The sequence below is a fragment of the Falco rusticolus genome, chromosome 2 (genome assembly GCF_015220075.1).
Source record: "Falco rusticolus isolate bFalRus1 chromosome 2, bFalRus1.pri, whole genome shotgun sequence".
Taxonomy (NCBI): domain Eukaryota; kingdom Metazoa; phylum Chordata; class Aves; order Falconiformes; family Falconidae; genus Falco; species Falco rusticolus.
The window spans coordinates 49,557,915-49,702,093 of record NC_051188.1 but is presented as its reverse complement, the minus strand read 5'-3'; positions in this window follow the sequence as shown (position 1 = coordinate 49,702,093).

Below are 144,179 nucleotides of genomic sequence, written 5' to 3'. Positions count from 1 at the left end.
TTACTTGTCTTATATGGAAAGTCCAAGTTTGTTTCATTAGTTACCTATACAACCATCTCCTCAGTGACCATAAGTTTTAAATGACTCTTTCCCTCTTAGCATAAAATTATACAACCAGAGTTGGTTAGCAATCTCTCCATAGTGATTACACTGAAACAAACAATATAGCTGCAAAGCTAAAACAGGCTATAAAAGAAATAAAGTTACAAAGCTAAACCAGACTATATAAGAAATATAGTTGCAAAGCTAAAATAGACTATATTATGTGGCAACAACAAGGCTCAGGAAGGATCCCCTTGCTTTCTATACTTCTCAGAGAGGAGTCTAGGTGCAGCTAGATCCAATCCTAGTCTCAGACTTGGTCAATGGTTTAGGTCTAAAGTATACAGGCACTGATCAAAGTCAACTTTTGCCTGTCAGATCCCCCTCAAGGACTTTCATTGAAAGAGTTTTGCAAAGTTGAAAAAAACCCAGATGATTTATTAAGGCAACAGATATAAGAAATTTGGAATTGCAGTTGATAAATGCACTTATTACAAAAATCAAGCTTGGGTTGAGTTCAGTGATTTTGTTCACAATACTTTCCCAGGTAACATCCAGAGTAGTCAGAGGCACAATTCTTATTAAAGGTGTGTCCCTGCTTGGGGAAGAAAGAAGTCCAGACCCGTTAACCTGTCCAGTAGTTGGAGTTCTCATCCTCAAAACAGAAGATTGTAAATGTCAGATTTATACTCATGGTGAGGTGGGGCTAAGTCAATTACTGTACGCTGATTGGCATTTAAGAAGGATTGTCAGTTTGTGGTGGTGTGCCTCTCCCCCCTCCCTGACCTTTGTTTTGGAACAAATGCTCAAGTGATAATCAGAAACTAACTTCTGTAGTTGGTGTGCAAATATGACCACAAGTCAATTATCTTACTCCATCAATAGTGGACAGTCCCAGAGCCCATTGAGCTCTCCTGCACAGCAGCAGGCTGCATGCCAGGACCTCCCCTTGAGTAGGGACACCTCTCAAGGTTACTCCACGAGGCTGAGAAATTCCTTGCCACAGCAGATTCTCAGTGAGTCATTAACAATATACTAAACTTTGAAATCTTAGCTAAGTGGTATAAAGGATTGATTTCCTGTATGTAATCTTTTAGATATAAACCACTGACCAAGTCTGAGACGCTGCACCTAGACTCCCTTCTGAGGAGTTTAGAAGACAAGGGGCTCCTCTCTGAACCTCATGACTCAACAGGAGGGTCTCCCTGACAGTTTTGTCTAACCCTGTCCTCTATGCAGTAAACCATCAAGTGTACTTTGCCGTCAAATCTTGTTAAACCACTGTTGCATTTACTATCAAACTTTGTTAAATCTCTGTTTTATACCAATAAACATATTGCTGCCTCTGTCTTATGAGTGGTGTGTCACTTGATCCACAACACAGTTCTGGAAGGCCAGAGGGGCCAGGTGGTTCAGCACAGGGCAGGGGAAGCCATACAGTTTTAGAGGGGTTTTTTTCTGGCAATTACTGAAGCAGCACCAAGCTGTGAGGCCCACCTCACCCCAGGTGTCACTCAGTTAGGTTGATTGTCAGACCTCATTCGTTATCTGTTTTGTGAGGTAAGCATGTTGTTCCAGTCAAACCCCCAAAGCCACTTTGAGTTGAATACAGCTATCACACCCAGGTGCATTCATTATCACCACCATTGCTGGTTCAGAGTTATGGAAATACAGGTCAGATTGGGAGATGGGGGGGAAGCATGTCACCACACCATCACAGAAGTTTGTCAGACTGGTAAGGCATGATTTGCCCTTGGTGAATTCATGTTGACTACTCCTGATAACCTAACCTAAGAAAGTTAGTACAAAACCAAAATGCTAGTTCCCAGACAGGTTTTTCAACTTTCTTACTGTAATGGCTAATTGTTACTTTCTCTTCACTGTCAAAGGTCAAGCATCTACTTTAACAATGGGATATTTATATCTATGTATTTGCCAAAGAGTAATTATGTTAGTGTTCAATACTAAACCTGGTAAATAAATAATCACAAGGAAGAAAAATAATTACATGTAAGAGTATTTTTCAACAGCTATCAGCATTAATTCAGTCAAAAGTCCCTACTACTGAAATTATTTGAATAACTAAAATATAATTATTTTATACCACAAAAAATATTTTCTGTTTTATTTTTTCCCTAACATTTTTTAAAGCACATTTTACCCCATTTTCTAATTCAAATGAAAAGCGAGGACTTGTTAGGGTGGGATATTTTGTGGTTCATCAGATAATTGATTTGAATAAAGAGTAAACATTGCAGGTTTGTAAAATATTTTAAAATAGCAATATTTTATCGCATAGTTTTGAATTTTTCAGCTGTACTACATTTATATTTTCTCACACCTTTTTATTCATGTACTGATGCTTCAGTTCAATTTTCATACACTCAATTATAGCTGTATCAGTGTGCCTTGATACAGCTATGTGCCAAGAAATGGCAGGTAAAGGTATCTAGCAATAAAACTGTGCCTATATCTTGCTTTTTCTAAATAACACTGTCCCTTAACAAACCATTTGAACTTTGATCATTAGAATGGATGGTTGACCGTCCAACATGCTGTCTGGCATTCAGAAACTCTGTTTTGGAGGTCGATGTGTGTGAAAAGCATTGATATTAATTTCTTCCAGGATATATAGCCTCAGTGTCCTTGAAGTTTCTCAAGCAAGATAGATGTATAGAATGAAGCTCCTCTGAGACAATACGAAAATAGATTTTATTCCTTTTGAGAAGTTCTGTTGTTTCAATTCTCATTTCTGTGAAATTAGTTTCTACCCAGAAAGCAAGGTAAAGAATCTCCATGTTGGGCTGAAATAAACCCTCAAAAAAGAAAACAACTAAAACTGAACATCAGCATCTGAAAAGAGTAAATTAAAATTCTATTTTATTTAGTGTAACACTCTACTAAAAATAATGAAATCTTAAGAAGACTGTCTGCTGTCAGTCTCTATGGAAAAGCAGAGTGGCTCATTCATAAAGGAGAAAGTTTTGATTAAGATGACGTAAATTAGTATAGGCTTTGTAAAAACCCCTGGGGAGGGGGATGGAGAAGTTGCACTTCCAATAGATGATTACAGCACTCAGAACATACAAAAATATAATACGTTTAACAAACAGCCCAGCAATCACTGGTGAAGTGATTAATTCTTTCATCTTTACCTATTGACTTCACTAAAATACTAAAAAAGACAAATTCTATGCTCATGTGTGTTGGTATATCTTTAAAGCAAGGCAGACAAATCAGTAATTTTCATGAAAAGTTATGTCCAAACCTTCCTGTCAGTTCTGGCATAACTGTAATGCCATGACTAATTTACATTGAGATCCATGTTACGTTAATAACTGAATCCAGATTCTACTCTGTCTGAAGCTACTCAAAGTTGAGTCTATTTATAGTAAACCATAATCTAGTTGATTCTTATATTTTTGCAATATTAATTACTGTTAATATTACTATGTTTTATAAAGAAATTTACCCGATGAAAGAATATTTATGCATGTATATGAAAATTCAGTAAAGATAAAACATGTTGCTGTATGGATCCATACAAAGTGAAGAAAACTGTCATGCAGACTTACACTAAAAGAATTTCCATAATTCCTGGTTACATAACTTGCTGGAAGAAAACTCATTGCTTTTAAAAACTGTTGCATACATATGGAATCCAAACTAAAGAACTTATTGTTTAACTTATTTTCAGGATGGTCTTTCAGTTCTTATCTGTTTTGAAGTCAAATAATGTTAGTGCAGAAGAAACAGAACAAGAAATGCTTGTGGATTCAATGAGTTTTTCAAATAGTTGTTTTCCATAATCTGTGTACTGCATTAGAGTTACATTTTGGGGGGAAAAGTGGAAAACTGACGACTGAAGGAAAATCAAGTTTGTCATCCCCAATCCCCACATTTTAATCTAATCAACATTCATATGAAGCAAGCTTTCTATATTAAAGTTGTAACATAAAAACTTTTCATCCTGAGCCATATGACAGTAAACAGGTAATTTCATGGGTTTGGTCCACTGAAGTGGAAATTACAGTCAGCATTAGTGTTTAATTAAAAAGTTATTGTGACAGTTCAAAAGTCATGTTTAACTGAACTCTTCCTGAATTACCATGATGAACCAGCTGCTTAACCTATCTTAGGAGTCTTTTTCTACCTATGAACACAGATACAGTAAGATATGTACTTTAAGCTAATGTTTTTGGGTTGTGCTTCAATCTATAATCTGTTTTAATGGTGATATATTTTAATCCTTGAAGAATCAATGCTGCCATTGTAAACCATTTCATCAAAACCTACATTTTCTCTTCCTGTGGCTCAAGACTACCTGTGTTGAATGGTGACCAGCTATCTCAGATGGGTGCTCTGAAACTGGATTTCGTCTTCCTGTAACAAAGACAGTATAGTAATGGTTATTAGTAATTTGAAGTCCAGGATAATTGTAACTCGAATTTGCTTTTGACTTTTCTCCTTGTGTTTCTTCACATCTAAAAATATTGGGGGTTTTTTCAGGAAACTCATTTGGAGCACAAGTTCACATAGCATAGCTGGAAGACCTGACCTGCTCATTAGTGCTTGGTATCACTTTGTTAACAGGCTTGAGTTAGATGACAGAACCCCAGCTCCTCCTTCCTGTGCCAGGAAAGACTTTATTATAATCAGCTTGTCTGATTTAGGATCTTCCACAAGTTCCAGAGGGCATAATTTCCAATATACCACGTAAAGGGTAACAGGTTTATTGTTAAGTAATTGAAGTTCAAAGTAGAATGAAACAGAGGTAATACCAAAAGATAAAAACTATGTATTACCATTTCCTGTTATCAGGGTCTAAAATAGATACTTTTAATCTCCTGAGACAGTGGTACATAGAGCAAGAATTAGAAAGCTGACAAGCTCATGTTTTAAAACCCTTCATTGACACTTGACTCTTGTCGTAACGTCCCTTCATACAGAATTAGAATAAGACAATGTGTAGTGGTATAATGAAAATAAGCTATTGCATCAAGAACTTAAATAAACCATGGACAAATGTATAAAAATTTTCACTGTCTTTCAACATAGACTATAAAAAAACAAAACCAAACAAAAAAAAACCCCTGGCCATTGTAGCTATACCCAGGATAAAGACATTCATAAATAAGATTAACATTTTGTCACTAATATTTTTTGCCCATTGTGCTGCTTTAGTGAATAAATAGGTATAATTTTCTCAGTCAAACCAATGTAGTATCTTATTCTTGTGAGTATATTAATTTTTTATTCCAATTGACAATATGACAGACACTGTTTTCTTTCATAAAATAGTTAACAGCAAGCAATTTCATTTTTATTAAAAACAATAAACCTCAGTATGAGTAGAATTCTGAAAGATTTTCTCAACATTACCCACACCCATTACCTAGACCATAGTATCACCTGTAGTTTCATATTTATTTAATTTCATAATTTGGTTTGATATTTATTTCCTAACAGAATTGCCTATTTTTTCCAGAATTTAATTTTATTTAATCCCTTTGAAGACTCAGAAGACATTGTAAATTGTCTTCTGTTGCTTTCAGATTGCAACAACGACTGGAGTATCTACAGAACTAGGCATTCCCAAATCCTTATTCAGCATTATATGTGGACATTTTTGGTGGAAATGCAAGTTTTATACTAAAGATAGAAGGAGGAATAGCAAATTATTTCCTTTCTGCATGGTGATTTACAGAAGAGGAAACATGATGAGAAATCCTTTACTGAAGCAAGAAAAGATAAGGGAAAACAAGCTGATGATAACTTATGATGATGTTAAAGCTTATGATGATCTTAAAGTACCTTGCATAAGTGATCTGTCAAGGCTGAAGCAAAGGAATAATGGAAGAGACCACAGAAAACAACTTCAGGGAGATATGGTTAAAATAAGCAAATAATCAGGACATTTTTGCACTGTGGGCTTGACCTGAAAACCTGCCGTTCAAAGATCAGTCTAAATAGTTCTACTATGATCTAAATGTCACCATAGCACTAAATATGTGGTATGACCATTTTAAGATTATAGGTTGGAGACCTATATGGACTGAGATGAAAAGCACTTCTTTACTCATTTTGAAGAACAGTAAATACCTTGCAAAGGATTATGGGGGCAGTGTTTTGTTGTGGTTTTTTTTGGTTGGTGTGTTTTATTGAAAAGGAAAACTTCTTTTCTTTTCAGAAATTTGAAATACCAAATATTGAGAATGTATTATGTTTATTCAAAAATCTTAAGGGGAATAGTACAAAGCAGATGGGAGTTATGACTACCTTGAACTGCAGAACAATGATAAAGGATTCTACATCCATTATAGAAAGACGGTATCAGGGAAATGATGGAAATTCTTATTACAGGTATAAGAAAACATTAACATACATAGTATTACTAATATTTTTTAGAGAATATTGACTCGGACAATCTTGTGAGAAAGGACATTACATGACTCAGAATATTTAGATTCTGTTAGGCTGTAACTTCACCAGTCAGTCATGTTCCCTACATAAACCACCTAAAATGTATAACTATGGATGGCTTATACTGTATTGCTAGACTGGGGCTTAGTTTCTTATATTCTCTGTGCACTTATTATCAAAACATAGGAATACTTTCACCAAACAAAAATTTGAGCAGTTCAAATATTGTATAATGGTAAAAGTGTAGGTGTAATACCTTGACAGATGTAATGGAATATATGAATGATACACCAGGGACCGATACACAATCTAGTTACTGAGACTGTAGCTACAGCAGAGGTCCCTCACATACATAAGAATAGAAACCCATTTAGCATACTTTGATTAAGCTTGTTTTGATCCCAGAAATAAGCATGGCAATATAGTAGAAATGGAGAAGCATTTTTTTAATTTGGTGGCCCCATAGAAAACAGGATTGTCATTGGTAAATGAAGGAGCACACAGGCCTTCTACTGACTGTGCCTCAGGCTGATTGTGCAAGGCCCCAGACCTGGCCAGCTGTTACCAATTTATTATGGGAACCGGCTGTATGAGGTTGGGACCGCATGTCTTTTGCTATAATGTGCAATTTAGTAGTCAGATAATGGCAAAGACTTTGAAATTATGACACAGGTCAAAAGCGGAGGCTCCAGAACCATGAACAGCTCAGTGACAGTCAAATGACTGGTCACTGAAGGAGCTTAACGTAAAGAGATGGGAAAAGATACCTTTGCATTAAGGAAAGGAGCAGCAGCTAAGCAAAGAATAAAAAAAAAAAAAAAATTAAAAAAAAAAAAAAAGGAAAAATCTAACCCAGCTCAAAAAAGAGCCAACCAGACAAACAAAGAAACAGCCCAGGAAAGGATAAGACCTGCTGGGTTTGGAAAAATAACCCCTACCTTGCCCTCCAAGCTTCATGCAGCATGTAGCCCAGGGGCAGAGGAGGAGAGCAATAGTGCTTTCTGGAAACTTGTTGAAGGACAAAATTCCAAACTGGGGATACGGAAAAAAGAAATAAACCACTTCTCTTTTGGGTTCCCCCCTTGAAGGGCTCTTGAGGCTGACCACTTTGATGTCAGTGGCTGAAACCGTTAAAAACTATACCAATCAAGAATAACAATGCAACATCAAGTTTTTGGTACAGCAGGCTCACAGCTAATGTAGGCTATGATTATTAAACAGTGATTGCTTTGAATATGAGGTGATAATGGTTGATAATATATGATAATGATGGAATTATCCATTAGTATTAGGTGTTATTGAATGTCAGTCTAACAAAGTTCTTTTTTGAATTTTAAGGCTTGTCCTATTTATCAGTCTTTTAAACACATCCATTACAGTGGTGTCTAGATTCCTAATTATATATACACATTCCTGATACTGGAAATCTGGATAGCATAAAACAATTTATAAACAGTTGTTTTTTGGTTTTTTTTGTTTATTTCTGACTTATTTTCAAAACAGCAGTTCTTAAATTCAGGTTGAGAATTGGAAAAAAATTGTGTTTCTCTGAAATGAAATTGGAAGCTTTGAATTCTGAAAAGGCTGCTTACAAGCAACACATGTTTTTTGAGATATGTAGTCAACAGTGCCAGTCTGTAAGAGCCAAAGAGTCTTACTTTATCATATAACACAAGAATCCACAATTTATAAATGATGGACCCTAGCCTCCTATCTTGCTGCTTACACATGTCGCTCAGTGTGGAACCTGTAGGAAGGAACACATTCATCACAATCCCTCCTATGGCAAAGTCAAAGATGAAAGAGACTGAGAAAAAGAGAAAGGTCTAGTGGAATGCAAGTGTGCAAGTCAATATAAATTCGTACAGGACAGCATTTACAGGTAAATGAACTTGCTTCTTTTAAGTGTCTTCACAAGTGTATGCTAACAGTGGATAACTCAGAACAGCCACAATGCTATCACATGTCTTCTGAAGGATCTCAGATCATCATACAAACAATATTTGCATCACTGCCCACTGTGTCTTCTCTGGACATCCACTGAGAATATAGATCAATCATAAATATGTTACACAACCAGTATCAAGAAATACAGTGTTGTTGTGGACTGGGTTCATCATCTAGTGTGTTGATGTTTTGTATCTGATGTTCCTGGTGCTGGGCAAGAATGTTTATGGTTATTTAATCTGTCTTACTCTCTGCTGCCAATGTTTTGACTAGATCATACTAAGGTACATTTTAGATCTGGGGTCTGTCACTGATTCTCTCTCAATTTGATGAAAGTCATTCTGCCACCTCTACACTCTGTCACTCCTAGATCTCAATGAATCACTTTCAGGATTCACAGTGTATCATTTATGGACTATACCCCACAGGATTAAATTTCAATAGCACAATGTCTACAGTGGAAGAGTGCAAAAGCAGTTCAAGATTCTGTATGGGTATATTTGTGATGGACTTTTGTTCCATATGATGATATTTTGGATTGTTGGTTTTCTTTTTAAGCTGATTTAGCCTCCTACATAGTAACACATTCCTCCATTTCAGGATCAGTTTCATAAACTTTTGATATTTTAGTGCTTAGCATCTGTAATTCATTTTCCATTTACCCAGTTTACCAGTTTGGAAAATGTTATTTTCAAAAGAGTAGTAAGTTATAGTGATCTTTTTGTATCTTGTTTTCATATTTACCTTTGAAATAGACTCCTCTCCGAAGTGACTTTTGCCTTCTGTAACAGCTTTCTAAAACTCAGTTTTTCTGTTATAGGAATTTTCAAGTAAAAGTCAACCCCTCACCAAACCCTGATAAGGCTTAGAAAATTTCTTCCTAAAACCTTCTTTCGATCTCTGTGACTCTGGAACATAATGTTATGCATAATTTTTTAAATGATTGTGACACAACGCCTACGTCTCATTGCAGTTTGCTTTCAGCTCATGTTAAGATCACTAATGCTGTCAGCAGCACTGGCCTCAAGAAGTCAGTGTAAGAATCATAGCATGGCCCCTCACTTTGAACTTTTGGATTAACTCAAGTTTACTATAATTTAGCCCAAACTGTTTATAGTTTCAGCAATATGCTTGTGGAAACTTCAGTTGTGTCTGCCTTGTTTGTTTGTTTTAATGGTAATAAAGTGCAGTAACTGTATGAAACTAAACTAGAAGATATATTTCATCCTAGGCACTAATTGGCATTTAGTCTAGGGGAGCAGATTACTAATATTTTCAAGGAGAATCCCTGGAATAAGTAGGGCAGGCATCATATCATCACAGATGTTTTGTTTTTCAGATATGGTCCTGTTAGTTTGATATTAATTTAGATATAGCCCTTGGTTGCCTGTATCACATTTACATGATTTCACAGTACCCATTTTCCTCAAATTTTATCATTTCTCAGTGACAAATGTGAGAGTCTCTTTTATGGGGGATTCTGAAGAATATTGACACGTGTGAGCATTCTTGTACATTTGTATAAATATATGCATGAATATTCACATATACAGTTCTGGATTTAAACAAACCAACTTGTTTGTTTGTTTGTTTGTTTTAAATGGGACCAGGTTAAGCAGGATTTCCTAAATTTTCTTTGGAGAAAAGAACTGACATTTCAGAGCTTTCCAAAATGATCTACTTCTCTCTCCTTTCACCTCAAAAAGTTCAGACTCTGAGGCTAGAACAACTAGATGTACTGTTATTAAACCAGGAGACAGACTAGGTCACATCTGGAGTAATCTACAAGGTCCTACTAGGCCACTATCTGAGCATTTTGGGAAGGGAGCTTTAGAAACCTTCCAGCCCTTTGGTACCTGTTAGACAATCAGATAGCAAAATACATCAAATTGCTATTTCCTAATGGAAAACCATTTTATGCTATTTCCTAATGGAAAACGGCAAATTCTGGTCAGTTGTGTTCTCCGTGCTCAGTTTCTGTTTAAGCCCAGTATATTTGTGAAAGTCATCTCCTGTGTATATATTGGTATGACAGGGCATCAGGGCTCCAATGAAGCAGTAACAGAGTAATTTGACAGAACAAGGACTCCCCAAAGACTCTGTAATAAAGAATGTTCCACTCACTTTTCTCTCACATACACATACTCATATTAGCATGTTCAAAGTTTCTATGCAGTCTCTGTTAGTACTGTAATGATGTTATTGAAATGCAGTTTATTCTGTGTAGATTTCAAGCTGTTGTTATAATAAAATCGAAATTTATCTGGATCAGGCATAATTTCGGACAAAAATGTACATTAGAGAGTAAAACACTTGTGTTGATGAACATATCAAGTTGTGTATACATATAATAAATTGTTTAATTTATGTCAATGAAAACATCCATCTTTAGAATTAAAGCTCTAACATTGAGCTAAGCTGTGCCCTTGTTTCTCAGCCAGCAAACACTTCATTAGGGATTGCTATCAAAGGCTATCACTTCAGGGATTTGCACATTATCAAAGGCAGGATTTATCCTTCTGTTCATAACTCTGATGTACCTAGTGCTGCATAAAGCATTCAACAGTGTGTGATGTTAAACTGACAGAGTCCCTGTGGGTGCAAGAGCATGCATTTCTGAGCAGTCATACAGCACATGCAATATGATAAGACACAGCCAATGCCATAACTTCCTGTGGTCTTGTCCACCCTACAAGGCAATTCCAGAAATAACAGCTTTCCATCCTTTATAGGTTTGTGTTCCTCACGGTTACCGACTTGTAAGTTCCATCTCATAGAACTCAAGCCTTGTGATAAGAATGTTAGCTGAAGTTCATTAGAAGCTTTATATATCACAGATTTTAAGGCAATCATAGCCTCACAGTATTTAATATTAACTGAAGTGAGTATCTGCTTCCTCGCTCTTAATATATGTAAAGGAATGGCTCTTGGCTTCCAGACTTTCTAACACTTCCATGAACTTACTTTTTCATTAAAAATATGAATATTCTCTTAAACTTTTTAAAGACTGTGAAAGACGCAAGTTCAAAAATGTGACTATAATGGTCTTACCCTAAAATATGTAGGAATATATTATAAGAATACAGTAAGACATTATTAAATGAATTTTATATGGTATTATTACTGAATTAGTATGTTTTAAATATACCTTTAAAGATACAAAAATAGTCTGTGAAACCAGCATTTAGCATACATGTTAATTGAGCTGCGAATAGAAAAAAATGTTTCATAAAACTACTGAGTTCTCATAATATTCTTTGGGTTTGGAGTGTTTTGTTTTTTTCTTTGATGAGCTCAATTTAAGTAGGGACATTATGACTGAATAGAAATTGAAGAAAAGGAAAGCTTTTGGAGATGTCTGTGGGAGTTAATAAACTGATATAAGGATGTTTGGAAATTAAAATTTTACACTTGTTTTGGTGTCTGAATGAATTTGTATATTATTAGTCTTTCTTATAAAGTGACATGTGACACTGAAATCAACATGTGACATTAATTTTCAGTGCTACATATAAGTTCCGTCAACAATCTAAAACTTTTATTTAAATAATTATTTGCATACAGCATATTATTCCATCATATAAAAAATATTCTTAGATTTTTCCTGCCTTCAAGTCATATACCTATGCCCACTGCTGTTTATTTTTCTGGTCTGCATTAGCTCTGAGAATTTTAACTATGGAGCAGAGTTATTTCCTTTTAGCTTTCTTATTCAGTTACGAGCAGTAACTGCAGTATACTTGTAAGTTTTCTTCCCTGTTTATATTTATATACCTTATTCTTAATTGTTTCTCTTCCCATGTGAAAAAATCCAGTCCCTCCCCCAAAAAATGATAGAATCCATCTGCTTCTGTCTTGCATACTGTTAGCATGAGTGACCCCTAATTTTTGTATTGCTGGAACAGAAGACAGATGTTGGTGCTTTATGAAGTGAAGATGTGGCATATCACCTTGTTATTAGGACTGTACTTAATCTCTATGAACTCTAAGGGATGATGTTCTGCTCATCCTGATTGAGATGTCTACTCTAAGTAGCTAAATGTAAACCAAATATCTAAGTCTCCAAATGCTGCATAACTCTCATGCAGCATGTTTCAAAGAAAAGCGGGCATTAACCAGGAATTCAGAGAAGTATTCAGCTCACTGTAACCAGACATCTACATTTTGCCAGGTGAATACCTCTCTCTACAATGGAAGTATACCTTTCACCCCTGTAGACACCTATATTACAGATATCTGAAATGACGTAGGATAATCTCATTTCAATGGCTTGATTCAGCCTACACATAGGTGTTTAGTGTCACTTGAGTCACTTGACACACTGTATGATAGCTAAAATACCCTTGAAGGGTAGGCAAGAAATAAAAAAAAAGGACATACATGAGACTTTCAGCCATTTGGAGTTTCATACATTGGTGTCTAGGTAGTTGGGACCTTGTCCCATTGTTGACATCCAGACCTCAATTCAGTTGCATACACATACATGTCATTTGGCATCCCTTAGGGTAACTCTTTTGGCTTCCAGCTACTACTCCAAAATGACACATGCCAACCACAAACACTGCATTATACCTACCAGCTGTAAGGATATGGTAGGATATGGTAGATCACTTCTGATGGCAAAAGGGAACTGTATGTGGACAACAGAATCCCAGTTTCTGAACTAGTAAAATAGGCTCCTTTTATAGAAATTAAAGAACAATATTCACATACAGTTATGATTAATCTCATTAGAAAGCAGAGAACTAAAATGTTACAGATTGAATATATGGAATATCTCTGTACACATGTACAAAAGTATCTCTGTTGCCTACAAAACCCTCCAATGAATGTAAAGGCAACATGAGGTTAGTGGGTACACTAGTCATTACCTGTGTGAAAGGGGTCTCCGTAGTTGAAAAAAATTGTTAAAAGTCATTTTTGCATATTTAATAATACCATGATCATACTGGACAACTCAATCAGAATAGTTTCGTACATGAGATGCATGCATAATCCCATTGGGCCTGATGATATGCATCCCAGAGTCCTGAGGGAATTGCCTAATATAGTTGCCAAGCTACTCTCCATCATATTTCAAAAGTAATGGTGGTCCAGCAAAGTCCCCAGAGGCTGAAGAAAAGGGAAACTTCACATCCACTTTTAAATAGGATGAAAAGGAGGACCCTGGCAACTTCTGACAAGTCAGCCTCCTGGAAAATGTCAAAGCATATGGAAGACAGGGAGGTGATTAGAGAAGGCCAATATGGCTTCACCAAGGGCAAATCATGCCTGACTAACCTGGTGGCCTTCTGAAATGGGCTGCAGGTGGTTATCTGCTCTACTGCTAACCTCCATGGGCTGCAGGGCACAGCCTGCCTGACATGGTCTTCACCACAGGCTGCAGGGGAATCTCTGCTCTGGCACATGGACCACCTCCTCTGCCTGCTTATTCACTAACATTGGTGTTCACAGGGTTGTTTTACACATTTTCTCACTCCTGTCTCACTGCTGCTGCGCAGTGGTTTTTACTCTTTTTCTCTGATACTTGACTTTTCAATGAGCAGCATTCCTGACTCTATCAGTGTCTTGTTATTGTTTCTGTCCACACCCATGGTATCTCTTTCACAGAACTTCCAATATTTTTCCTGTAAATTATATTGTGTTTAATATGTAAACCTGACACAGAACTGAAAATATTTTAGTGGACTGTCCTTGACAGCTCACCAGAGCCCTGCCCTGAGTGTGAAAAGGCAGCAATGACCTGAACTGAGCAGGTTCTGTGTTTGCCTCTCTCTGCCTGATCTGCTCTTGCTCTGGCAGGAGAACCCACCAGAAAAATGCTGGCTTCTCTTTTTTGAAAAGCTTTCTAACTGATACTTTTTTCATAGGGGTGATGTTGTTAGCGCCTAGTGTGACACCTACACCATCATACAGGGGTGATGTTGTTAGTGCCTAGTGTGACACCTACACCATCATACAGGGGTGATGTTGTTAGTGCCTAGTGTGACACCTACACCATCATACAAAACAAGGGTATGAAGCAGCCTTTAACACTGTCCATGTCACTTGCTGGTTAGCTCATTCCCCAACACAAATTTCATTTCTCTGTAGTACACACAATGTAAAATTTGTAAGCAAAACATTTATTCTGGGCTCATTTATCTTCAGGATTTTCTTTGCAAATTTAATATTTACTCCATTTTCCTCCTTAGAAAAAGAAACAATTCTGAGATGGTTTCAGATTGTCCCCCGATCTATCTACATGTGCTTTGTATTGTCTCCCTGAGTCTCCTTTCTCCTGCATACATAGTATGTTCCTGATAATTTCTGACATTGTACAATTAATCTACAATGTCAAGGAGACTAAGCAATTTTGGAGTGAGGAGATTTAATGTGAAAGCTTCTTGGAAAGGTGACTACAGGCATCTAAGGCCAGAATGATGGATGCGAAGAGGTATTAGATTGTCTAATATTTTTTAATGTGTGATATGCTGTTAGTAAGGACTTGGCATACTAACAGCAAGCAGAGTTAAAGTGACTTGAAGAGCCCTTAGATTTGGATCTTCTTCCACTAAAAGAATTTCATCAGAACAGATTATACCCACTGAACTAGTTTATGGAATTACTAAGTCTTTCTGCATATGGAATGAACATGTCTTGTCAGAAAATATTTCTGTATTGGGTTTACATGGCAAGGTTTCGGTAGCAGGGAGGCTACAGGGGTGGCTTCTGTGCCAAAATACCAGAAGCTTCCCCTGTGTCTGATAGACCCAATGCCAGCTGGCTCCAAGATGGACCAGCCACTGGCCAAGGCCCAGACCATCAGTGCGACAGTGGTAACTCCTCTGGAGTGACATATTTAAGAAGGGGCAGCTGAGGGAACCTGTACAACAGCAACTGCAGCGGAAGAGAGGAGTGACAATATGTGAGAGGCACAGCCCTATAGACACAAATGTTAGTGAATAAGCAGGCAGAGGAGGTGCTCCAGGCACCAGAGCAGAGATTCACCTGCAGCCTGTGGTGAAGACCATGTCAGGCAGGCTGTGCCCTGCAGCCCATGGAAGTTAGCAGTAGAGCAGATAACCACCTGCAGCCCATGGAGGGTAATGGTGGAGCAGATATCTATCTGCAGCTTATAGAAGACTCCAATGCAGAGCAAGTGGGTGGCTTGAAGGAGATTGTGACCCCATGGGAAGCTGATACTGGAGCAGGCTCCTGGCAGGACCTGTGGCTCTGTAGAGAGAGGAGCCTACACTGGAGCAGGTTTGTTGGCAGGACTTGTGACCCCATGGGGGACCCACTCTGGAGTAGTCTGTTCTTGAAGGGTTGTGCTCCATGGAAAGGACCTATGCTGGAACAATTTGTGAAGAACTGCAGCGTGTGGGAAGGATTTCTGTTGAACAGGTATAGGGAGAACTGTGCCTCATGGGAGGGACCCCAATCTGGAGCAGGGGAAGAGTGTGAGGAGTCCTCCCTCCGAGGAGGAGGAAGGAGCAGCAGAGACAACGTGTGATGAACTGACTGCAGCACCCATTCCCCATCCCCCTGTGCCACTGCCTGGGCAGAAGGTAGAGAATTCAGAAGCAAAGTTAAACCCAGGAAGATGGAAGGTGTTGGGGGATAGTGTTTTAAGATTTGGGTTTATTTCTTATTATCCCACTCTGATTTGATTGGTAATAAATTAAATTAACTTCCTCAAGTCAAATCTGTTTTGCCCATGATGGTAACTGGTGAATGCTCTTTCCCTGTTCTTATCTCAAGCCATGAGCCTTTCATTGTATTTTCACTGCCTTGTGCAGCTGAGGAGGGGAGTGATAGAGTGGCTTTGGTGGGCACCTTGCATCTAGCCAGGGCCAGCTCACCAATTTCTTTTGGACTCATATAAGGTATGTCTTCCTACAGGTGAGAGTGAATAGTTTTCACCTTTGTGTGATTGTTACTCTGTACATTATAAAATTGTTTGACATTCTCATTGATTTGTTGTTCATATTAATACAATGTAAAATTAGTAGTGAGATCAACTGTCGACAGTTGCTACTCAAAATATTTACTTCTGTATTTTTATGTAAACAAAATTTAGAAATAGATTTTATCATGTTTTCAAGTTGGCTTTGGCACAGTAAAAACCTTCAGTAAGGCAGAGTGGATTCCTGATTACAACAGTAGATTCAAAGTTAAAGTTGCTAAAGATAAAAGATTCTTATTGCTTTAAAATATTAAAATGGAGAAAATGTAAATGTGTCTCATCAATATCTGAGGAAATTTTGTATCAGTGGTAACAACTTTTTAGGTTATTAAAGAATCTAATGTTAGTTTTTCGATTATGCAGGTAGGAAAAAGGAAGCATAAAAAGAGCATTGATCCAGTACACCAACTGTGAAACTAATTCCATTATCTCTTGTGTTGTAGTGTGGCATTTACTTCATAAATCTATTAAAAAAAACCAAAAACAAAAACAAAAACCTTATGACAGACTAACAGAGTCAATGATGGTTTCCACAAACTTGAGATTGACTGAGATTATACTACTTATACTTTTCAATATTACCTCTGCCTTTTTTTCTTCAACTCTTAAAACATGTAAAAGCAAGAATCTATGTGTCTTTAAAAGATATAAAAGGAAAGACTATATATTCTGAGCTATGTTGTTAAGAGGTGCTCCACTGTGATCCTTGAGCTATGCTACTTTGAATTAATTGTTTGTTTGTTTGGTTTTTTTTTTTTTACATTTTTTAATAAAACTTTCTATGTTTTATTAAAAATTAACTGCAATTAATTAATTAAATTAAAATGCAGCTTAAAAACTTTCTTTAGAATTAGAGATGCATTTTTCTTAGGAAGTAAATATGAACAATACAGCATATTATCTATAAAGGGATATTTATTTTCCCAGGAGGTTCTTACAAAAACTTGAATAGAAGCCTGGCTGTTGATGTTCATATAACTTCCTACTTTCACTCTTTATTTCTTTAATTATACTAATGATACATGGAAACACTGCACTTCTCAACTTCAGAAACTATCCTTTATTAAAGAACAGAATCTTAATAGAATCCAGTATTTCCAGTTATTGTTAGTCACTGCTGTTTGAGTGCTTCATGGGAAATAACAGTAATTTTTTTAACAATGGGTCAAATATGAACTGATGAAGACCAGTCTTAATATATGTTTCTCCATATATTTAGAAGTATACACATATATATTAATCTAAGGAAAGTAAGGTAAATTATTTTAATAAAAAACACAAAGAAAATCACAATCTATGAGTGTATATACTCCAGTAAATACCAGCAACATACAAAATTTTTCCAAACATATTTCAAATTAAGTAACTAAGTTACCTGATTTTGATGTTTGGTTTTGGTATACTTGTTAAAGATAAGTTTTTTTCCTCAGGCCAGTTGAGAAATAAACAAAGATTTGGAATTAGGTAACATTTTTGATACTATACCTCACAAAATCAGACTTATGAAATTATTTTTTTCTTGAGTTATCAACATATGTATTGAAATTGTCAGAAATGTACAAAGGATACATTTTACTGTGTAAAATAGGTATGAAAGTGTGTCCACTGAGGTTCTGTAATGCCACCGTTATTAGATTTATTTTTTGTTAACTTGTTAATCAGACAGAAATGGAGCTAAAATCTCACAGTGTTAAATTTGTTGATTCTTCAAGCTCATTGAGAAAAATCTAAAGGGGTTTAGAGAGATTACAAATATGAGTAGACCCAGCAAAATCATATTAAACCTTGAGGAAGATAGGATAATACCTCCAGAGGAAAAAATAATAAGAAAGACATGATTCTGGTGAGGGTGTATCTGGACCTGGGGCTGCTGGTTGACAGCCAGCTGAACATGAGCCAGCAGTGTCCCCCAGGTTACCAAGAAGGCCAACAGCATCCTGGCTTGTATCAGAAATACTGTGGCCAGCAGGACAAGAGAAGTGATTGTCCCCCTATACTCAGCACTGGTGAGGCTGCCCCTCAAATACTGCATTCAGTTTTGGACTCCTCACTACAAGAAAGAAATTGTGGTGCTGGATTGAGTCCAAAGAAGGGCAACAAAGCTGGTGAAGGATCTAGAGCACAAGTCTTATGAGGAGCAGCTGAGGAAACTTGGGTTGTTTAGTCTGCAGTGGAGGAGGCTGAAAGGAGACCTTATCGCTCTCTACAGCTACCTGAAAGGAGGTTGTAGGAAGGTGGGTGTTGGTCTCTTCTCCCAAGTAACAAGTGCTAGGACAAGAGGAAACAACCTCAAGTTGTGCCAAGGGAGGTTTAGATTGGATATTAGGAAAAACTTCTTCACTGAATGGGTTGTTGAGCATTGTAACAGGCTGCCCAGGGAGGTGGTTGTGTCACCATCACCAAGTATTTAAAAGATGTGTAGATGTGGGACTTAGAGATGTGGTTTAGTGGTGGACTTGGCAGTGTTAGGTTTAAGGTTGGACTTGATGATCTTAATGGTCTTTTGCAACCTAAACTATTCTATGATTCTATAACTCTATGAATATTGCATTTATTTCTGGGTATCTCACTCCTTCGAATGTTCATAAAAATTGAATAAAATTTATTAAGGGGCTAAAGAAACTAACTTATTACAAGATTATAAGAATTAACGATGTGCATTTCCAGCCAAGCCTGAAGATCAGCCCTTAATCTTTCTATCTACATTTCTTGTGTTATATTTATTCATGTACTTGATTTGCCGGAAGTGAAAAGTGAAGGACAAGTCCTGATTACGATTAAGTTCTCATTGTGCAATATACGTTTAGTGATCTATAAAAAGGTACATAGCCTGGACTAGCGGCATTAACTGAATGATGTTTAATGGTTAAATAATGACAACAGAATATTATTATAATCTAATAATTTTATTATATAGATAAATTATAGTTAAGATGGTTGCTTATCACATGACCTAGGGGATCACATCTAGTATCAACATTACCTCTTTAACAGTGAGATAATGCTCAAAGTTGTAATTAGGCATGTGATTTTCATTCAGTTTCTTTATGCAAATACTTTCGGAAAAAATCTCTAGTTGTTTTCCTCTTGTAACAATAACAGACTTTCAAACATATAATCTAATGGATTAGGCGGGGGTTTTGAGAAAGAATTATATCTAGGGGTATGTTAGAGACCCAAATTCCAGTCCAGGCCTTGGGTCCACACACCATCCACTTCTCATCTATATATGTGACTCAGAAAAACCTGAACTCACCTATAACCTATAACTCTTTGTTTCTATGGAAAGAAATCTGGACATGGTTCACAAAGTAGAATTGTCTTCAAGAGGCGCCCATTAAGGATAATGAGGCTCCAGTGTTCCTGCACACACTTTGTGTACCTGAGCAGATAAATATAAACGTAGCCTCAAAGTACTGGTCAATGAAAAGTTACAAAGTGTGTGGGAGAAAGTCAAGAGGTTTAAAATGTACTCTTCTGAGCTAGTTCCAGCTGGGGAAACAATGCTAGGCAATGCTTGAAGATATTTTATAGTTTATTTTTGCCCCCTTTTTTATGTTTTTCAGACAGTCTGAAGCAGCAGGTAAAACAGTGCATTATACAGAAGAAGTTATTGAACAATACATTTAAGAGCTTGCCAAACACAGCTGTTAGGTCTATTCTCAATGATGCATTCAGACTGTAGGCAGGCAACGTATCAGTGGCTAGTTTTTTATATTCTTTCTTGCACATGAACTTTTCCGATTCCTGCAAGGGCTGCTAGAAAATGGGTTAGGGTTTAACTATGGCCTTTAATTTCAAGGAAGGCATTTTTAACAAGCAGAGAAATGAAATAAAGCATTATACTACATCTTTTCTAGAAAAAGCCACCTCAGAGGGGAACAAATGCAGCTGTTACCATTGGTGTGGATCCTGATCTCAGATGTACAAATGGGCAGAGGTATGCTGGTCTCAGAGAGGGCCTCTGGTTGACAGTGTCTGATTTGTTTGCTTCCCCCACCACCACTTTATGGTGGCATTGACAAAGCCAGAATGACTACTGTTCCAGAGCCTGCAGTGAGAAGCTGAATGAAGGAGAGGAACAAGAGTTAAAGCAAGGAACTGAAGCTTGCAGATCACATGGTGACAGAAAAAACTACTGTGAGAAACAGTGAACAGATCGGTCAAACCTCAGAGATTATGGAAAGAGCCTTCCTATGAAGAAAGGAAGACAGTGCCTGCTGTGACCCAGAAAAGTAATGTCTTGGCTGAAACTGAGCCAAGAACTAGGAAGCACCTGCAAGGATGCAGTCAACAGGGGCAGATTGCTTAAAATGGTTTTTATAGTCTTACATAGTCACTTCAATGTTTCTTTATTGAAAAAAATAAAGCAGTCTACTGCTGAAGATTTAGCGTTGTAACCTAAAGAATAGTCAGGGCTTACAGTGAGTTGTCAAGGTTACTGAATTTGTTGCTAGGAGGAGTTTGATGTTAGAGCTGGGTTTTCCATGCTTTTAAGTCCTGAGGCTATTTGTATATTTCTCCTGCCGGTTGCCTTCATGGCAGCCCCCAGGCCCATGAAACACAGAGCTATTTTTCTGTCCGGCAGGGAGGTCTTTGGTCTCTCAGGCTGTTGCCATAGGCAGCATAGAGCTGCAGCTATAAAGGGACAGCCAGTACTTGCTTGACCATGAGATAATTATCACAGATTGTGGTCTCGTAATAACAAAAATTGTGTCTGCTAGGCTACACTTTAGAGGAAGAATTATTTTAAATTACTCTTAATTGGGAGCACAATCACCTGAGGGAAGCCTGCCTGATCATCTGATAGAGGTTGAACATTTTTTTCATAGATCAAAATTTATCAGGGAAAAAGCCCCAAGAAATCAAAACTTGAGGAAACAATTCATCTTTGTAATCTACTTTAAGCAATTCAAGTGGACTGGTAAATGTTTGCACTAGGATAAAAATGTGGCAAATGGGAATTCTGCTTTTATGAATTCTAATGCATTCCCAGAGACTCTAAATTATACTCCTGTCACTAGAGCTTAGCTCTTGGAAATTTTTTTTAGGGAAATTTCCCTTTTAATTTTCTTTTTTTTTTTTTCTTTCTCCTCCACTCCTCACCCCCTACCCCCTACCCCAAAGTCCTCTTTGAGCTTTAACATAAATAAAATAATATTGAGTTAAGATACTCAGTGCAAAGCCTTGCTTGCATCTATTTGCAGCTGTTACAACCTATTAAAAGTTTAAAGTGAAAAGTTCAAATCTCTGGTGAAAATCTGGGAAAGAACATCTTACAGTTACAGGTTACATCAAGATCCAGCAGTCCTTGGTTCATCAATATGTGTTACTTAAGATCTGATCTCTGGTATTCACAAGGCCTTCACTACACACACATTTTGGATAATTAGTCAAGTCAACTGGTGTTCACACAAACTCCTCAAAGTTTGTTGGCACAATTGAAAGTATGTGTATGTTTAGCTGTTGCATTCTACCTCCCCTACCATCACCAGCAAAATCTGTCACGTTGCAATTCACTTATTTTATTAACACAGATACTCTACACTCCTCATGTCAGGAAATCAGGTAAAATTAATGGGAACATCTCTTAACCCCTTGTGATAACTAGCCACACTGCCTACCTGCTGCAGTTCTGAATGATGAGGTCTTTTGCCTATGACCAACAGGGCCCCTCAATTACTGTCTAACAGCTCCCATGGTGCAGAATGTGCTTCTGGCTGTTTGAAGACTTTTAATGTCAAATTTGAGCCTGATCTCATTTCTTTTTCTGCTGCATCATATACTTAACTGTAAGAGTAGAGGGGAATCAACTATGAAGCACAAATGTGACTACTCATTAATGAGAACAAGAAGGGCCTAATCCTAATGAATGCTCTGAACAACTGTTTTAGACAAAATTTTCTATTATCTTCAAGCAGTAATGTGGAACTATGCTTATATCATATGCAAGCAATAATTAATTCTGCATCTCTCTCCAGCCAGTGCTGGTTTCCCCTGTTAACTTCTCTAAATCTATGGAATTCCCTTATGTTTCTGAAAACTCAATTTGTAGCCCAATCTCTACCAGACAAGGCAACACAAACCTGTGTTTCTACCAAGTAGGCCCTAGTTGCACAGATTTTGATTGTTCCTGTCTTGAGAACTTAAAGAATGATGACTTCATCTTTTATCCTGGAAAAATGAAAAGCACAAAGTTTTACTACAAAGTGTATCCTGAAAACAAAACAATGAAGAACACACCCCACACCCCCCATTTCAAGTTTTGTGAAACTTTGAAAAGGAGGCTAACTGGTCATGTTGGTTATTTACCTGTAAGAACCTTCTACCTGGGTTAATTTCTACTAGGTGTGCTGTTCTGTCTGTACAGAGCCACTCACAAGCTGCCATTGCATTACTGGTTGTTATCCATAAGCTGCAAGATGTGAAGATGGGTTGCAGAGGACAAGCATTTCAAGGGAATCAAGGAATTATGAACATACCAGAGGTACTGAGGGAATGACAAATTTGAAGTTTACTTACTTTCATAAGAGCGCCTTTTCTACTTGCAGGTATATATGTCTGGCATATGAAGCATATGATGCTTCACTTCTTAGGACAGAAGCAGCAAACTAAGTACATTGGAAGGGATATTTGGAGGTGTCTAAATCCTCAGGGCCAACTGTGAAGTTAGTTCTAGCTTCAGAATTCTATCAAGTTGCTCGCTGTGCTGTCCACTTGAGTTTTGAATGGATGCAAATTGAGGGTGGAGATTCCACAACCTCTTTGTGCGCTTTTTCCAGTATTTGGCTACTTATACTCATTAAAAAAAATAATAATAAAAAAAAACATTAAAAAAATCTTAATATCTGACTGCAGTTTTCCTTGCTGGAACTTGTGTCTGTTGGCTTTTGGTTTTTTTTGCTGTATACTTCCCATTAGGCATTTGCAGACAGCATTAAGATCCCCCTGTAACATACTCCTCTAAAGACTAAATAAACCCATTTGTCTCAACTTCTTGTTGCAGATGCTGAGCTGCAGATCCCTGATGTTCTCAGATACTTTCTATTGTGGTTGCTCCTGTTTGCTGATATCTTCTTTCTACAGCCTAGCCCTAAAATGGACACAGTACTCCAGATGTAGCCTCGCAAGTGCTACATAGAAGAGAATAACTACTTCCCTCAATCTGCTGTGTATGTCCTTGCTAATACAACCCAGTATGCAATTGGCCTTTGCTGTATGGGCACATCCATACTTCTGTTCAACTGCCTGCCCAACAGGACCCTGTTGCGGTGTAACCCCAGCCAACAGCTAAGAATCACTTAAGCCCTCATTCACCCCCCATGGTGGGAAAAGAATCTGAAGGGTAAAAGTGAGAAAACTCAGCTGAGATAAAGACAGTTTGGTAAGTAAATGAAAAGCCATGCATGAAGCAAAGTGAAACAAGAAATTCATTCACTACTTCCCATCAGCAAGCAGGTGTTCAGCAATCTCCAGGAAAGCAGAGCTTCATCATGCTTAATGGTTACTTGGGAAGACAAACACCATTAGTCTGAACATTCCCCCCTTCATTCTTCTTCCCCCAGGTTTGTACGCTGAGCATGACATCACATGGTATGGAATATCCCTTTTGGTCAGCTGGGGTCAGCTGTCCCAGCTGTGTCTCCTCCCAGGTTCTAGTGTGCCTCCGCCTACTTGTTGGTGGGGTGGCATCGGAAGCAGAAACGACCTTGATGCTGTGCAAGCACTGCTCAGCAGTAACTAAAGCAATCCTGAATTATCAACACTGTTTCCAGCACAAATCCAAACCATAGCCCCATACCGCTGCTACAAAGAAAATTAACTCTACCCTACCCAAAACCAGCACAAACGCCAATGTTGTTTTTTGCAGAATGGCTTCCTTTGCAGCTGGCTGTAATATAGCATAAGTTTATTCCATTAACCTTGTGATCACTGCAAGTGACTGACCAACAGCTACACTTCAAACCATGACCGCTACCTTTGAGCCCAAGCACTCCAGTGAGATTTCCACCTGGTTTACAGTTTTTCACTGGACTTTACAGTCCACTCATGCTGTTGCTAGCTGACAATCCATGGTTGCTAAGGAATGTTCTCTTCTCTGTGGGAAAGCACATAATCACTTTGCTTTATGCTCTTTTATTACAGCAGCCTATTTGTTCATGCAATTTTTCTCTTGACATGCTCTGAGCTGTATTTGTCCTTGGCTGCCTAATTTTGACTACAGGAGCTGAGACTTTTTTTTAAAAAAAGAAAAAAAAAAAAAGAATGTCATTATTTTCCTCTCATCTTTTGTTATTATAGTTAAATAGCCTTTTTTTTTTTTCTTTGTAAAACTTGAAGATCCCAATCTCTAGTTCTTCTTCAGCGTGTTGGATGATGTTGATGATCAGAGGTTTTATTGCATACTGAGTTGAGTGATATAGATTCTTAAGTAAAGAAAAGAAACAGGGATATGGGTCAGACCTACTGCCCTAGGCAGAGGCAGTGGCAGTCAGTTGTGGCTGAAGATTTTTTTCAATTCAGTGACAAAATGTTGTTTCTGATTGTGGCTACATTTATGCAGTCCTGTAGCTCCAACTTTGGGCAGAAAGAGGTGGATCAAAGAAAATCAGTGATACTTTTGACTCATTGCAAGCAGCCTTACTATTGGATGACAATATACTTGTCAGTGTCACTCCAAATCAGTTAAATAATCTATTCATTTAAATCCAGAAGGTACCAATGAATCTGTCTTGATACTTAAAGTACTTAAGGAGTAATTGAATTTTTAGAAGAAAAAACAACTTTTGCAGAGTCATCTCCCGGTCTGCCTGGAATGCTAATCAGCTATTTTGAGTACATGTTTAATTTAGCTGAAATTCACCAAATGCATTTTTGATTCTCATTCAAGAATTTGTTACAGGTTCATGTCTGTTTGTAGTTTCTGTGGGGGGTTTTTTTGTGTTTCTGGAGAGATATCAAATGAGAATCTGCATGTAGTTAAATTATCCAAAGTCCCTATGATAAGCTATTTCAGAAGGAAGTATTCCTAAACTCAGAAAGACTTGTGCAAGGTATGGGATTCAGCCATGGCCTCAGAGTGGGGATATTGGGATGAACTGTATTCTTGACTCCTGACAAAATCCAAGTAGGGTGTATAATACAGCCCAGAAATGATCCCAGGTTAGAAGGGTTCACTAACAGGTGGATTGCTTGGGTGCAGTGTATCCAAAGCCATTATATCAGACTTCCTGGTATAGGCCTAAAAGAGGCTTACATCCAGACAGATGATATCTGTCAGGACAGGGGGATGATATAACTATCATGTTCTGTGTTACATGGACACATTTTCAAAGTGTAGGATCTAGCTACATTCTCAGAGAAAGAGAGAAAATGCACAAGACAGCAATGGGGTCTCAAAACAGCTTCCTTGTTCGTTTATGGCACACTATTTACTCCACTCATCTTTGGATTCTTTCAAAGTGGGTAGCTAGAAAAGGTTCCACTTTCCTTTTCTCACAAGAATCTAGCCATTGTTCCTGAAGTCCCTGTCATGGAGAAGGTGAATTTGCATTTTACAAATCTGAAAGTCTCATCTCTTTTGCCATGGAAACCCTGTAGAATCCTGGAACTATATCCATGATAGATTAAAGAACTGTTAAACTTCCTTGCTGCATGGACAGGATGTCCTTCTGGCTCTAGCTTTTGTCAGAATCATGATAACTTGCAGGTCCCTTTGTTGCCCGTGCTGAAACATACTTTCAGAGATACTGTGGTAGTTTGTAACAACAATATGTGTAGCCCACAAGGAACAGTGACTTTCCCTAATAAGGCAGTTTCATTTATATTGTTCCAGTTGGATTCATAAGAGGCATCTCCATAAATCTGACTCAGGATGGCATAGACCTACAGCAGGTCTGGATCTGGTTCAGGACTAGAGTCCAGACAGCACTAACTCATGTGTTTTCATTCTAGGTACTAGCTGCTGAGTCAATGCTTAAAGGTCCAATACCATAATTTGTTGCAAGAAAACACTGTGTCCCAAATCTGCATCTAAAGAAGTTATCAATCACCCCCAGAAACATTCCACAGCAGTGAATTTGAAGAATGAGTAGTGTGAGTAGGAAGCATGTGTGAAAAAGACTAGCTCTGAGGAGGCCAGTAAACTTTTAGCATAGCCACAAAAAGTGAAACCAATATAAAAATGCCAATATAAACTCATAATAACTCTATTTTCTTAAAAGGACGATGAAGGTGTTTTTTGCAGGCAATTTAACTTAAAAATCTGGAGGCATTCTTGAATTTGAGGTCATGTTTTTTAAGGTCATTATGGTAATATGACTTTGCATAGTGTAGTGTAGAAGTGTAGAAGCTCTCCCATTCCTAAAGGAGAAGTGCAGTGTAGAAGCTCTCCCATTCCTAAAGGAGAAGAAATACTCCAAAGCAGCCTGCGATTGAATGACACAGAGTAATTGATTAATACCATATCTTCTTACAAAACTGTGTGGTATATTGTGGCTCAGAGAATTCCATTGTGATTTTGGTAATTTCATGACTCTTCTTTAATTGTACTAATAATTATAAAATGGCAGTAGGTTTGGAGGTGAGACATCCAACTATTAAAAGACATAAGGAGAAGTTATAGTATAAATTTTATATTCATGGTGGTACTGTATGCAAAAAGAAAAAATCTAATAATGGTGAAGATGAGAAGAAATGTAACGAGATGGGGACTTAAGTGTGAAGATAGAAACAGTCAAACCAGGAGATTCCATCTGCTAAAGATTCAGAAACCATTCAGTGGACCAAAAAACACGCTCCTATAGGAGACAAAAGAAAAATCTGGTCTGAATGTAATGGTGGCCATATTTTAAGTAGGAGCGTGGACTAGATGGTACTTTCTAATCTGAACAAGTCTGCAATTCTATCACTCTAAGTTGTGGAATTTGTACATATTCAAACAAGAGATGAAGACCATTTACATGGGAAATCATTAAACTGAAAGATCAAGAAATACTATAAGCAGAAAATATTCCAGAGAAGAAGGCAAGTGACAGTAGAGCTGAATAGGAATGGTGTGTTTTCATAGTTTTTGTCTTCGGGAGAGAGCTTTTCTTTACCAACATCTACCTTCTGGCTTCACCAAAAAGCTCATTGTATTTCAGCAGTATGTGACTAGATTATGTAACTATCATGACTATCTGCTTAGTCAAATGGGTAATGCAGTTGAAATATCAAATTATGTTGTTGAAGAAGGAGGCATAAAATCCACCATAATAAAACTTTAGAAAATAAATTAAAAAAATACACATTACAGTAATGTTGGCAGTGTCAACAGATGATCTAAAATTGCAACTGTATGTGTTCTTGATACATAAAACAATGCCAAAGGAACAGCTGCCTACTGGAATAGTTTTCAAGTGTCACAGCCAGGATGAACTTCTACAAATTTAGTGCAAGATTGTCTGAATGTCATTTGGCGTTGGAGTTGTATGCTGCTAAGAAAAAGAAGAAAGCATTCAAAGAATATGTGTCATCAGCAATGAAGAATACTATTAGAGAAGGTAATACTAACTTTGTCATATTAGAAGGAAAGATGCTACAACTTCATGTCCTCTGTACAGTACACCATTCAGTCTTTATAATGAAAATGGATGCTGGCATAGGATCCTGCTTTAACCCCTGCAAGGAAAATGAAGGAGCCTTGTGCCACATGGTTTTGTCATTAGATTAAAAAGGAAGAGATTAGACAAGGCCTGAAGTTGTAGCAAAGGAGTATAAGAAATGCTATTTTTCAATACCCACAGGTGGAACTGATGATCATTTGCATGTATTAGAAGAAGAAATTCAGAATGATGAAGGCATCAGAAGTGGTGAAAAAGTTGAAGATTGTAAAGATAATGACAGCATGGGAAATAATGAAGAGATCTGATATGTAATAACTGAAAGGCAATAGTAATAAAGTATGAGAGAATAAAACAGACTGACTTCATGGCCAGTCATTAATGAAAAGTTGCTTTATAGTAGTTAAAAGTAACAGATAGGTAATAAAAACTTTCTGTATATAACTGCTTTTTTCAGGAGTTGTGCTGCGATGGAGAGACGGGATGCAGCTTGATGCAAGCAAATGTCGATTTATTGTATAGAAACACGGGTATATATACTTTCAGAAATTGCGCGTTTTAAACAGATTGGTTCTTTTTGAGCTAAGCATTGCATACTAGGCAATCCCCGATTGGTGGTTAACTACCATCAACCAACAGCAAGGTGTTCTCTTTCCTTGGTGCCATCCTTGGCGCCATCCGTCCCCCACTCCCCTATGCTCTGTCAACATGACTCATCATGTTAATTATTGTCTAGACAAGCTCGAGCACATTCCCCTCAGCTAACTGATAGCCACGCATGGTCCTAGTTTCCAGCCTGCTCCTGCAGAGTTGAATGTAGTGCTACACCTTATAAGTGTTTTGTTCCATTAAACTGCAATGTGACAAGTTCACTACTAGCATTTCTAAAGCCAGATTTATCATCTCATGAGATGAGGGCTCCATTTCACAAAAGGTGCATACCCTCCAACATATATCCTTTGATTTTTGTGAATGTCTCTTAGGAAACATATACATAAGCTTATATAGTAAGATTTTTTTTCTTCAAAACTCCATGTTGTTTAACCTTTGGCAGATAATTCTATTTCTTTATAAACTAATGTACAGGCTAAGCCAATAGAATCCTGATTAAAGACTAGGACTCTGCAATGCTAACATAAAACATATAAGCATACTGTATAGCCCAAACCATGTGACACTGTAGAAATGATCTACAAATACCATTATTTTCTTCCATATTCTCTCATACTCTTATTTTAAAAGCTGACTCCAATACCATCTAGCAGTGACACTTCAAGGCCTCTTAAGTCTGAAAAAAAATATAATTTTTTTCAATTACTGTAATTATGACCTAATTGCATGACACCCTAGATTTATCTGTTAATTTTTTGCAGGATTTTGGGGTTTGTATTATTTGTTCTATAAATGGGTTTCTCAAGTCTCTTTCATGTGAATTTTCCCGGTGCTAGCTTTGAGACTCTGGATACACTTCTGTCACCTAAACTGAGTGTTTATTTGAGGCACTTCATTTAATGTTTTGATTTTCTCCTTCTTTTCAGTTGTTTCAGTTAAAAAATTAATCATGCAGTCCTAGCTAGGATGTCTTCTTTGGCAGCACTGCTCTCATTTGTGCTCGAGTGCAGTGATGTAGGGTAGATTAATTTAAAATGAAAAAAGACAAACAAGCAAATTGCAGTTTTCCAATCCACAACAGAACCATGGTGTAATAGATGGGTGAAACACAGAAAGAATGCTTAGGAGATATCTTAAGCTGTAACCATTCTGGTTTATAGAAAATTTTGCTCTGTCAAGGCAGAGAATAACATTCACTGGAATGAGAAAACCTTTTTTTCAATATAAGTGATGTAAGTATTTAATCTTCAGTTGTTATGAAAATAATAATATATATTTACCAAAAAAGGAGAGAGAAGAGTTTTCTCAGATTAATTAATTAATGTGGTATGGGGTTTTTTTTGTTGTTGTTTTTTTGTTGTTTGTTTTTGTTTTTGTTTTTCCCTGCTGCATTTAAAACTAAGGGAGAAGATGAATTGGATTAATTTGTCAGCTGTCATAATTTTCCTCTGTTTGTCTCCCCTTGTTTTAACAGCCAATCTTCCTTACCTGATTAAAGCCAGTATCCCTCCAGCTATATTTTCATTTTGTTTTGTATCCTTCCCTGTGTTTGTGCAGAACAGCTTTTGTTTTACTTTTTTTAAATAAGGACCTGATTGTGTTCTGAGAGATGTGTGATCATGTTTTTCTATATTGATTGACCTGTCTGTAGGACAAGAACATAGTAATACTATCAGACATACTATCACTCCTTTAATTCAGATGGAGAAGTACATATTAAAACTACTACCTCATACGCTCAGAGGCATTCATGAAAAGTGTGGCCAGCATTTACAGGAGCTCAGTTCCATTTATATTGTGTTATATTTCACAGACTCAAGTCAGGCATGGCGTTTGGTGATGGCTGGTATTTGGTTGAGTACAGACTAGATATTTGGACAGGGACTTTGCCTCTGTAGATGGCAAATGTTCTTCAAGTAGTGAAATAGTTGGATTAATTTTGGGATTCTGAATTTTGCCTTTATTCATAATTTAAAATTATTGCAGTGATTTTGTCTTAACTGCCGTAAAGCCACTGCAAACATTGGCAGGTTGACTTAAATATTGTCCTCTAGAGCTGTGCTGGTTCTGTACATGGTTGGAATGTCAGGATGTCCAGTCTGTTCCATCTGGGTTTTCCCTCACTAATTCTAGCATTCCAAGTCCCCCCGACTGAACGAAAAAGTAAGACATACACATAGCTTGACCAACAACAGATTTAATGTTCTGCCCCAAATAGCAGTGATCATGTGCAAGATTGCTTGAGAAGGGCCCTAAGCAGCCCTGATCATATGATTTGCCTGACTTTGTATTGTATTTTCCTTCATTTTTAACCCCACAGTTCTTTCATCTTAATAACTTCATGCCTCTTCCCAAAAGAATAATATGCCCCTGTTTGTCCCTTCCCTATTAGCCCTTCTTCAGTTGACTTTATATCCTTATTTGCTATTTGAAGTATTATTGTTCTGATCATTTCTTGCTCAGTCATTGGTTAACCAGTTACTAGCAACTGTTAATTAGAAAGCCCCTGATGTTTTCTGTGGTGTTGTGCTCTTTTCATGTTGCTGTCTTGGTAGTGGTGTCACAGTCAGTGTGTTTGTAGAATCTTGAATTTGCCACCTTGTCGATGGCACCACAGGTCAGGATAAGCCACCTGTATGGATACAGAAACTATTACACAGAGAGAGTAATGCATCATTCCTGGTTTTCCCGTTCCCATGTTTTGATTCTGAAAAACTTTTTAACTGAAGAAATATCATTTTTTAAAAAAAATCTTTTTTATCAGCTCATTATCAGATCAAATTTAAAAATTTATACACATTCTGAAACTGCACTGACATAAAACAGATTAATTAACTGTCATAGAAATTATTACTCAACTTTATTTAGCTGTCATTGAAGAAAATTTATGAAATGTTGTCTGGAGCTACTTAATGATCATCATTTCTTATGTGCATGAAGACTAATTTCTCCTGGAGTGCTACTTAAAAAAGCATATAAATGTCTTTGTCCTTTTTCCCTTAGCCCAAGAACAACACATATTTAAACTGCTTGGTCTGAAGTGTTTTTACACTGCTTTTCTTAAAGTTCAACAGACAGTAATTTCCCTTGGATAAGAAAACTTTAATTTACTGTCATCTAATAAGGGAGCAGATATTGATTCAAACATCAGTACATAAGTGTTTGTCCATACCCTGCCTCGGTTCGCTCGGAATACTAGAGGATCCCTATATCACAGGATGGATCCAATTTGGGGATTGTGAGTTAAGCAGCAACAACTTCATAAAGGATCAACTATACCTTCTAAACCACTAATATTCCTTATTCTGGAAGGAGTATTCTGGGTATTACTGTAATACAAGTCTCAGTGTTCAGGAATATTCAAAGCCAGTTAGTTGTTGAAACAATACGTAATTTTATTTAAAATTCAGTTTATTTTCTTGAGGATTGACCATCTAAGCCTGCTATGAATACTGGTGTGGGAAAATTACTTTGGGCATCAATTAGAGAAAACTGAGACCTAATAGAAGTGTAGTATTGTAGAAAGCTTTTTAGGGTAAAATACATCTCTCACTTTCAGGATGGTCGGCATGCAGGGAATCTACTTTACCACGGCTCCCTAAGCAGCACACCCTGCCAGCTCAGTACATGCTGAAAGGAGTAACGGAGGGTGGAGCGGAGTGGAGACACCTCAGCCAGGCTCTGTTGTGCTCCCTGCAGAGATGGGAACTTGATGGTACCACACAGCTGATAAGCTGCATAGCGGTTGTCACATGAAGAATATATAAGATGTCCACTTCTGAGCAAGCCATTGCAACAAAATTGCTATCCTCAGATGAAACAATCTCACTGTAACACTAACACACACCTCTATCCCACAGTTACTCACCTCCAAGGTACTACTACGCCTCACTAGGCACATGATACCAATCAGTAACAGACATATGTATGACTAGAGTCACTCAAGCTCCACCTAAATGTAAAGAAAATGAACTGGTCCTGGACTGAAATAAGTCCAGAGGAGGGGGGAATAGTTGTCTAAATTCCTGAATTACCACATGTTAAACACATCTCTGCACAAAGTTAGGTCAAGCTGACTCACTCTCTATGAATGGAGGGACTTCTAATCAAGGGAGTCAACCTTGGGAAGGATGAGCGACAAAGAACAGATGGTGAAAAGCACACCGTTACCTAAGAAAGGAGCATTCAAATGAGGAAGTTCTAGCCACAAGAGAAGACAAGCTGCACGGGTGTTGCAACCCCCATACATTAACAAAAAATTAGTCAAAAGTAGGACAAAGGTAATTGTGGCAGTGGGAGATCGCAACCTCCAACTCAAATAGACCCCCTGAAAGAGGGCAAACCCCCTCTTCGGGAGCGGGCCTAGTAGGTAAAAAACTTCAGTAGTGCTATCTGCAGATGTACACTAACCTGCATTAGAAATGAGAAACTTGTAACGGGTCCTGTGTGTAATAAATGAATATGAAGTGTACTATGAAGTAGAAAAAGTGGACTAATGAGGGGAGAAGTTAGGCAAGACTCCATCGTAACTTCTAGGATCAGTTGACGGGCTGAACCTGCCTTCTCCCACATAGGGACGCCTGTTGGGTAAGAACTTTATCCTATGACTAACTCATGGTAGCCATTATTGTATTGTTTTAAGCTTGATTTGCTGTCAGAGTATTATCACTGGCAATCTTTGAACCTTACTCTGTCACGAACTTGTATTTTTTATAATAAAAATCTTCAGCTGAAGTTCATTTTTATAAGTCTCCGGAGATTTGAATAGTTGTTGTAAGGGATCTGACCCAGTGGTGTTGCCAGCGGGGGTCCCTGAACAGGTCAGTGGAATCACCCTCAATACAGTGGGCTGTCAAAACACAGGTAGCAGACAGACTGGTCAGGCACAAGGGTCTCGTCTTTCTTGGGAAACTGACAGGCTGATCAAATGTAAAGTGTTTGAGGAACCCCACCTTCTTAATGTGACAACTGGCCATACTATAGTGAGGAAACTGAAACTATTGTTCTGCCAATATTTTGTCTGAAATTTTCTAAAATGTGTCACCTGAATGGTGCTCCAAATGGTGGACTGTATTCTTGCTCTTTTTGTATAGTCTTAAAATTTTCAGCTGCTTAAAATTAAAAAGGACAAATCTTTTAATGCAATTTTCTGAATGCACTTTAACCTGACATTCTTTCTGTTATTTATAACATGATTTATTAGGTATTTGTATTATCACCTTCAAATAGCATCTTTGACCCTGTTACATGGCTCCACATTGATCATGTCAGCAGAACTGCAGATGTATGCATTACTGTGTTTTTTTCATTATTACTGAAATATACTCTTGTTCATAGTTTACTACTAAAAAAAAGAGTAGTAAATTAAAACATATTGTCATATATGCTGTTTTTAATTTCAACAGACAAGATGCTAATCTCTAGATTGGGGCATTGAAGGTAGTAAGTCATCCTAAAGTTCTACTTCTTGCTGGTTGGTTTATGATCATTCACAGATCATCGATAATGCTTTAAATATAGAATAAATGAACTTCTGTATAATTTCTGATTGTATGAAGTGATGTTGGTTCAAACCTTTACTGTAAGGATTCATACAAAATACAGTATTTGGATAAGTCTAGTGTATGTTTTTATACAAATGTGTCAAGTGCATGTGTTACTATTTTTATGGACAAGAAACAGGATAAAAAGGGTATGCTAGGATTTTGAAATTACCATATTGCTACTGCTAAACTTGAAGGTTTTTTTTCTTCAGTAGGTAAGATGTGATGAAGAAGTTTTTAAAGCTAAGATAATATTTTACATTTTAAAACAATTTAATTATCAGACTCTTTATCATTCTCTTACATATCAGGCCTGTGCATACTTACCATGTATAACTAGTGCTCCATCCTTCAGATAAATAGCTCAATAGCTATATTTTCCCAGTCAGCCATACATAAGACAACTCTTTTTTCCAATTTGTGTTTTATTTTAGCAAAATTATCTGAAAATTCAGGTAAGTTCATACTACTTTCTACATATTTAAAAGATTTAATTCTGTTCCATGAATCTGTAGAAAAAAGAACAGAAGAAAGTTCTTCATACTTTATCTTCAGAAGAAATATTCACTGGTCATTTAGATTTGCAGCAGAAATGATCTAGAGTGTATTCAACCAACTTTACCAACCTTTTGTCACACATTCCTTATGTTGTGGTAAACCTGCTAATGCAGGATAGCTTTTAGAACATTTCTGAAATACACCATAGCTCATACCATTTAATATTTCACTGTTTTCTGCAGTTTCAATAGCAGAAAGCTCCAAATCCTCAAGTGAAAAAAGTTTTATTTTGAAAGCATTTCTTCCATGTTTCTGTAAATTTTATTGTTCTGGGTATGTACTCCATATAATATGGCACAGGTTCAAAACCTCCAGGACACAACAAAATGCTAAATTACCAGTACTTTTAATAGGATAAAATAAATGAGAGACAAAAATTTACATAAAATTTAGAAAGCTGTCAATGCTTTTCTATAAAGAATTGAATAAAGATTGTATCTTTCATAAGACAAAGACATGCATGAATTGATACTTCATGAGGAAAAGTGTAGGAAATATTATTTGTAGATGTCAGCTGTAAACAAATGAAGGTAAATAAATGTGTAAATCACCATAATATTTCATAAATCTATCTATAACAAAAACTGGGAAATATGAAATATTTGTGTCTAAATACCAATTAAAATTTTCCATGTCAGTCAATTTCTCTTGCATTACACACTTACTATCCTACCAACATTTTACAATGAACTTTGAATGTAATAATTCTTTTTTAATAATACAGCTTGACTTAAAGTCTTAACAAATTTTTGAAGAAACTGCTATTTTTGAAAGATTTTAGAAAATTTTCAGATTCAAATGCATTTAACTACTAAAACCCAATGAATTAAGAGGAAACTGTAATGTGCTTATTTTATTTCACTTGAGAGGAAAGAAGACGGGTTTGAAAAAACTTCAATTATATTAACTATATCAAATACAGTAAGTTTTCAAAAAAATATGTTTTGTAGAAATTATTTTCCATCTATAAGAACATATAACCCTGCCCACCTCTTAATTATTATTTTATGTTTTGTAATCAGATGATTTACATTCCATACATCATTGCTGTGTCAGATAGTATTACAGGAGACCAAAGTATACTCTTCCTCTGTCACAAGGTGAGATTAAATGTTTTGATTTCCCTAATTACATATAAACACAACTTTTCATTACAATTATCATGATGATAGCATAACATACACTGAAAGGTAACATAGATAGAATTTTCATCATAGGTATGATTAAATGGATAAAATATTAAACATATCTATCTAGTCTAAACGTGTTTATGGAGTAAGTTACATGAAGGTGCCTTATGTTTTGTACACTAAGTGTATGAGTATTATAGATGCTGAAGCTCAGCCAATGTGCAGGAACACTTACTGTGTCAGACATTTTAGGGTTTAGCATTAGGACTGGTTTTCCTATTCAAATTTACTTATGTTATTGCCCCCAATAAAAATAATGCTAGTTGTAACATGAGATAACAAAATCTTGTTCTCAATGGAGTTTTCTATGTTAAATCATCTCCACTTCAGTCACCTTCTTTCTTCATCATTCTCATAATTTCCTCTCTCTTACAGTACTGCATTCCTCCCCACAGCCTTTCTCCACCTATCACCACACACACAGTCTACCGATGGCTGGACAAAAGGTCAAAAATAGTAAGGCTGGATCCATGTGTACTGAATGGCCAAGAGAAAAACTGCTGATTTCAAACCAAAGCTTTGCCTCAGTGGGACTGTTGACTTGAATCTCTTACATCCGCCTAGCTGCCAGTTTCAAGGAACTTGCGTAAACTTAGTAATTTTTTTTGTATATCTACTTGTTGTTAAACTTGACTGAATGTGGAGAGCTTGTGAAAATTTCTGATGTAGAAACTTAAAGGAAAAGCCTCTTTTCCATGGAGAAACAGGTTACCTGTTACAATGGAATTTATCTGAAAATAATGAATTCTTTGACATAGAATCAGTTTGAATATGATTTAGATTTTCTTCTGTCAAGGAAAAAGAAAGTCAAAAGATAGAAAACAGTTTTATTGTTTAAGCTACATATATTGATAAATACTACTTTAGAAGGACTTTTAAAAGATACTGTCAAAAAGGCAATCTGAAGGGGCACAAAGGAACATTTGTTTTTCTTGTGATATCCATTGATGACTACAAGACTCCCAGTATAAGAATAGCCTAATCTTAGAGCAGGTTTTGAATGGAGTCCAAATAACTTGTCCTTTTACATAGTGAGACACACACACACACACTGGCTCTGGAATTCATAAAATTGTTTTTACATGCTTTATGGGAGGTCTTTACATAGGCAGTTACCCACAGTAAATGAGTTGAGAGAGCTGATGAAAGGTTCCACAGATTTAGCACCTGGATATAATTCATCTCTGGGGATTTAGGACTTCCAGTTCATATTGCTAAATAAAAGACTTCCATATTTAATATGAAGAATTCACTTTTGGAATAGATAAAAAATATATATTTGCAACCAGGCCTGAAGAATTTGCATAAATATAAATTATAAGAAGACAAAGCATTCCTTCCTTCAGAAGCTTTTCTACATAATTTGCACAGTGGACACACATCAATGAATTTAGTTGAGTATCAGGGAGTCACTAATTTCTGCAGTAAATGCTGGTATCTGAACTTGTTTATTTATTTTGCCAGATAGTAGCCCATAAATAATGTCCAGTTTTGTTGACCTGACATTTTCTTACAAAAATACTTTACAGAAAAGAAGCAAATTAATAATAATAATAATAATAATAATAATAATAATAATAATAATAATAATAATAATAATAATAATAAACACTTTTCTTGGTGTAACTGTTTTCTTTGCAAACAACAGAGTAACTTCACCTGTCCTAAATGTATGCACATGTTTAAGATATACATGTTGGGATCTTTTTTTTATTTTTCCCTTGAAGTAGAAGATTTGGGTTTTGCTGTTACTAAGAGTGGTTGTCTCACCCAACTACAGCTGTATATTCTCTTTCACACTGTTTTTGCAGCCACAAACTCAGGTTTTCTTTCCTGCCTATTTGGTGCTGAACACAGCATTAAAAAGCACTTTCAAGAAAGGAAGGCCTGTTCTTCAAATTTATATTTTGCAGTTTAAATCTAAAATCAACATTAAGTCAACAACACTTGCATTTTTCACCAAGTGTTTGCATTCAGCATATCTTACAGGAAATATTGTTTTCTATTTTTTAAAAAAAGGTAAAAAAGAAAGGTTGAAATCATCTTAGTAAATTGTATACTGCAGAAGAATTTCCTTGAGGAAAATCACTAGCATGTATAGTGTGTTGATAATTATTCTTAATGTAGCTTTCCAGCATTTCTTTTTAGTTAACGTTAAGGCATCAAGTAATATGTATGAAGGAAGCTTAACAACCAACAGTAAGTAGCTTATGCCTTGTTCAACACATGCTCCAGCCAGTACTAGCATATCATGAGCAGAAACAACCATAAAGAGTTTAAATATATCCTGATGAAAATTATGTAGTTACTATGTGAAAAAATGTTCAAGGAGGATGACCTGCTGCAATGGATAAGAAGATGCTTAGGAGTGGATGATTATCTGAGAACCCCATCATTTCTGTTCCCAGCTGGCTGATGGGGAAAGTGTTTTCCTTTTCTTTTTTTCTCTCCTTCTTAATCCTTCTCTCTCCCTATACTGCTCTATCTTTGGTTTTCAAAATTCTTCAGAAGTAACTTTTCACCACCAGTGTGGTTATATGCCATCAGTTATCAAACACTCTAACCTTCCTGATCATTAACTGTTCTTAACATATTTTGTGAAACATTTCTCCTTTATATCCAGAAGATAAATCCTTATTGTATCTACAAAATATACCTTTACCTAAACATATGTTGGGTAGTAGGTACACAAAGAGAAAGAGTGCACTTTGAGCATGACAAAATGGTTCCTTCAGCTTATCTTGTTTAGAGAAAAAATTCTAATTTTGTCTGGGAGGAAGCAGCTAATTCATGTGACCGGAACTTTTTCTGCCAGGGAATAAACTGTGGGTTTCCATGACTCTTCACTAAAAACTTGCAGATCACAATTCTCAAAATATTTTAATTGTCAGATGAGAGACGTGGCAAGAACTGATGTTAAGATGAATAGATAGTGTACTTCTGGAGGTATTTATGGAAACTTCTGCACTCAGTTTTATAATGAAAATTAATAAAACCAGAAAGTACATTGGCAAAGAAAAGTAGCTAAGATGAAGGTGGATCTCAGTATCCTCTTTCTGTCAGACTGCAAAAAATAAATTGCAATATTTCAATCTTTAAAAAACACTTTTTTTTTCCCCCTAACAAAACATATAGGTATACACATTGAATATTGACAGCTGTTATATTATTTAGTGGGGTTAAAGCCAAGTTTGTTTTCTGTCCACATCATTGTGACCATGGTGCATGCTGAAAGACGAGACTGAAATAATCTTGGGGAAATATTTACAGCATTAGCCACTGTTCCTCCTCTGGCAATCTAGATAACATATAACTTAGATATATCTAGATAACAGAAATACATAAGTAAGAGTGCTAGGAACAGTCAGAAGTTAGTAACAGCACAGATAATCAACACATAGCTCAAAAAAGTATATAGTGGTTAGATGTCTTTGCTCCCCCATTGTTTCTTCAAAGACAGAATAGCATAAGGAGAAGACCAAACCTGGTTGTCCAGTCTGATATACCAGGATTATGTTGTCTGACACAAAGTATATCCCACATGTCACAGAAGAATCCAATAACAAATATTCAATGTCCATGCCACAATCAGAGCCAGAATCTTATTTATTCCTATGGCAATGAGCTAAGGTTTGCTTGGCTGGACCAGTCTAGATACATCTTCTCGTCACTGTCTCTCTTCAGAAGTGAAATTCCCATGCTTACAGCTATCATGAGTTGTCATAATGTTTACAAACAGTAAGCTGAAAAACAGCCATGCTTTACTCTCCCAGGATATTCAGAAGAGATATTTTAGCAGTTCTTATCTAAACCAGTTATTTAAAAGGTCAGATATCACTGGGGGTGGGTGGAGGTGTGTGATGATAAATCTAAAAGTGCAAACAATTATTTCCAATTATGAACACATTTTTTGCATACCTCAGTCTTTACGAAACTAAGAAATCAGAAGATTCCTGCACAATTCATTCAGCTCAGGTGCACTGAACAATAAAGAAGGTAACAAAGAGAATGCTCTCTCCCCATATCCAGGTGTGATATTTAGGTAGGCATAGATAAAAGAAAAAAAAAAAAATTGGGAATTGTCACACTGTAACAGAAGAAATTGGTGTACAGTAAGCTCATTACAATCACAACTGTCATGAAGTAGTAACTGACAATAGAAAAGATTTTAACATGCCTGAGTTTCATTTAGAAACAAAATATATAGTGCTAAATAAAACAAAAAATGTCCTTGATTCTGAAAAAATATCAACTGCTTTAAAAGAAATATTTGTCACCAACCATCAGAAATACAGCATCACACTTGGCTTGTCTTATTAAAAATAAACAAATAAATTCTAGCTAGACATTTCAGTATTTCTTAGCATTTCAAAATAAATATAACAGATTGAAGGTAAGAATTCTAATGGCTTGCTCAATGCAAAAGACAAAAGTGTTTTAGATAGAAAGGAGTATTCACTGTTGTAGTTTATGCATGCCTCTAGCTGAGGGGAAAACAAAGACTGTCTCTTTTTACAGAGCCATTCAATAAAAACAAATTATATACGGAAGTCAGTTTCTGGCTCTGAATATAATGTTATTGAAAGAAAAGTCTGTGATGAATAGATTATGTACATTAGTGTGATAATGGAAAAGAGGAAATAGCACAATTTTGTTACAATAACATCTCTCAGTAATTTTGTAAATGTAGGATGTTTATGCAAATTTTAAACAATGATTCTTTGCAGATTCACAGTACCATTTACAAAACATTGAACAGGATAATTCTATGTTTCCTTAGCTACAGCATGGCAGTTGTGGTTAGAATACAATTAATACATCATTTCAAACTTGATGCATGTACTTTAATTTGCTTTCATTAACAAAACCAAAACCAACCCCCCCCCCCCCCAAAAAAAAAACCCACAACCAACCAAAAAAACAAATCAACCCCCCCAAAAAACAGCACAAACAAGCAAAACTCCCCAAACCAGGCTTCTTTCCAGGAAGCTGTGAGAGATCAGAATTATCATTAAACAGACAAAGACTACTAGTCACCTGGGAAAAAAAAATAAACAAAGATGAAACAGTTGAATTTGTGGGTTCTTTTAAGGGAAAATGAGTAAACAAGTACCATGTGAAACACAAAAATTGTCTGAACGTTGGTAGTCATATGCTTAATTTAGTCTTTTGTTACTGCATTTGCACAAATGTCAGTCCTGCAAAGATATATTTTTTGGTTCACCAAGTTGATATATAAGTTTTTTTCACTCTTTCCGTCAGTACTTCTAGCTATGTAACTGCAAGGAAGTGTTAGAAAATCTTACAAAGACATTCTTAAACAAATAGTTTATGGTGTAAGAGATAGTTTCATCTAAATACACCTTCTCATCTTTAGATTTCCTTGCTTTCTTTGCTGTTATCATTATGCCCTGACCTGTATTTTGGATACACATTCATATCGCCATAGGATATTTCAGGTGGGAAAAGATCTTGTGAAGTGTCTAGTCAGACTTGCTGCAAAGGCAGCTCTGAAGTCAGACCTGATCAGATCTGCTCAGGTCTGATCATGTTACATCCAGTCAGGTCCTGAAAATCACCATTGTTTTGCAATCTTTTGGGGCAACTCAATCCACTTCTTCAGTGTCCTATTGGGAATTTTCTTTTCATCGTACTCAGCCTAAATGTCTCCTTTTCCAACATATGTCCGTTGTCTCTCACCGTCCCACCACACACAGCTCTGAAGGGTCTGGGTCCATCTCCACGCTGACCTCCCCAGAGGCACTGGGGGCTGCTGTTAGGTTCCGCCCCGCAGCGCTTTCTTCTGCAGGCTGGACAACCCCTGGTCCCTCAGCCATTTCTCAGAAGACAAGTGCTCAACACAGAGCCCAACACAGACTCTGTGATGCCGTGTAATAATCAGTGGCCATTAAGCCCAACCACCAAACTACTTCTTATACTCTTCTAATTCTCCACCCACCCAGACAACAATGTCTCAGCTTGACACAAATATGTTCTGATGTGGTTAAAAACTTCAGACTTACCTGAAATACTAGGAAAAGTTGTTTTCAAATTAGCTCAGACCTCCTTTTTTACTAAATGCTTTATATTAATCATTCCAACAGAGATTTTATTGTGCTACTTCTAAGAACTGGATCCATGTCATTGTGATGGGACTAACAGGGCAAGAATGAAAAGCAAATTCTATAGTCTACATAGGGCAAAGTATGGCCTATTGAACCAGTTATCCTCTTTTGGGGTTTAATGGGTGATACTGGTGAGAAATAGATCACTAAACCATGCAACTATTTTACACCCTTTCCCTCTTCTCAGTAAAACTTGAAAACTTAGAAAAGGTATGGTAAAATCAAGCAAATCTCAGCCACAACCAGAAGTCTAAATTGTGGCTTATCCTTCAGAATAAATTCTATTTATGTATATGCTGTCAATCTTTGTTAGATTTTAGAGTGATATCAAGCTGAAGTTCTCTTTTATGAGGTTACTTTTTATTAAGTTTCCTAACTAATAAACCCCAGATTATTCACAAATTAAATGGACTATTAACTAGAAATATAGTAGATGAAATACACACAGTGGAAACCAATTAAATTAGCTGGTGTTGATGTTCTAGTTCCAGCTATTCTCTAATATGATTGAATTAAAGCCAAAATTTAAAATATTTTGTGATGATAGAAAAAATTTATCCTTTCTATACAGAAGTTATAAAGGACAAGAGATTTTTCATATTTTTTTTTAATGTTTCTGTTCACCTTTACAATTTTTGTGTCTGAGACATCTATTTATTTACATAAATATAAAATGTCGAAATACTTTTGTAAGAAAGTACATATTTTCCAAAACACTGAGCTAACGTAACCAAAAAGATTTGATTTTGTATTAAGCCTGACTTTTCTCTTAATTTTTTTAATAAGCTAGTTCTCTTAATATTGTATTTTGTACTGTATTAAACTACTGAAATTTGTTATATACATTTCTTCTCATTTTTGTTATCTCTGCAAAGCCTATGTATTTACACTTGGTAATAATTATTCATAATGGATTTTTAATATGTGATGTAATGCTAAATAATTTATGGAAATCATTAAAATATCAAAATAATGAAGTTAATACAAATTACACATATATTTCTAAGGTGTACCTGGCTCTGAAAATACTCTAGGCAATACCTATCCTATTTAATTTCTAATCAATTAAGAAAAGAATTCAAGAAGAGAAAGAAAAATAAGCACAGTAAAACCACTGTGAAGTAAATTAAGCAAATATTTTTAACAGCATTTAACTAATCCCGTATTTAACATTGTTTAATACCTGGACTATTGGAAAATATTTGATAAATTTAAAGGACCATTATTTTTATCAATTACATCAAATTAAAAAAATTATAATTAAAAAGAGGGATGATACTTTAAATAATAACAATGTACACATAATAGTTACTTGTTGCAGATGACTTTTTAAAACCAAACTGAGGTCTTTAAAATACAGTACAATAGAAATACAATGCTCTTTTTGTTTCCTACATCATCTAATTTATCATGTAAATAAATCAATAATAGCATTCAAAAAATTTGTTTTTCATAATACCCCAGTACAAAAAGCCATCATTTACAAAGGCTGTGAAAGGCTGTAGTACACAAAATCACTATTCACTATGCAGCAACCATTTTTTTTGAAAAGTAAACTGTACAATTGTGTTCTGTAAATTTTACACACACAGTTGTTCAAGATACATTAAAATAAATAATATTATTTATTTATTATTTAAAACTCTTTTTCCCATCATAAAGGTGAACTCAAACTTCTGGTTTGCCAAAGTGAGTAAAAGTCTGCTGAAGCCCAAAGAGGAAGACAGAATATTACCTAGACAAAAAAGATTGATACATTTTTAAATTGAAGAAGGTCCCGTGTAAAATTGCAATCTGTAGGTTTTGGTTCTGATAAAAAAAACCCTGAATTAAGACTAGATTACATTAATTGGAAGAATGAGAAGTATAAAATTTCTGCAAATAGAAAAGTTTCAATTTTAAGTTGATTTTTGTGAAGTTGAAGTCTTGTTCCTCAAATAGCATTTTGCAAATAGTTCACATAGCAATCATTCCTCATACTGTATGGTGCATATCCATTAGGCATTCCTTTAAGATGTGATGGCTTTATGGCACTTTTTATTTGCAAGATTCAGAAGTACCTTAAATTTTTGAAAAAACACCTAACTTACTTTATGTGCATTACACAAAGAAATTACTTTCCTGTCATAGAATCAATCATTTCTGAACAGGACAATGATGCTGTTGGTACATAGCACTGAACAAAAGATGGAAAATAACACAATCAGTCTATAGTTTAAAAGATGGAATGAAATATGAAAATAACTGAGGTAAGCTTTTATATTGTCAAAACTCACTAAATCTTTAAATATTTTGGCTACTTGGGAAGTTGTTCTTTATTCTGCATTGAAGTACCAGGCTGTTTTCATTTCTTTCTCTCCCTCTTCCCTTATGGAAGCATATTTCTATAATAAGAAATTAGAGTAATTGTATTTTTCTTTGTCACCAAAGCCTATATCTGCATCTTTAGGGATTTCCTTCAAAGGCACCTCATCCTTAAACCTTTTACTTTGTGAAATTTTGACAAATGCACAGTCAGAGGTGCTCTGACTCTAGCCGTAGTGTTGTCATTGAAGATGACTCACAGTTTTATGCAAAGAAAGTATTAATCGGTAAATCCTGTCAGCCCTTTTTCTGAAAATAAAAGGTAATGCTTTTTATCTCTGCTGCAATCACAGAATGAACAGCAGCTAATCCCAGTGTTTAATTCCGAACAAAATTAGTCTTATTCCTATTTTTCTTCCAGTAATCCATCATGTGACGAGTGACTTCTTTCTGACTGTTGGATAGGCAAATCTCCTAAAGGAAGGAATTTTTTCACACACCAAGGTTAATAATATTGATAATTCAAGCCTACTTAGAAGGCATATTGTCAGTTACTGTAATTCAGCTTCTGTTCTCATCACATCTTGATCCCTCTGTTCTTGTGACAGAAAGAAACAGTACAGCTTGCCATTACTTAAAGTTGGGGAACATCACAAATTAGACATTCACTGTCACCAGTTGTACTTGCTATGAAATTATCAACTGAGTAAGCATTGCTAATTTTGTGATGCCAAGCCTTAATGTCAATGCTAGGCATCATGGCCACTGTATATTTTTAATCCGAGGAGACATCATATTTGATAAAAAAAAAAGATAGTGAAACTGATATTTAGGGCAAACATACACAGAAAATTAAGTCTAACTATATGATTAAATAATATATTCTAATAGCATTGTCTAGAAACTGTAATTTAGCTTTGAAGATAAGATCTGAACGGGGCTACTTTAACTTAATACCTTCTATACACTAAAAGCTCCTAAAATGTACATAGATCCAACATACCACCATTAAGTCCATGAGAAAAATCTGAGCAATAACCTGACCAAAACAAAGCAGAAATACAAATCCAGATGACATCCAGTAATACTGGCTAAATTTTTAGTTTCACAAGGATTGTTAGTTTTTAGATTTTTTAGTTTTACAAGCCTGTGCACCCTACCCTACCCCATATTCACAATACCTAACCAAATATATAACACAGCATTTAAAATACAAATTACCTGGTCACCCACTGTGCATTCAGGTAAATTTCTGAAGGATAAGGGAAGGAAGCTGAGTTCCCTTTTTTGTGTGTGTTTTGTTTCTCTGTTGTCTTCTTTCTCTTCTTTCTTTTTAATTCAGGTTTAATAGCCCTCCAGCTTAGCTAACGTGAGTATTCTCTGACACACTGCTGAGAACTGCTGAGGAAACAGCTAAAAGCAATGTTTTACACAGCTTGATGCTTCTATGAGTTTGCTTGGTCTTTGCTAGGCTGATAAGTGTGTGTGTAGTTCTCTAAGAAAAATTTGCAAGTTAAATGTCATCACTAGCAAGAAGTACTACAGTTTAATCTTTCTGCTTCTGTTTTCTTTTTATCTTCTTTTTTCTTTTGAAAAATTGGATTGCAATTAACAATACTGACAATGGCTTAAAGCTGTCTTGTCTGCCTTTTTTTTTCCTAAAAAAAAATAGGATTTTTTTTGCATTTTTAATACATTTTAAAATAAAACCAGGCAATGTATCCTACTTTATTTATAAATTTTATATACTTGTATACAATTGAAGGAAAAAGGTGTATAGTTAATATGAAAACCATATTTAATAATCAGTATTGTTATCTCATACTTGTTTTCTGCTCTTTTTTATAGTTCTGATTTTTTAAAGTAGTTACAATGAAAACAGAGGAATGAAAAATAATGAAGCAGAACCACCTATCTATGTCAAAACCATGAATATAAATAGAAAAGAAATTTTGTTCAGTAACATAACATGACATGAGGACATGTTCAGGTTCTGTGATGAGTTTCAGATGTTCTATTAATTTGGGTATAAAGCTGTGCTAAGTAGAATTCATCTGAAGAATCAGACATCTTAGCATAGGTGCTTGCTTGAGTATGAAGATGAATATCTCTTTTGGGGGGGACTTTTCCAGGCTTTACAAATAAAATGTCTCTAACATAAGCTTTAAAGTGGCACTTTAAAAAATGATGACTTTTTTTAAATTTTTATTTTTTTAAATGAAGATATGACAGGTGAACATTAGTCTTTGTTAGCTATAAATCTTCTCTGGTTTCTTGCTCAGTTCACTATCTGTAAAAAGAAGATAGTGCTGTTCTTTACCTTGCATTAAAGAAGCTGCGTTGTTGTTTGATGTTCTTAACTGCAAAAGTACCGAATGCTGCCTATAAACAAATATTGTTTATTAGATATATTTTATTGTAAATGCAAGATATACCACATATGTATAGGCTTACTCTTAGCCAATAAATCCCACCCACTATTCCTATATATTATGCTTGTAAGGATCAGATTTTACAAAATTACATATATTTTTAAAGCACTTTGCAAGCACGATAAGCTTGCAAAGTAAATAATCAAAACACACATGATAAAAATAATTGCCACCATCAAAAAGTGCTAGATAATATTTGCACTTTACATTTTACAGTTCTTCAGGATCATCTTCTCTTACAAAATTTAACTGCAAACTAGTGTCTTACTTTACTTATAGGTGGTAGATATATTTCAAACCAAAGATCTCTTCAGTAACTGATACCGAGAATATGAAAGATAATTGGGCTCTTGTTTAGTTTTCATTTTCTTTTGGAAAAGCCTGATTCCAGTCTTTTTTTTTTCTCTCTGGTGTCTGGTGATAGAACATGAGGGAATGGCTTAAAGCTGCATCAAGGAAAGCTCATACTGAATATTAGGAAAAGGTTCTCACTGAGATGGTACTCAAGCACTGAAACAAGCTCCCCAGGGGAAGTAGTCATGGCCCTGAGCCTGTCGGTGTTCAAGAAGCATTTGGACAGTGCTTTTAGACAGATGGTTTAACTTTCAGGTTGCCCTGTGTGAAGTCAGGAGTTAATGATCCTCATGAGTCCTTTACAATGCAGGATATTCTATGATTTTGTAAGAAGAGGTTATATACAAGGGTTTCAGGAAGCCTTGGTGAAAGCATCATCATCACAGACTTACCTGCCTCCAGAAGTTCCTAGACAGCACTAGTAATATTGCTACAAATAATAGAAGGATCTTTTGATCATAATGCTGTGCTTGACCTGCTGCTTCTAAACTGGTCATGAATGAAAACAGATAACACTGGTCTGGGCTTCAGAAACCATGAGATGATTGATCTCAGCATCTAAAGGGAGTCTGGGAAAGAAAGCACCAGAGTTAGGACTCTGGGCCTCACAAGAGAAGAATCTGGCTTATTTGGGGAATTGCTAGGCAGAACTCCTTGAGAAGCAATAATGAAGGGCAAGGTTGCCCGGGAAAACTGGCTAATTTATTTATTTATATATTTAAATATAGATTTATATGTTTAATAAAAAAAAACCTCAACAATGAATCATCCTGTTGTGCACAAAGTTAAGGACTTTCAGCAGGAAACCCACTTGACTAAGCGGGGACCTTGTTGATGAACTAAAACACAGAGTATAACAGAGATGGAATCTAGGGTAGGTAAGAAAAGAATATACTAAAAGAATTATTTGAGTAATTTGGAATTCTGTTTCCAGGCCTCTGTGTGTACCATTATGGTTTGGGAAGGATAGGGCAGCCAGCAGTGGGGGAACAACATTATTATACTTAGGATTACTTAGAGAAGCTGGGTATACTCATATCCATGGGACTGAGTAGTAGTCACCCTATGGTACTGAAAGAGTTGGCTGATGTGACTCAGACCATCTGTCTTTTACAAAAACCTGTGGTGGCTAGGAAGGTCCCTGATGACAGGAAGAATCTGAAATTATGCCCATCTTTTAAAAGTGGGCAGGATGACCTGGAATTGTAGGCTGACCAGTTTTATCTCAGTTCCGAGAGATATTAAAAACAGTTGTCTCCTGGAATCCATTCCCAAGTGGATAAAAAGGATAATCAGAATATTGGTTCAGTGTACCAAAGGCACATCATGCTTGATCAAATGGCTGACATCCTCAGTGCAATAACTGGCTATGTGAACAAGATGGTGGTGTTTCTTGACATCAGAAAGGTTTCTGACCCTGCTTTCCATAGTATCCTCTTTTGCAAAATGGATAGGTTGACGAAGGTGAATTTTAAATTGTTTGGACATCTGAGCTGAAAACATGTTGAACAGTGGCTAGACATATAGCTTGCAGCTGAGTGAGAGTTCCTCAGTCATCAATATTGAGGTTCATATTGCTCCCAATCTTCTTCAGTGACTTGGATGATGACAGAGTATACCCTCAGCAAATTCAGAAATAACATTATATCAGACAGAGTGACTGACAGAATAAATGGCAGACCTTGGCAGTCATTAAGAGTGATTCATAAATATTTTGAGAAAACTCACGAATTTCAGTGAGAAGAAACACAACTGTGATACAGACTATGGAACTAGTGGCTGCATAGGACCTGGGAGACACAGTGGACACCAAGCTAAGTATAAGACAACAGTTCAGTCATTGCAAATGGGATTAATTGCTTACTACAATAAGTGCAAGTAAATCCTATTGTGCTTCAGTAGGAGTATGGCCAGCAAACAGATGGAGGGCTCCTCTGCTCAGAAGGCCTGGAAGGTGAGGCCTAGAATATAGTGTCCTGTTTGGAGCTCAGAGTTCAAGGCAGAGGTGGAAAAATTGGAGAGGATCCAGCTGAGAGCTATCAGGATGATCAGGCCTAAACCATATGGTCTAGGATGAGAAACTGAGGACAGTGGACTTGTTTGTTCCGGGGAAGGGAAAGCTAAGGGATGCTTTACCAGGAGATGTGATTGCTTGAAAGTTAGTTCCAAAGATGATAGAAACAAGCTTTTCTCAGTACAGCTGGATTATATAACAAGGGAAATGGGAGACATTTTATTTTGGGAGGATCTGATATTAGGAAAAGATTTGTTGTTAGGAGGGAAAAAAAAAAAAGAAGAATAAAATATTAAAAAATAATTTCTCTTTCACATAAACACCTATGCTTCACCTATAGACACCTAAGGCAGTGCATGAACTTCGCCATTCTTCTCAGCCTACCTTTGACTAAAGAACTTTTCAGAAAGCGAGTGATTCTCCAGGTCTGTCATTTATGTCTGTGCAAAGCTGATGGATTTCGATACTCCTTTTACATGTAGTCTGGATAGACAGATATAAATTATACAATGGGTCAAGGCTGTTGTGACTCAGTGCTTTAAAAAGAACTCGGTACCCAATGTACCATGCAAGAGACAGTCAGTTACCCAGATACAGCACATAATATGTCTCTGATTTAGGTTATTTCAAGGTATGTATTTATAAACAGGCAATTGCTTTCATTCTAACTACCCTCATATTGCATCCCACATATTTAGTCAAAACAAACATAAAAATTGCAAAGGACAGTGATTCATATAGTCAAAGAGATATTTCAGTGAAGAAGAGGTGATATGAGGTGCTGTTATCTCCCATTTTCCCTGCATTAAAAAATGCGGTACTTAGTGAACCTGATAGTGATCAAATCCTTGACTTTAATATGGCTAGTATTTCAGCATGTGATTTTAACCAGTAACCTCTGTAATCCCCCATATTTTTAAAAAAACATCTGTATAAATTGCTGTATTTCTATAGATCATGGGTTTATGTATTACTTTTCTAGAGACTCTCCAAGGCATGATTCTGCTAGCAGTTGTTAAGATATATTTGAATAAGGAACTTGAATGTCATGTTTGAACACGTGATAAGGTCAAACGTAAAGTATACATTTTCAGTACTTTTTTCTTTCTTTTTGTAGACCACATATGTGATGGATTGTTGAGGTTTAACCCCAGTCAGCAAGCTAAGCAACATACGGCTGCTTTCCCTGGTTGGATGGGGAAAAAATCAGAAGGGTAAAAGTGAAAAAACTTGTGGGTTGAGGTAAAGGCAGTTTAATAGCTAAAGCACAATCTGAACGTGCAAGCAAAGCAGACCAAGGAATTCATTCACCACTTCCCATCAGGAGGCAGGTGTTCAGCCGTCCCCAGAAAAGCAGGGCTCCATCACACATAAAAGTTACTTGGGAAGACAAATACCATCACTCCAACTGTCCCCCCATTCCTTCTTCCTCCCCCAGCTTTGTATGCTGAGCATGATATGATATCGTATATTCCTTTGGTCAGTTGGGGTCACCTGCCTCAGCTGTGTCTCCTCCCAAATTCTAGTGCCCCCCCCAGCATGCTCACTGGTGGAGTGGCATGAGAAGCAGAAAAGACCTTAACGTGAGTAAGCATTGCTCAGCAGTAACTAAAGCAATCCTGAATTATCAACACTGTTTCCAGCACAAATACAAACCATAGCCCCATATTAGCTGCTATGAAAAAAATTTACTCTACCCACCCAAAACCAGCACATGGATAGAATCACCAGAACCCTGTTACAACCCATTATATAGAGAGAATTCTTATTGTGGTGGGTTTTGGGTTTTTTGGGTTTTTTGTTTGTTTGTTTGTTTTCCTGGTTAAAAAGACCACACAACTGCTTTCTTAAGGAAAGGGTTTTATCCAGACTTACTAATGCAAACGTTTATTTCTTTCAAACAAACCTGCAAGAGTCAACAGAAGTAGGACTCATCAGTCTTCAGGGCTGAAAAGACCTGCCAATCATCTGATTAGTGGCATCTTGCAGGTGTGAAATACTTTTACTTGTTCTGGCAAGATCTGTTTTCTGTAAGCAGCAAAAGCTGTGTCTAAACTGAGCTCATCAACTACAGGGTCTGGGTCTTCTAACTGTTCCGCCAGATTAATTTTTTTATTTTTTTTTTTTTTTAATGGAATCTGCAACACAACTCCTTTCCAAGACACTATGAAGCAGAAATGAGGGAGTATTGATATGTGCTTGGGTCTTAATCTTAAAAAGAGGGTGTTAGAGCCCAGAGGCATGAAATCTTGGGAGTCCTCCAGGGTCCACAGAACTCCTCAGCCTTCTTTGACACCAGAATTTACTGGGATCTGTGACCCTTAACTTTCTGAGAGGGCCATGACTGATACCCTCTCTTTCACACTGAGTTTGCAGCTTAATGGCAACCCAAAGCCCCTACTTTGTAGTGGAAGAAAATCTTCCTTGTGTAAATTATGTTTTTAATTTCCTGTTCCTATGAACTCAGCATTCTGTATGAGCTTCTGCCACACGAAGACTCTTACACATACGAAAAGCTGTCATAAATCCTTCCTTTACTACTTCTCATAAGGATCCTTGTCTCTCATAAAGCAGATTATTGTCTGCAGGAAAGGAGCTGTCACTAGCTCCCAGATCACACTGAGCTCTGTAGCAGCTGATGTTCTGTTGAGCTTAGATCTGCATCCTGCCTTTTGCCCCCACTTGGACACGGAGGGTGCACAGCCATGCTGTGCTTGTCCAGCTTACTCTATAGACAATCAGGTCTGGGAGGAATGTGAAGCAATATGCCTTATGGAATTAAATATTATAATAGAAGATGTTTATTATTTTGATTTAAATTTTTCTTCTGGCTGAATTATTTCATATTCTTGCAGCATATGACCAGGAAAGAGAAGAAAAGTGCCATATTGTATCAGGGTATTATAATGTATAAGTATATTACAAATTGTAACCATCATAGTTAACCTGAAGCTTAATTCAGTCTTTACTTTCTCTCATGAAGTGGAACCTTCCAGAGAGTGCTCATTAGAAAATGCAGTATTTAGTCTGAAAAGGGAGCTTTACTGTGTTGTTTAGGAATAAGAAGATAAATCAGCTGATGTTTAAAGCTTACTTAAGCAGTATTCTGTTAGCAATACACAGTGCTTATTTTGGGCCAAGTCCTATAATGACCTGTTCAGTTAATTTATTTTTATTTAAGTTTAATTTTATGCTGCCTTGTTTGTTTTGTTTGGGGGTTTTTGGTGCTACAGTAATACCATTTACACTTGCTAAACTAAACCAATATTTGACCATCTCTAGGAAGTGACAGACAGAGGAAAATTGTCAGCTTTTCACATTCTTATTACAGGTAACTATGTTGTACACTGTGCATGATGAATGCATACTCTCCTTTATCGATCAATCAAGCCTTACAAACCAATTTGCTTACATTTCAAAATGAGCTGCATTTACAAAAAGGGAATAAATTCTTAAGATTATGTATCAAAATAAGATATAGTCCAGTAACAAACAGTTTTGGAGGAGCAACTCAGGATAACCAGTAGCTGAACAGTCTATTGCAGGGGTTCTCAAACTACTGCCCACGGGCCAGATATGGCCCCCCAGGGTCCTCAATCCGGCCCTCGGTATATACAGAACCCCCCTGCCGGGGGTTGGGGGGGGAAACCAAGCAGCTGCAGATGACTGCCTGCCACATCATCCGTGCGCTGGCCCCCTGTTTAAAAAGTTTGAGGACCCCTGGTCTATTGCATCACTGTCCTTTGTGTTACTCTCTTTCTCTGTTCTACATATTATTTTAATAAAATTAATTATAGTTGCCTACAGTTTGTACAATCCTATATGAAATTGTTAGTTGAACAGGTTTTTTCCACATGACAGTTTATGAAGCCTAAAGAATTTCACTTTTTGGCAGCAAATATGTTTGCACTTAGATTTATTCTGTGAGGTTTTCAAATACTAAATATAATTCAATAACTAAACCAAGGCAAGGAAGCTATACAATACTGAACGCTCAGAAATGGTACTATTAAAATAAAGTGTAATTACTATGTTCACAAGAGTGCAACAGATTACATCCACTTGTTAAGCCTACTTTCATTTCCATTTGTAGTCAGTGGAGGTTTTGCTAATGACTTCTAAAGAAATTGGAGCAGTCCTGTAATGAACACAGAACACAGATATCTGAGAAAAGGTAATTCCATGTCTAATAAAACAACTTATAGTTTTATTTCTTTTTAATAATAAATTGCAATACCAGTAAACATTCAAAAGTAAGAACCATGGTTTAACCCATGGTCTATATATAAAACCAAAAGCCTGCATTCATAAAAGATTTTACTATAAGTAAATTTCAAAGGTTCAGTTTTAGTCCTTCCTGGTCAATATATGATAGCCATTGATACTCAGCATGCAGTACTCACACCATATATTGAAGAGGATATTTTACTATGAGATATAAGATTGCGTGTAGAAAACTTACAAAATCACAACCTAAATGTTTTTATTAAATTTACTTTTGGTATTAAATTTTACCTTAATTACTATAAAGTAATTATAAAATAGAATAATTCTTGATGAAAGCACTTTATTTTCTTACTGGTTAGCCTAATCTGCTGCTATATTTAAGTTTAATTTCTAGATCTACTGATTAATGTCTCTTTTTCTGAATACTGATCTGAACTTCTGGATTGTTGGTATTACATGTTTTGTCAGTGTTTCTGAAAAGCCTTTTGATTAGAATTTTTATCTGCCTGTATTTGATATTCCACTCTGCAGTTGTTTATTTGTAAAGATTGATAAGACATTGTTTAGAGATTAAATAGAGGAGATTAAGAAAAATAAAAATAATTAAGTCAATGAAAGTTACTTTTCAAAATTTAGCTAGGATCTATATCAATGTAATCTACTTTTATTTAAAAATAAATAACATAAAATATGTATTATAAAAATATAAACTAACAATGCAGCAATATCCATTGCTTGAATTTACATTGTAAAAATATTATGATGTATTGTTTAAATATTAGATTGAACTGATGAAATATAAGGATTTGCATATAAGGTAGATAACAGTTTCCCCATATAATCAACTGAAGAAACAGGCATCTCTAGAACACCATTAGCTTCAGTAAGATGTAAAATGTCTTAAATTTCAGATAAACGACAAGTACTTACTTCTGCCCATAGTGCATATGATCTAATCACATGGTAATAAATAAAATTTGCATTATTAATATCTAAAATTAAAATGAAATTAATAGCACATAATCATCTGGTTATCTATTACAGAAACAAAACAAAAAACCCTATCTGGTCAAGAATGCAAAGAACTTCAAGTTTAAATGTACATTGCCACAGTGATTTTTATATTAAGGTCTTAGCTTTCTAACTGTTTCTTACTAATCCTGCAGCCTAAGATCGCTTTACCCACCTCTCCCAATAGAATGCATTTTTTTGGTCTGACAGCTCCAAAGACAACACTGGAGGGCAGTACACTGGTTCTTGTCCAGCTATTCTGGCTCCCTGACAAACTGATAAACAGAAGGAAGACAGAAGATGATGATGTATGCTAAGACCTTCCTCTGCTGATGTGCTTGCTGCTCTGACTGCCCCCTTGACTACTCTATTTATATGACTATCAATTAACTTTAAAGGGGTAGGTTTTTCATTATTTAAAAATGAAGAAATGGAAAACATAGTGTCACTCCTTTGAGAGCAATCAATTTATGTTCTTCCCCCCACTCCCTGCCCTCTGCCCTTTCTCATAGCATCCTGGGCATCGTATCTTTCTCTGAGGACCAGCTTAGAAATAAGTCATAAAACTCGGGATTTGCTTCTAGTTAAATTTAAAAAAGCACAAATGAAAGTAATTTTTGTGTATCATGACTTATTTCACAATGTTTATAATTAAGATATAAACTCATCAGAACAAAATCCCTCTAGAGGGTTTATGGCAGTGATATCCCATTCCAGAGAGAAACCAGTACTTAGACTCCCAGTGAATTCATGTGAATGAGCATTAAGCAAAAATATTAGGCTTGAGTTGACAGAGAAATCCATCAACAAGGAGGTAGTAGTACGTTATAATATCATTGGAAATGGCAACCTCAGCAAGACACCATCTCTGTTCTTAAATCATTATGGCCAACCAACCAGTGTAAGGGTGCTTATTATGACTGTCAGAGATGAACATGTATTTCTGCTGCATCTCAGTGATTTTTGCAAGACACTGTGAAGATAAAGACAATGCCATTATCAGAATGAACCTAGAGTTCCCTGTGACTAAATTAAGTGTTTTTCTGCATGGCAAATGCTGTTTCAGTGAGGACTTTATGACACAGGAAAGTAACATGTAGTTTCAGCTAGTGGGCTGAACTGTGGACAATTTCAAAAGATGTACGTGGGTAGGCGTTCACGGTACCTTTCACTACTTTGGAAGCAAAATAAGCTACCTCAGTGTTAGTGAACTCAGAATGTGCACACTTGGGAAATGAGTTCAGAAAACTTAGCAGCATATTAGCATCCTGGTTTATTAAGCATTTTTCATTTAGCTAGTTGTCGTGGTTTAACCACAGCTGGCAACTAAGTACCATGCAGCTGGTCACTCAGTTCCCTTCTTCTCCCACCTGGTGGGATGGGGAGGAGAATCCGAAGAAGGTAAAGCCCTTTTTTATTTATTATATTTATATACTATATATAAATATATATTTATTTATATATTAACAATAATTGAAATAAAACATAACAACAAGAACATAATAATAATAATAATAATTATTATAATAATAATAGTAATAATAGTAATAATAATAATGGAGAGGAATAAAACCCAAGAGAAACAAGCTATGCACAATACAATTGTCCACCACCTGCTGACCAATGCCCAAGCAACAATCAGCCCCTCCCAGCCATCTCCCTTCAGTTCATATACTAAGCATGATGTCATATGGTATGGAATATGCCTTTGGCTAGTTCAGGTCAGATGTCCTGGTTCTGCTCCCTCTCAGCTTCTTCTGCACCTCCTCGCTGGCAGAGGATGGGAAACTGAAAAGTCCTCGACTTAGGGTAAGCACTACTTAACAACAACTAAATCATCAGTGTGTTATTGACCTTATTCTCATACTAAATCCAAAACACAGCACTGTACTAGCTACTAGGACAAAAATTAACTCTATCCCAGCTAAACCCAGGACATTATTCCATGAATGATTGAGATTCAATGAATTCAACCAGTCAGCTGAATCACCAGTTTCTCTACTAATAGTTGATGAAGATCATGAGGAGAGAACTGATCTATTGCTCCTTGGTTTCTCTGGAAACACAAGCCATAAAAGGGACCTCTAGCTGTGAAGTAGTTGGCTGTTGCTAAACCAGTCACAGATATGGCAACATAATAGATTGATACACAGGAGAAATAATCAATCAAATATGTCTGAGCTAATTTCCTTGTGCTGCCTTGATAGTTAGCAGAGAAAATGAGAGGGTATATTGCCAGTATTTAATTAATCTTGTATTAATGTAGACATCTAAAATAGTTCAGATGAATTTTGCTTGATATGTGTCCATTTCTCCCTTTTAAATCTGAAATTAAATTAGGAAGACTAGCTTGTTGAAAGATGGTGTCTAAGGATATATAACGGATCTCTAATGTTAATTACATATCTTGTAGTTTCAAATAATTTTGCTTCTGTCCACCCAATAGAACAATGGAATATTTCAGTTTCTATGAAGATGTCTCAATAAAACAGCTATTTCTTGCATATCTTCTAGGGGAAAAAAAAAAAAAAAAAAAACAAACCAACCAAAACCACCATACTTTTCTATTTTGGAGTAAATTTGGAAACGATGACAGAGATAGTAAATGGTAATTCCATATTTTTTTTTTTCCTGTTAGAGCTTTTAATATACCAATAATCTTTCAATTATTGGCCAGTTTTCCAGAGCAATAATTCTAAGTTGTTTCTCAGAAGTGTGTAGGTTTCCAGTAACAACTATCAAATTTCAGATTCACATAAGAGAAAGAAGAAACATTCTTTCTTTTAAATTAAGCTTTCAGTAGTGCATGATACTAGTTTAAAATATATTTTTTTAGAAATAATAGCAAATTGAAGCATGTACCCAAATTGAAAGCTTAGAGCTTCTCTTAAGAAAATAGTTTAAAAACAATGCTGCAAACACATGCCTCTGATTACCTCCCTTTCCAATCAGAGATGAGAACATTTATATAATGCAAAATGGATTTATGTCTTTTTACCAAGACAGCAAAAAGTGAGTTAACATAACCCAAATACATTGTTTATTTGGAACAAATCAGTTTGGTCTTCTGTATTTCATTTATGAAAATCTTTACTTCAATAACAGGAGTCCCATTGGCATTCTTCTGGGTTTTTTTATAATACATGTACAATTGGTACAAGGATTCTCAAAGGTGATAATACTAAGCAAACATAATTCCTCATCCTCTGAATAAGAATAGCAAAAATCAGGTATCACACCAGTTTTAGACACTATATGTTTCTAAAACTATGTTAGGTAACAGAATAAATAAAAAAGACCTTGTTTTCAGACCAGCTGCTGAATGAAGCTGCTGTATAAAACTACAAGAAACAAATAATACTGTATTATACACATTAGTACCATGATAAGTTTGCCTTCAGAATGTGGTTTCCTTTTAAATTCAACATTAAGGCTAGACATATGCATTCTCATCATAGGAATACTGTGAGCAAACTTAATTGGGGAGTGGCTCATAAGAGAATTTGTGTTTTAAAAAGTCTGGTTTTCTGTAATTATATACAAAATAAGTTAAAATGTCAAAGACATCAGAAATAACCATCAAACAGATAAACATTGGTATCAGTCAGCACAGTAAAGTCTGAAAATGCTGATTTTTGTTCAAAGATTTAGCAATGCATTTGCTAATTTTTTCCTGAAGTTGAACCTTGAACAAGTGTGTTTAAAAGGAAATTTCTGTTTGATGAAATTCTCATCAAGTCTATTCAGTTACAGAGCAATACAAATTTGAACGATTCTGTGAAGTTTCATTAAATCATTAGTAATGTCAACATGACAAATAAATACTTCCAACTTTTGATCCTGCATTCATTGTTAGTGGACATTGATCACACCCATAGTATTTTTGATTGTTTTACTTGGAATCTGACCAATTGTAACATTTAAACACAATAATGGATTAAGAACAGATTTAAGACTAATGTTAAAGAATGTTTGATTATTTTATAGTGTTTATTTTCTGCCCTAAATACCTCACCCACAGATTGTATTTTTTAATGAAAAATTTATGAACACTCCAAAAAAAGATTCTGATAAATCCATATCTGATTTTATAGCCCTTAAGTGTATTTACTGTAACAAATTATATGCTATTCAACTCCCAAAGTACATTTACATATATATAGTTACATATATTCCTGTAAACTGGACTGAGGTTATATAAGGTTCTGTTTTCAGTTAGAGCCAGATGAAATCACAACGTCTGCAGCACAGGAGTTCCAATATTTAACTTCAGTGTTGCTCTACCTCACAGAAAATATCCCTGTTTTTTTCCTACATTCCTTACTGAGATATTTAAATACTGACAGATCTCAATGTTTAATTTTAATATATTGATTTTAGTCTTGTTTAGTATTAAACTGCACCTGAAAACTTTTAGAATATCATGCAGAAGTTTGGTTAAGATTATTTGAATTAATATCACATTACTTTAGACATGTGCATTCCAGATATTTCCCTCTAATCTCAGTACATGGACTCTCTAAAACCTGTGGCGAGAAATAAATACTTCAGACTGTAATATTATATGCATTTTAAACTTCTACGTAAGATGACATGAATCATGTCTTAGACACACCTGTTTCTCTGCATTGACTGTAAAAACAATATACATAACTAGCTGTGACAGAGGTGTCTACACTGCAGACATTTACACATTCAGTCAGGTGGGCAACCATCCCTTTGTACTTCATTCTCTTTGGACTAGGTGAGATTCTGGGGGTTTTATGGCATGTTATTCATACCATATGAACTGAGAATATACTCAGTTTACTCAAATAAAGAGGAGATAAAGGAATCATAGGACATATAGTAAACATACTTTTTCACTGGAAACATGGAAAGCACCCTTCTTGATGCTTTTTTACTCTTTTCAAAGAATAGCAATTTCTAATGAAGAAGGATGAAAAGGCTGGGGAAAATTTCCAGGTAAAATATTTTTCTTCTGTGCCTCTTGATCTTCATTATGTGAATGCAGAAATTGTACTCCATAACACAGATAAATATTCCAATAATTGAGTTTTCATATTTTGGTTTAAAAAAATCAAATTTTAAAATTTTTAGTTCAGATTTGCATTTAGACTTCTAAAGTACTAACCTTTTAAAGGATACCTTAATATTTTCAAACAAAAACTTTCTTCAGCTGAGAAAAATTATTTTCATGTTTTTACAACACAAAAAGTTATATATCTTAAAGTTTCTTTTGTTTTAATTGAAAGAGTAATTCAAACTCTTCTTTTCTTACAAAATCATGATTTAGGTGAAATACTTTATAATATCATATCATTATTTATCATTATTATTATTATTTGTTATCATCATTATTGTTATTGTTATTATTATTATTGATGTTGTTGTTGTTATTATCTTTTTTCTTTTTCCTGATTTAGGCCACAACTGTATGCAAGACTATAGTTAATGGCACCTGAGCATTTACTAGAAGAGAGGATATAGTCTCAATGAAAATAGTGGGTAGTAGGAAGGACAGAAGAGCCTCTTTTTTGCCATCACAGCAGTCAGTAAGGAAGGTACCATGGTATAAGCCTGCTACCAAGGACAGGCCTCCACATAGGACCACAGTTCCTCTGTATGTAACACATGAAGATGAAGAGACAAGAAAGTCAAGGACAGACAGCTGGGACTGGAAAAGACAAAAGAAATGCAAATGGGAAAGGACCATCAAAGACAGAAACTAAAACGCCCTTAGATTTCTTGTGCCTTCTGTCTAGCAAATCTATATGTACTCTCCATTTTTAAATATAAACCTTTTTGATGTAATTTCTGACCTCTATTCTGTTAATTAGCTAAATTTATTGTATCATGAGAGGAATGAGACCTATTATTGAGTATATAAAGAACATATATGTACATGAATGCTTATATAAAATCATAAAAAATGAACCACTTGGTTCCTCTGGGTTGTAACAGTCATCCACATATTTGAAAATCTCTCTTAAATGATTTGAGTATTTGTTGCTGCTTTCAACAGAAATTATTCTTCAAGCAAAGACAAAATGCTTACTTGCATCAGGTTTATGTTCTTAAAACTGCATTAATCCTTATTTGCCTATTGATACGAATAGTCAACATGGTAATCAGGCTTTGAGACCCTGTGTGTCATGTATAATTCTAAGATACAGAAAAGGCACTTCAGTTGTTCAGTCTTAATTCTGAAACAAAATAGAAAGCTGGTTTGGTTTTGTGTGTGTGTGTGGTTTCTATTGTTTTTAAAGCATATTTCCTCTGAGAGAAATTATATAGGTAAACAATTCTAAGGGAAAAAACCTCTATTTTCTCTCCAAGTTTTAACGATATTAATAATATTGAGTAGATGGGATGAAGATGTTTTGGATTCCTGATAACTTTTTTTCAGTTACTAAACTATTTGAAATATCACATAAAAAATATTAACACCCCCCACCCCCCCCAACATTTTCTAAAGGTGCTTTATTTAATTTTTTTTAAGCCTGATAGAGAAACCAGAATTTTCTATTACAGTCTTTATGAATTTTATACATTAAAGCAGCTCATATGAAATCTATTAGAAACTTGCCCATGGTGAGTGGGAATAGTAGAGGGGAAAACAGCATTTCTTTGCCCAGCTTTACAATTCCTTTAGGTGAAGAAAATTATTTTTCTTTCATGTTGTAGGAGGTAGTATTTCAGAGATAAATGATCTGAGGATACTTGGTTATCTAGAATCTGGGAAAACGGAGAGAAAGGCAGGGAGAAGTGACCTAACCAAGTAAGTCAACTGGAAGAAAGGAAAAATTGGTTCAGCCTTCTCCAGGTTTCCACCAATGACACAACTCTGATCTATCTTCCAGGAACCAGTTGGGTGAAGAGTTTTTCACTGCCCTGTGTAAGACTTGCAGGGTTTTAATCCACAGCATTACAAATACTGTGGTAAAGCACTGTAATTCTTATCCTGACATGTAGTTGAGAATGCAACTGTAAAATTTGCCGCTACAGAAAGTCCAATCAGTCAGTTGTCCCTCTCTTACTATCCTTTGTAAACAGCTGGAATTCTTTCTCCTAAGGCATATATACTACTCTTTATCTCACAGAACTGATCTCAAAGCTTGATTAAATTCAAAAGTACTGCAAATGCAATACTAAAAATCACAATTTTATTGTATGAATTTTGATGTAGCTATATTCTCTGGAGATACTCTACACCCCATTAAGGAATTATACAGACAATCTTTTGCTCCCATCCTCTACATCCTCAGGCCTGTTTTTCTGTTCATAGTGAAATTCTTTTAAATATTTTTATTACATCCAAGCGTAATACCCATGTTATGTAACAGAAATGACTGTTGTGTATTTTCAGAGGAATTAATAGCAAACATCTCCCTCATATTATTTCTACATGTCCCAACAAATCAGAGTGGATATAGTTCAAGTGTGACTGCCAATATTTTTCATTCTTACCATGCAGATGAGGACTCTGAGGCTATAACATCTGTGTGATCATTTACAATTGGTCTTGTCAAGTTTGATTGTTCCTAACAACAACTGCAAAATGTTGGCTTAAAGAAGACAAATAGACTAACAAATAAATAAATACTAGGACATATCTTCTTCTTTCAAGTATATAATTTATCAACACATAATGTCATGCTGATTTTAGACATAAAAGTATAATCTTCAATAGCACAGTAGTAAGAAATAAACCATTCCTCTCTCAAGAAGACAAACAAAAGTGTATCTCTGTAAAAATCTTAAAGCAGAAAATTCTAACATCAGTTGTTCATGGGATTTTTTGCAAAACAATAATTAGGTGCAATCTAATTGCTCTATTTTGAAAATTTGCTAAATGAGTTTCTTTATCCTTATCTTTAGTTCTGATGCAGCAGGGTAATTCAGGATGTCTAATTTAGAAGGAGCATAGCTTTCCATCTCTCAAACAGTTTGCAAAGTGCATTGCTCTATAGAAAGCAGTGAGGTCCTTCACTGCTTGGTGTTCTATTAAGCATGGGGATGAGCTATTCTTTGAAGAAACTGTCATGAAAATGAGTTAAGCTTCCAGATAAGCTGTAGAACAACGCTTTGAAGGTTTCACCAAAACTGACAAATTTTGTGAAACATTTTGCTTTGAGCAAATTAACTTTTTTCCTGGTGCTTTAAAGATTGTAATGAAACTTTTAAATAAACCTGAGAGGATTAGATGGTAGTTCATAAGGCTCTCTTCTGGGCACTCTCTGGCAATATTAAAGTTTTCCTCTGGTCTGACTGATTTACTAGCTCAGTTCCCATTCCCCATTATGCATGTAGATAGAAAACATTTCTAGCTAATTATGCTTCTCCTTCACACCTATATTTTGTAAATAACCAGGGGACATACATAGAGTCTAGATGCAACTGGGACTCATTATCAGCTGAATAGCTACCAAACTGTTACTTGTTAAACTCCTATGCTTGACACTCTTGAGTCAATAAATACACAGGACAGGTGAAGAGATGAAAGTAACACAGTGACCTTGGTTTAAATAACCTGGGCATGTGGTAGAGATAGTTCATCTTGTTCAAATAACTTTCAAGCAAAGTATATTTTTCATCAGTATTCTTCAAACTGTCATCTGGACATGGTTTTGGTTTTTTCTTTAGATAATCCTGAATATTGAAAACAAAGGTGCTATAACTGAAATCTTACATATCATCTCCACTGAAGGTATAACCTAGTTTACCAGACACTTTTATTCATGCAATTGTATACTAGAGTACAGTGGAAGGGGGTTGTTCGTTTTTTTGTTTTCCCTCTGAAGATCTCCTGTTTAAAAATATTTGTACCACAGGCATTTTTAATTATCTTCATACTTAAGGTCTATTCTGTTGTGACTGATTTTCTTTTTGCCTTGGATCCCTTACACTTTCACTCAAGTCTTTATTTTGAATATTGAAATCAAAGTGGTCTGGTGAAAGGGTACGTGGAAAGGAAACAGTTGATTTTGTGTATTCAAAAATACAGATTCTTTCACACTTAATTTTGCGAATCCTGTGTTTGCATGCAGTGCTTTTTAACTCATACAATATCTAGAGTTCTTTTGGTTTGTTTTGGGCATGTTTTTTTCTTTTTTTCTCTCCAGGCAGATGTAACTTCACTATTTTCTGTAGCATCTACTTTTTGAAGGTAGATTTCTCATTTCTCTCTGGAGATTAAGACATTTCACAGTAGTTATATGAAATAGTAATACAACCAAACTGATTTTACAGGCCATTGGATTTATTTGATTTTTTTCACTCCTTGGGGGGTTTACATTTGACCCAACAGCTTATGACAGCTGAAAAGGCACCAAGCCTTACAGATCTTCTGAGGTGTGACAAAATTGCTTGTAATTCTGTGGGTACAATGCTGAGCTGAGTCATGTGCAACCATCGGTGCACCATGATGCTTGTAATTCTCTAACACAACATATCTTGTGCTTTGGGTTCACTTGTTTGTTCATAAAGTGCTGTAACCTTTAATTTTAAATCTAGTATTTTGCACCCTCCCTTTTCTTTTCCATTTTTATTCCTTCTTCTCTTCTTTGGGGTACTGACCTATTTAAATTCTTTAATTCTTCCAGAGAGTACTATAAAGTATTTTCTTACATAGTTAAGTATCATGTACAGTTCTATGCAAAGTAAATTTCTTGAATTTTACGATTTCAAACACACTTGAAAAGGCTCTAGTGCTCCCCACTTTTTATGGAGTTAAAATTATGAGTTAGGTTTCAGTACTCTCACCATCTCTGACTTGGAAGTGTTTCAGGTTCTGGTTTTAGCTCTGACACTCAGCACTGACAGTGTTTGATGTCTTTCTTTGTGCCCTGTGTTCTCTTCTTGCAATATGAGAATAATGACACAGACTTTATCTAGAAATTGCTCATTGCCCTTCAGTGGTCACACAGTCACACATGAGCATTATAAATAGACTTCAAGCCTACACAGTTATTTCCTTGTTTCCTTTACCAAACAATGCCACATAGTTATGGAATTACCTTCATCCTGGCCTATCTATTATTGCTCAGCAGTGTTAAAATGTTATGGCCATTTACAACTTCCTTGAATTTAGTAAATGAAAATATGTTCTACTGTACTGTCTTGTGTTTGAGCTTTGTAATTTTTACAATCTTTTACAGGTAATATAGAGATGTAACTATGGACAATTCTAGATTCCGTATGCTTATAGACTTTACATTTACTGCAAATGCTATGTTTTGTACATTATTATTTCCTAACGGGTGGGTAACAGCTCAATACATTCATGCTGAAATTGAATGTCATGGAGAATTGCATTATTCAGATTTTTGTTTCCTTAATTTATTGGTGGACCAGAGGGTGGGGCGGGGGGACAACACACAACAATCCCATTTTCTTTTTAATTAAACAGCAGCTCTTCTGACACTGACACTGAGAATGACAGTTTTGTTGCACCCTTTAGAACCTATACTACTCAAAAAAGCATGACCTTGGGTCTTTTATTTCTTTTCGTAATGTACATTAAGGAAACAAAAGAGAGATCTCAAAACAGGTAGAAAAGGTAAAGCAAGATGTATGACAAAGTCCATTAGGGCAAACTGTCTGACAAAAAAAAGATACAAAATTAAACAAAGAATACCCATTTTCATAACACAAACCCCATTTGTGGTTTTGGTGTTTTTGTTTTTTTTTAATGACAGATAAAGTAGATATCTTTTCAGAGAAAATCTCCAGTTTAAAAGAAAAAAAACAAACACCAAAACCAGTCCCAAGTATTGAAGCGCTCAAAATGAAAACAGAATATGTATATTTGCTCTGTAACTAGCATAGTAAATGAAATACTTTTATATAAATAAATTTTTACAATTACTTAGAGAAATATTTTTAATTTTAAAATAATAAAAAAAGGGAAGTATATGAAGGAAAATTCCTTGGAGAACTACTCCTTTACCTGTGATATATTCAACAGAGGGATAAAAGATATCAAGGATCTGAGCTGGTCTTAATTATTTTGAGCCCCTTGATCCAGTTCTACTGGTGCTTCTGAACTTTGGTAGGGTTTTTATAGCAATGGAGAGAGTATAGCAAGAGTGTACCATGAACTTTTTTGCTCTTCAAGATACGTCTTTTCCCAGTGAAGACGTTAAATGGTAGCACCTGGGAATGATATATATATATATGTCAGAAGAGAATTTGCCGAAGACAGGAAATCTTCTGCCAGTGATTTGCAGCTAGGATATGGTTCATTTGTAGCAGCTGAGTGGCACAGTGGGATCATAACTGTATTTATGAATCTGGCACAATATTTCCCTGAGGTGTTTCCATTACTGAAGTAGCTGAACTACTATGCATTTTATGTATTCCATGGCCTATTATAGCCCTAGAAAACAAAACAAAAATATATGGAATTATGTTTTGTCTATTTAGAGATATTCATATACATTGTTTATATTTACTCTCTCTATATAATTTTTTTCAAAACTTTCTGATACTTCACTGCATTTTTATACAAATTATGCTGTCCAAAAATATCTCTTTGAGTTCACACCATACAGCTATAAATGTCCAATGTTTTGGAGCTACTGTCCTAATCTATAGAAAAGAGGCATGCTTTGGCATTATATCAATTATATTTCTGGAAAGATTAGATTCTTACTTTCCCACACACACCGCTGTGAATGATGTATATTTCTGCTAGTGATTAACAAGAATGTGATGCTGTTCTCTCATATTTTGAATACAGATTTACAGTGCTGGTTTGGCATTTCAAGACACAAGCATGTGTGGTAAAAGCTCTCTATGGTGCACATTTTTTATGGATTATTAATATTGACTCTAAGTTAAACATACTAACAGAAAAAAACAATTTACAAAGAGCAGAATACTTACACCAGAGAACCTTTCTTTTTGGTTTTGTGTTTGTTTTTTTTTTTATCTTCCTGTGACTGGTTCCTATAGTGCTGCATTATATGTCTCAGAAAAGTACATATAACTGTCTGATTTACAGATTCCCAGGCTTGGTGAAAAACTGTATTATATTTAATTAATTTAAAAAACCCAAAGCAAAATACATATTCTTCTATTCATTATGGAGGTATGATAGTGATAAATACTTTGTATGACTATCTGAATAAAATATATTCATATTCCTTGAGGTGCACATGAAATAGTGCAAAGATATGAAAAGCTTGTCTTACAGCAATGTGAAGCATCTTATGAAACAATTTGGCTATTAAAAAATGAAACAATCATGGTATTACTTATTCCTATTTAGAGCTCTCTGCTTGCATTTCTAACAGCTATCTTCCCTAAAGTAGAAATTTAGGTTTAGTTGGGATTTATGGCAGCATAAGTGAAAAAGCTGCCAGAAGTGATTTTAATCCATTAAAAGGGGCTTTATAAAATGATGGAATCACAAATTACAGATGCCTTTTGCTAAGTATAACTTTTCCCTTATAATTAAATTCTAATGTACAGTTGGCCTTCTGTTACTTACTAAATATCTAACTTGTTTACTTTGCAGAATAGTTTTGCTCATTACGTTACTATTTAAAGCTGTTTGTAGGTATCAAATTAAGGTGATAAATATCTTACGAATGACATGCCATACTAAGAAAGAAAAGGGGAAAAGAGGATTATTTAAAAAGCATGGTTCTATTCTCTGGTAAATTGCTGAGCTGTTCCTAAGAGTTGCTAAGCACCCTCAGCTGCCCCTGAAGTCAATGTCAGGGCCCAGCCCTGAGCACCTGGTACTCTTATGCAACCTCTTATGTGTAGGGCTTAAAAGAAGTCACATCCAAGTATTTACCTACATTGCATGTTGTGCTGTTGTGTAGAAAAGTACAAATAGCCTGTTAAAGAGTTAGTCTGAGTGCTGGCAGCTGTTTAGCAGAAGGGAATTGGGAACTTAGTTCTCTGAGTTACCTCTGGGTGTGTATCCTGATCTCCACTAGCTAATCCTATGATGCTTCTTTTAAAGACAAAGGGAAACTTATGCTACGTTCAGAGGCAAATGACTACACTATCAGGATTTTTCTCATGAGGCAAGTCATTCATTAGTCATTAGAGTGAATGTCACAGCTGTGAAGGAGGTCTCACCCTACTGCTCAGGGGCTAGGCAAAACAGTTCACTGAGAACTACTCTTGCTACCCTTTTTCCCAGGTGTTCCCTGAGAGATGACTGTTCGAGGGGTTCACTTCTAGTGTAGTGACAACTACCAGGAGGAGGTTCTCTTGTCATATGGTAAGCATACACCCAGTGACATATTGGGGGAGAAAAGAAAAATTAGGAAAAACCTAAAGGCTGATTTCTAGTACCAAAATGATTAATGTGGTCTGCAGCTTACTTTCTCTCACTCTTCGAAAGAGGAGAAAAAAGCAACCAGCCTAGAGTATCCTATGTTATTTTATCAACAGAAGCTTATTTCAAGCTATTCTTTTCCAGGAAAAATATATTTTCAGAGCACAGACTTACCTTGAATTTGTGGGAAATGCATTAACCCTACTGCTTCCAGGGAGGCCCTAGGTGAAACTACACTAAGTAGTAAATTCTGCCATATAGAAGTGCTGATGCTGTGTTGTATGGTGTTTTCTTACCAGAGTTGAAGCTCGCTCTCTCACTCAGCTATAGTTCTCTAGTCATAGTCATTATCCAGGTTTTCTGATCTTGATTCTAAAATTCATTTGTACTCGGCAATGTAAATAATATAGGTAGTTACCAACACAAGAATAAAAAGTTATTCCAATCATTAAGGGAGAGAACAATAAAGAATGGATTCATTGTGAAGAATTCTCATTTTGTTTTTTCTGTTTTCTGTCTTTAAAATTGCCTTAAAAAGCAGAAAGATAAATATCACCTCCTCTTATTAATGCTGATGAGGAAATTACTTTTTTTCACATAAAATAGTAAGAATTTTTACAGGCAATTTTCTTAAGGGAAAATTGTATATTCATTGTTTTTTCTACTGTTGGATAAGACAAGAGTGAAAGCTTTTATCTTACAAAAGGAGATAATTTCAATCAAAAAGGTCTGACTCAATTTTTGAAGGGTTAAACCAAATAACAATCCTTTTTCTGTGTCTCTGTTTTATGGACATGATCTGGGCAAATGAGAAATGAAATTATATTGCATCTGAGATACCTTACTAGGAAGACATCTATTCTGGCATCTGTAAAAATTACACTGTCACTAAGGTAAGGTATCCTGGTAAGGATTATGACATTCATGATGATAAAATGTGTCTGTGCCTCACAAGAAAAAAAAGGAACTGCAGAAATTCTTTTGTCCTTGACTCTTCTATAAACAAATTGTTTTATATGATGTTAAACAGTATTTGTGATCGCTGAGAAACAGTCTCTCCTCTAAATATTGGATAGGCATAATTTTATTTGGTATTTGTAATTGCTATGAAAATTATGCATTTATTTTACTGCTTTGTTCAGTCCTCTTATAGGTCTACCAAGTTTCATAAGTTTATATAGATTTTGTAATAGTCTCAGTTTCAAAAAAATCAAAGGAGGGATGAAACAAGTTATTCTAATTTTCTTTTGAATAACTTGATCAGTTATTGAGATTATGTAGTACTGAAATTTTATAATCCTTCACTGTTCTCCACAGAGATATTTTGATGAGCCTTCTTTAGGGTTTTCAGTCATATGCCCATGCATTTTGTCTTTCTGAGTTTATTGTCAAACAGGAAAATTATACTTAGCTAATTGGTGACATCAGTGGTATATAGTCATGTCACAGTCGTGTTAGGCTGGGAATTTTACTACTTATTATTCTTGTTATATATATATATTTTATATTATGCCTAGGGAAGCAATCAAACGCCAAAATGTACAATAATGGTAAATTGTCATGAGGTCACTCAGGTTGTCCCTCAAAGAAGTAAAAATTTGGTGTTGTCTCTTTAATTCACAAACCTATATCACTATAACAGTTAATTAGGATGAGTTGCAAAACAGTAAGAGTATTTTCTCAAATAATAACAATGCAAGGGCAGATGTGGCTTAGACAACATTAAACTGACAAGGGACTAAATTGGTGATGATTTTCATGGAAAAAGATTTAAAATATGTAGCAACTAATAAACTCATTATTGCATGACTTACCACTCATTCAATTATTGAATGAGTCAGCCACTCAGTGAGTCACAGTGGAAAACATTTATTTATCTGAACTGAATTATATTTCATTTTTGCTTCAGGCTCAATATTTCTTTCCTTATGCTTTAACATGTTATAAAACTTCAGGTTATTTTAAAATTATTTCTACAATTGATTACTTCAGGTCTCAGTTCATCAAAAATGTTCTTTGAATTTTAAAGCAGATCTTGAATTCTTGGTAGTTGGTTCTATAGCATCTTCTAGGTGCTTGAACTTGTATACTTGAATGAAAAGAAAGTTAATCATATTGATATTCTAGTTCTTGCCTTTAAGTAGCTCTTGGTTAGCTTAGACAACTCTGGGACACTAGGGTATAATGAACAGAAATTACATCTAAAAATATTGCAGAGTTACTTTTATCTAATTAATGGCCTTTGTATGCCCTGGATGACTAGCCTTTCAAATTTTCTTTCTGTTAGTTCTCTAATATGATGTATGGGACAAAACATATCTTATTGTGACTGTGTTGCCTGTGGGAAAAGTAATTGTGTGCCTAACAAGTAAGTAGAAATGAAAGACACTTGTTTGTAGCATAAGAAAATTCTACTCCAAAACTAAGTGACCATTACAATTGCACATATTTCTTCTGCTTCTTTTCTTTAAGAACATCCAGTACTAACAAAAGAAAATTTCTTCATTCATTTTAAACCAGCAAAAAAAGTGTCCAGTGGCTTAGTCTATAACTTGCTGGTCAGATAATCTTGGTTTAATTCTTTGCTGTGCTATGGGTTCTCTCTGTTACCCGATGTAAATTGTCTAGATGTTTAAGAGTGAGTAAATGCCTAATAATGCAGACTTTAGCCTTTGATAACTGCTTTAGGAATAAGATGCATGACAATTATCTAGTCTGCTCAGTGACACAGTTTCCCAAAGTCTTTGACATAAAGGCACGTTGCTCAGCTCAGCCCTTTTCTCAGCCTTTCTGTGTGGGAGTGCACACTGCAAGGTCTGTGTAATATCCCACAGGCAATAAAAGCCTATCCAGCCTTCACTCTGAGATAACTGGAAAATGTGTTGCTATTTTTCTATGGTACAGTGTTTAAACACCACAGAGAAGGATTTGCTAGCATCAGCTAAGTACTGTAGCAGTTACTCCTAAGTGGTTGCTACAGAGATTGGTACATATGGTTAGCTTATGTCTGCCTTCAGAAAACATCCCCTCAAATATATGAGTCACAATACCACATATTTTCACAGCCCAAACACATTTTTTAACAGACAGTCTATACACATATTGGTATATATGTATGCATGTGGTTCTCTGTGTGTGGCAAAATTCCAAAGCTTAAAACCAACTTACAAACTTTACTGAATGTGCACTGCTAAACCAAGTTCAAACCCCTTTTCTCTTAGACCTACAGACATTCACCAAAATACAGTACTGTTATTGCAAGTTCATTCATTTCAGCAGCAACTTATAATTGTTACATGGCACATTCTCAGGCAAAGTGGCAAAGTATTTTCCCCAATCTCTCTCTGTTTTACAAGCAAAGGAATTCTCTTCTGATCTGAATTTTATGTTCATTGGAGAGGAGAGGAGACTGGGAAAAGGACAACTTTATGTGACAGGTAGGCAATCTCATTTGATGGCAGTGCTGTGCTGTATACAACCATTGGTTGTGACCACTGGCATATAGAATAAAGTTCTCATGACTTTTTGGCAGTGCTTATTCATTAGTTTCACCAGCTAGTTTATATCTACCTTGTTATGCTTTATGCTATCGCACATTCTTTAAACCTTTCTGTTTGTAATTACAAGCAGGCTACTTCATTGGTGACATTCTGAAATTTAGTAACTCAGTATGAATCAGACAATGCCTCCACAGTCTTTTTCAGAAGCTGTTATAACACTTCCACTCAAATTTCTCAGGTGGTGTAGATGCTTTGGATTGTGGTAATGGGACCAGAAATCAGGAGCACCTCAGTTTACACCTCTGTGAGTAGGCATTTGAGACCAGAATGTGTTTAATCTGATTTATTTTAGATGCTTATATAGGAATAAGATCAATCTTTCTCAGGAAATGCTTATTTATCTCCAAATAAAAAGATGATTAATCAACTTGTAAATGAGTAATATCATTACACTTGTGCCTTAACTTCACCTCATATATCTAAACTGAAACTGAATTACAAATTTCTTAAACACCTGTTCCACAGATTCAACCTTATTAGACATCACAATGGTACTACAGGTGTAGCAAAATTTTCAAAAATAGATTTTATGTGTATCACCATCTACCTAGATATAATATTTTCTTCTAAAAATAGTTCAGTGAAGGGAATATTATCAGTTAGAATGAGTAAATAAGAATCCAAAATTTCCCTCTTCACTCTGTAATCCTCAGGGATTCCTTTGCTTTGTCTGCTCAACAATTCTATCAGATACCAGACATATTGACTAATTCTTAATCTTCATGCTTATGCTCATATTATTTTTTTAAAAAAATTCTTTAAGATTTTAAATCCCTGGAAGCTGTTCTTTTGTTCCTCCACACCCCCACTCCCTACCCCTTCCTGTTAGGTGCAATTTGCTCTTACAACTTTGCAATAAATGTTTTACAAATTAGAGAAGGTAGATAGATTTTAGTAATAACCTTAACAATTGTTAGTGTAACTTTATTTTTTCATGAATAAACACAAAGTAGATAATGAAAAAATATTGCAAATCAAATAGCTTAATTAGGTATATCCATTCTGTAAACACCTTCAATAGACAAATTGTATGAAGACTTAGATTTAGAGTTGGTTTAAATAGTATATTTTTCTTGATGTTAGTTGGTCTTGAATGTTAGAGATATTAAATTTCTAAAAAGTGTAAAATATGGAATGTCAAAGCTTATATATCTTATAATAAATGGAATTAATATGAAGAGTTCATTTTAGTGAAGTTTTGGTAACATGTCCTTCATTCCTATAGTATTGTGTTTCTTGATTGTGGTGGTATGAGTGAAGGGAGGTCTATGATACTTCCTATTGAGCTCAAAGTACTCTCCTTTATTTCCTATTCAACAAAGTAAATAGTGGTATAATTTTTCTAACATGTAGTTAAACTGAAACTGAGGTTTTCTTGGAACCACTTGTCTCAGAAAAGCTTCAAAGTTACTTGGTCAAGACAACTATCCCAGCCACAGTTTGAAATCACATCAAGAGAAAATTACCCTTATACAAGATCTTGCCTCTCTGTTTTGGGTTCTATGATAGTAACACCCAGGTATGTAGAGTTAATAAGAATATTCTTTACTCAATTAAGGATTTAATTTTGATTGCAAGGTATCCAGGAGCTCAAGTCAAGGTTCAAAAAAATCACTCCCAAACCCCCCAACACTTGGCTGCAGTAGTTTCAAGCTTTTTGTTTGATTGTTTTTAGGTGTGATTTTTTTTCTCCTTCTCAAAGCCTGTAGCTTTATGTTTGTCCATTGTTTCATTTGTATAAACCTAAGGGCAAAGGGTCTATGGACTGTCTCAGCCTGTCACTGCTATGACATGCAAAGACAGTATCTTTTATTCTCTAATACCCCAGGCTCTTTCTACCTGTTATATAAATTCTTAACTACTTGAATATATCTTACATACCAATCATCATCTGTATGTATGTAAATGTAGATATAATTTTCATATATACTCTGTCTTCTCTAGCTGTGTATATGGAATATATGTATATGGAAAAGTATGTATTGGCATATGGAAAGTGAAACAAAACTGCACAGTCTATGCAATTGTTAGGTTCTCTTTTCTGTTGTCTAATCAAATCATGAGCTAAGAATTCATAATTAGTAAAGAAGTTAGTAATTGCAGGATTAAGCAGCAAAAAAATGTGGACATGGATGTACAATGGAAAAATTGTATTCGTTGGTACAAATAAGGAAGGGAAAACCTTATCTGATGCCACCCAATGTCGTAATTGCTGTGTCAAAAATTAGATAAAGCAATATTCAAAGGCACAAAACAGTATTAGTGTAACCTTTTCTGTTCATTCTAGTATGTAGGAGTAAAATGTCTGAATTCTAAGCTGAATTTACCAGTCTACATTCCTTCATTGACCTATTTAATATATTAAATTTTGACTAATTCTCTATTTACCTTTCCTCAATAAAACCACTTTTAAAGTGTAGACAAATTAGAAATAGTGTAATCAAAATATATAAAGTGGTGAAAATACAATAAAGTAAAACTCTGTAGTAAAACTGCAAGGTGTCAGATGTCTTCCTTTCTTTCTACAACTTGTATATAAAGAGATGAGAACGCATTCAGGAAATGTACTGCTTTGTTACAGTAGTTACGTGCTCTTTTCCTTTCTTTCCTGTTCTAGGATTCTCTTCTCAGCTCTCTTGCCTTGGTGCTATGTATGAGTTATTTTTTTTCCTCTGTATCCAAATTCTAATTCTATTTGCTAAAATGCAATACTTTTCAGGAATTTATGAGGAAGGAATAACTGGTAAAATGGAAGTCTGTGTATCTCAATTTTTTAAATTTTCCCTTGGTCTAGATAATGTGAACTCTAAACCAAAAAAAATCACACACCAAATAGTGACCAGTTTGTAACTTTGATCTGTAGTGACCTTATTAATTACTATGAAATCTATTTTTAGATTTTTATTTTTAAATCAAATCACTAAAGATAGTATGAGTCATTTTTTTCAGTACTGTTATAATAATAAAAAGGTTTACTTTTAAAATTTGGTTTAAAATTTTAATGAAATAAGGCATATGTTTCTGATCTTTCATTATATTCATGCTTTTTAGTGTAAAACCGAAATATTAGGGGTTTATTTCTTTAAAATTTTTCTGTTATTTTATTTTGCTTCTGTTGTGCTTGTATTAACTAATTGCAATTGATCAGTATTTAAATTTCTTTTTGTATTAAACTTGTATGTATGTGTCAGACTGATATCTTGAGTTCTTTTTTTTAAATTAAAAAAATTAAGTCTGGTAACTGGTAGCTTTATTGTACTATCATTAAGGATAATATTTCAACTATTTTTTAAATGTAAAGAGATATTTGTTTACTAGCAAAAACATTGAAAGTAAGAAGGATTTAAACAATAATATCAAAATTAAGAAGGTTATAAAATTAACCCTCTCAGTATGGGTACTATCTTCTATTGTTATTGACTATTAATAAGTCAGGAGACAGCTTAAATGTCTGTGGGAGCAAGTTCAAATTGTGGTGTTAAAAGACATTATGTTCTTTGAAGTTCTTTTAAGTTTCCAGCAAAAGCCAATGAATGGAAAGGTTGGATTCTTCCCTCTCTTCATGTAACTTAAGTATCTTTATGTCATCCCATAAATCAAAACTGAACATGGCAAGGAAAGTAAGTGGTGGAACAGAGTAAAAGGGACTAAACTCCATGACACTTAGGTATTCCCAAAAATTTGTTTAAAAGATATTCCTGATAATGATTATTTATTATCACTTTCTTAGCTAAGTCTTCTCAAAATTTTCATTTACACTTTCTGAAAAAAAAAAAAAAAAAAAAAAACCACCAAACAAATGAACAAAAATTAATCTGACCTTTAAAAACAATATTATTTTAATTTCAGGAACTTAGCAGAGTTTCTGAGGCTACTTTATCTGCCTGTATATATTTCTAATAACATATAAAAATACATTTTTCTTAGCATTCTAGAATATAAGGATTCTATTTGGTAGTGATTCAAGCAAAAATTAAACAAGGGGTTTTTTTTATTCTTGTTTTGCTTTTTTTTATTATTAGTATTATTTTAAAGCACTAGATATTACTTACCTGCTTCCATAGGAAGTTATATATATTTGCAAATTATTTCCTAAAAGTGCTTTCCAATTCTTACTAGGTTTAATGCCCAGATTTCCCTGTATTTTAATGTTAAGAGGTCATGTCAAATAACAATTTTGATAAATATATGCCCAAGAAACCAAGTTAGTTAAAACTGATTTACTGTCCTTTAATGTCTCAACTTTTTGAAGAATCTCAGGAAAATGATCTCAGGTCTTTCAAAGGCTTATACAGTTTCCAGAAAGAGGCACATGCCTGTTTGCCAGATTCAAGTGCTAGACAGTTTGAAATGTTTTGCCTCTAAGATGGAATTCACCTAGCAGAAGACTGTAGTTGTACAATATTTGGGTTATCAAGGTGACCATAATGTGTGGTAGTATGGTTAGAAATGTCATGTATGAGGTTGTTAGTCCTCCTCTTCATTAAATCTGTCACTGAAAAGTCTACATAAACATTTCATAAGAAGTTTCAGTTAAGACTAAGAAGCTGGCAGGTATTCATTTTACTTAGATCAAAGAAATTTCCTTAAGATTAAAACCAGGCAGAATATGTAGTTGTGCAGGAATAAAATGAACGATTCTGTGATATATTCAGAAAATAACCTCTTCATAAATTAAAATAAAATACTCTTTAATTCCACAGAACAACTCAAAGAAACATGTCACTGATTAAGAAAGCAACTGAGGTGATGGGGTTTTGGGTGCAGAGGCACAAGTGAAGGAAATAGAAGATGAGACAGAAGAACCTCAATAACCAGTTAGCAGAGACCTCTGAATATATAACAGGAAGCCTGAGCCCTGAGCCTAATTTTCTCTGCTGGGGAAGAATCTCAAAATACAGGCTTTAATCAATGTCATTCTGAAGGACAGCAACACATAGCCACCCTAGAAATTAAGTTTCAAAATGTGATCAAACTGTGTTTTTATTGTCAACTCAAACTCATTCAAATGACTATTCACTTTTCAGGTCATATGGCTATTTACATAATTGGCTGAAGCTAATACATACTAGTCAGAAATATTTTGATACAATGCATTTTCTTCCTTTATGACTCATGCTTCATGCCTTGATATTTATCACAGATTCAGCTGCACACTCTAACTCTGTTGTTCTCAGCTCTGTTCAGTTTGTGACTATTTTACTGATTAAACTGAATATTTCAGTAACAGATTTACATATACACTGATTACTTTGTGCGCTTGCATTTTTTGATGAGAGGAGAAAATGTAAGAAGTGTTACTTCAATGGCTTTCTATGATGTACGGTCTGTCTGCCTCCCTGATGCACGTGTGATTAAGCTTGTTTTTTCATTGTAAGGATTCAGATACGGTGTAGTTAATTCCAGAATTTAACCTTTTAGGAAAATGCAGAAATGAATAGTTCTTTTAAAAGTAACAAGAAATTCCCTACTATGATGAAAGAAGGGTGATATTTGTGAAAATCTGTCAAACATCTACAGACAAGCAGACACAAGATCTACACTGCTGGGAATCATATTCTCTACAATTTGGGGAGACTAAAGACAGTAATGTGGATGTGACAGGAATGTGGTTTTGGCTGTTATGTAAAGCAAGTATCACATTTCCTTTGTTTAGAAATCTATACTTTGAGTTCATTACTGATTTCACAGTGAAGACTATGAAACCAGGTCGCTGTTTGGAATGCAAAGTTATTTCTTGTTCTTGATAACTTTGAATTAATTTCTGTTTTTACTTCCACCCTTTATGTTCTCCAGTGTGTGTATGAACATGTACATGCTTTTGATCTTATTCATACCTTTATAGGAAAGTAAGTTATTGAGCATAAATACTCAAATTAGAGTTACTTTCTTGCTTTTCTGTATTTATACCTACAGGAAATGCAAAATGGGTCAGAAAAGATAGTCTTGCATCTTTGGATATATAGTGTGCTGAGTAGTCCTAGGGCACAAGGGAGTGTAACTTCTGGGGAGGTGAGAATCTGAATCCCTTATAGTTAAGGATTCTCCGGAACTAAAACCTACATGCTGGCTATGATGTTATCACTCCAACAAGAAGCCCATGCCCTGATTTTATTTCATAGAAGAGGCATAGCCTCAGTGGACTTGTATACAAAGTTGTCAACCCTGAAACAAAAATGGTCTTAAGTGTAAGTACTTACATGTTACATTTAGCCAAGAAGGTAGTGTTACTGAGCATTTGTTTAAGATTACTTCAGTAATTTAGCAAGAGTGCATTTAGTCTATAAAACTACTCCCTATGTTTTATGTATCGTAATTTAAAACAAAGAAACCAAATGGAAGATAAGGTGAGTAATCTTTCTGATCCACTCTCATTCTTTGAGGACAAGTTTCCACGTAAGATTTTTCCTTCCCTGAACAGAGCATTCACTTGAATGTCAATGTTCTGTAGCTATAAAAACACTTGGAATATATGGACTGTATGTATGACCACAGGAGAGGTTTACAACTTCTCCTTCTATATGGATTCCAAGTATCAGCTGTAAACCAAAATGTTATTATTCATGCACTGAAGTGAAGCTGATAAATTATTTTCTTAACAAGTATTAAGAAGTAAAGTTTCAAGTCTTTACCTTTTGCATGAATGTGAATAATTAGAAGGCAATTCATTAGAATCAATACGTTAAAAATCATGCAAACAGTGCATACATCAGGTCCACAGTATTAGTCTGATTCATGAAGTTATGAACCAGGAAGGCCTATAAGCAAGCTAGTATTAACAATGATGTATTTGAAGCCTCAGCAGCTGCTCTTTATTGGAATATCAAAGTACACAGTTCAATCAGCACATTACAAAAAAGTTAAAATGTTACTCTATACAGCTGAACTTGCAAAAACTATTTTTGATTTAAAGCGCCTGTCTGCGCTACAAATTCATCGTAAAGATGAAACCAGTGAACAAACAGAAGTGTGAGGCAGATAGAAAACTAGCTGAATGATTGGGAACAGAGGGTCGTCATGGTGTGATACAGGGAAGGTTAAATTACTGAATGCCTTCTTAGCTTCAGCCTTACTGCTAAGGCCAGCCCTCAGGTTTCTCAGATGCTGGGGGCAAGAAAGGAAGTCTGGAGAAAGGAAGACTTCCCCTTGGTCATGAAGGGTCACATCAGAGTTCGCTTAAACTTGGCACCCACAAATCCATGGGCCCCAGTGGCATGCACTCATGAGTGCTGAGGGATCTGGCAGATGTTATTATTGAGCCACTCTCCATCATCTTTGAAAGGTCATGGAGAACAGGAGAGGTACCTGAGGACTGGAGGAAAGCCAATGTCACTCTAATCTTCAAAAAGGACAAGGAGGACCCTGGAAACTACAGGCTGATCAGCCTCATCCCCATCCATGGAAAGGTGATGGAACAGCTGGAGGTCAGGGACCATCAGCTATGGATTCACCAAGAGGAAATCATGCCTGACCAACTTGATAGCCTTCTATGATGGACTGACTGGCTGGGTAGACAAGGGGAGAATGATGGATGTTGTCTACCTTGACCCTAGCAAGGCTTTTGATGCTGTCTCCTGTATCATCCTCATAGGTAAGCTCAGGAAGCGTGGGTTAAATGAGAGGACAATGAGGTGGATTAAGAACTGGCTGAATGGTGGAGTTCAGAGGGTTGTGATCAGTGGTGCAGAGTCTGGCTGGAGGCCAGTAGCTAGCGGTGTTCCCCAGGGGTCAGTACTGGGTTCAGTCCTGCTCAGTTTATTCATCAGTGACCTGGGTGAAGGCAGCAAGTTTGATGATGATACAAACCTGGAAGGAGTAGCTGATACACCAGAAAGCTGTGCTGCCATTCAGCAAGACCTGGACAGGCTGGAAAGATGGGATGAGAGGAACCTAATGAACCTCAGTAATGTCAAGTGTAAGGTCCTGCACTAGAGAGGAATAACCCCATGCACCAGCACAGGCTGGGGTCAACTTGCTGGAAAACAGCTCTGCAGAGAAGGACCTGGGAGTCCTGGTGGACAGCAAATTGCCCATGAGCCAGTAGTGTGACCTGGTGGCCAAGAAGGCTAATGGAATCCTGGGATTCATTAGGAGAACCATGGCCGGCAGGTGGAGGGAGGTGATCCTTCCCCTTTACTCTGCCCTGGTGAAGCCGCATCTGGAGGACTGTGTCCAGTTCTGGGCTCCCCAGTACAAGTGAGACAGAGAACTACTGGACATGGTCCAGCAGAGGGCTATGAAGATGATGAGGGGACTGGAACATCTCCCTTATGAGGAAAGGCTGAGGGAGCTGGGCCTGTTTAGCCTGAAGAAGACCGAGAGGGGATCTTGCCAATTTTACAAATATCTTAAGGGCAAGCTTCAAGAGGGTGGGGCCAGGGTCTTTTCAGTAGCACCCAGTGACAGGACAAACAGCAACAAAAAGTGCAACAGAGGAAGTTCTACCTGAATATGAGGAAAAACTTCTTTACATTGAGGATCTAGTGTACCCTCTGTTACCCTAGTGTACAGAGCACTGGAACAGGCTGCCCAGGGAAGTTGTGGAACATCCTCTGGGGACTTTCAAAACCTAGGTGGATGTGATTCTGTGCAACCTGCTCTAGGTGAATCTGCTTTATTAGCAGTGGTTGGACTAGACGATCTCCAGAGGTCCCTTCCAACCCTGACCATTCTATGATTTTGTGATCAGAGGCCATTGACTAGTGCTGAACTCCAGGGGTTAATACTGAGTACTGTTAAATTCCTGTTTAACCTATTCATTAATGATCTGGAGACTAAACTAAGAAGAGTGGCTGATAAACCAGCGGGCTGTGCTGTCATCCACAGAGACCTGGACAGGTAGGAGAAATGGGCTGAGAGGAATCTTATGAAGTTCAACAAACAGAAGTTCTGCACCTAGGGAGGAACAACTCTAGCACCAATACATGCTGAAAGCCATCCAGCTGGAAAACAGCTTGTCAGAAAAGAACCTGAAAGTCCCAGTGGTCACCAAGTACAGCACAAACCAGCAGTGTGTGCTTGTTGCAAAGCAAGCTAGTGACATCCTCAACTACATTAGGCAAAGAATTGCCAGCGGGTTGAGGGCAGTGATCCTACCTATATATAGTGCTAGTGAGGCTACACCTGGAGTGCTGCGTCCAGTTCTGGGCTCCTCAGAGAAATATGGACATACTGGGGAGACTCCAACAAAGGGCCACAAAGATGGTGAAGGGACTGCAGCACCTCCCCTATGAGGAAACACTGAGAAAGCTGTGGCTGTCCAGCCTGGAGAAGAAAAGTTTCAGGGGGTCTTATCTTGTACATAAGTACCTGAAGGGAAGGTGCAAAGAAGATGGAGCTAGTTTTTTTCAGTGGTGCCCAGTGATGGGACAAGAGGCAATGGGAACAAACTGAAACACTTTCCCCCCACCCCTTCCTTCTTTCTGAGCTTAACTTTACTCCTGATTTCTCTACCTACTCCCTAGGCAGTCAAACAGGGGAAAGGGAAATGGGTGTTGTGGTCAGTTCATCACACGTTGTCTCTGCTGCTCCTGCCTTCTCCTCAGCAGGAGGACTCCTCACACTCTTCCCCTGATCCAGTGTGGGGTACCTCCCATGGGACATAGTTCTCCACATGCTTGCTTAATGTAAGTCCTTCCCACGGGCTGCAGCTCTTCATAAACTGCTCCAATGTGGGTCCTTTCTATGGAGTACAGCCCTTCAGACACAGACTGCTCCAGCATGGGTCCCCCATGGGGCCACAGGTCCTTCCAGGAGCCTGCTCCACCATAGAATTCCCACAGGTTCATAGACTCCTTCAGGCATCCACCTGATTGAGCGTGGGGTCCTCTGTGGGCTGCAGGATGACAGCCTGCCTCACCATGGTCTTCACCATGGGCTACAGGGGAATCTCTGCTCCAGGACCAAAGGCACCTCTTCCCCCTCCTTCTTCACTGACCTTGGTGCCTGAAGAATTCTTTCACATGTTCTCACTCCTATCTCTGGCTGCAGTTGCTGTAATGCAGGCTTTTGTTTTCCCAGAGGAACTACCCTCATCACTGATGGACTCATATTTGGCCAGCTGCAGGTCCATCTTTGAGCCGGCTGCTGTTGGCTCCAGCGGACATAGGGGAAGCTTCTAGCAGCTTCTCACAGATGCCACCCCTGTAGCTCTCCTGCTAACAAAACCTTGCCTGGCAAACCAAATACACTATAGTATTTTTAGGTTTTTAAAGCTTTGTGAATGTCACACTACAGGATGGTCCCCAAAAGACACTAAAGGAAATCACTTGTACTAATGTCATTCCAATGGTGCTTGATCATACAGTCTAACTGCCAATTCGTACAACACTACATCCCAAGGTTCTATTCACCTTACCATTTCACATCAAAGGCACTAATTGAGAGATGCACTTAGGTTTTCTATCAGCAGAAACAAACACAGGAGGAGAAAGTAGTTTAGAGAAGACAATGAAGATGAACAGAGAAAGGCTTTTTTTGGGCGGGTTCCCAATCTACCTGGACCTTGGAGGTATTGAGGCATAAGCGCATATTTGAAAGCCTCAGAGATCCTGCAACATCCTACTTTCCACATAAAGTGGCAGATATTCAATTAACAGGGCTTTCAGTTGTTACTTGAGCATGCTGTGCGCATAATGACATGAATCAGTGAGATATAGGTAGTGTGCAGGGCTTTAAGAGTTTCTGCATTATTTTCATTAAGAGCTAAGTAGATCTTATTTTTCTATATCTATCTCTTTCTTTATTCTGTTTTGTTATTGTTTTTCATGGCTGAGGAGATAATTCCATGCCTAAAAACAAGAAATAAGAGGTTGGCATTATTCAGATGAGCAAGTCTGTATTGGTACAAAACAACTACAAAAATCTTAACAATAGATTGGAGTTGCTTTAACAGTACAATGAAAGATGAATGACTGTATATCAAGTTTTAATGAACACCTGACTGAGGAAGCATATGAAAACAGCATGAGCAGAATTTAGAAAAGTGAATTGTCTCAATGGGATATTAGTGATAAAAACTCTGCTGCTCAGGAATGAGACAGAGATGAAGCCTCATACTCATCAGAACATAATACTGCCAATATGGACATCAAATCTTTTTGTTTTCAATTCCAACCCATAAAACTTTACATTCCAGTTGAGTAATAAAACCAGATTTGTTTTGAAAAGCTGTTCTATGTTTCATCATAAATTTGCTGCTTGTATAGGTCCCAAAGTAGCAAAGTTTGTAATAAAAGTTTTAAGTACTTTTGAATTGCTATTACAACCACAGTGAGAAACACTGATACACAGATGAAAGCGCACTTTCTGAACAATGGAAGTGGATCTGTTTCCACTGCTCAGAGATACAGTCAAGTTTTCATTAACTTGAGGCAGAATTTTACTCCAGAAATATGGAATGGTTTGCTTAGCAGACTATTCAATCTTTACAACACCAGGGAGATGGGGAACGAATAATCTTTGTATTAAAATCTGAATATAATGAAATATTTGTATTATATTATAATACTTTGATTTTCATAATGGTTTTTCATTTATCACAAAAATTATCTTACCCACTTCATAAATGCATCTACATATATATTAAGTTTTTTCAATGTGTAACAACATGTAACAGCTTAGGGCAGGAAGTTAGGCCTAATATTTCAGTAAAATAAGATATAATTCTTAAACTATTGAAGTGAAATAGTTACTTACCAAAGACATAGAGGTTAGACTTACACTTGGGTAATATGCAGTTTGGCACAGAACTTATAGGAACACAATATGATAACTTATTCTGAATTATCTTCCTGGCTATGTCAGGGAGGGAAAAGAAACACCTGACTGTGTGACAATGCTAAGCTCAGAATGTGAAGATGACCAAGAGAAGTGTAGACTGGGACAGGAAAAAACTGAACTTACACAAACAGATGTACAGTTAACAGAGGCATTCCCCAATCACCAATTGGAGTTGGTACAGCCCAGCCTGCAGCAACAGGGCACTCAACCTGGATAGTTTCTGTGCAAGTGTCTGGGCAGGGCTTGCCACCACTACCTTGGGTGCTGGCACAGTGCTGCTTGTTGATCCATAGCCCACACCAAGGCTCACCACGCTCAGTTCTTGTTTGCATAGCTATGTCAGCCACAGCTCATTGCTTTCAGTTACTCAACTCTTGATCAAGGCAAGCTCATGTGACACAGCACAATGTTGAATAATAATGCAAAGGGAGCATCTCCATACACTACATCCTCTGTGCTACTTACATGCTTCTGGATTTTGTATTTTGGCCCAACCAAAAGAAATAGTAGTGCAGAGATCATAGGTGTTTTAGTCAGAACACTGGCTATGTCTCCACTTTCAGTAAAATTAGTCATGCACTTGGTCAAACTAGTATGAAATTACTATATCCAAGGTTTTAACTTCTCAACCCCATCCCAATTAAGATGAATATTTTCAAATTGTCTATTGGAAATAAGTTGTGCCAAGTCTTGGACCAAGCTTGGAACTTGTTTGAGAAAGTGTTAATTTGCATAGGACATTTTCATATGAGAAATTATTTTAACATTTTAACCATATAAATGACCTGTTTCAGTGACAATCTCAATGCATATATCCCCTATCATTTTATATCTGTTGGTGCAGAGGTAGACCCTGCATAAGTACATACATGAAGAATCAGAGACCTAGAAAAGCATATAAGTGGCAGGGATCAGACAGAACGAGCTGTGGCAGTCATCTGAAAGGCACTCCATGTGGCAGATTCATTCTAGCTGTCCCTCTAAGAGTCAGTCTGGAATGAAAGACAGAGCTGAGTAGCTGTTCAACTCTGGATAAAAGTTAATGCTCTTTTAGCTTTACCTACAAATAAAAACTCTCCATAGAATATTTAATATACCACCATGGATTTACAGACTCAGACATGGATATAAATCTGTTCTAAGCTCTACAGTTCTCATACTGTATGAAATTAATGATAACTATTGTCTGACTGATTTGAAGATAAATTTGGGGTTTTTTGTTACAGCTACTGTGAAGCAGAGCTGAGCTTATCTATTTCCAGCAGAATGAGGCAGGCTTGTGAAGAGAGGATAGAATCTGCACCGCTCTTGTACAGATCATACTGTGTTCATGGAGTACAATGCCTGTGCTGTAGGCTGCAGCTTTCCTTTCCAACTGATACTGAAGAGATTACTTAGATACTATTCCAATGCCTGGATTATTTTTTCTAGCTGAGGAGTCATTAAATATCAATTTAGAACTATATTCTGTAATGATTAAAAGCAAACTGAGAATGCTTATCTGCACTGAGAATGCACTGTTCAACAGTGAAGAGTCTGGGTCATACAGATCACACGCTATGGTTATGCTGTAGATACTGAGACACCAGTTCTGAATGAGGGCTAGGGGGGAATCTGTGTGTTAAACACCATGATTAAACAATTTTTGAAGGAAAAAAAAAAAACAACACCACAGTAACAACAAAGAGAAGAAACCTGCGTGAGAAATCCCAAGGCTTTTTTTTTTATTACTTTCCATGTCTTTTGAAGTTCTCCACAACATCCAAGATGTTATTTACATTTTCTGTATCATATTTAATTAAATAGGAAACAGTGTGATGTGCTTTACTTGAAAGTTATCTTGAAGATCCACGAAGATAAAACAAAAATCTGGTTTATCCTTCAGCAAGGACTTAAGCTAAAATGCATCATGAAATACAATGCTATAGTTTCTTATAGTATTGTCTCAGCATCTTTCTTTCCTCTTATGTCCTTTGCACCTGCTTCTTCTGTGTATTCATAAATCTGCTGTTCCAGCACAGTATTGTTTATCCTTTAAAAATCTGTTGAGATCACTGGTTTAGAAAGCTGAGGAAATAGTAACAGATCTTAAAAAAATTTTTTTGATTCATTAGATACTGTACCTCAGGTTGATTTTTTATGTGGGTGTAAAGTAGGATAAAACCACACAGATTCTTTTTTTCCTAGCTATCCTCATTCAGGGACTAGCTGCAGTCGAAACCTTCTTCATCCTCAAAATTTCCCGTTAGTTTCCTCTGAGGAATATTCAGTCCCCAAGGACTGAAGGGTCCTTGGGTCCTAACAGGCTTTTGTCCTGAAGTCCCCATAGGGCCACTGAGAAACCTGGAGGCATAAAGCTTCCTAGAGATCTGAAGGGAGGGCAGAGTGATTCTATAATCTGAGCAGTGCAGCGGCTAAAAGTAATAATATAGTGCTTGATCAGCCCTTCACACTCAGACAAGCTGCAGGAGCAGGTGTTTCAGGGTCTCAGATCTGCAAAAGCCAGGTTTCTTAAAACCTCATTTGCTGAATTTGCCTTTTCCATCATAAGATTAATTGCTTCAACTAAACAGAGAGAAACAGTGCACAGTGCATCATGAACTGTTACAGCTTGTTTGAAAGTTAATATGTACAGATTTTAAACTAAACACAATTGTTATGCTGATAATCTATTTGTATAATTCCAGTGTCAGTAAAATAAAAAACAAACACTGTCTTCACTACACTGAAAGTCAGAGTGAAAGTGCTTCATTGCTGCTTTGTACCCTTGTGAAATACAAGATACAGAACAACACAAACCAGTCCAAAATGTGTATATGCCCATTTTCCCATGAGATTTTACAAGACCCTTCAACTTCAGCTATTCCTCCTCTTTGCTATAATGAACGTGGTGTATTGCTACCCAGTTATTTTGCTTCTGTTATCAAAAGCAGCATTTTTTTTCCTCCTCTCCTTGTTTGTTGACTATAGAGCAGTTAAAGACTGCTAGTGAAATCTAGGTAGGGATTCAGTTTCAGATTAAGCTGTCTAATTGTAAGTGGCTACATATTAGTCACACAGACCCTGGAGTCCAGGCCAAATTATAGTCAAAATGCAATACAGTAAAAAAGCCTATGGAACAGTTACAGTGATAAGCATTAGGTGTATGACTCAGCTTCTTAAATATACTGCAATGGGTTAGGATGTCCAAGATATGTGTGTGGTACTGGCAGGCACAACACAAGATGCAGGGAGGAATTCCATTCCCTTGGAGTGGCAGCTGGATGCCAGGCAGGATCAGAGGACTACTCAAACAGCACTAGATGCCAGTATTCACACAGCTGAATTGAGCCTTCACTGAATATGTCAAATGAGAAAAGTTGTTCTCACTTAGGCATCAATGTGTGAGGACCCTACCTGCCAGTGTCTTGATTTAAATTCTAAACCTTTTAAAGCTATATGATAAAAGCTCATCTCCACAACCACAAAGGAGCACAGAGAGACCATGGCAGATAGAGGAAACCAAATAGCAGTCTTCCTGATTGTTCCTATACCCATCACAGGAGAGCAGTCACCCCTTAAAAGGTGCATCTCCACAAGCTCAGAGGAGCACATGGGTACAACGGCAAGCAGGAACGCAAATTAAGAACTCAAAGGAAGGGACACCATCAAAGGAAGAAATAAAGGCAGGGAAAGGGATGGGTTTATCTGACCCAGGGAGGAACAACTGTGGGAAAATGGAGTGGTAGGGGGATAAAAAGGGTTCACCATGTGTAAACAATTTGTTGATCAGCGCACTTTTTTTGGCCATGTTCTGTGATTGATCAGCCCAATCTGTCCTACCTTACTAAATTCCTAACATTTTTCCTCTGTGAGGGACTCTGTTCACCCTGTGTGTGTGTGCACATGTATGGGGGTCTGAGTGCAAGCAGCTGGAGTCAGACCATGGATTAGAAGGCCCACATATCTGTGATGCAAGCAACTGAAATGAACGTGGGTCTGGGTGCCAGCAGCTGGGCTGGGGCTGTGGTCTGGACCGTCCATATGCCTGGGTGCCTGAGACTGGAGAGACCAGAGTGAAACCAAGTGCCAGCCACTAGGCTGGGACCAGGGGTCAGAGGTCGGTGTGTCTGCAGTGCCAGCACCAGGAGAGGGTGCAGGTGAGGGAGAGAGTGTGTGACTTAGGAAAAGCCAAAACAAACTAGCCTGTGAGTAGGTGAAGTTGTCTGGGAGTCAGGAGTGTCTCTAAAAGCAGGACCATGGGAGGTTTGTCACTGAGGACCAAGGAAGTCCCAGAGGGTTCTGGATGTGTGCATGTGTGTGTGTATAAACATATATTCTTACCAATGCACCCCTACCCAGCTCAGCCAGAAGGGAGCAGGATGAGCCTCTTGGTGCTGTCTGTTCTTGCAAGTGCTCTGTGTCTGTGTATATATGTATACATGTGATGTATGTGTTCTCTGTGTGCCTGTGCCTACAGGGACTACATCTTCAGCCTTGCTACTGGCTGGACCCGGGGGCATGAAGGTGCAGTAGCCTCACATCTTTTGGGCTGTCAGATCCTAAAGAATATGTTTTCCTCTAACAGCTGGCATCTGACAAAGCTGGTTCCTATCTTTACAGTATTTCATAGGATTTTCTAATGTCTAATTACTATGATGCAACCATAATCTTCACCAGCATTATGGAAAGCTGCCTTAACTTTTCAGAGCTTTGCAAAAGATTCATAACTAGGTCTTTTTCATTCAGTTTAATTGCTGTCTCTCAACACAGAAGTGAAACAAAAGATATTTGCATATCATTTAGGTTTGATCCACATTATTTATACTGTAAGGTGAATTTTGGGTGGCGGGGTGTTTTTGTTGTTGTTGTTGTTGTTTGTTTGTTTTTTGTGTGTGTTGGTTCTTTTTGTTTGTTTGGTTGGTTTGGGTTTTTCCCCCATTAGGTTTGTACTCCCAATATTTTCCTTTGTACCAGCGTAAAAAGAGAGCAGAAATGGTCAAATCCTACTTTCTTATACACAATAAAAGCTGTGCATTAAATTTATTTCATGGAAAGTAAATAACTTTTAAAGTAAAAAAAAAGTAGAAAACTGTAGAGAAATAATTCAATTGTTTATACTACCACTTTCAGCTGAGCTAAAAAAGAGCTTGTGGAATAGTGCAACAGCTTGCTAAAGGACGTAATAAGCACTCAGTTTTAGTACTCTGAATGGAACAATGCACTGACCTGTCTGATAAGGCATTTTCCCAAAATTGTTAATACTAAGGAGGAAAGTAACCATGAGAGAAATTAAACAGTAACCAGGGAATTACATGGAGATTTTTTGTAACAGCGGAGTCAGCCTGAAAATTAATACAAAGACAGCACAGAAGTTTGTGATGGAGGATAGAGGAAAGGCTAACAGCAGTAGTCCACAGCTGGCTTGACACTGTCATGAGTTGTCCCATGGCAGCAGGACCTCCAACAAGAAGAGTCAGAGCTGCCTCTTAGTCAGACACTGTAAGTAGTTTGCATCCAGCTCATAGCCTCAAAATGAAAGATGCAATAAGTAGGGATGTCACTTTCAGGTAATGCAGGCGGGACTTTCTTGCAGACACACGCATTAGCAGGTTGCAGGGAGCTGGATGGATATAGAGCAAGAGCACCACTGTCCCCCACAAAAGGTGTAAGCAGGGGAACCCACACTCACAGGAAAGAGGAATGTGCATCCACATGCCCTCTGGAGAGTGTGATGTGCAACAAAACTGTGGAGCGGGGGAGGGGATTAGAATGTTTTGGTGTTAGCTATAAAAAGGTGTTTAGAAATGTATAGGAGTTTACTGACATTTTTTAAGTGCCTGGTATCTACTTTATTGTTGATATCAATCCTGAGTGTATGGTTCATTGATTGGCAGTTGAGTGTCATTAATAAATCAATAAACTACTTTAACTCTTGATTTGATTTAAACCATGTGCAATAAAGAGTTTGTCCCTGTGATACACTCCAGAAAGCTCTCTATGGATCACCAAAACTCTTGGGCCAGCCAGAACAGTATCACAATTTGGTAGATATTGTTAAGAGAAGGTCACATTGGCAAATTTTTCATGAAAGAAGAACTTAAGAGTATCCCAAAGCAGTATCAGCAGACTACAAACACTAAATTATTGCAACCCAAACATAGAGTTTGTATCAGTTTGGAGAGCAATCTTCCATAAAAATCCCTACCACAAATACAGTTGGCACCCTATTGCTGGTCTAAAATGCCCAGTTCAGTTTCTAGCTGCCTCTTAAACCAATAGTGCAATTCAGACTGGCAATAGATGTGCAGGAGACCAGTCCCAGTGACAGACAAAAAGCAGCTCATCCCACGCATCCTCTTTTTGACGCTTCCTGCTTGTCTCCACATTCCTCCCTTTTTCCCAACAATATCACTACCAGGTTCCATCGCTGGTGCAGTAAATTGATGTGATCTATGTATTTTGCTTCATGTCCTTTACACTTAACCTCTTGTTACTTCAGAGCTAGCAAAAAAGTCATCCTGCAACACCGGGGGGGGGTGGGTGTGGTAGGGATAAATCATAGGATCTTAGGCACATATGATGAAACTTGACAAAAATATCCAAACCTAAATTATACCAATATTGCCATTACCTGAAAAAACATCCATAATTGATGTATGAGTCTTACCAGAACTAGTAGTAACACCTATTTCATATTAAGCCTCTTTTTCTTCCAGTGATTATGGGTTTCACTAAAGTGTAGCTATCAATGTGCTAGAAGAGCTGCATATGCTGAATTGGAGAGATAGGGGTTTGACAGATGGACTGCTTGGTGGATGAGGAGCGGCTGGCTGGTCACATCCAGAGGGTAGTAGTTAATGGCTCAATGTCCAGATGAAGGTTGGTAACAAGTGGTGTCCCTCAGGGGTCCACATTGGGACAAGTACTGTTTAGCATCTTCATTAGTGACATAGATGGTGGGATCGAGTGCAAATTTGAAGATCATATCAAGCTGAGTGGTGCATTGACATGCTTGAGGGATAGGATGCCATCCAGAGGGACCTGGATAAGCTCGAGAAGTGGGCCCATGTGAACCTCATGAGGTTCACAAGGCCAAGTGCAAGGTTCTGGACCTGGGGAAGTGCAACCCCCAATATCAATACAGGCAGGAGCTGAAGTGATTGAGAGAAGCCCTGAAGAAGGACTTGGGGGTATTGGTGGATGAAAAGCTGCATGTGAGCCAGAAATGTGCACTTGCAGCCCAGAAAGTCAACTGTATCCTGGGCTCCATCAAAAGCAGTGTGTCCAGCAGGTCAAGGAAGGTGATTCTGCTCCCCTACTCTGCTCTGGTGAGACCCCACCTGGAGTACTGCATCTGGCTCTGGAGTCCTTAGCACAGGGAAGACATGAACTGTTGGAGCGGGTCCAGAGGAGGGCCACAAAAATGATTGGGGGCTGGAACACCTCTCTTATGAAGAAAGGCTGAGACAGTTAGGGTTGTTCAGCCTGGAGAAGAGAAGGCTCCAGGGAGAGCTTGTTGTGGCCTTCCAGTACTTAAAGGGGGCGTATAAGAAAGATGGGAACAAAATTTTTAGCAGGGTCTTTTGCAGTATGGCAAGGGGTAATGGTTTTAAGCTAAAAGTGGATAGATTTAGACTAGATATTAGGAAGAATTTTTTTACTATGAGGATAGTGAAACACTACAATGGGTTTCCTAGAGAGGTGGTAGATGTGCCATTCTTGGAAACATTAAAGGTCAGGTTGGACAGCACTCTGAGCAAACTGATCTAGTTGAAGATCTCCCTGCTTATTGCAAGTGTGTTGGACTAGATGATCTTTAAGGTCCCTTCCAACCCAAACTATTCTATGATTCTATTAACAGTATATGATACTTCGAGTATATGCCTCAGCAGTTGCTTCCTACAGGCAGCAGCATGGAGTGCTTTGCATATTAAGCAGAAATAGAAGGTAAGTGGTATATGATTGCTACCAGCTCCTCCAAGACAAAAGTATTTATCTTTTATTTTCACTAGTTTTTCTTAACCACATGAAATATGTTTCAGAGAAATGCAGCAGAGCATGCTATGACTGTAGTTGGTGTTCAACCACTAGGTGCAAATTACGACTTTGTGGCAAAGTCATTGCATGTCCAGTGGAGAAGAGTCTTATGGCTATACCTAAGATAGTTGCTTAGACATCCTTGAATTCTGAAAAGATACTGCTAGCAAGTATTTCAGTTTAAAATGGGCCTGTATGTATAGGTAAATTTTTCACTATGAGACATACAATAAATAAAATTCAAAACACAAATGTTCCATAAAACTACAACAAAACAAATAAAAATCTCCAACTCCGGTCATTCTTAAAGCTGATTGAAATGACTCTAAAGTAGGAAAAAAGCTCAAACAAGTTCAAAAAACCACATTCAATATTTGAATCCTTTCCGTCCTCCAGGTAAATCAAATTTATAATAAATATAATACAACGAAGGCTATTTTGATAAATACTGTAGCGATGCAAAGTGGATAAACAAGTGCTAAGACTACTACTTGATAAAATTATTGAGAAAATTATCTCTTAGTAGTAAGTTTTCTTTATTCAATTCAGCCATTATTTCCCTATTCCACAAATACCTTTCCCTCAAATAACTTACCACTTGACAATATAAATAGGATTGACTAACAGTCATTGAATTAGAAGAGATGCTTTACTATGTTCATGAAAAAACCCAAACTAATTAATGTTTCATAAGATACCCTATGAGCTTGACATGACAGAACAGTTCCATTTCTTCTGAATGTCCACTTGCTGGGCTTGTTGACAGGCAAACAAAATCTTCAAATAATATTATTTGACACAAGGGATGCAAGGGAAGGACAATGAAAATGGTACATTATATACAAGAAGGGGCTGCTTTGCAGCTTCTTTCACTAAAAAAATTAGTAATTTTCTATATTGTTCACGGAATGCCAGCCACAAGGGTATTTTAATGTAAGAACTCTACATTCAGGTTTAATGAATGATGCAAATTAGTTTAACACTTTTTCTGCACCAGAAGGTTGCAGTTTGTAAATCTGAATTTTTAAAATGTTCTTAAAACACTGTAACACAATAGTTCATATAATCATAGAGAAACATAGGCTGAAAGAGATCTCTGAAGGTCCCCTACTCCAGCCTTCTTCACAGTTGTAGGTCTACCCTCAAGATGACATCAGATTCTTCAGAATTTTATCCAAAAAATTTCTTAGGATGGAGATTCATCACCTTCTTTGGACAACTGGTTTAAGTACTTAGCCACTCATTGTGAAGAATTGTTTCCTTACTGCCTCGTTTGATTTTCTGTGCTGCAGCTTGTGACTATGGTTTCTGCTCTGTGTGTGTGAGAAGAGTAGGAAAGTATGTCTCTGTCTTCTATATAGCCTCCCTTTAGATAATGTAAGACTGTAAATGCTCCACTGGAGCTTTTTTATCTCTTTTATTTTTTCTTTACTTTCTTTCCCCTATCTCCAGACTAAACAAACCCACTTATCCTAGCCTCTTTTGTACTTGCTTTAAACATCTTAATAGCCCTCTTCCCTAGTCCCTTTGTCTGTCTCTTGTATGGGGGAAACCAAAACTGGTTACAGTAATTCAGATGTGGCCTCAGAAGTACCTAGTGGAGGGGAATATTGACTTCCCTCCATTCAGCGGCTGTATGCATGGTCATGCTCATAAAGCGCAACATACTAATGGGACCACTTGGTCTCTGTGTCTGCGAGCACTTTTTGGTGCTATGATTATAAACCAAGCTAGCAACAAGAGTTACAGAGTGGATGAATTTCCCTTAGTTTTCAGGGCTATATTCGTTATTTCAACAGAGTGGTTAGTATAAATTCTTGCATGAAGTTCTTTCTCCCTTTTCTTCAAAATACTGTGAACTAGTTTAACAATCTGGCTTTAACACAGATACAAAAAGCAATTTGACCCTTACAAGGTCAAAGAATTACAAAGGATACAGTATTTAATTTTTGAGCAACAGTATTAAGCAGTATATTATAGTATTTTGAAAAGAAGAATCAGAAGGCTCTACTTCAAAAAGCAATTGCTTTCTTTAGTGTTTTAAAGTCAAAGGTCAATATGATATTTTTGTATTCAAGCATTTTTTTTGTGTGAATTTAATATGAAATAAGTTTGAAAATGTTATAAATGATAACAATTAAAACAAATTTGAGTTCAATCAATTTAGTTTGAGAAACAATAAGCAAAACCAGAGTTTTTTCTCTGGGTGCGCAGAGAACTCAGTTAGTTCCACCACACGCACACCTGAGCCCTAAAAGCAGCGTCTTTTATCCCCGGATCTTGACCAATCTCTTCTCGCCGGATATTCATCCCGCTCTTTCCCCACTGGGTCGTTAGGGTACACCTTCTCCTTCTATTGGCTCTCCTTTGGCGAGCTTTTTCAAATCTCAAGGTTGCTTTTCCAGGCAGCAATTGCCTCAGGGGAAGGGGAAGCCATCACATTGTCTTAAAGGAGAACCACACGTGCCCACTCACCACAACTGTGATACAGGTCCCAGTTTTACACAGGGTACAACAATCACACTTATCACAGTGCATTCTATTTTTGACATGAATCATGACTGTGTTTATCACAAAAACAAGATGAAAACAAATAAACATTGTTTTTAAAAATTAAAGTGCTGAAATCTCACAATAGAGTACAAACTGCACAAAATGTATTCCAACAAAAGCTGTTACATTGGAAAAAAATAATGCTAGCTCTTCGATATCTTTCAACAACACTTGAACATTATGTACCCTTTTAGAAATATTTATCTGTAATACTGTGGGTGCCTTTTATCATAATGTGATGTGTCTTCCAAATAAGAATGAATTTCTGCAGAAAAAGCTCACATTATGTACTGATACCACATTAGGAGGCCCTTTCTCCAAACTGTCAGGAAAACTAATAAATCAGCTAATACAGTACACTTTCAGAAATATGGGCTTTAAGCACAGACATTAAGGACACTTCAGCTTAGTAAGTAAAAGAATTATCTCATCACTAAAACAGGAAATTTAAGTAAATAATCATCTACTCAATGTAGATTAGAGTAGAAAAAAATATTTATGCTAGAGTAATCTGTAACAAGGTTCCTTGCATTCAAAATTGAATTCAACAAATACACTAGTTAACAGTTTTATTACTTTAACAGACATTTTAAATGAAGTCAACAAGATGAATAACATTACAAAATAACAAAAGACCCATAATCATGATATGCTGAGTAACCTAATTTCTCACTGAAGTCAGGAGGAGGTAATGACATACAAAATATTTATAGACTCCGTTACTAATACAAATCTTGCAGCATAATCCCAAAGAAATAGATTAAGTAATTTTATATTTATAGTCACAGAAGTTTAATGCAAGTTCCACATACTTTTGTCTTACAGTATGAACAAATGTTTATAAATTTTAATTTAAAATTGCCTATTTGGATCAGGTTCTAATTAAAAAACCTTTTCCTTTAATTCTAAATTCAAGTTCACCTCTGCAATAGTGATACAAAGCCAGTCAATAACATTAGTTCTTGGATCAGATTCACTGACACTCCACAGAAAATTTTTAATGGTTCAGTGCAAAGAAGTCATAAATCTGATTCAATAAGTTGCTAAGGATTCCCTATAGAGCTACTGTAACAGTGTATATTTTGGGTTTATGCCCAGAGAAGGTTCCCTCATAAAATGGGGTTAGTCGAAGATCCTTTGCTGCCAGAATAAACCTATGGGCTGTGAGCGCTACCACAAATAGAAGCAACCTTAGAGTAGGTGACATTATATTTATGACTGCACTGAACTGCAGCCAGATCTCACTTCTGAAGGAATGAGACAGGCAACCAGTTATCACTCAGACCTACCAAAACAAGGCTAGCAGATCTTGTCACGTTAGATGTGGTCATTTTATGTATTTTTTTAAATCATGTGGGAACTTAACAGAATTGAAATGGTAAAACATACTTGCCACAGTGAATCTAAGGTGTAATTTATAATACTTATTAAGACAGCCAAAGTTATTATAACTCTTAATAATGCAATAGCTACTCTTAGTACTTTATCCTCAAAAAAAAAAAAAGCTCAGTAAACTCATTATCTTTAAGAACAAGTTTTTTTATTTTCTTTGAAACATACTGAAAAGTGGAAAATATTTATTTTGGCTTCATTGATTTATATTTTCAGTTTGTAGGGTTCAAAAAATTTTTCACTTGCTCTCAATTCCTTCTATATCCTTCAACATTTCCATTAGCAGATCTGAGAACATTAGCCTGATGGATTTTCTTTGCTTTTATTCCAGTGCTTTAATTTCTGTAATATTACTTCTTTTTTGCTTTTTCCTGTCCCAGTTCGTACTGTCAAAAATTTATTAATCTTTGACAATATTTTTAACATTTTTTTCTAGTTTATGAATCATTCAACTACTGCTCTTAACATTTTACATATATACATGCATATATAAACATATAAATAAATATAACCTTATCTCTATATTTGATTTAGATTCTAATTGTCATATATATGAAAGTCCAGACTTACTCTGACTATCTTCATTTCTGTGGCATACCTAAGCTAAAACTTTAGATTCCATCTATCAAAATGGAAAAATACAAACACTTCCAAAAAAAGGGCATAACTTAAATTGTCAAGTTTTTTTAAAGTTTTGATAACTAGTCTCCCTTAAAAATTTATCTTGCCATTAATTTACTCAATCTACAAGTAATCTATTTATATTTGACAAGGATTTTCCCTTCTGAACTGGAACTTTCTCTATTTATGTCTTGTTTCCTTAATAGAGAACTTCATACAAGCTCCTTGCTCTCAGTTGACGGACTGAAAATTTCTTCTAAGTAACAGATTTAATTGTTTTGGTGTGATATTTGCAATTGGTGACTGGTGTTTATTTTAATACTTTGTTGGGGGTTTTGTTTGGTTTTGGGTTTTTTTTCTGTTTTCCAGATGTTAAACTGGGGTTTGAATCAGCTCTCACTGGCCTGTACTTTGAATGAAAAGTTCTAATTGCTGTGAATTTTAAAAACCCTTCTGGTGCGTCAGTTTCAAAACCATGAAGCATAGAAAAAAGTGTTATTATCTTCCTTCTTTCTCATTCTTGTTCTTTTCTTTTTCAAAAGGGAAATGGTTTAGAAGAAGGAAAACTAAACTATTCACAATATCTTCAGATGGTGGTATAGCTGATATCAACACCCATGTGCATGGAAGAGATACATTGCCAAGTCAGATGTTTTTTCTTAGAATACTGATAAAATCTGCTGAAAATGTTGCAATATTGTTGATAGTACTGTGAGGAACTGGAAAGTTCCACCAATTTAAAATTCTGTAGGCATATAGAGATCATGCTACTTAGAGCAAGCCACTGAACCAATAGCCCAACAGCAACAAATAGTAGGAAACCTGGACTAAATTCCATTGACCATCCATGTAAATTTCCAAAAAAAATTTATTCTGTAATAGTTTATTGTTTTAATGAATAGTTTATTGCTGTAACTTGTCTACATTACCACAGCCAGGTTTTTATTTTACTTGTTTAAGAGATGAGGTTGCATGCTTGATACACAAATGCCCTGCCCCAGAGCAGCTAAGGTCCCTGGGTTCAGCCTTTTTTTTTTTCTCTTGAAGGACTGTGGAAAGATAATTTTATGGAGTTATGGCATGAGGTGGAGAAAAGGGAAAAAAAAAACTTCCTCTGGGTCTAAATAATGACATATGTTTTCCTCTGAAAAGACATGATGCAGAAATATCCTGGCTAAATGGGTGTTATCACCAACCTAGTCTATCTGTCCTTTTTACTTTTACTGTTTAGAAATATGGAACAAGCTTGGAGCTGCAGAGGCACAATTTTTCACAGTACTGTGACTACGTTGAGATGCATATTGTTACTGTCATGTACTTGATTAAGTTACACTGGTCAGCAGTCTGTTGGTCTCTACTAAATCAGTAATTTCTCAATTCCTCCCTTTAAAAACTGAACTGATCATATATATTTTCATGACCTTGGAAAGAAATCTGATTTTTAATAAGAAATTACTAATCTTGTGGATTAGTGGTGGATTGTACAAGGGACAAAACACTTCTTCAGAAATAAACCAGTCTCTACCTGACAGTGATTAAGACAATGCCTTTCCCTCCTGCCCCTCCCACAGTAGTGATATACTCTTATTGTTAGTTAGAAGTGGGTTGACTCTGAGCTGGGACTCAGATCCCTTCTGCCTTTGGTAATGTTATTCCGTAATTATTCAATTTTTTATTTTTTTTATTTTTTGCAATGTCATCTAAAATAACAGTGAGGAATTTATGATCCACATTACTTGTGACTTACATGCTTGCTTTGATGGGAACTTTGGCAGGAAGAAATAGGATCTTCAGTGCAAGGCAATGAATCTGCTGGTAAAGTCAGTCTGTTCCCATCCTTTATAGGTGCTCTGTAGACTATCCTCATCATTATTAAATATGTGAGCTGGTCTAGGTTCCTTCATATTTTCGCATCATGTATAAAGCTTAAGCCAATATGTAGATCCCCTGCTCTTTGCGGTAAAATGCTTCCTGCCAGGCCTTCTGGTGGTCTTCATTCAAGCAGTAGTGGATTTATCTTGTTTCCCAATGAGCATTTATAGCCTGCCAGACACCCTCTTAAGAATTAGAATGATTTTCAGGGAAGCCACAGTTTGAGTTGATCATGTTCTATTGTGGCATTTAAACTCTCTTTGTTTTAAACTGTCTTAAAGGAAAGGAGGGAATTAAAGTCAGGTCACTTCTTTAACTTGTCTTGCTTTGATACCCACCTCCTATTGTTCAAGGAGAAGCAACAGGTATTTTGAAGACAGTGTGACTTTGACTAAATGAGCCATCAGAAGTTGGCTGAATGTGCTTTACTGGTAATTTCAACACCTGAAGACCTGGGCTGTCTTGCAAATGTGAAACTAGGTAACATTTATATTGCTGTGTTTCATCCTAGTTCAATTGTTGTATTTCAGCATTATACAACACTACAGAGGATTTGGAACTACGAAGTAATGTGCAATATTTTGAAATTATTTGCAAAGCAGGGATTTTACAGTAAGAACATATTTCCTTCTGGCACGCAGTGTTGCATGATATGAAAATGTGAAGTATTTTGATGCTAAAAAAGCAGTAGAGTATTCTTTGCTGCTCAGGCATACGTTGTTTTTCAGGTAGAGTAGAGCCTTAGACTGCCTTCAAGGAATATTTGCCTCAGGCATTTCTCATGTTATGGACAGTGAGCAGTACAATGCCTGTATGTCATGAAAAGTGATAAATATTGTAACTATTTTGATATCCTTTCTTTTGCACTTGAAAGGCAACATAGCCAGGACAGGTGACCCAAATTAGCCAGAGAGGTACTCCATACCATATGATGTCATGCTGAGTATATAAACTGCGGGGAGATGAAGGAAGGGTGGGACATTTGGCGTTATGGCATTTGTCTTCCTGAGTAACCGTTACGCGTGCTGGAGCCCTGCTTTGCTGGGGATGGCTGAACACCTGCCTGCTCATAGGAAGTGGTGAATGAATTCCTTGTTTTGCTTTGCTTGCGTGCGCAGCTTTTGTCTTACCTTTTTCCCCCACCTTTCCATTTTGTTATTATTATTGTTATTGTTATTATTGTTGTTCTTACTTCTTTATTCTGTTTAAATTATTAAATTGTTCTTATCTCAATCTTTGAGTTTTACATTCTTTTCCAATTCTCCTCCCCATCCCTCAGGGTGAGGGGCAGTGAGCAAGCAGCTGCCTGGTGCTTGGTTGCCAGCCAGGGTTAAATGACAACCACTGAATTTATTATCAGTTGTGAACTGAAAAGCGATGACTACAGCAGATATTAACAAAAACAAAATGTAAAGCCTAGTTTTTCATCTAAACTTTTTCTGGAAATTAACAATCAATCCTACTGTTGAACGCATTAATAGTTTATATGGTTTAAAAATAGTAGGAAGATAAAATGAATAGTAAAACTTTTCCTTAACTGTGTCCAAACATACAGGAAAATTTACTGAGGTCATTTCATCCTAAGAAAATATTTATCAAAAAACATGTTTATGTATATATAAAGCTACAATAAAATAGTTAGACTTAAATTTATATGACCTGCACATTTTGAATTAGACTTGAAAGATCGTTGCTCATTGCTGATTATTTCTCAAAGTGAGAAAAGCAAAATCAGCATTGTAGATTCAGATCATGTGATATAGACTGTGAACCATTCTTTTAAAAAGGGAAGGTAAACTTCAGATTTGAAAAAGGAAGAATTCCCTTTACAATTCCAGTCAACCTGAATGTAAATAGCTTGCTTTGCTGGATGTTGTAAGGACATGGTGAAGCCCTCAAGTTTTGTTTATCTTGTTTAAATGAAGCATAATTTCAAATACTATGCAGCATTTTGAAAATAATTACAAAAATGTGCAATGTAGGTTAGGAAAAAAATGTTATTCCAGTGAATTATTTGATGCTACCTTGAAATATTAATCTTAAAAGACAAGCTGATTGATTTGCATATTGTGCTGGCACAGAAACTCTAAATGGTTGTAAAGAAAGAATAAATGTAAATGTATTTCAAAAAAGATACATCTGGTGAGAAAATTTAAGAATATATTTTATCTAGGATTATTTAGCATCTTTATCATTTAAAAAAATAAATCAGGAAAACAAATTATTTTTTTTTTATTCTAAATTGAAAGACAGTGAAAACATTAGCTAATATAGAAAAATAATTAAAACCTACAATTTACATAGAACTATTTATTACACTAGAAAGAAAAACTCCTGAATTATATTGAATCTTTATTTGAAGCACTGGTATTCAATTTAAAGAGAGAAATTGTAGAACATAATGGCAGAAGGCAAGTAAGAGATGACAATTTGCTGGAAATTTGACTGTGATTTTTGCAGTCAAACCTGCACCACATAACCAGCAGCATTCCTATAAAACTAGCAATGAAAAATTCTTTTGCATACAGCATTGTGGTAAATACAGCTAAAATACTGCTGTGAATCCTATGAATGTTATAAACAGAATAACAGTGATATATGAAAATGAACTAAGAAATAAATCACAAAATGCTCAGGAATTAGTGTAGAGAGGTAATTGAGGGTAGAAAGGAAGTTGACATGAGTACCCCAATATTTATAATCCATTAAGTGATAAATAAGGTTACTGATTTATACTTCTGACATGATTCCATGGAAGTCTAATACTAATTTTTGCTCTATAAAGACATGATTATAGTATCAAACAGCTTGCCAGAGAAGGTGCTCAGTTATGACATGGACACTGAATAGATAGCAGAAGAATAGAAACTCTCGGGAATTAAAGACACTTAGTATGATAAGAAACATTTTTTTGAAATAAAGATATATATATAACAAAAAGACTGCTGAAATCTTTTGTGACTGGTTGATGTCTTTGGAGGTGATAAAGACTCAGAAAGAAAACTGTGGCATGTATTTGGAGCATTTGTGTACAAACTGCTCAAAATTCCGAGAGCAGGATGCAGGGAACAAACATGGAAGATTGTTAGGAAAATAGAATGAGTGAACGATCAGATTATTGCCATACAGATGGCTAGGTATCTGTATAATGCTTGTAGGTGCTTTTAAAAATCCAGTACCATATACCTAATCAGTATTTCAAACATTAGTCAGAGGAAGAACCTGTCACTGATTCCCTTTACTCAAGAAAGCTCATTACAGAGCTTGATTGTAGTATTAGAATTACCACTGAGATGTACCAAACTAAAATCTGACGTGTCTTGTCTACTAGAGGAAGAAATCAAAGCCTGTGATTTCATAAATGCATATTATTAACTTTTTGGTTTAATTGCAAGTCGTTTTTATACTAGAAATATAAACATGGAGGGGGCATATTTTAATATTAAAAGTAGAGTTCATGAAAATATACTCCCTCTCACACATGATTTAAACATTTTAAGTAATTTTAATAAGTGTTCAAAGATATTAATTTTTTTTGAGGAATGTTAATCAGAAAGAGTTCAATATCACTGAGCTATTTTTTTAATACAAGGTCCACTTAGTCTTTTGGCAACTTGATAAAGGTGTATCTAGCTTGATATGTATAAATTCTTGGCACAAGACCTGCAGAAAACAGGTGGGTTTACTTAAAATTTTCTGTGTATTTTATCCAATGTCCTGTACAATATATTACATAAGGATACCTAGAAATACAGACAAGGATCCCTCTTTTCTTGTCAAATGCCACAACAGTAAATGAAACAGCTATTTTTTTTTTCTTGTTTATCTTCTTTAAGCCCAACTTTGACTCCTTTTCAGCATGTCTTGTCTGAATATGAAGACTAGACAATGGTTTAAATCAAACATTCTCTTCATTATAACCTGAACGGTGGTGTATAGGGTATGGCTGGGATGGAATTAATTTTCCCCATAACAGCCCTCATAGTTCTGAGCTTTGTATTTGTCATCACATTCATGTTTTGGTTTCTCCTGAGCAGTGCTCACACAGCATCAAAGCTGTCTCTCCAGCTGCCCCCTACTCCTGCTCCAAAGGCCAGCAGGCTTGGGGTGGCAAGAGGCTGGGAGGAGACATAGCCAGGACTGCTGACCGAAACAGACCAAAAGAATATTCCATATCGTATGATGTCATGCTCAACAATAAAAGCTAAGAGAAAGGAGGAAGAAATTGTGTGTTATTAAGGTATTTGTCTTCAGAAGCAACTGCTACATGTACTGAGGCCCTACTTCCCAGGAAATGGCTGGACACCACCTGCTTTTGGAAAGTAGGGAAAAAAATGTTTTTATTCTCCTTTGCTTCAATGCAAAGGCTTAAACCGCCTTCATCTTTTTCACCATATTTTCTTCCTTTATCCTGTTGAGGAGGGGAGTAATAGAGTGGCTTGGCATGCACTTGTTGGCCAGTCAAGGTCAACCTCCTACAGTCCCTTGGATTGTGGCAGTATTTGGGACAATAGCTGGGAGAGGTAATAGGCAAAACATGGACTAAACATTGCCAGAGAGCAGAACAATTGCAGGGAGGGTTTTGGTTGGGCTTTGGTGTTTTATTTTGTAATTGCGACGAAGGGATGAGGAGTGGAGTATGTGTCCCTTGCCCACCTTTGTCAGTGTTGTTAAGATGTTATTTTGACTTTGGTGTAGGAAATTCTTTTTGCTGATTCTATTGGATTTGGATGGCAAGGTTTTTAGTAGCTCAGAGGCTGCAGGGGTGGCTTCTGTGAGAAGGCACTAGAACCTGCCCCTGTGTCAGACAGAACCAATTCTAGACAGCTTCAGGCTGGATCCACTGCTAGTGAGAGCTGAGCTGATCAACCATGTTGGTAGTGCCTCTGTGTTAACATATTTAGAAAGAGTAAAAACCATTGTGCAACAGCAGCCAGGAGAGAGGAGTGAGAAAATTTGGTAGAAATAGCCCTGCAGACACCAAGGTCTGTGAAGAAGGAAGGGGAGGAGGTGTTCCAGGAGTTGGAGCAGAGATTCCCCAGCAGCTCATGGTAAAGACCATGGAGAAGAAGGTTATCCCCCTGCAACCCAGAGGCCCATGACAAAGCAAATATCCACCTGCAGCTGGCAGAGGACCCCACATTGGAGCAGATGTATGTGCCCAAAGGAGGCTGTGACCCCATGGAGATCCCACGCTGGAGTAAATTTTCTGTTAAGACGTGTGAACTCATGGGGGACCCACACTGAAGCAGTCTGTTCCTAAAGGACAGTACCACATGGAATGAACCCATGTTGGAGCAGTTTTTGAAGAACTGCAGCCCATGGGAAGGACATGTGTTGGAGAAGTTCATGGAAGAATGTATCCCTTTGGAGGGACCCTACACTAGAGCAGGGGAAGAGCATGAGGAAGAAGGAGTGGCAGAGACAACATGTCATGAATCAATCATATCCCCCATTCCCAGTCCCCTCTGCACTGCTCAGGGCAGGGGAAGGAGGCAGATGACTCAGGAGTGAAGCTGATCCTGGAAAGAAGAGGGTGGATAGAATGCGGGTTTAGTTCTTATTTTTTGCTATCTAAAATAAAATCATCCTAATGGTATCTTAAGTACTCTACTCCATAGCTCCTTTATTTTTTTTAATTCTATATTATTGTTCTTGGGTGAACTATCATTAGACAAATTATTACTGTCCATATGTAAATACTGACAGTGCATGTTTCAAATACAGAATTAAGGTATAAGAACACCTGAGAAATATATCTCATGGTTGTTCGTTTGATGTGCTGAACCATCTTCACTTGCTGTAAATCAAGTTCATAAAAGGCTAAGTGGGAATATTTGGATTTCTCTGACTTACAGCTAATACATACTTGCCTTAATCACACCAATGGCTCATGACCAGCTGATAGGCCAAAATGCACGACAAGTCAATCTATTTTTCACATTTATTTTAACATGTTGGCAAGTATAGTCTTATAATTTAAGTATATGACTGAGAATTCAAAAGCATTTTGATACGAAGATTGGTAGATTCCAAACCCCCTTGCTTTCTAACTTCACCAAAGTGGGAAGCTAGGTGCAGCTGGGTAAGGAGTCTGATACAATAAAACTCAGTAACAGCAGACTGTTTACTGCAGCGCCAGTACAGCACTGGGGATAGCTCCACCATAAGTGCTCCAGCATTCTGGCAAGTTTTCAGAGGCTATATACCATAAAGTTATACATGACATTTCCTGGAACTCATTAACATATGCAAATGTATGGTCCACATGCACAGTGATCTTCCCGGTGATCTCTGGGCAGTCAGCAGGGTCTTCTATTGTTGCCATTCTCTTGTATATTTCTTATCTTTATGGTCTTGCACATCTCTGTAAGGTGAGATGATCCAGGCACCTCCTCACCTCACAATGTGGAGCCTCTTCTGTTCAGCTGAGTATCTAGTACTTATGACAGTGTCCTTGTTCTCAAGGCCTTCTTATCTCATAACCACCCCAGAACCATCCTGGACCTCTTTTGTTCAAATAAGTATCTATGGTGCTTAGACATTTTCCTTGTTCTTGGGTGTTAACCGTTTCAATATATCCTCAGCTTTCTACAGAAAAAGTAACAGAAATACATACATGTTTCAATAATGATTTGAGCAGGTATTTAAAGAAGTAGTCTATGCCATACTGTACTGTAAGAGTAAAAATTATGTGAAGGAATTAGAAACAGAGATCTCTGTGTTACAGTCATCACAGCTTAAATACCAGCGAAAGCCAGCAGAGGGGTTCAGACTGCAACTGAGAAAACTGGAACTGTGGCTGTGGTGGGGGTGCAGGGTATCACTGATGGAGCCCATGGTGGGGTTTGGGTTCAGTACCATGGCAGAGCCTTAGCAGCAAGCCCATGGTGTTCAGCTCAGGAGAGCCATGGCGGGGCATTATAAATATGAAAACAACTTCTAGGTCATAACTATTGTGCAGCAAAAATGTCTAAATATTCAGTTTGAACTTGTATTCTAACAACTTTATTGAAAGACTCGGTATATTTGCCTGATAACATACATCTCAGGTGGTACCATTTTAAATGCCATAACTGATCTAAAACATTTGGAACTGGATATGAAATAAAAAGTTCTTAAGTGGTTGAGAAGATACCAATTTTGGCAGATGTGGAGCTATTCACTATTTATCATTGTACTGAGTGAATGTCACAGAGAATTAGCAGCACCTGTAATTCATGTTATCCGCAATGCAATATTTTTTCATTGTAGCCTGTAATTTCCAGTTGCAGTAGCTAATGTTGCCTTTTGGGTTTTGCTCAATACTAGAAGTAAGGCTCTATCTCTGAAAGCATATGTTAGTCTTTAAAGAGGTGCAAAAACCCCAACCAAGTAAGTAAACAAAAAAACCAAAACTCAAACAAGATAAGGCACTTGCTTCACCATGGCTTATTCCCTGCTTGACTTCATTTTCAATGGACTTCTGATGCTTCAGACTGGGCAAGCACTACAATGTAGCGAAATGTAATATCACAACCACATCAGTAGGATGACAGTTTTACAATGGTAAGGATTTTGCTCACTTTTGGTCATATTTCTGCCACTACAAGCTTAGAACAGCCATTAAGTTAATGGAAGCTCTTGCATTATTCAGAAATGCTTGGAATCACGTTATCATGGACTATTATTCAGCATTTTGTTAGTCTATGGTGTTTTACAGTGCATTAAACCTAGTGTGCCTAGTTGTCCTGCTTCAGTATACATTAAGTCCGTAGAAGGATTATTTGGGAACAAAGGTGCTTTGACAGTATGTGTTTCATCAGCAGGAGAAATGAACTTTACTATTTCTGTTACCAAATAGGAACCTGAGAGTTGTCATCCTATTCCCATCCTGGCTTCTTTGATCTATTTGTACCACTGAAGCAGACGAACACAACTACAGGGAGCATAGGAGGGAAATGTTAAGAACGAAGGAGTCACAAATGGAGCTAATAATATGAAAAAGTAGTTATCTTTTCTTAAAAGATGGGCAAATTGTTAAAAAACAAACCTATTTTCATCATTAAATATTTACTTTTAGAATTAGAATTTAGATCTTCCTATTCTCTTATCCTCATAACTTCCGAACAGGAGTCTGGCTTTTGAAAGCAGAGAGGAAAATAAGGCAGGAAAAATATAACTGATGCAAAAGACCTTTGCCTTTTCTCCCTTCTCACTCTGCAGACCATTTCAGAAGTGGGAAAAGGAGGAAGGGAGCAGTCATATTTCAGTTTTTACCTGTGATGATGGATGATTCAGCAATTAGTACTTTTTCAAAACAATGTACATATGGCAAGAAAAGGAGCAAAGGGATATCTAAAACAGAGCATAGATGGAAATAGATCACATATAAAGAGTATACCTCATTATCTTTTGCTATCTTTACTGTGAAAATAAAGATCTGATTTAACGCAGCCTCTTTCCCCTCCTGTCCTGCACTTCTGGCAGCTACGGGCTGCCACTAATACCAGGGTATTAAACCAAAACCTGTGAGAAGACTTGGTGAAAGGAAAAAAATGAATTGTTGAAGGAGACAAAGTAAGCAGGTGTTACCAAAAATCATAAGCAGGAAAACTGTCCAAACCAAATGATAGTTCGGAAAGCCAACTTTGGTTTGTTGCAGCACTGGATGTATGGGGTGTCTTTCCTCCGAAAAGGCACACCAAGCTGCTTGAGGGTACACATTATATACAGTAGAGTACTTGCACATTCATAGCACATTGCATGTTCAGTTTCATTCACTCACAGGATCGGTTACAAGTTTCTCGCTTCTAGCGCAAATGAGCGCACATCCTCAGAGAGCGCTACTGAAGTTTTTTACCAGCTCCACATGCCCCCGAAGCGGGGATTTGCCCTCTCTCAGGGGGCGGGGGGGCCTATTTGAGTTGGAGATCGGGATGTCCCATTACCACAATTACCTTTGTCCTACTTTTGACTAATTTTCTGTGCATTGCAACACCTCATCAGCTTGTCTCCTCTTGCAGCCAGAACTTTCTCACTTGGAGACTTCTTTCTGCATGATTTACATGACGGTGCTCTTATGTGATCTGTTCTTCTTTTTCCAAGGATGATTCCCTTGATTAGAAGTCCTTTCAGTCATCAGTTTGGATGACTTGAGATGGGGTACTTGAGAGGAAGAGTCGTTTAACGACTTGAGAGGGTGTGTCAGCTTGACCTAAACTTTGTGTATGATCTCGTTAACTAAATCAAGAGTTCAGTAATTCGGTAGTTTAGGCAACACAGTGACACCACATAGTGGAACAGGAGATTGTAATGCTTGTAGGTAGCATCCTAGTTAAAAGAGCCCACTATTGCCACTAGCTGCTTCAAACTGGAGTTTCCTTCTGACTTTCCAGCTGCAGCAGCAGTTTTACGGAACAGGAGGAATTTGTGAGGACAGCATGAGCGAGGGCATAGTGTGAAGTGAAGCTGGGTCAGGGAGTTGGAAAGGAAAGGAATAATACAGAAGGAACATGTTCTAGGCATCAAAACAACATGCTGTGTCATTACTTAGAATATGGCACTTAGGACTGAGTTTTTCAAAGTAAGGTATGTGACTCAGTGACTATGTGATTAGAGAAATTGCATTCCTCTTTCTTTGCAAACAAACATTCATTTTTAATTTTCTTGTAGCAATTAGCAAACAGAACATGTAGACCATGGTTGCTCTTCTCCCCCTTATCTCAATGTAATTGCAAATGACAGGCATTATCCTGATGGCCTATATATAGTGTGGGACCATCTGCCTAATTGATAAACTAATGCCCCTGTATTCAGATGGGAAAGAAGCAAGGAAAAAATAAGGGAAGAACATAAACAGCAATCGTTTTGTAGAAAGACTATGATGAAGTTAGTTCTTTACAGCAATAATTTAAGAACCTTATTTATATGTCATAATTTCCTTTTTAGGAGCCTATTTTAATACTTTGATTTATTTATTTTTTTTAAAGTATCCTTCCTCTTCCAAAGAAAAGCTACTTCAATAAGAAGCTAAGAATGAATATTTGTTACAAAAATTTATACATGAAAAAATGTTATTGCAGAAATTGTTGAAGTTTCTGAATACTCAAGTTACTAGTTGTCCCATTATGTCCTCAATGGCTATAGAAGTCTTCATTTACAGTTGCAGGCCCATGAGTTCCTGAATTTCAGAGTTAACAATGAGTTTGGGACGGAGGGGGAGAGGAAAATTTGGGAATATACAACATGGACAGTCAAACCGTAATTCTGCCCTATCATGAATCCCAGCAATGCTATACTGTCATGAATAATACATATCCCATCTGAATCCAGACTAGATGCAGAGCTTTTTGCCTGTCAGGAAAAAAAAAATGGTACCGATCCAAACCATAGTCTATGAAAACACATAATCTTTATCTAAGTGGAAAAACTGTGTGTTTAGCATACTCAGATTAAAGATATGTTTTATATTTAGAATAAGTAGTTTGTGACTATAATGAAAGTCTAGGAAAGCTACAAACAAGTTTGAAAACAATGTTTTGTTCCAAATGTGACTTAGGATAAATGACTGTTTTGATAACTTATTAAGTGCAGCATTTAAATGTCAGTGTGTTCCCTTTTGAAATGGAATAGAACATTTTGATTGCTCAATTTGAAATTATTTTCTTTTGTGAAATGTAGTTCACATTATACAAAAGATCAGAATTAAACATAATTGATCATCTTTTACCTAAACATGTTCTTTTTTTATTAGCAATAATTATTTTATATACAACTGGGAAATTCCACTAAACTTTGGGGGATTTTATAATTTACCTAGGAAAAAATAGTAATCACAGATTTTTATAAAAACAGGAAAGTTGTTTTCTGTTTGTTTCAAATTTATAAAAAATACTGTCTTAATAACCCAGATCAATTTTTTACAGCTCTTAGACTTTCCACTGTTCAAGGAACACCGTTGAGATTAGTCAGTTGTCCAAGCCTTTGGTCAGAGAATAAGTAAGATCAGTTTCCAAGAGCTACCCAGCAAAATAAAACCACTAAAATACAAATACATCCTCAGGGAACAAGAGTGCTGGCACAAAATCTATCCTGGGGCAATCAACTGCATAAATGTAGCTAAACATGTGCCATCTGTGGAGGAGTTTGTGCAGCAAAATCAGCAGCATTTTTCTTACAAAACAATTGCTTTGGGATGTGATTCTATGCAGGTAAATCAGGCTATCTGGAGCTGTTGCCAGCCTGTTATCTTGAAACGTCTGAAATGGTGACTGTATTTTGTGCATCAGAGATTACTGCAGAAGCCATAACACAAAGAAACTTCTCGATCTTTATTCCAGTGTTGAAGTGACTTGTTTACTCCCAAACAGATGGTCGTGAAACCACAGTGTTCATCAGCTGATACCTTTATAACCTTAATAAGTAACAGGACGAAACACCAACAGGTTTCTATCTTGTTAACACAGTCAGATGTGCAGTCTACAAAGATACACCACTAACTGCCGAAAGGTATCAAACTACAAGGATACACCAGAAGCACAGCAAACGGATCCATCTGGTTGTCAGAGTCCTGCACTTCCTTGCATTGCTAATAGACACAAAAGGCCTGTGCTTTTCTCTTAAAAGGTTTACTGATCTGTAGCTTTCCTTTCTGTGTATATCTCTTACCTGAAAGCAGCCTTGATTTTTAACCCATTGGAGGCTTTATTTCTCTAGTGTAACACCTGTCTTTGGATTGTTTGAAAATGGGGAGGGGGTGGGTGGGGGTGGGCGTGCATTTTTTTCCCCTGCATTTTTCTTTGCTTTTCCAGGGTTATATAGTATATATGGCTCAACCATGTGCCACAAAAGTTATGGGAAACAGAGTACTCACTTCTTGAATGGGATCTGTTCTCTGAATTACACCAAAACCAAGGATAGTAAGATTTTTGGCATAGGTACACACATAGCTCTGTCAGGAGCTGCCACTGGTTTGGGCAGTGCTGTCAGCCAGCCAGGGAAAATGTCTTGACAGACCCTGGGAAAGGGGAAACAACAGCTTTTTGTGTCACAGTGTGTAGGGGGCACCTGCCACCTCCCCTGTGTGGTCCTAGGGTGCAGCCAGCTGTGGTGATGGGAAAGAAACGTACGCGCAGAACCACAGACACGACCCCAGGCTGAGGGACTGCAGCCACTGCAGACATACCACTCCTCCTGATGAGCACAACACCAAAGGGAAGTTCTGGGATTCTTAGTAGAACCCTTTAGACCCTGCCATTAACGAGGATTTTCTGTATCAGTTAGATAATTCAGGCTTTTAGGCTGTTAAAATATTAACAGGACCACAGTAGATTCATAGCTCCATCTATACGGTGTGTTCCTTGGATCCAGAACAAGATTTGGGGTGTCATGGTTGTGCTTTGGGAATGCATTGAATGCTGCACTGCTTAGAATCAGCCTACAGCCAGCCCAAAGAAACAAAAATGCTGGAATACCTGTGGTGGGGATGCTTAGTCCTCAATTTCACCTGCTTTACTTAACAAAATAACTTCTGTTTGTTTGCATTACCTCTTCCTGCAAAGACAGCCCCTGTTGGGCAGCAATGACTGAGGTACAGCAGCCTCTCAAATCTAATAAAACTTATTTGGCTTGATACATAGTCTTGTCCTCTTAAATGTACAAAGCTAAAAGGTTTTCGGAGAAGAAAATGCAAGCAAATTTCTCCACTAGTCTCTGCAAAAGACATGACTAAGGCTACATGTATGCTGTTTACATCATGCTTGCCTTTTGTCTAAATGCAACCAGCAATCAATGTGACCAATTTTGACATACAGCTTTTCTAGCATCCATGCTCATAGAAATGAAGCAGTAAGTATAAAACAATATGCAAATTCTGGCAATGTATATGGCTAAAACTGTCTAAATACCTATTTGTATGATTATTTACTGTAATTGTTTTAAGTCCATTCAAAGGTAATTGAGTCAGACATATTCCAGTATGCTGTAGTCTTCTGCTTAGCTAAGAAGCAGGTACAGCACAGTCTGTGGCAGTGTTGGCTTTCTCCTGTCTCCTTGCCAGTATGTCAGCTCTGAAGGTGCATCACTAAAGACATCTTTTCTCTGACAATTTTGCCAAAAGGTAGCTTTATTATTATTTCTCTTTTTTATTCTTATTAAAATAGGAATAGCAGCAATCAAAATATAAGGAAAACAAATTCTGTCAACTGTGAAAGTAAGATTTCCCTCAAAGGCAAAATCTGCCCCAGAGGAATTCTAAGCACTGAAATTGTGTTAAAATTACTATATGCATCAAGGCGGAATATTTAGTGCTTTTAGCAGTAAAATTGTGTTCCAGAAATAGAGATTTATAGACACGTCCAATTTAAAATGTTTTATATCTTATGAGGCACATCAGCATTATTACCACCAGTGACAAAGTGCTAGATACAAAGTTCTCCTAAAAAGGTAAGTATCAAATCCATAAAATTTTTACTACAGTCACAAGTACTATTGTGATATGTAGCGCATTTGAATGCATGCATCTGATTAAGTGCAATGCTGACATGTCCCTGACCCTAGATGGTACTGTTTGAGTGAGGTGGCCCTGGGAAGCTTCCTGCACACTTAAGATACTCAAAAAGCAAATCATTCTAAAAGAAATTAATAGCAACACTGCTATTTTCTGTCTAATTAATATTACTGAAAAAAATCAGAAACAGTAATGACAGATTTCAGTTCCAATATATTATACCACATCTTCATGATGGCTTCTCCTTAAAAAGTAAAATTTAGGCTGAGATTTAACTTTCATTTATTTATTTATTTATTTATTTATTTATTTATTTTACAAATTGCAACCATCTATGCTTTTAGTTCTGCTAGTCCTGGTATAGTTGCACTTTTGGGGCTTGCTGACATCACTACTTGATTTACCATAAATGCACACAGGGTCTTTATTTTTGTGGTATTACTCAAATGAATCTCTTCTACAAGCCCTGTTATCCCTACTTTGATATTCCTTTGTATGTATTTTGATATAAGTATACCATTAGGATGTGTTCTTTTCTTTTCGGGAAGACAGTTTATTGAAAGAAGGATGTCAGTTTTACACAACCAAAGATGATCCACTAAATGACATGCAGTATATTTTTGTAATTATTTCCATTAGGGTAACATGGCCAGTGTTATGAAATATGCTTTCTCTGCAGAATCTAAGACACTTGCACATGACTGGCAGGTAGGACACAACAGGTAGGAGTTTCCTTCCCCTATAGAAGACCTGTGGTCTTATGGAAAGTGAGCTTTAGGGCATCTCAAATGAGCTGGGAAACTATGTTTACATGACTGAATCAGGTCCCTAAGTGGCTGGTAAGTGACTTTGCTGTCTAGGACTCACCGATCATTTTATTTGGAATTCCAGGGCACAGTTCATTTCCTAAACACCAGTAAGTCATTAACAGTTTGAACATAATAAAAATATACCCAAGTGTCAAGTAGTAGTCAAGCTTCTGAAGATCTTCACAAGGTAGGAAGGTACTGTGTGGGCCTTACAAGAGGTCTGTGCAAGAAAGGCAACAAGTATAATAAAGACCAGTGTCTTCTTTCTACCATCTGCCAAATTGACAGATGTCTTTTTTGGAGATAGTGTTAGAAGTCAGATGAAACATTTGAAGTGGGAGAAAAATAATACATCATATAAATAAAAATTAAGCCCTCAGCGTCTGAGAAAAAAAAAAAATAATTCCTTGAGTACAACATTTCCCAGTCACAACTGATTCTGTTAGTGGAGAAGGGGAACATACCTAAAGTCTTTTAGCACTTTAGTCGTCCACAGGAAAAAAAAACCCACCACAAAAAACTCCTTCATTCATGACAGAAAAACACTGGCATATGCAATTTAAATTTTGTCCCCAAAAAAGCATGATTTTTAATGCAAAAGGAAGGCAGAAAGCAGCTGTAGGATTGTTTAGCATTCCAAACTGTCTTGCCCACTTCTGTTCTAAGTGAATATTTAGTAGTGCAGCTGGCATTGTTACTGATTGAAGAACTCCACTTAGCACATTAAGCATCTTACTTTCCTGGAAAAGTCTTTTACAGCTTCTTACTCAATTTATCCATCATCCAAGCTCAAATTTCTTGGGTTTTTTCTCTTTTTGCCTTTTTCTTTTGTTTTCCTTCCCTTCCCTCCCCAGCCCTTCATCTCCCCTTGCCTTCTCCCTTCTACTTTTCCTCCCCCTCCTCTTTCCCTTTTCCCTCCCTTACCCTACCCACCTTCCCTTTCCTCTCCCTTCCCTTCAATTTTTAAGAGGTTTGAATGTTTACTTTCCAAATAACAAAATAACGAATATGTAAAACAAACTTAAGTAAATTATGACCATTAATCTATAGAAAACTTTCCAGTAAACGGAGAAGTCATGTACAATGTTTTAGGGACACAGATATAATTATTAGTGTGCAAACAGAACCTCATTGTTAGAACAAAATCTGAAGTAATACCTACTGTAGATGCAGACTGTACCAAACCCTGCTAATATATACACATTTGAAAATAAATTATTTTGCTTAGTACGGAGGTAATGATGATGATGGAAGCAGCTAGGCAGGTTACATAAGTCTACAAGAGGCAGCAAAGTCTGGAATTTCAGAAAAATAAATAACTTTTATCAGAAGGTTACTTTTCAAAGTGCATAAGAGGAAAATACTTTTCAAATCTCCATCCAAATATTTTTGTGTACATCCTTAGTTAGTAGTACAAAATACTCTACCTGTTCTGCTGTGTTTACATGCCTAACAGTTCCAGAACGCTGTTCTCTCTTTAGCACTTATTGGAAATATAATTTGTAGTGACACTGAGTCACAAAAATCAGCAACAAAATAAAACTATCAGGGATAGTCCTCTCAACAGGTAAGTGTTCAGTATAGGTAGAATATAGGTACAGTGTGCGTACAATATCCTGCACTTTAATCCTTTAATATCAAAGAGAAGTTACCTCAATTTAAACAGTTTTTATAGATGATTATTACTGTCTAATCATCAGTTTCAGAAATAAATCTTATATTATTACAAATATCATGTATTAATTCCTTTGTGAAGCAGAGACCCAAATGTGGCAGCTACCCCAATACATACATGGTACCCTCTAAATAAAAGGAAAAAAAAGGTTAGAAATGAAAGTTCTCATGTTGATTCCTTTTTAATTTTTTTTCTTTCCTTTTTTATTTTTTTTTTCTTAAATAGAGTATACTTAGTAAGTTATGCCCTCACCATCCCTGTTTTATTTTGGAAGTCTGCTTGTCATGCTATGCCTAAAGCCATTGTTCCTCTAACTTAAGTATAAAAATGACAAAGGTACCAAAAGGCATCTTGCTAATAAGCTCTTATTGCTGAAGATGATTCAGAGGCAACTTTAAGGCAATGTTTTAAAAAATATTTGGTTACTTAACCAAAACAATGGCCGTATATTACTTTAGTACAGTGCATTTTACTTCAATATTATTCATACATCATAATAATATATTAAACAGATGTATATAGAATCCATTACAATTTTAATATTGAATTTATCTAAAAGCCATTTACAAAAATTAGTTAAGGTATTGTATTTAAACATTAGAGACATTTCTACTATAAATGAGGGGTAGCAAAAGCATTCTTCTCCCAAGAGAAAATAGCAAAGATACTTCTATGCCATCACCTGCACTTCAAACATGATTGCTAAAAAAGCAGATTCTTCACGGGGGACTTGACGTATCTCTTGCAGAATTTGCAGTGCCCAGCTTCTGTATTGTATTTTCTTCTGTGTAATAGTACAATAACAAGCACAATAGGCCTTTGATTTTAGAAATGTTCCTAGGAGCTGCCTTTCAAATACTCTTAATGATTATTAAAAATTTCTCAACCTTAATATAAAAAAGATACATTAATAGATGGTCTACCTATCTTCACAGATAATAGTCTTCTTTCGTAAAGTGGAATTGTGGAATGTAAAAAGTAAGATCAATTGCTACTTTGTTATGAATTATTTTAAGCAGGTCTTGCCTTTCCAAACCCTGCTGGCTGCACTTTTCATTTGTACAGGAACAATTTCATTTTAGTGGTAGGGGTTTATTTTGTGCAAATTCAGAATTTGAATGATAGTTAGAATCTACCAATTAATCAGAATGGAAATACAAAAACATCAACATGTTTAATCTTCCTTCATGGATGCATTTTCTGTTTATTTAGTTTGTTGGTCGCTTAATTTGGGGGTGGTGGTATGTGTGCATGTCTTTTCTGGGTGCATTTTATGAATCATCTTCATTGGACAATCAATTCCAGTCTCTGTGAGGTAGAAAATAGGACTTCCTTTCTGAGAAAAGTGGAATATCAGTTATGACTTCTCTCTAGACTACACAGCTATGTGCTTCTGAATACAAAATTCTAATCTAAAATCCATTTGTTATGTTAGTAAGTCTATGCTTAAATTGGTATAACAGTACCAAATGCTGCACTTTCTCAGAGGTAAAAGATTCTAGTGACAAGTGTATTTTGCTTCAGGACGAGACTGGAATGCAAACAATTTAAAGTCCTTATTTTCTTGTATTACTGTTTTGTTTTCTTTTGTTTCATTTTTCATTTTGGCCAAGTTTGTGGGTGTAATTTCTGTAGTCACGTTGAAAAACCAATAGTGTAACAAATGAAATATTTTTTTTCTTATATGTAGAAGGGATTTCCATTGCACTTTGGGAAGTTATTTTGTATAATAGTTTGAAACTAGAAAGTAGAACAATAAATATAGGATTCAAAGTTTGCTTTTCACTAGCTAATGTACTCAGTAAATCAGAACTCTCCTCCACAATCACTTTTAAACTATTTCCTTTCACAACTGCCTTCTTCCAGCCTATTTTCATGTCTGAGCCCTTTTCAGACAATGCACAGTAATGTCACTTAAGACAGAATATTTTATAATAAATACTTGCCTGTGATTTTTTGTTTGTTTGCTTGGTTTTTTGTTTTGTATTGTTTTTTTTAAATGGTAAACCTCTGAAATTCCTCAAAGTTAGATTGGCTATCCCATCTTTTTCTTAGTAAAATACCCTAATGTCTGGATTTTGGGGTCATAGAAAGGTAATGAATATAGATCAGATAGAAAAATACTGGTACATGGAGGAATACAAAAGTGTCACATGGTCACAAAACTTTTTGTGGAGATATAGATGGAAGTTGAATTTCCCTTTAATCAGTTTCAATAATTAAGTGGTTTAAATATGATCATTAAACTTATTTAGAAGTGTTATCTCACATAAATAAATCTAAAGCAGCCTTACGCTATACTACAGATATTTTGTACCAGAAATGGCAGTTTTGACACTAACGCATAGATTTTCAGATGAAGTGACAGGTCATAAATAATTTTTCCTTTGTCACATTAGTACAGTGAAAACTAGAGGAAGTTATAAAACTCAAGAGATTTTATAATTTAGAAAGATGAATGCATATTTTTAAAATGCAATTTTTATCTATCTGGAGAAATAAAAATAAATCACTGTTTTCCTCATTTTAAAAGTTATATAAAAAATTCAAAAATAAAAAAGTAAGAGGTTTGTTGAAAAATACAGTCTCTACTAATTGCTGGGAAAATACAATCAGTCCTAATTGCTGGATTCTGACAGTTTTTTTTTTTTTTAGGCCTAGCTCTGTAACAGGCTATTGTCAGAGACAGTCACTTAAGATAAGTGGGCTATGTCTGGGAAAGATAGATAGGCATCTCCAGGAGGCAATCACATCATCCTATCACATCACATCACATCTGACCTCTAAATTTGATCAGATGACTCACTCTCAAAGGCATTTCCTTTGACTAGGCATGGATGAATAATTTGGTTTTAGGGACTTAAGTAAAAATCAGGTAAAATAATCATGCCCTTAGACTGACATCATATGTGAAGTTTAGACGCTTAAAACATGAAAAATAAGTATAATATTAAATCAAAGCGTTAGCTAGTAAATTGCTTTTGCTTATATAGTACTTGGAATAGGTTGAATTTTACCTAAGGAATTTCTACTTGCTTACTGCCTACTCAAAATTTAAAGTATGTCATTTAATTCTCCTACTGAGGAAAAAAAATACCTTGCTTTGAGCAGACAAAATTTTATAGATTTCACACATTCACTGACATTCATATGTACACCTTGATTTCCAATGGTACTCGGTGCTGTAGAGCCCAATAACCAGCCGAGGAAAAAAAAATTTGCTTGTACTGATATGGAGAAATAGTGTGAAATGGGGACAATGGACACCGACTGTGATTGTATATGTCTGCTCAAGGAATGTGGGTATGGTGACTAGTCATGGGTGCGGTGTCTGGTCACATAGGCACACAGCTCTGAGGAGACAATTACAGTTTTGAGGAGATGCCTGCCCTTCTTCCTCTAACAAAGGGGAGACGGGGAGACGCCTGCCCTTCTTCCTCTAACAAAGGGGCTATTTAAAAGAGAATGAGAAAAGGATGAGAGACATTCCAATGCTATCTAGAGGGAGGGAGTGCTAAGTCTCCTTGCTGGAGAAGATCGGATGGTCACAAGGACATGAATCACCTTTCCTTGCTGAAGAAGATCGGATGGTCACAAGAACATGAATCACCTACAAACCTGCAAGACCACCACATTCCAGGAAACGGACTGATAAGCTAATTAACATACGAAGCGGGGTTTAGGTAACGAATATGTATAGGCATTAATTGAATATTCATTTGTTTTATTGCATAAATGTGAGATGGTTCGTCACTTCGGGCATGCACGCTTGTGGAGGAGCGATCCCCCGTGCACCTGCGCGCAATAAACATACCTACTTTATAACTTTCGAGTTATAGTCTAATTCCGCACGTCAGTACCGGGTCAAGTCTTTAGTTCTACTCTGCATGCTTTCTATGGACTAGCATTGTAGTCAGCCAGTAGAGCATGTTCCTTGAACAAAATCCTCAACTGGCATACAGATACTGTGATTCCTGTGTTTGTTTCAACATACTTTTAAATCTCAGATAGACCAGAAAGAAATATCAAAGAAATCTTATTTAGAAAATTCGTATTTTTCAAATACTAGAACGACCACTTCAGGTGTATGAGCAGAACAGCATTAACGAGGTCTCTTCTTAACGTGTTTAAATTAGATTAGGAATCTGCAGCCTCTGTAATCCTGATCTGACACCTAGATTTGGAAATCGTGATAGCTACATATCAACCATCATTGTCTTCCAGCCTTTACCTCCCTGTAATTGTGAACTAAATAGAATTAATCAGAAAATTAGGGAAGAAAATTTGTACTGGACCAATATTAGTGTACTGTGGTTTATTCTGTTTATTGAAATAGTGGCAGCTTCTTTATAAAAATTTTCTGACATTTATGAATCTGTGCTTACCACTAAATAAGCAAAACAATTAACTAAATGTAATGTATTTGACTTCAAAGTGTTCGTATGAAAAATTTCTCATCATCCAAATTATAATCACAGTTTTTAATCTTATTGGCATTTACTCTAGTCCAGATCAAGATTATCCATTCCATTTAAACAACTGTCTAAAAACTTGCGTTGTTTTCTTAACATTCTGTTTACTTGAGTGGTTGTTGCTGGGGATTTCTTTTGGTTTTGTTTTATTCGCTGCTGTTTTGCTCTTTTTATTTTAGTGATTTTCCTTCGGATGTAAAATAACAAAAATACCTCAAAGATAACATTTTTCAATAATGGCTGCAGCTTCATTATAGAACAATTTACAAAAGCAATTATTGAAACAAGTCTGATGCCATTGTATTTTAAAAGATTTATTTTTTTGTGTGTGTGTGTGTGTTGCTAAGAATATTAGCATGAACATTTCTTTTTGGTCATTTTTCAGACTTCTTTCTCTTCCTTTGAGAAAATTGGCTGCTTAAATTTATTATTAGTCCTTCTATTATTAAGGTTCAATTCTGAACCTACAGACAAGCTCTGTATTGAAGCAACTAACTGGATAGGAATCTGCCAGTATTCTGATTTTGGCTGGGATAGAATTAATTTTGTTCCTAGTAGCTGGTAGAATGCTGTATTTTGGATTTAGAATGAGAATAATGTTGATAACACACTGATGTTTCAGTTGTCGCTGCACAGTGTTTACACTAAATCAAAGACTCCAGCTTGCCATACTGCTCTGCCAATGAGGAAGCTGGGTGGGGGGCACAACCCAGAAGTTGAGTGGAGACAAGCTGGGACAGCTGACCTGAACTAGCCAAAGAATATGGCATACATCCATACCATATGACATCATGCTTAGTCTATAAAATAGGGAGAAAGCTGGCTGAGGGCCACTGCTCAGGAACCAGCTGGGTATTGGTTGGCCGGTGGTGAGCAATTGCGTTGTGTATCACTTGTTTTGTATATTCTAATTCTTTTATCATTATTATTATTATTTTCTCTTCCTTTTCTGTTCTATTAAACTGTCTTTATCTCAACCCATGAATGGCTGTGTGGCGTTCAGCTGCCTGCTGGGTTATGCCATGACAATCAGAGAAGGAGGGTTGAGTAATGTGGAAAGGCAGATAGGAAGTAAGATGAGTTGAAGGCTCATAGCTCTGCTGCCTAGTATTTCAGGTATTCTTTCAGGTGTGTGACAGAACTGAATCTGTGTCTCTGTACTTCTTTGTACTACATTTGAAGCAAACCTTGCTATGAGGAGGGATTCTCATGAAGAAGCAAAATTAATATAGAGTTTCAGATGAACACACCTCATTTCAGACATTGTCTTTTTCCTCCTGAACAATTTTTTTTTTTTTTTAACAATGTTAATGCCCTGATGACCAAACAGCATTCTTTGCTGCTGGTTCCACCTGTAGCGTTAATGGTGCTGGCAGCATTTGCTTCACTGTTCCAGATGCAGCTGCAGAACCAAAAGGAGAAGGAGAAAATAATAATAATAAAAAAACCCCCAACAACACAAAAAAAACCCCAACAACAACAAACCACCAAAAAACCCCTCAACAAACAAGCCCTCAAGTGTTAGATCTATCAGAAGAGTTAGCTAGGATCACCAATCCTGCAAATCATCCCATTAGATCTATGCATATTGCAAGAATTAAACAACTTACTGTGTACTTTCTAACACTGGGGATTTCACCCTCTGAGCCTTGCCTTTTGAAACTGAAGGTGTTCATCTCTGCTGTAGCCGTAAGATGCCTCTGTCACTGATCCTCTCAGCAGGTAAGTGGGATTGCAAGCATTCACAGATACAGCCCTGGGATATCTCGATGATCTTAAAGGTCTTTTCCAACCTAAACGATTCTATGATTCTGTGTTACTGTGATCATGGTTAGTAGTACTCTGACCTCATCCATGCCAATGTGTCCATATTGATATTTGTGCTGAGTGGGAGATGACTATTAGCAGAGAGCTTGTTACTACAGAGAGAAATATCTCTGAAGACATGCACATCTTAATATACTGTGTGTCAGTCCACAAGCCCTATAAATACTTTAGCAGAGTACTTTTGAATGTTTAGTGCAGATATTGACAAACAAAATTCTAGCTGTTCATATTAATAAATATCTCAGGGAGTTGTCCTTCACCCTGGAAAATAAAATCAGAAACTAATGTGTTATCCAATAACTGTCAGCAGTTTATCTACATCGTTCTTTAGTGAATGTAGATAAGCTAAGAAAGTACCTATCCTGAATTTCTGTGTGGGAAATCAGGGACTTTGTATGATATTTCTATATTAGGCTTGTACCAGAAGGAATCTTTTTGCAACTGAAAGCAACAGAATGTATAAATATTCTAATTAGATATCTAAGTTTAGGACAGCTATCTTGACAGTACAGATGTGTGACTGAGTCATTTTAAACTCTAAGTGTTCACTGCTGTTAAATCTATACACTTATTCCTACTTTCATAACTAATCAAGTTGACATTTCATGTTCAAGCCTTACGCAGATCTGAAATCTAGCTGCTGACTCCTTCAAAAGTGTAATAGCTGTTTGTGTGGTGAAATACTGCAATGGGATAAAAGATGTTCTTGCTGCATGCCATGTTACCAGAACTGAAATGATCACCTAACAAACACAACAGGAATACAGAGTTAAAATGCAGAACTTTTTTAACATTTGCATAGAATATTAGTTGAAATAAAGCTTTTTAGACAAGAAAGTCATTCACATATATATATATTAAAAAAAAGTAGTTTGATTGGCACTACAACAGTTTGTTTTCATTCTTGCTGAACTGGCATAAAATATCATCATGAAATGGATTAATACCTGGTGTGTCATGGTTTAACCTCAGTCAGCAGCTAAGCACCACAGTCACTCACTCACTAGGGGGATGCATTAGGAAGTGTGTGTAGAACAGCTCTAATTGTATTATTACTATTTCCCACAATAGTGTTACTTTATTTTCTTTCTCTATTTTTTCTTCTGTAATAATTAAATCTGAATTAACAATAATTTCTTTGATGTTACTGATATGATTTTAATCACTTGTAAATTCTTGGCTTGTCTTTTTATTTTATTAATTTGTTTGTTATGTGATTCATACTACATACTGTTGATTTTCAACTATACTTTTGCACCTCTTACACAAAAAGGACAGTTCCTCCTTCCTCCCCATAACCTTTTCTTTTATGCACAACTCAGTCCTTAGACATGTATGGTCCAAAATTGATCACCAAAGTATGCAAAAAGTTAAGGAAATTAATTCCTAGAATTAATTTAGTCATCCTGTAGTATCCGTAGCCCTCATCTTTGTCTCATTTTCCCCTTTCATGAATATCATCTAAGAACATTCTTATGTCATCCACTTCCACAAATGGTTGTTGTGGTTTGTGGAATATTCTGACAGAAAAATATGCCAAATGGCAATCATAGCAGGCAGTAGAGCTCCAAACAATGTACAAAAAGAAATATTTTTTGTGCTCTTCCAGAGGGTTCTCTTAAATAAATAGGGAAAGGATAACATAAAATGGTAATATCATTCAGATCAGAGTTGACTTTAGTACAAATTCTGAACAGTGTATGTGCTAAATTGCACATCTCCGCATGTATCACAAGTTACTGAGTTGTACTCATATGTCATCTAAGATGTACTCACTTTTTTTGTGTATGCACATGTGGGTTTTAAGAACTGTGAATAGTCTTTTAAGTATGTTTTTAATCAGCTGTGATTATTTTTTTTTCTTTTCTAAGTTTCTGTCTCAAGCATAAGCTGCCTTTTAGGATGTCACTCTTTTGACTATTTTATTAATGATTTTTTATTTCTGTGTTCATGAATTTTCATAAAGCAGCATACTAATTTAATCTCAGAGGTGTCTAGTGGTTATGTTCCTTCTGACTTCTAGAGCATGATATCTAGACTTTGACAGGGAGAATCAGTACTGATTTTTTCAAACTATATAATAATGAAAATCGAGAAGACTTCTTTTATATACCTATTTTTGGTGATGTTGGTGCTAACTCATAAAAGCAATTTCTTTCAAAGCTAACAAATTGCTAGATCGTTGTCATAGCTTTTCTGTGCCAAGGGTTTTGAATCATTTAGCTATATGGTATGATTTTCATTACAAATATTAGAGTTAACCCTTTGAGATAAATGAGGTTGGAAAATGCAGAATACAAAACAGATCTGTCATAGTTTGAAGATGTGAAAGCAATAATCTTATTTAATTTTGAAAGGTATTGGTCTGGACTGATTCTCTTGTTTATAAGGGAAACCTTTACTGCTTTTATTGCTTCATATGATTTCAGAAGAAACACACCCACAAAGATGGCTTTGGTCATGGGACTTGACTTGTTCCTGCTTTGGAGTTCTTCCTGTCATGCATGGAAAGGTAGCAGGTGTCATGGGTAGAGGAAGCTATATATTTGCTTGCAGATACATGGCTGTTTAGGCTGACTCATAAGTAGTCCGCAAACAAGTCTATAGATGGATGGTTCCTGCTACCTCAAGTAAGATCAATGAAGTAAAACAGTTGTGCTGTCCGAACTAGTAACACATTAGGCACATACTTTTACTGCTGCACACAGTCCTTGAAAATTGCCTAGCGGGTCAAAAGATGCTTGAGTAGTCAAGGATCTGCCTGAAACAGGTAGACATAGGGAAGAAAAGTGGGTACTTGGAGACAGGCTGGGAGACCAGGCAGCACACACAGCTCTGACAATCCAATAGTGACTCTGCAACATGTATTCCCACAGTGACAACCAAAACTTTTGTGATCCTGTCCTGTTTTTAAACTTATTTTTCTAGACTGTTTATAGCCTTTGGCCTTCAGCTCCTGAGATATACTGCATGATACTGAAGGATATTACTTTCCTAGGCCACACAGTTTCCTTATATTATTGCTTGGGTGTTTCTTTCATTCTTTTATTTTTGTAAGCTTAAGGCAGTCTTTTCCCAGCTCTAAAGCTTGCACCTTTCCCTTTACCAGTAACAGACCATCAGTGAGCTGTTTATAGTCCTGAGCCCCCAGTTTTCAAGCTGTATCCAGTTTTCATTGTGTGAGACCTGTTACAAACAGTAAATCTAGACTGGTGTCCTTTAGGCCTGATACCATGTTAGTCTAGGGCAAATTTACCCTAAATCCCTGTGGCCTGTGACTGACAAAGGCAACACACTTTTTGCCAGGCCACTGATTGACAATTCTCCCTTCGTTAGTGTGGAAACTGGCATTCAATTTTGGGTCCCTGACTTCAAGAAAGACATTGAGATATTGGAGCTTGTCCAAAGAAGAGCAACAAAGCTCACAAAGGGTCTAGAGCACAAGTCTTATGGGGAACAGCTGAGGGAACTGAGGTTGTTTACTCTGGGGAGGAGGACGCTCAGGGGAGACATTATTGCTCTCTACAACTGCCTGTATGATGGTTGTAGACAGGTTGGGGTAGGTCTCTTCTCCCAGATAACAAGTGACAGGACAAGAGGAAATGGCCCCAAGTTACACCAGAGGGGATCTAGATTGCATGCTAGGAAGCCTCTCTTCACTGAAAGGGTGGTAAGCATTGAAACAGGCTGGCCAGGGAGGTGGTAGAATCACCCTCCCTGGAGGTGTTTGAAAAACATATAAATGCAGTGTTTAGGGACATAATTTAGTGGTGGACTTGGCAGTCCTGGGTTAATGGTTGGGCTGGATGCTCTTAAAGTTCTTTTCCAACCTAAATGATTCCATGATTCTATGATTATTTTGAGTGTAGCAAGTCTTTCAACACTTTTTCTCATAACTTCCTTAAAGACAAAATTATGTGGGGGTTAACATTCTTTAATTCATAGATATTGATAATGTTCTCAGAATAGGTTAATCTGAGAAGGCTTATGTATATTGAAGTGATCACGCTACCACAACAGCAGCCTAACTGTATAGAAAAGGAGCAATTGGTTCCAGAAATACAGATATGGCACCATGAAAATATTTTGGAGGGTGACAAATTCATACGGCGTCAGACATTAGTGAGAGGTACATGCTCCCAGCACAAGCACAATGTAAGTACTGAGAAGAAATAGAAAAGGAGTTCCAATATACAATCACAAATAGAAAATGTTAAAAAAATTTACTTGCAGCAAAGGTTCTGTTGCTGTCACACAGGAATCATGTACTATGGGAGGGGGGACAGTTGAAAGTACATCAGCAACTCAAGAAAACTCATGCCCTGGATTCTTAATATCCCAGACACACTCGTACAGTTAGATGTTCTTTTCCTGCTGTACATGGGTTTTTCTTCTCATGTAGAAATGGCAAGCTCACAAATGAGAACACCTTTTGGCAATGGTAGTGCTAACTGATGGTGAAGCAACTGATGAATAGGAGTCAAAAAATGTCATTTCCCCTGCCAAGAAATGGTGGAAGTAAATAGTTACCTACCTAGTCTGCAACCTTAAAAATAAATGTGAAGAAGGTTTTGAAAGCCCCTTAATTATGGAGAATGCAATGTAGGAGATTAAATCATGTATCAACATTTTACTGAAACCCCATATGGTCTTCCCATGAAATGGCAATGCTCAGATGTAACTGTGGAAAAAGACAGTCCTATAGGATATCAGGCAGATATACCTAAACAAAGACAAAAATCAAGCCTGGAAAAAATTATGCTACCTACCATTAGTTGCAGTAACATGTTCAGAAAAGTGCTCCAGCAAGATATTAAGTAAAGGCCTCAGCAAACCCTTCTCATTTGCTTTATGGAATGACCCTCTAAAGGGTAACAAATTGAAGATAAGCACCTACTAACAGTATTTTTATTCCAAGAAGGTCCTTTCAAACAAGACTGCAAGGAAGGTATCTAGGAGTGTATACACTAGCTACAAAGTCAGTGACAGAAAGGAAAATAAAAGAAGCTTCAAATAAGAGTTTTCCGTACATAATAGTTTAGAGTTTAGAGAACAGGGGGTGAATCATATGCAGGATAATTCATAGTAAAACATTACTGCTGAGGTAGAACAGAAGTGACATTTAAGGAAAATTAAATAAATGATTATTAGAAGATTCCTGCACCTGTCTAGTAGCCAAAAAATTAATCACTATATAATCTTTTCAAAAGATAATATTTTAATGTAAGATTTCCACTAATCTGTTAAACTCTGGATTTCCTTTAAGAGTCAAAAGAATTTTAAAATCAAAAGCAATAGTTCACAAGAAGGAATCTGTTGTTCTGCACACACAATCACAGGAGATGGAGTAGACAATCATGCATATCAAAATTGGCATTTAGGTGTTGGTTTTTTTAATTAATATTTTGTCCTAGTACTGCAGTATTAACAATCATGTTATATCATATTGGTGTATATGGAGCTATAATTTTTTCTTATAGTGAAGTAATTTGCTATGTTAGTTATTGGGAAACAAGTAACTAAATTAAAGTTGAATAAAAGCTAATCGAGACACATGTTTAATTAGAGAACATATGGGAAAGTAACCATGTTATTCTGTAGGTTGTCATTATCATGTTGTGTCATCTTGTTACTCCCTTTCTATTTGTTTTTTTTTACTCCAAAATACTGTTTTTCTTTGCACAAATTAGTATAATCTAGTCATTAGTAGTGCAATTTAATATATACGTAATGTAACATGGTCATTCTCAAAGGATGTGTCTTCAACTTTACTATGCTCTCAGAATTAACAATATGATTTTATTAGTTAATACAATTTTATTGTATGGTATGTATTGGTTCTGAAAATTGTATTTGTTCTACAATCAAATGCCATGCAAACTGAAAAATGACTATATTGGCATAAAATAACTGGCTGTAAGAACAAATTAAAGAATTTATCATTGAGCAAAGACCAATTAGAAGACAGAAAAGTGTTCAATAAAACCATTTCATTGTTCAGACTTGACTAGGAGCCTTGAGCCATGAGGGCATGCAACTTCTTTGCTGGACCTGTGATAACTTGCAAATCATAGAATCATAGAAATTTTTTAGGTTGGATTTCTGAATTTTTTGGAAAAGACCTTTAAGATCATTATGTCCAACTCAATGTCAACCAGTGTTTACACAAATTTAAACCTAGCACTGCCAAGTCAACCATTACACCATGTCCCCAGGTGCCACATTTAGAATTCTAAATACCTCTAGGGATGGTGACTTGACCACTTCCCTGAGCAGGCTGTTCCAAGATGTTATGAGAAACAGTGTTAAAAGACTTGCTACACTCAAAATAATCATAGAATCATGGAATCATTTAGGTTGGAAAAGAACTTTAAGAGCATCCAGCCCAACCATTAACCCAGGACTGCCAAGTCCACCACTAAATTATGTCCCTAAACACTGCATTTATATGTTTTTCAAACACCTCCAGGGAGGGTGATTCTACCACCTCCCTGGCCAGCCTGTTTCAATGCTTACCACCCTTTCAGTGAAGAGAGGCTTCCTAGCATGCAATCTAGATCCCCTCTGGTGTAACTTGGGGCCATTTCCTCTTGTCCTGTCACTTGTTATCTGGGAGAAGAGACCTACCCCAACCTGTCTACAACCATCATACAGGCAGTTGTAGAGAGCAATAATGTCTCCCCTGAGCGTCCTCCTCCCCAGAGTAAACAACCTCAGTTCCCTCAGCTGTTCCCCATAAGACTTGTGCTCTAGACCCTTTGTGAGCTTTGTTGCTCTTCTTTGGACAAGCTCCAATATCTCAATGTCTTTCTTGAAGTCAGGGACCCAAAACCAGATGCAGTATTTGAGTGTGGCCTCACCGTTGCTGAGTACAGGAGGACAATCATTTCCCTAGTCCTGCTGGCCACACTGTTTCTGATAGAAGCCACTGTGCTGTTGGTCTTCTTGGCCACCTGGGCTCACTGATGGCTTACATTCTGCTGGCTGTCGACAACTTCCTCAGGTCCTCTTCTGTCAAGAAGCTTTCCAGACGCTCTTCCCCAAGCCTGTAGTGGTGTGGGGTTATTGTGCAGGACCCAGCACTTCTCCTTTTTGCACCTCATACAACTGGCCTCAGCCCATTGATCCAGCCTGTCCAGATCCCTCTGTAGAGCCTTCTTACCCTCAAGCAGATCAACAATCCCCAACATGATATCATCCACAAACTTACTGAGGGTGCTTTAAATCCCCTCGTCCAGATCCTTGACAAAGATATTAAACAGAACTGTCCCCAGTACTGAGCCCTGGGGAACACCACTTGTGAATGGCTGACAGCTGGATTTAATTCCATTCATCTGCTCTTTTTGGGCTTAGCCATCCAGCCAGCTTGAGCCTGGTTGTACACTGATGTTGGCCAGCTGTCTCAGCACTTGTGTGCCTCTCACCAGATGCTATGCATACTGAAAAGAATGCACTGAGAGTTTTTAGGTTTTAGTGTTCTGTTGACTCATCTGACTTGTGCACCTTTGTTTTTCAGAGACCAATCATTTACCTTTCCTTAATGGTTCACTAACCAATAACAGTCCTGTCCATCCCTTTTCTGATATATCACATTGAAACTCATACCAAAAAGTGAGTCTGCAATTAATCAACAGTTTTAATTTACTGTTTTGGAATTCTGACTTTGTTTCTAAAGCTTATTCTTTAAATTAAACTTTGGAAGGCATCAAGCTTGTGAACTCTGCTCCATTTGTCGTCAATACATTTATATTTATATATCTATATATACACATAATATATAATATGTTTTAAATACTTGTATGGCTACTCCTCTTTCAGGAGTAAATTAAATGATGGAACAAAGAGAATGTCCTAGGGCCTGCCTTACCTGCTGAAACCCTAGCACCTGACAGGCACATAGTTTAGAATGGGTGGAGTAAACAGGTTTTCTATAACCTACAAAAAGAAGGAAGACTGACTTGTAATTTCCCCATTATGGTGTCTTTATTGTTGGCTGTGAGTTACTTTTTGCTGTTCTTGAATGACTGATAGCAAGGAACCATCTTCAGCACAGGCAGTCTTACTCATGACTTTTCAGTGAGAGAATTTAGGGGAAATTAAGGCTGATGTATGTGAAACTGACAATGAGCTGAAAAAAGGGGGAAAAAAAAGAAAGGAAATAGGAAGAGAATCCAAAAAACTCTATATTTTGGAAAGGCCCCTCAAAATAAATTCTTGAGCAGGTTCTCTTCCTCTGGACAATTTGAAGAGGTAATGTGAAATACATAAGATACAGAGATCATAATTAAAACCCACATGAAGTTTAGAGGTCACTGCCATTTGCTTAGTTGTCCAAGATATTCTAAAAGCCTTTTTAAAACCTGAATAAATCAGAAGTAAATATTGTAGTATTATCATGTTTTAATGTTCATGAACCTCATGCTGTTAAACATAACTACAAGGATTATTATCCTGAAACTATTACATAAATTTCCCATATAGTCATTGTTGTACAGATACAGCAGGGGTCCCCAAACTTTTTAAACAGGGCCGGCACAAGGATGAAGTGGCAGGCAGTCATCTGCGGCTGCTTGGTTTCCCCCCCCAACCCCCGGTGGGGGGAGGGGGGGTTCTGTAAATACCGGGGGCCGGATTGAGGACCCCAGGGGGGCGTATCCAGCCCACAGGCCATAGTTTGAGGACCCCTGAGATACAGGTTAATCAGTATCCTTTCATCCCTACAAAATTTACAGGTACTCTGGGGATTCTTAAAAATCTGTGACCACTGTCTTTAAGTTTTATTATCCAGCCCTTCCAACCATCTCCATGTGTTTTCTCTAATTATACTTCCATTAGATTCAACTATAAATAACAGGAAGACAGTTTTCTCCTAACCTCCAAAAGGTTTTTAAGGGTTGTGCCTCTACCTCTCTTTTGTTTAATGGCATAAACACACCTCAATGTCTCCTTCTGTCTCCTTATTTTAGGTGTATCCACATTTAAACTGAAAATCCTGCTGAATATTAGCCAAAGTTTTCACTTTAAAAAGTTCAGGGAAGGAAAAAAAAAATATGCTCCCTCCCCAACCCCAACCCCAAATTGACTTGAAAAACTACTACATCAACATCCTTTAAATAGAAGTTCTTTTCTATTTCTGTAAGATCTGCATTTAAAGTTAATGCTTTAATATTATAGGGAGAGACCATCAGTCCAATCCGCTGCTCAAGTCAGGACCAACAAAGTTAGATCAGTCTTCATTCAGCCAAGTCAGTAATAACCCCAAGTTATTAGTGGGGTTTGCTGTGCTCCTGCAAGAAGACTTTGACTCTCCTGTATAATCATACATCAGGTAGCCGAAGACAGAATTTAGAACCCCCTTAGCTTTCTTTTCTCTACTCTCAACAAGCCAAGATAAAACTCAGTAATGGCTATGGGTTTTGTTGAGTGTGGGGACTACTTCCAATTTAAGTAAATTTAAGTAAAACAGGCAGAGGCTTTAAAATAAATATTCAGGACTATTTGAAATACACGAGGAAAATTGTGAAAAGCATTTACACAAGCCGTAAGACCTTTTTTTTTGCTCTACTAACAGTGCAAAAGGGCCTCTAAGCAATTTAAATGCAATTTGAATATTTTACAGTCAGTGTGATGCAAATAAGTCCCATTGTAAATGGTAATATTTCATGTTTTCATCTTAAATAACTTATCTTAGGTGACTGAAAAAGCTATTAGGCATTCTAGAGTTAGATCAATGTTACTTATACTGTTGGAAGGTCATGCAGAACTACAAAGAACTGTATCTTCTTCATGACAATTTTTATCCTTAAAAATTTGTGGAAATGGCTAGCACTGTTCTATCAAAAAAGTAGTAACTCCAGTTGCTCCATTTTGGAATGAATGAAACCACAGAAATATTGCTTGGTGGTTTAGTGCATATTTTTTGAGTTCTTTTAATCTTTCTATTATGTCATTTATTGTTGTCTTTAAAAAGACTGTCTTTCTGCCAGAGAAATCCTGGAATGCTTCTAGTACAAGCAATTCTAATCTTAGAAGAAAGAGATATTTTTTGTAAAGAAGTAAACATTTGACTATAAAATCCCATTGTGGAAGACTATTTTTATACACTGATGGATTTCCTGAGTTTCAAAAGTAGAGGTTTGCTTGCTTTTTGCTTACAAAAGATAAAGGAATTTTTCACTCTGAGTTTTAAGGTATTCTGCTACATATCACTCCAACTTTTTATGCTTAGATGAGCATGATGGGAAAAAAACCCAACCAAGAACCTATATGCACAATTGTAATTTAAGAGTTTCCCCTACTGTCAGTAGGCTTGATTACTTGTTAGAGACTTCACAGGGACCACCACATATCTCATGTGTACTTAACCTATGAGAATTGATTGACACTGCTACAAAATAAAGTTTTCCATGGAAGCCAACAACAATTACCATTGGTGATGGGTTACTCATCTAGGAGATTCTGAACATTGTTGCACTATAAACCAAATGGCTTAGGTTTTACAGCACATAGAAAAGAAACATTAACAAATGGGGTGGGGGGGGTGGGGGGGTGGGGGGGGGGGGGGAGGGGGTGGGGAGGGATAAAAATAAACTAATGGGACTGCAAGCAGCATGCTTTCTGCCATAAACAAAAAAGTATCAACAGGAAGTAACAAAATGTAAGATTTTTGTTTCTTTTTCTTTTTAACAATATCTATCGTAAATGTAATTGTATATGTTGGAAAAAATGGCTTCCAGAGATATTTGCACAAGGAGTATTTTTTTCAAGGACAGTGTATGCGTGTTTCCTTCTTGTTATCCAAGTCTCTCAAATTCTGAATTTCTGCTAGGTCTGAGAGATTCATGTATCTTGGATATATTTGATTCCGTCATGTTCTTTGAAAGATGTCTATGTGATGAGGAGATCTTTCAGGTTTTTTGTTTTTTTTTTTTTTTCTGAGCTTTTCACTACTGTTCTATCCTCCTACTACTCTGTAAGCTTATGGTTAAGAGCTGGGTACACCATCTGAGATTAGGTAAAGACCTGAGCTGCCATTTTCCTTTAAAAACAAAACTGGGGCTCCCGGCTAAAGAAGTGCTGCAGCATACTCTACCAGATTTCCATCCGGACATGAGTCTAGGATGCCAAAAGGCGGCCACAGTTAATTTTTGACACACCATAAACAAGGAAGTTTAATCTTGTAACTGGTGCTAGGTAAAATATTCGTATGCTCACATGAAAGTGTTGAGGAGGGAGAAACAAAGCAAAAGGATTTATTTTCAGTTATATTTTTAATCTTTTGTTTCTTCCCCTTTTTCCATGTTATTTTTGAAAAATAGCTGAATGCACAGTATCTGTTTAAATGAAACATGCTTACAGTAGCCAAAGTCAATAAGAAGGGATTATGCTAGTTATGGTTAGGAAAAACTGAAGTAGTTAAAGTGGAAAATAAGTTTGGACTGGAGTACTGAGAACTTGAACAGGAAAGCTATAATTTTCCTGAGATACCAAAGTTCACGTATCTGTAACCTCATTGACTCCAAATCATTCATGGTTATTTTTGAACTCCAGCCAAAACAATGGTTTGGTGACCTAGTATCACGTGATGTGTTGGGGTAATATTAGCTAGCATGGCTTTTAGGATGGTATGCTTTTCAGTTGGCCAGAAATAAAACCAGTTTATGACAGTGGTTCCCTAGATGTCAAGTTTTCTGAATTATTTGCAATTTGTCAGGTAGGTATAAAAATAAGACCTTGTTTCGTTAATACTGAAATATGAGTCTTTACTTGTTCTAGATTCCAGCCTTGCAGGAAACCCATAAACTACGTGTTCTCTCCCCTGTTCTGCAGATATATCTTGTAGGACTATTATTCAAGGCATAAATGTCCGTAAAACTGTGCATAAAATGTTTTCCTCAACTTTGATTGCAAGTTGAAATATACCAGAGTATTACTGATGTTGATAGTTTCTATCATGTATGTTAATGTCAAGTAGTTTAGTGAAGCTACATCACTTTGTGTTGAATCTCAGAGGACACAGGATCTGAAAAGATTACATTCCCCTCAACAGAGTCTATAAACTCAAGCAGGTTCATATGTACATATTCATTCAGTTACTAGGGAAAATCAGAAGGGGAGATAATCTCCCTGACAGTATGTATAATACTAAATAAAAAAGTGCTGGGAGCCTGTGCCTGTCCCCAGGGCAGTCGACCAGTTTATATGCACACAGTTTAGGATCAGTCTCATTATTGCGTTATCTTGAAAAATCTACTTGGAAAAGTGTACAATTCAGAACTAAATTAATTAATAATAATAACAACAACAACAACAACAATAATAATAATAATAAAGTGTATGTAGCTACTGTAATTAGCACCTTTTCCTTGTTTATTTCTAATGTGAATCCAGTGACAGTTTCTATAACAGGCATGAAGACTTTGCACTGACAAGCCTTTGTTATCCTCTCTTATTTCCTTAAAGAATAGAACAGAAATCTTCTGGTAAAAGATACTGACTGAATTTCCAATGTGAACAATTCTTTTCCCACACATGCTGATGTTTCTTAATGTGTTTGTACTTCAAAATCTAATAGATTTCCAAACAATCAAAGGTCTTTATTCTGTTCCCACTTCATATTGTACTCTATGTTGTATATTTATTGGAATAATAGTAAAATAAAGAAGCAGAAGTGCATTAAGTGTGGGAAAGTTGATGTGTCCCTACACACTTATTCAATGTGAAATGTGAACTTCTTACTGCTGAAATATTCACTTCCTGTAAAATAATATTGCTTCAGAATTGATTGCAGCTTTAGTCAGAGAACATTTGACACCTCTGGAAAGCTAGTTTATGGCCCAGGCACCTCTATATGTGCCTGCAATCTTGACGGTATGAGTTATGTGGGTAAATACTTATAGAAGTTCTGCAAAACGGGCTGATTGACACATCCAAAAGCAGAGCTCCCTCTGCTGGAAGTGACGGGGGACCTGCTACAGGGAAGCAGTTGCACTGATCAGGCACACCATGCTTAATGTTGAAGGAATTTGTCTCTCTGACCATCCTGTGTTCACCTTCTTACAGGGACTGTGACTTTTTTTTTAACATCTCCTTTGAATTTTCACCATGTTTGAAATGATTTACATATGCTGAAAGCAATTCTTTGCTTCCTATTTTCCTACTGTAAAATGAGTTCTATACACTTGTCAGGACCAAATTCCTTTAAGGTCCCCTGATTTTACCCCTGAAGCTTCACTTTTCTTCTCTATGCTTGTGCTTTGAGGAATCCCTGTTACAGTGTATTTCTTTTTTTCTTACAATATGATGGATTAAGGCTTTGGGGTTTTTTGCTTGTTTTGGGGTTGATTTCTTCATTCAGACTATAAAATGTTTCTAGATTTCAAAATAAACTCTTAAAATGTTTTTCAACTTTCCCCTTTCATTTCCTACTCATATCCCACAGAAAAGTACTGTAGCTGGAAATGACATGTCTCTGTGCATGTATTTGATCTGTCAGACTTTTTTTCCAACTTTAATGTTCAGCTTACATAATCACAGGGTGGTTTGTTTTTTTTTTTTGCATTAACAATTTATTTTTTTCCTTATAAATTAACATTTATAATCATATTTTAGCCAAATAATACAAGAATGGAATTCCTTAATTTGGCTCTATGAGCACTTATGTTATATAAACATGAAGAATGCTGATTTACTCAAGGGTGTCTTTATATCTTTATTAAAGAAATATTTAAAGCCTTTTGGATTTTCTGCTGTTTGTACTTCTATTTTCTATAGCATTACACCTGGTTGATGGAAGTAACAGTGAAGATGCATTCTAGTTGGATATCTGCAAAGAAGATGACTTACTATTATATAACATTAAAAAATAAAATTATGTGGAATTGCCAGTATGTGTTAGATGACACAAAACCTAGCTTCCTGACAAATACCCGATTTAGTTATAATAAGAATACATCTGGCTCTCATGAAGTCCCTCAGAAATCATTTTCTGGCCTTAGTTATGTCTGGTTTTGTTTTGGAAAAACTTTGATGCAAAAATTTAAAAGTAAATCAAAGGTTGTAGAGCTACCAAAAATCATAAAACTAAGCAATTAAAATAAGATCTTTCACATTAATGGTTCAGAAAAAAATCAATTTTGGGGGGTTAGTTTCTGGTTTAGATCCGAAAAATGTAAGGTGACTGACTAGGGGATCAGGAATATTTACTGTCCCTGAGAGGTTACAAACAGGCACACTCTCCTTTGACTTGACTTACATGTAATGGGATGAAAGTCACATATGCTCTTGAAATTTTGTCCCTGCGTTGAAGAACAGGGAAATTCCTCATAATCAACATATTCTCAGAGGACTATGTTAACACAGTCGTGTGGCTTCTAAATCAAAGCTGTCTTATATCCAGACAAAAGAGATCTGGTTTGTTTATACAAATACAAGATACCTAGAATAACTGGGCTCAGCATCAAATATCTGCATGAAATGTAAGAGTATATTATATTCATAAATTCAAATTGAATAAGGTGATATTCCCTGTTGAGCTGGATTTCCATGACAATATCACTGAAAAAAGAAGATAAAGAACCAATACAGAACCTGTTTCAAGCATTGAAGCCAATCAAGACTGACTATCTTACCTCCCTGTTGTCTAAAGCCAGTTCTATGTACAGCAAATTTTCTCTGGACATAACGATTTGCATGCTCCAAAATGGAGCCCAGACACAAAACAACTGTTTAAGACAGCGGGCAGTTGGAATCCACTGTTTGGATGTGCCTTTTGGATATAAGTAAAAATCTGGGAGTAGCTATCATCTTTCTGGATCGCATAGTAAAAGGCAGTTGGAAGCTAATGAAAATGAGGTTAGTCAGGCAAAGTATAATAATTTAACAACAATCCATTGCCAATAGCTTTTAGTTTCTACTAGAAAGAGGATTTAATTCTTTAAAGGCTGATTGGAAAAAATGTGCAGGAATGTAGCAGTGTAATATAACCTGTCAACGTAGCTGTCCAGATGGCTGAACTTTTGTTGCCATACTATGAATTGTGAAACTCGAGTTCAGTAGTAGACCTAGATGCCAGTGCATGAAAGCTCACAAGAGAGCATTAGCCTTGAGGCAAGAGCTTTCACTTTTAATTTCTTATGTATATTTCTGTCTTGACATATGATGTGATTTTGGGCTAACCTTTCTGGCAGGTCAGTCCAGTGAAGGTCTAGAGAGAACTGGGCTGTAATTGTGCAAAGTGATCTTGACGCAAATTCCTGTTAACAACAAATCAGAAAAAGTGGGTGGGTTGTGATGGAAAGTAGTTATGATATTCCTCTGTGTGAACTGTAGATGCATTTTCCAACATACAGTATGCAATCATTGAAGATTATTGTGTTCACTATTATGAAAAAAATTATGCATAGTTACAACTTCTGTGTAAAATTGACCACATAATGAAATGAAAGCTGTTATGAGTAACATTTTGCTTTATTTTAAAATGACAGTTAATTACTTCTGGATATATTAGAGTTTATTGGTATTGTACAGATGTATATAATCACTGGCTTGTCCGGCTTAAATAGCAGCCATCTGTTTGTCTTTCAATGATTGCAACATTTAATAAATACACTTCTGTGTGTATTTGAGAAGCAGTCACTCTTTCCCTGCCAGGTTATGTAAGCAGGATGGCATAACACATAATGAGAGCCATCTTTTAATACTACTAATTTATGTAAGTATTGTAACTGGCTGTCCTGGTTTTGGCTGGGAGAGAGCTTTCTTCCTAGTAGCTTGTACAGTGCTATGTTTTGGGTTTGTGGTAAAAACAGTGTTGATGACACACCAATCTTTTATCTACTCCTGACCAGCACTTACACAGAGTCAAAGCCTTTTCTGCATCTTCCCCACCCCATCAGCGTCCAGGCTGGGGGTGCACAAAGGGTTGGGAGGGGACACAGCTGGCACAGCTGACCCCAAATGACCAAAGGGATATTCCATACCATATGACATTGTACTCAGCAATAAAAGCTGGGAGGAAAAGGAGGAATGAGATTAACATCTACAGTCATGGGCTTTATCTTCCCAAGTAACTGATATGCATGATGAAGCTCTGCTTTCCTGAAGATGACTTAACACCTGCCTGCTAAGGACAGTAATGAATGAATTCCTTCTTTTGTTTTGCTTGCATGCACAGCTTTGTCTTTCTCTTTTAAAATGTCTTTATCTCAATGCATCGGTTTTTAGCACCTTTACTCTTCTGCATCTCTTTCCCATCCCACTCCTGCAGAGGAGTGTGTGAGTGGCTGTGTATTATTTACCTGTCTACAAGGGGTAAAATATGACAACATTGGCTTAGACCAATACAATCTTTTTTTGAAAGAGCTTCTATGATTCAGTTAAGTCAAATATGCTACATAGACATGTCAATTAATTGTAGAATTTATAGCCATCACAATTGGGATTATTTCTCTTTCATCAATAAGACATTGCTTCCTAAGAATTGCTTAGAAAATTGTTGCATTATCCCTGTGTTATTATTATTTAGCTAAAGAAAAAAAGAAAGGGGAAAAAAACCACCCCACCAGCTTCTAAGACATTTCACTAATAAATGAACAGAAGCCTTAGAAGCCAAAAGCTATGTTGACCAGATACAAAAGAGTTGGTATTCAAATACAGCGTGCGGTTATACTTTGTTGTTGTTTTGACTGAGAGATTTTATTTTAATTTTGAGTAACACTTCAGAAATATAAGTGAAATATAACCACAGTGAATACAGGATTGTAAATAAATTAAATAGCTTTTATTAAATCTTTAGGTATTTTTACCCTGGAAGCTTAGATATAAGAAAGACCTCCTCATGCTGCCTCTAAGCTTCCAAGTACAGACACTGACAAGTATAACTTGTATGAGATACCAAACAACTACTTTTAAATTTTTGACAGTCAACAAGGGAACAATGAAAGAAGATTAAATTTAAATTAACTTTTAAATACAGAGTAAGTTGCAATAAACATTGCTAATTTGTTTTTCACTTCATGAATTGTTACAGTCAAATACAGAAACTCCATTTACCATTTTTGAAGTCATTTGTATAAGCTGTAAGAGAATCAGGACATACCTTATAACGTATGATGGAGAGTGAACCATTTTATGGTGATGCTTTCATATAGTTGCTCTTTATTTTAGAACTATTCAGTATTATGAAGAACTATTGAATCAGATTATTCTGAGCATCCTGTTCTTCGTGATTTGTGAATCATGAAAATGGCATTTTTTCCTGATATGAAGAAGTTCCAGTCTTTGAGGCCAGTCCTTTTTGAAATTAATTTACCTGTCAAAGAGACCATCTCAAAAAAAGAGCAACAATTAATGTCAAATGAGACAAAGCTGCACAGATGCATATAGGTATCTGCAAGGTTTATCACAGAAGACTCCTGAAAACTGTCTCCAGAGGCTTGGCTTTGGGGGCTCAAAGACAAGTTAGACACAGTGCAGCCAAGAGTGGACCCCATCCAGCCCATGGTGGTGGGGAGGGACCCCTAGCCAGTGCTACATGATGGTTGCAACTGATGTCCACCCCCAGCCCTTCAGTGCTGCCTTCAGATGAGGGTCTACGTGGCCCTGCCTGAGCTATTGTACAGCCCTGCCCAGCCTGGCCCCGCTGCGCCAAGCCCCACAGGCAGGCAAACCTCTCGGCCTGGCCCTGCACAACCCTCTCCCTGTGGCCCTATGTGGCCATCCCAGGGCTGTGTCTGACCCTGGTTGTCCTCACTGGGCCTGATCCTGACCCCATAGCTCCCACCAGACCAAGGGATCTGCCAGCCCTGATCAATTTGCAAACTGAAAATTTGCAGGTATCCATCACCCATGTCTGCAAAACAACATTCACAAATATCCACAGTTTATCAAAACCTTAAGACTGTATTTCACAGATGCTTAAATCTTTCAGATGATATAAGTGATCCTGTTTTTAACTTCTCATATTTGATCAAGGAGTTTGTATCATCATTTTAACTAATAACTTTACAAAGATATATTGTTTAACCTTTCTCCATGAACCCTGGTACTAGATACATCTCTCCTAACTTGAGGCACTTAACTAACAGCCACTTCATCTAAGCTTCCAGTATAATGGAGGAAGATAGGGTCTTTCAGGGAACAGTTCAGCTATTCTGAAGATGTTAATTCCTGTCCTGAGGTGGCTGTTTTGCTACATGAACTGTCTGTTCTAAATAAGAGTGTTTTAAATTAGACATCTCAGTGTCTTTTCTTTGAGGACAAGAGGAGATTTCTGAGAATTTGCAAGTGATTATGAGTTAAAAAAATTGAAAAATAAATCCTTCATGAAATACAGCTGCATTATCAATCTTTCCATTTCCTAAAGAGGAAAATAATCTTTTATGTGAAAGAACACATATCTCAAATTTTAAACATATTAAGAATTCATTAAGTTCTTATACCCAAGCTATACCTCAAAGCCATGGCTTCTTAAAAAGTGAGGATATTAATCACTAACATATCTAATAATCATAAGTAGATTTTGTCATGGTCTAACCCTGGCTGGCAACTAAACATCACACATCCACTCACTTACTTTTCCATGGTGGGATGGGGGATCGAATCAGAAGGGTAAAAAAAGAGAAAATATGTGGGTTGAGATAAAGACAGTTTAATAGGTAAAGCAAAAGCTGTGCATGCAAGCAAAGTGAAACAAGGAATTCATTCACCACTTCCCATGGGCAGGCAGGTGTTCAGCCGTCTCCAGGACAGCAGGGCTCCATCATGCATAACGGTTACTTGGGAAGACAAATGCCATCACTCTGAACTTCCCCTGCTTCCTTCTTCTTCCCCGAGCTCTATATGCGGAGCATGACATCATACGGTACGGAATATCCCTTTGGTCAGTTGGGGTCAGCTGTCCCAGCTGTGTCCCCTCCCAACTCCTTGTGCACCCCCAGCCTGTTCTCTGGTGGGGTGGGGTGAGGAGCAGCAAAGGCCTTGGCTCTCTGGAAACACTGCTGAGCACCCTGTATTAGCAACATTGTTTCCAGCACAAAACCAAAACATGCCCCATACTAGCTGCTATGAATCTAACCCTGGTCAATGGTTACTATGAAACTAAGTCTGTCCCAGCCAAAACCAGCACAATTTCCCAGATAAAATAAAATTAAAAAAAATAATCCCAGAACTGCAAAGGATGAACCAGACAGAAGTTGAATACATAAATACCTCATTTAAAGAATAAAACACTCAAACCCACAAAAGGATTAATTAATTAATTCTTCAAAAAATCAGGGTTAGCTGGAACCTAAAGAATATGTAAGCATGTCAGTAAACATAAACTGATACCATGTAATACAGGATGAGTATTAAAGCACCTAATGTTGGTAGTCTTAAAATGTTCTCAATTCTTGTGCATACATTTCATCCTTTAGCATGTATACGCTTCTTGAAAACATGTATAAGAGATTTCAGAGTCTGATTTTGTGGGTTATGCAATAGCTACAGCCATTGTCTTCTCAAATTTTTTCCTTTTTTTTTAAATTTCTTTCCTTTTTTTTTTTTTTTTTCTTTAACTTACTGATGAATGTTCTCAATCCAATTTAACCTGAACAAAAAATAGGTTTGGGAATAGAGAATTACATTTAACTTGGTAGGCATTCTGAGGAGTAGAAATTCTTCCTGATTTTCCCAAATGAAAGAAAAGCCTTATGCAAAATCCACTTACTGATAGGACACACAAGCCATGACATGATTAGCCAGTTGTGTATACTGCTGTATTTTACCCTTGTGTCTGTTACTCCTGTTCTTAAGGAAAATGTTTTTTGGTTTGTTTATTTTTGGGTTTGTGTTTTGGTTTTGGGGAGGTTTTTTGTTTGCAAGTGTGTGTGTTTTTTTCATGTTTGGTTGGGTTTTTCCCCCTTTTGAAAACAGATCAGTCACCAAAGATTGGTCATGACATTCACTTTACCTGCTTCTTTTTAATTTTGACTTATAAAATAGAATAGTGAAGAATAGAAGAAACTGAAAGAAAAAAAAAAAACACAGTAAAGCTGGATGGATATTGGCAATGAATGTGAGGGTTATCTTAACTGAGAGAGGGGGATTTGTTTTAATAATTATTATAGTTGGTATTGATTTATTCAGCATAAGAATACAAAGGTTTGCCCATCTGTCTAACAAGACATGAGCCTGAAAGGAATGGAGAATCATATCTTTTATTATGAGATATCAGCTCAATGTTTGCTACAGGGGATTCTACACAACTCCCTCTAGGTAATAAGACATGGGTAATAATAGCTGAAAAGATATAAATGGGAGTGCAAACAGCATGTGTGGGCACAGTACACAAAACTGCCTGGTCTGAGGCAGTGATTGCCCATTAACTCTAAACTACAAAGAAACTAGTAAGCACAGAGTTTGCTTAAGATGATGATCAACCACTTTAACCAGATTACTGAGACGCTTTTAGGGAAGTCAAGGACTCAACTTGAAAAGAAGTACAAAAGTAGCATGGAGGTTCATGATTGTGGGGTGGGACCTTGAAGTGGGAAAGTGGTAAAAGAGTGGCAGCCACATTTGGTTTGACACTGCCAGAAATCTCCTGTAGCATCACTACATTTGTCTAGGTTTGATAAAGCATCCTCCACTGTGATCAGCCTGTATTTCCCTGCAGGATACCACAAACAGGTACTCACATCTTGGATGCGGGTATTGACTTCAGGGGGGAGAGCGGGGGTGGGGGTGGTGGGGTGTCTTTCTCACCACCTTTCTCATTAGTGGATTGTTGGAAGAGACAAGGGCAAACATCAAAGTTGTTTGTAAAACAGGAGGTGTATGTAAACAGTGCAACCTGCACTCCAAGAAGACGAATTTTTTGCTTGAAACCTACATTTGCTGGGTTTGGAGTGCTCCTCTGCATGAATATGTGCATGGATGGAAGGGAAATTCAGAACTTGATACTAGTCGTAGAAAGATGTTTGAAATCTGTAGGTGCAAATTTTAATTTTATGAGTAGCTAGCAATGCAATTTGTCTGTTGTGTTGTTAATATTGATCCTAAATGTACAGTTCATTAACTGTTGGTTAATTCAATATTGTTATAATAAATGAATAAACCAATTTGGTCCTGATTTAAGCTATGCAATCTAAGCATTTTTCCCCTGTGACAATGTGTAATTGTTTAAGTTTCTGTGAATCCAAAATGTACTTTAATGAAATCCAAACATCATTCTCTACATCTAATGACTGAAATTAATACTTGAGTTCTGTGATGCTGAGACAATAGGTTATGACTTTTCTTACTTCTGTGTCAATGTTGTATATGGATTTTCTTGGAACTGTACGTCATGTTATTTCTGTTAAGATGTGAATTCCAAGAAAGATAAGAATGCATCACATCTAGCAGGGACTTTGACATGTTACATATACAAAAAATTCTTTGTAATATGTTATCTGTTACAAGAATAACTATGGTGTAATTGAATGTCTCTGTAACCTGAAATTGTATTGTATATGTAAAAAAATGTATGCACACGAATAAGTATTTAAAACAGCTGAAGTTGTAGAGTACAGGAAGCTACTCCATTTTGAGGTTTGATGTGGAGGAAATCACTTGAAACAATACTGTCTCTTGTTGCCTTCATCTTACCAATTACACTGACTCTACTGGGTTTGGTTGCTGAGTAGACTACTGCTCTTACAAATCTAATGAAAGCTTTTAGCCAGGTAGATAAGGTTTTTGCCTTTGCTGGTAAAAATCCATAGGCTTTTTAATGGACGTATAGTGCAGAATCTCGGGACTTGTTTGGGCTTACCTTGACCTGAGTTGGTGTTTCCACACTTGTTTATGTGTCAAGTGACTATTGCTTGACCTGCCCTCAGCTTTTTGTCTGGGAATACCACATACGATGAAAGTCTGACCAATCCAGGTGACATGATGACAAGTCATCTTAACTTCCCCTTCCTGTACCTGTTCTAGAAGTTTGAAGCAGCAGCATTAAGATCAAGAGGAACATTTTGATGAACATAACAACAACAAAAAGCGGAAGATACTGTTTCATCTTTGTAGAACAATTTTGACTGCATTATGAATTAGACTTTTGGACATTAATTAGGTAATTTGGTATTAGTCTAGTTCTTCAGTAACAGCCTAGGTACAAGACTGTTAAAACATTAATTAGTCTAGCCATACTTCCTTAGTACTTCCTACTTAGCCATACTTCCTATAGTTTATAGGGGTGAGCAATGGTGAACAAGTCTGTTGGGTTCTTGGAGCTAAGCCTGGTGCAGTCTTATTCACATTGCTTTCTGCTGACGTTCTCTGGAATTAACTTGCCCCAGAACTATGCCTTGTACTGTCTTGGAATGAAATACTGGAAGTTGTCCATATAGGCAAGGAATGAACTAACAGCTAAACAAGCGTCTAGTTTAAAGGACCAAAGCTCACTCGTGGCTCTCTTTATCAGTGTAGATGCATCCAGATGTTTATCCAGATGTATTCTGTCCATATATTTTACCTACTTGAAATTTACATGTAAGTTTATATATATGTACATATATCTAATAAGTAAAAACTCTGATTTTTTTAACAGAAAAAATAACTTATTTTTTTACAGGTTCAATCAAGTGCAATCATCCGACAAATTAATTAAATTAGATATGTCCCTTAAAGTAAAGATTAAGTCTTCATTTTTTGAACAAAGCAAGATATTAAGAATGTTCCCTTACAGGATGGAGCCTCATTCTGCCCAAGTGTAGAACTTTGAGGTGACCTGGAAGTAATAGTGAACAGGATTCAATTGTTCATGCTTAGCTGTCTATAGGAGCAATAGGTCTTGCCTCCAGTAGGTGCTCCAAAAAAGCCTTCTGGCCATGTGACCAGCCCTGTGTTGGATCTGCTGGCTCACATGGCTATCTCAGCCTGAAGTTTAGCAAGCAACAGATTACAAATATGTTTAAAAATCTACCCTCCGCTAAATCTACCTTCTGGGGTAGGATTCAGGTCATACATCTGAAGCTGCACATTAAGGTTTCAGGAAGAAGCTGTCTAAACTTGTATTAAATCAGTAGAAATCCAGGGACAGATTTATTTACACAAAACCAAACAATCCTGAGATGCCCTAGGTCACCTAATACATCTGTCCAGGATGAGTGAAATGACATATAACTTACAGGAAAACTGTGTCATTCTGGAATCTGGAAGCTAGGAAGAATATCCCACAGGCTTTAAAATGGCACTAGTTACCTACATTCGGGCAAGTGGATAAAGCTTTAGTCAGTGATTCTATCTATTGACAGTTGTGGAATTTCAGACATCCACCACACACAGAAGAAACTGCATTCAGGTGAATTATTTGGAGCTCAGACCCATCTCTAGGAAAACAGTAACCAATGTCTTCTGTGATGATATCCCACAGGACCTTAGTGTTTGCTTTCATAGAATCATATAATGGTTTGGGTTGGAAGAGACCTTAAAGATCATCTGGTTCCAACCACCCTGCCATGGGCAAGAACACCTTCCACTCAAAGACACATGCATCCTGACCTTGAACATTTTAATGAATGGAACAGCCACAAATTATCTGGGCAACCTGTTCTAGTGCCTCAGCACCCTCACAGTAAAGAATTTCTTCCTAATAGTTAGTCTAAATCTACCCTCTTTCAGTTTAAAGCCATTCCCCCTTACCCTATCAGCACATGCCCTTGCAAAAAGTCCCTCTCCAGCTTTCGTGTAGGACCCCTTTAGGTAGTGGCAGGCTGCTATAAGGTCTCCCAGGAGCCTTCTCTTCTCCAGGTTGAACAACCCCAACTCTCTCAGCCTGTCTTCATAGGAGAGATGCCTTCTTTGTGGTCTTCCTCTGGACTGGCTCAAACAGGTCATGTCCGTCTTATTTTAAGGGTTCCAGAGCTCAATGTTGTACTCCAGATGGGGGTCTCATGAAAGCTGAATAGAGGGTGAGAATCACCTCCCTTGACCTGCTGAACATGCTTCTTTTGATGCAGCCCAGGATATAGTTGGATTTCTGGACTGCAGGATCACATTGCTGGGTCCTGTTGAGCTTCTTGTCAACCAACACCTCCAAGTCTTTCTCCTCAGGGCTGCTCTCAATCCATTCTCCAGTTAGCCTGTATTTGTGCTTTATCCTTGTAAAGTCATGTTAGCTGGCATGCTGGAGGAACTGGAGAACTTTTTTCACTAAATAGGCTGAAGAGAGAGAAAGGTGATCCATAAACCAGTGAAAGCTTCTCTCCCCTTTTTTATCTCCTAGCTATGAAACAGTGAAAAGGGAGTGTTTCAACCCCCCAGCCTTCCTAAGCAGTGATGCTAGAAGACAAGTGTACCATTTCACAGAGCTTTCTGTTCTTAAAGAACATTTGAACCTTTGCTAGGTACTAATTGTGGGCTGGTTATACTCTCTGAATCCCACACTGACGTCTCACCCTCTATGTATCCCAACCAGAACAGCTATTGCAGCTATTTTGGTTCCTTCCTAA